The 144,179-nt window shown below is 39.1% G+C and overlaps 9 protein-coding genes, 1 non-coding gene and 1 pseudogene across 11 annotated transcripts; 8 read left to right on the top strand and 3 right to left on the bottom strand.

Annotated features, from left to right (window-relative positions):
* The first annotated feature begins 5,654 nt into the window (after nt 1-5,654).
* Nucleotides 5,655-8,587, top strand: LOC121055593. Its single transcript, XM_040528439.1, has 3 exons — nt 5,655-5,925; nt 7,146-7,360; nt 7,814-8,587. Exons 1-3 carry the CDS (start codon nt 5,655-5,657, stop codon nt 8,393-8,395), a joined length of 1,068 nt encoding a protein of 355 aa, XP_040384373.1. The 3' UTR covers nt 8,396-8,587.
* A 3,105-nt stretch (nt 8,588-11,692) lies between these two features.
* LOC121055502 lies at nt 11,693-18,203 on the top strand. Its single transcript, XM_040528017.1, has 6 exons — nt 11,693-11,972; nt 12,062-12,173; nt 14,565-14,681; nt 15,451-15,728; nt 16,953-17,167; nt 17,622-18,203. Exons 1-6 carry the CDS (start codon nt 11,693-11,695, stop codon nt 18,201-18,203), a joined length of 1,584 nt encoding a protein of 527 aa, XP_040383951.1.
* A 5,899-nt stretch (nt 18,204-24,102) lies between these two features.
* Nucleotides 24,103-27,885, top strand: LOC121055501. The gene is made up of 4 exons (XM_040528016.1): nt 24,103-24,170; nt 24,940-25,217; nt 26,443-26,657; nt 27,112-27,885. Exons 1-4 carry the CDS (start codon nt 24,103-24,105, stop codon nt 27,691-27,693), a joined length of 1,143 nt encoding a protein of 380 aa, XP_040383950.1. The 3' UTR covers nt 27,694-27,885.
* Nucleotides 27,886-53,521: 25,636 nt separating this feature from the next.
* Nucleotides 53,522-55,758, top strand: LOC102703643 (transcription factor MYB4-like). The gene is made up of 3 exons (XM_006664752.2): nt 53,522-53,654; nt 53,763-53,892; nt 54,868-55,758. Exons 1-3 carry the CDS (start codon nt 53,522-53,524, stop codon nt 55,439-55,441), a joined length of 837 nt encoding a protein of 278 aa, XP_006664815.1. The 3' UTR covers nt 55,442-55,758.
* A 5,160-nt stretch (nt 55,759-60,918) lies between these two features.
* LOC102703924 (malate dehydrogenase, cytoplasmic) lies at nt 60,919-65,119 on the bottom strand. Its single transcript, XM_006664753.3, has 7 exons — nt 64,989-65,119; nt 62,688-62,846; nt 62,433-62,608; nt 61,795-62,072; nt 61,569-61,704; nt 61,354-61,465; nt 60,919-61,243 (listed from the first exon to the last, which is right to left on the bottom strand). Exons 1-7 carry the CDS (start codon nt 65,029-65,031, stop codon nt 61,149-61,151), a joined length of 999 nt encoding a protein of 332 aa, XP_006664816.1. The 5' UTR covers nt 65,032-65,119; the 3' UTR covers nt 60,919-61,148.
* Nucleotides 65,120-76,329: 11,210 nt separating this feature from the next.
* Nucleotides 76,330-77,088, top strand: LOC121055500 (annotated as a pseudogene).
* A 13,540-nt stretch (nt 77,089-90,628) lies between these two features.
* LOC121055566 (protein G1-like5) lies at nt 90,629-91,988 on the top strand. The gene is made up of 2 exons (XM_040528336.1): nt 90,629-90,935; nt 91,271-91,988. The coding sequence occupies exon 2, from the start codon at nt 91,271-91,273 to the stop codon at nt 91,919-91,921; it is 651 nt and encodes a 216-aa protein (XP_040384270.1). The 5' UTR covers nt 90,629-90,935; the 3' UTR covers nt 91,922-91,988.
* A 10,927-nt stretch (nt 91,989-102,915) lies between these two features.
* LOC102705034 (anthocyanidin reductase ((2S)-flavan-3-ol-forming)-like) lies at nt 102,916-106,621 on the top strand. Its single transcript, XM_040528015.1, has 7 exons — nt 102,916-103,054; nt 103,131-103,225; nt 103,580-103,771; nt 104,433-104,651; nt 105,506-105,671; nt 105,794-106,022; nt 106,143-106,621. Exons 1-7 carry the CDS (start codon nt 102,916-102,918, stop codon nt 106,288-106,290), a joined length of 1,188 nt encoding a protein of 395 aa, XP_040383949.1. The 3' UTR covers nt 106,291-106,621.
* Nucleotides 106,622-107,289: 668 nt separating this feature from the next.
* On the bottom strand, nt 107,290-123,473 carry LOC102704202 (transportin MOS14). 2 transcript variants are annotated; one of them, XM_006664754.3, is made up of 27 exons: nt 123,127-123,473; nt 122,147-122,224; nt 121,989-122,051; nt 121,518-121,565; nt 120,803-120,949; nt 119,682-119,813; nt 119,141-119,181; nt 118,631-118,722; nt 116,748-116,875; nt 115,907-115,982; nt 115,675-115,795; nt 115,505-115,604; nt 115,332-115,413; nt 115,156-115,238; nt 113,090-113,200; nt 112,875-112,926; nt 112,341-112,496; nt 111,938-112,061; nt 111,754-111,835; nt 111,591-111,679; nt 111,442-111,516; nt 111,285-111,339; nt 110,814-110,933; nt 110,644-110,736; nt 110,403-110,548; nt 110,079-110,256; nt 107,290-107,972 (listed from the first exon to the last, which is right to left on the bottom strand). In XM_006664754.3, exons 1-27 carry the CDS (start codon nt 123,253-123,255, stop codon nt 107,685-107,687), a joined length of 2,889 nt encoding a protein of 962 aa, XP_006664817.1. In that variant the 5' UTR covers nt 123,256-123,473; the 3' UTR covers nt 107,290-107,684. The 2 variants fall into 2 exon arrangements, with proteins under 2 accessions (XP_006664817.1, XP_015698871.1); XM_015843385.2 differs by lacking the exons at nt 122,147-122,224; nt 123,127-123,473 and having other exon boundaries at nt 107,359-107,972; nt 120,803-120,906; nt 121,989-122,021.
* Nucleotides 123,474-126,011: 2,538 nt separating this feature from the next.
* On the top strand, nt 126,012-126,085 carry TRNAN-GUU. Its single transcript has one exon. It is a non-coding gene; the product is annotated as a tRNA-Asn (tRNA).
* A 2,877-nt stretch (nt 126,086-128,962) lies between these two features.
* On the bottom strand, nt 128,963-131,780 carry LOC102704477 (protein CUP-SHAPED COTYLEDON 1-like). Its single transcript, XM_006664755.3, has 3 exons — nt 131,472-131,780; nt 130,207-130,472; nt 128,963-129,916 (listed from the first exon to the last, which is right to left on the bottom strand). Exons 1-3 carry the CDS (start codon nt 131,641-131,643, stop codon nt 129,371-129,373), a joined length of 984 nt encoding a protein of 327 aa, XP_006664818.2. The 5' UTR covers nt 131,644-131,780; the 3' UTR covers nt 128,963-129,370.
* Nucleotides 131,781-144,179: the final 12,399 nt, after the last annotated feature.

Genomic DNA, 144,179 nt, shown 5'->3' with positions numbered 1-144,179 from the left:
GATCCACAGCCGGCAGCATCGTGCATGCATACACGGCGTGCGCCGTCGCCGACCACATCTTCGCGCAGTCGAGGAAGCGTGCATGAGGTGTGGCATCCGCCTGAGACTTTGGTGCGCTGTTGCCGGCGCGGACGGCCTTCCCCTGCGCGGCCGCAACTTCTCCGCGTGTCCGTGCGTCCGCGCCGACCACGCCCTAGCCCCTTGCTGCTCGCGCCATGGCCTACCGTCACGGCTGCGACCTACGCCTCCAGTGACCGGGCGTCGACGGCAGCAACGACGCGGCGTGCGCCGGATCCGACCGCATCTTCGCGCCATCGAGGATGCGTGCTTCGAGGTGTGGCATGCCGCCTGAGACTTTGGTGCGCAGCTGCCGGCGGCGGACGGCCTTCCCCTGAGCGGCCGCACCGCCTCCGCGTGTCCGTGCGTCCGCGCCGACCACGCGCTAGTCCCTTGCTGCTCGCACCATGGGCTATCGTCACGCCTGCGACCTACGCCTCCAGTGACCAGACGTCGACGACAGCAACGACGCGGCGTGCGCCGGCGCCGACCGCATCTTCGCGCCGTCGAGGATGTGTGCTTCGAGGTGTGGCATGCCGCCTGGGACTTTGGTGCGCTGCTGCCGGCGGCGGACGGCCTTCCGCTGCGCGGCCCGCGTGACCGTGCGTCCGCGCGGACCACGTCCTAGCCCCTTGCTGCTCGCGCCATGGCCTACCGTCACGCCGGCCTGCGACCTACGCCTCCAGTGACCGGGCGTCGCCGGCAGCAACCACGCGGCTTGCGCCGTCGAGGATGCATGTGTGAGAAACCAGAGGGAAAATAGCAGATGGTATTGATGAACCGGTAAGAACACGATACAAGAACATCTCAATCCGACCGGATCGAGCTGCCGCTGCCTACGCCACCGCGTGTTCCCCGCCAGCCTCCTCTCCCTGTTCTGTTACATATTTATACCCTGTTCACTGAGAAAATAGACATTTGGCCACGTTCAAAAAGCGGTTTTACCATAATGCCATCCTGAAAACGCGTTTCGCTAAAATACCATTCCAAGCGGCTTACAGCCATTTTGCCATTTTTCTCATTTTATTCAATTTCTCAATTTTTTGGCCTCGTCCACTGGATGGGTCGACCAAATTGGCCCTCAGATGGGCTGCCGCGGCTCCTCCTCCACGCACTGCCCGGCCTCCGCGCCTTCCGGGTAGACATCCGCTCCATCGGCTATGGCCTCCACGCCGTCTTCGAATCCTTCGGCTAGGTACTTCGCCATTGAAGCTGCGATGCTATTGCAGATCTCACGCTCCCCTCATGAAGAGAGAGAGAGATGGAGGAGAGGAGGCGCGTACTCGTCAGCAGCGGCAGCGGCTATCTAGGCTAGCAACCCCTCGCCGCGCTCGCAGCCGGCGGTGACGTCGACGTCTCCTTCACCCACCACCGGGAGGCGCCGCGACGTCGGTCTGTTTTGTAACAGATCGACCGAGGGACAATTTGGTTAGCCCATCCGGTGGATGAGGCAAAAAAATTAAGAAATTGAATAAAACCAGAAAAATGGCAAAATGGCTGTAAACCTTTGCTCGGTATGGCATTTTACCGAAACGCGTTTTCGGGATGGCATTCTGGCGAAACCGCCTTTTGAATGTGGTCAAATGTCCATTTTCTCCTCTTCACTAGTCTAGCTATTAGAATTTTTTGAATTTTTTATTTATTAAATAATTTACAAATTTAATTTTGCATTTCAAAAAAATCACAAAACTAACCTCCTGCCGCCCTCTAGGAGGGCGGAAAGGTGACGTGGCAAACGACCACTCGGTAGCGAGCAACGGCCGTAAACGGCGACACGGTGAATTTTGCTTTTAGACCCTTTCCGCCCTCTGTAAGGGCGGCAAGGACCTAAGTGCAAAATTTGCCACGCCGTCCGAAAATTTCACGATTTAACCGTGGTTTAATACATATATCTATGATGTATGAAGTTTTCTGATCAATACTACTACTTAGCTCAGTGGTCATCCTCTTCTTCTCCTATCTAGAAGACTCGAGATCAAATCCTTGCCAAAGGATATTTCTTCCTATTTTTTGCAAGCCTGAGAAAAAATCAAAAAAATATGCTCTTGGTTGAATTCGACCCTTAGTCTTCTAAATGAAAGAGTGAAATGGTGGCCACTGAGCTAAGCTAGTTCTTATTATTAAACAATTACATACGATATACATATATGTATCAAACCACGGTTTAATCGAAAAATTCTTGGTTCAATCGTAGAATTCCTTTTCCTTGGCAGCGCGGCAAATTTGCATTTAGGCCCTTGCCGGCGGAAAGGGCCTAAAAGCAAAATTCGCCGTGTCGCTGTTACGGCTATTGCTCGCAACCGAGTGACCGTTTGCCACGTCACCTTTCCGCCCTCATAGAGAGCGGCAGAATGTTAGTTTTGTGATTTTTGAAATGCAAAATTAAATTTGTAAATTATTTAATAAATAAAATTCAAAATTCCAAAAAATTATTACACATGCACCCGCCACCGTAGCGCTTGTTGGGCCGACCCACCTGCTCTGGACGGGCCATATTCTCCTCGCCTTGCAGTGTTGACTGTAGCGTATCCGGCACACCCTCCGCTCCCATCTTCTCAGCCGTCTTCGCGATGCCGCTCGCCTCACTGTCAGGTAGTTCGCTGACAGCGTGCTTCGGAAGGATCTGGCGACGGGAGCGGCGTTCAACGAGTCAGTCATCTACATTGACGGATCTAGCCAACGAGATTAGGGGGGTCTGAACAAATTAGATAGAGTTTCAGCCCCCGTTTCTACTAATCTTCACCATAAAATTTTAGGGGGGTCTTTATGGGGGCTCCAATAGATTTAACGGGGGTAGCAGGGGCTCGAGACCCCGCCGCTCCCATGTTGGATCCGCCACCGGTCGTCTACGCTAGCGCCGTGCCCTGGGTGACCGGCGGCGGCGAGCCAGCTACACTTGGAGCCTGCAGCAGCCGAGCAGCGGACGACAGAGGTTGCTAAGAAAGTGGCGGCTACGTGATGTGGCTCTGCCCAGACAATGATCTGCCTCCCCTCCATCTCTCACGCCCGCGCTACTCGTGGACCAGCCCATATCACCGCGACGCCGCATGTCTGCTTTGAGCATGGCCGCGCCATGCCAAGCTCGCTGGTCGCTGGGTAGGGGGGTTAACACCTAAGTACTGATCCATATGCATGCTTCATTGTAATGTTTATCATTTGATTGATCATCGTACATACATTTTGATATACTGATCTTCTTGTCGTCGTCTGATGATGATGACCTGACCCAATTAACCCTTCAATATGGTTAATTGGATCGTCCATGCTATTATATTTTTTACGGTTTTAAAATATGCCATTACAATTCACATATTCATACATATGCCATTATAATTTAGGGTTAATTGGATCCATGTCATTACAATTTTTAAGGTTTTGAAATATACCGTTACAGTTCATCTATTTGTAGATATACCATTATAATTTAATATATATTCTAGATATGCCATGCATGCTTGATAGTTATGCAGTACAGTTTAGTCGATGATGATGGTGATATTTGATATGATCCGTCTATTCATTATATTGATGTGGTGATGATGTAGGCTAATTGAAGATCGATCGATTGAGAGGATATGCTATTGGGGGCCATCGCAGAAACTGGATTATATATCAAGAGAGGAGTGGATGGCGACGAACTACATCGAGTACTATTTTAACGCAAGGCTTTGCCACGTCGGGTCTTTTAACTGAAATGAATCAATCCACAATACTAGTACCTGCTCTACAATCTCAGTGGTTATAGTAGTCTCATTGGCCTTCGTCGATGGGACAAACACGGAAGTCTATGCGTTACAAGGCAACTAGCATTTTGGATTAGAAGCAAGAAAACGGATGCGCGTGCTAACGCTTTCGCGCTAGCGCGCTCAATCCGTTGCTTGTTTTGTTCGAGATCGAAAGAGTGCCCTCGGGAGACTACAAGTTCCATTTCCCAATAGGTGATTTGGTGAGTTCTAGTATAAAAAACACCTATTCGCATTTTTTCCTATTTTCCTTCCTTATTTTGTTTCTCTTATATATATTCCGAATCCCAAATATTTCCCTACCTTTTTTTTTCTTTCTATTTTCTCCAATCCCGTGGGCCTTAGCGAGCCCAGATATCGTTATGGTTTCAACTTACGAACCCCAACCTCATCCGTCTCTCTCTCTCTTTTATAAGTCCGGAGTAACCCTAGCCCTAAGGGCCTCTCGTCCGTGGATCTGGACGACGGCGTCCTGCTCCTCCCCACGTCCTCTCGCCGGAGTAGGGAGCTCGGCGTCTCTTCCACTAGCGACGGGCGGCCTTCTCCTGTTGCCGGGGGCAGGCAGCCTCCTCTTTCCCCAGTTCGGGACGCCACCTCTCCAGCGCAGGATCCGCGGGCGCGGCGAGCCTTCCTCTGTCGGAGCGCGGCGTCCTCCTTCAGTTTCGACGAGCGGCCTCCTCCTCTAGCCGGCTGTTAGGGCCTGTCCCCCTCGCCGGAGTTCAGTGACTCCCTCTCTCGCCCCCTCCACCTCCGGTGCTACACCTGGACAGGGTGAGTTCCTTTTTCCTTCTTCCCCTTTTATCTATTTTAGTGTTATTTTGCACTTAGCTCGGATCTGAAATTTTTTATGTGTGGTGAACTGGTTTGGTTACTCAAATTGCTGCTAGTTATTTTGATGATTCAAACGGAACTTGTTCAGGTATAGGGTTCTTTTTATGCTAGTTATGCTGAAAATCCATGTTCACCTAGCACAAACAATACACCTATTGTACATATACATTCCAATAGTTTGGTATTCAATCATGCTCACTCCTCTCCTCGTAATGTGATTGAACGTGCATTTGGAGTGTTGAAGATGAAATAGCGAATTCTGTTGCACATGCCTAGCTACCCTGTGGAGAAGCAAAAGTTGATTATAATTGCTTGCATAGCCCTTCGTAATTTCATCCGTGATAGTGCTTTGGCTGATGTTCTTTTTGAGAGATGTGACAATGATGAAGAGTATATGAACACAACAAAGTGCAATATTTTGTATGTGCTTTATTTATGAACACATCGCGGTGGCAAAGTAATATGCACGGAACCTATTACATAAGTAATTTAACTTTCTTATTGCCTTCAAAAAGGAAATTATAATTTTCTTGACTACCTTTATGACAATTTACATTTTTTAAAAAATTGTATAAAAACATTTATGTACATTGATGTAGTTAAACCAACCAATGTAGAAATAAGCAGAATCCCCATCTACTTCAGGGTATTTCAGACAATTCAGCCTCTCAGGACACTAGCCAGCAAATTCTCAGAAGCTCCCCCAAACAGAGCCCTCTCAACTTTTTAGAATCTCAAGTTTCCAGAATCTCCAGCTAGCTTCTCAGAATTTCCAGCTCCCCAAACAGGCCCTAAGTCCCTAACCCCAACCACAAGCTCCCTAACCCCAACCACAAGCTCGGTGGCGGCGGTGTAGGAGGAAGAGGTGGGAGACTATTGCTACTATTTTGATATAAATAATTCCTTTCTCCAGCCTTTTCGTTCCCATCCGTCGTCTTTCCGATATGTTTCAATTTTATTAGTATAAATACATATGAATTTTATTAATATATATACATATGGATTAGGTTTTGAAGAACCACCATGGAGGATGTCTTCGATTTGCCATTGTTTGTGGAGGAGGACGACGAGGAGGCGGCGGCGGAAGCAGCGAAACAGAAGCGACGGGAGCAGACCTTGAAGCCCCGGCGGCCGAGGCCGACGAGTTATCGGGACACGCCGGAGGTGAAGGAGAGGTGGGCGAGGAGTAGTGCTCTGGCTTCCCAGTATTGGGAGCATGACCCCAAGACAGGGATCAGCTACTACACGCGCGCCTGCTTCCGAAACCTCACCATCTTCGAGCTTGACAAGGAGAGTATGTGTCATGGCCACATCAACAATCTATTACTCCAGTGTATCATATTGTTGTTATCAATACACTGCAATTTTTTTTCTAGCACACTGCAAGATTACGCTCATCTCTAGCAATATTCCATAAATCAACGCACACCCACTATGCACATGATTTTGATAATCCAATCAAACACGTGGAGTGAAGGCAGGCCAATAGTTTCAGGCACATGAACAGGAAACAATGCAATAAGCACAGAAAAAATGATTTGCTCACCTTCTATCAAAGATATCCGATTCATATCTTATCATGTATCTATTTGGGAGATGTTTTTAGTGGAGCAAACTACCTTAAAATTCACTAGATGCGATCCTCACTGACTGGAGAAATTTGATCATGTGCCACTCTTCACAGTGGCTCTTGATCATTCGCCACTCCTTATCTTGCAATTGATAACTTGCCACACTGCCCAAAAGGACTGTTTGTCACTTTTGGCATAGATAGTCAGTGCTAGTACCACCAGCAGCTAGGGTCTTGTTTTTCCAGTGATTGCAAAATGCAAATTGGCAGTAAATTATATCTCATTGGAGACCTTGCACTGGACGGGCTAGACACCGACGGTGAGTGACATTTAGGTGTGGGGGCCTGAAATGTTAGTGTCCTTGAGCCAGGGTGGTGGATGAGGAGGGAGATCATGCGATGTCAGGGATGATGGGGCCATTGGGGGGGGTACCAAGCAAATAAATTGTAGTTTGCCTCCTGTGGATGAGATGCAAATGATCAATTTTCTCATTTCGGGCAGGTCCAAGCCAAACACAGGTAAGCTGTTATATGAAGAATTAGACAGCTCATACTGTTTAGGTTTTGCTAAGATGAGCAGATATTGCGATGGATTTAGTTCAGTTTCTCCCTAGTTGTAAAATATCCCATGCAGTATGCTATTGAACATATACTCTCTCTGACCTCATAGATCTTATTTAGCAAATGGACAGGTGTATGGTTGGATTTTCTAAAGTATATATAAGATTAAAAAGTAGCCAGATACTTTCTCAACTGCAATAATTTTGTTTCTGAAACAACTAAAATAATTTTCATAATTGTATTTCCGTAACAGCTCAAAAGATAGGGACAACCCTGTTTACCTTATGAAAACTTTTGTCCTCTAGAGACATTATCAAACGTATACTTTTGTTAACACACTATTCTTCCCTGTTGCAAACTAACTCCATTTTCAATTTTGTCAGCGCAATATGGTCCAATGCGTTTTACAGACGCAATTATCCCAGAGGATCACATTTTGACTAGCTCGTTAAATGTAATATCTCTGAAAGTAAAATCATCAGATGTTGGCTACCCTATCAATGTATATGGGACTATGATAGTTAGAGATGGATTAGATTTTAACTGCATCACCATCTTCCGGCGCAATAGGAACAATTGCCAAGTTATCCAGTCAGAGGTATTTTAAAGAGTATCTCTTCACACTATTAATCTCTCCTATTTCACATAATACATCTAACTAATTTCTTTACAGTTATGTACAGTTAAAGGCATACTAAACCTAGCTACATTTGAGTTGTCTATATGCATGACTTGGACTAGTTTCAAACAAAACACAAATACCTACTTTTTTTATGTATTCAAATATTAAGTCATGTCATGATATTTTAATTTGATTGATCATGTCATCATATATAATTATTGCAATTAAATGATTGTGTGAATTTTGATGAGCTCAGTCCAAATTCTTGCCTAGGTTGCTAGCAAATCAATTTAATATGAATCTGCGTACAGGTTTAAGGTGATTAATAAATAATAACAATACTATTATATTCTATGGATAATTATCATTTATTTTATATATATCATTAGTGTGACATATGGCTAACGTCTTGTGTAATTTTTCTTGTAGAATGAAGATATAATTCTCACAGGACCAACTAGAGGAATTGTTTTTTATGGTGAAATATTTTTTGAGATAAATTTGAAGATTAAGGAGAATGAAGAGTGCAATGACAAGGAATTTAGTAAAGGATTGCTTGAAATGAAAGTCTACACTCGTCGGTTTAAGATTGTGACTGAAACCTTGGAGAGTAGGCTCAGTGAGGTGGAACATGTAACTGCTTGTGTTAAGGAAGCACTGGAGGGCACTGTTGAGATCAAGATTCTGTCAGATTCTGAAGTTTTTCATGGGAAAATTACGGCTTGCACAACAGATGTTCCGAATGATATTGTACTGTATGACAGTGATGTCGGTTCTCCAAACGCAGTTGGTGATGACAGAGTCGTGCAGCTGCTGCGACGTGTCGTAGCAGTGTCCAGAAAAGAGATGTTGATATTGAATATCCATGCCCATAATATTCATCAGAATCATGTCGTCAGTCGCAATTTGAAGTTCACCCCATTCACTAGAGGCTCTAATGAGGACGAGATTAGCTGTGGTATTTACAAGATGCGGGTGAAAGTTGTTTGGTCAACCTTGTTGATGGGTTAGAATTATACTCTACTGAGAGTCTTTTTACAAGATGCGGGTGAAAGTTGTTTGTAAATTAACAACTTTGAGATGAACTAGAATTATACGCTATTGGGAATATTTTTCACAGATCTTGTAGCTTATGCTAAACTCGGTGGTGTAAATAATTAAACTTTTAAGCTAGCTGTCATGCCGAAATTGAATGTAAGTGGTTACAGGGCAGTTTTTTTGGTAGCGTTTGTTTTTGACGCCATAGTTACTGAACACGTGTTATCATTTCCCCGTATGTAAAGCTGAGATTAAGAGAGTAAATATCATGAAACAAACAAGTACTTTGACAAAACTATCTATACTAATATAAAAACAAATGAAATTCTTTTCTACGCCAATGTAAAATGTATAAATTTAAAATTAGTGTAATAACTAAATGACCCAAATCACTCTAGGAAATTAAACGGAACATCAATTTTATTTAGTCACCTACCATTCATATCTACCATTCATATATAGGAAACTATTGTAAAAGTTTTTTTTGGTGCAATAAGCACTTCATAAATCTGTGTATTAGTTATATATATTTGGGAGCTCATCTTTCCCTAGTAGGGCTATGTTTATGATTTGCTCATCTTTTTGCCTTTTGTGGCAAAAACAACATGACGTATTTAGAGATGATAATTGATTTATGATTAAAACTTTTATAGACATGTGTTCTTATGACCTAAAAGCAAAGACTGAAAAATAAACTAAAATAAAAAAACTCTAAAATCAACTCTAAATTTAAGATTAAATATTTAAATTTTAGCTTATAAGTATAAGCAAAACCAAAAGATGAGCTCGTCGAGAAGTACTCCCTTCGTATTTAATAAATGACATTATTAACTTTTTTAGTATATGTTTGACTTTGGATTTACTATGTCCATCAAATTATTTAGATTTATTCTTGTTCTTTACTTCTCTAGGGACGTAGTTATTATGAAAAATTACTAGAATTTCTATCAATTTTTTAGAGGTACTCTAGTACTGTAGCTGCTTGTAATAACATGAAAACTAGTTAGTAACTGTATGATGTGAATTTACTTGTATTAGAAAAAAAAAGTGCTGTGTTTACTTGTGAATTTTTATTCACATAGTTACTTATTTTTACTCTTCCACAATGCAGTACTTGTAATTTCATGAAAATGAATTTTCATTTATGTTGATGGTTAAGTTACTCAAAAGCATATTTAATATTGAACTTATTTTTTAAATGTATTTTAAGTTAAACATAATTTTTTTAGAAAGAACAATACCAGACCTAAACATTACTACCTCCGTTTCATAATGTAAGATGTTTGATTTTTTTAGTTGCAACGTTTGACCATTCGTCTTATTTAAAAATTTAGTACAAATATAAAAAAATAACAAATCGTGCTTAAATTTATTTTGATAATAAAGTAAGTCACAAGCAAAATAAATAATATTTCATAATTTTTTTGAATGAGACAAATGATCAAACATGGGAAGCAAAAAGTCAAACATCTAATATTATGAAACGGAGGGAGCAGCAGTTAGCGAGTGCGTAGATTACAGTTCTGAGGAAGTAAGTAAATACTTTATAAATATAAATAATAAAGTGTTAACCCGAAATGGGCCGAAACAAAAGGAAGGTTGTTCTGGGAAGGCCCGGTCCAACTAACTGAGCAAGCACGCTCACGGACAGCCTACTGCTATTCGTTGCTTGGGTAGGGGTAGAGCACATAAACAATTAAACAAACACTCGCAGTGCGTGCGTGCGGCATGGCCATGGCACGCCGCCGTCTCCGCCTCTCCTCCTCCGCCTCCGGTACTTCCTCTCCGGTACTTCTCTCTCTCTCTTCATTTTTTCGCACCATTTTTTTCCTCTTGTCCTGGCTGGTTGCTTCCATTTCGCGAAATCGATCGAGGTTTGTTCCGCAGCTTAATTAGATCCAGGTAGGCCAGAGCCCTAGCTTACCTTCACGGTGCTCTCCACACCGTACCGCTCGCTAGGGTTACTTACCTGCTAGCTATTCGATCTTCCCGTTCGTCCGGCCAGATCCACAGAAGGCAGCATCGTGCATGCATACACGGCGTGCGCCGTCGCCGACCACATCTTCGCGCAGTCGAGGAAGCGTGCATGAGGTGTGGCATCCGCCTGAGACTTTGGTGCGCTGTTGCCGGCGCGGACGGCCTTCCCCTGCGCGGCCGCAACGCCTCCGCGTGTCCGTGCGTCCGCGCGGACCACGCCCTAGCCCCTTGCTGCTCGCGCCATGGCCTACCGTCACGGCTGCGACCTACGCCTCCAGTGACCGGGCGTCGACGGCAGCAACGACGCGGCGTGCGCCGGATCCGACCGCATCTTCGCGCCGTCGAGGATGAGTGCTTCGAGGTGTGGCATGCCGCCTGAGACTTTGGTGCGCAGCTGCCGGCGGCGGACGGCCTTCCCCTGAGCGGCCGCACCGCCCCCGCGTGTCCGTGCGTCCGCGCCGACCACGCGCTAGCCCCTTGCTGCTCGCACCATGGGCTATCGTCACGCCTGCGACCTACGCCTCCAGTGACCAGACGTCGACGGCAGCAACGACGCGGCGTGCGCCGGCGCCGACCGCATCTTCGCGCCGTCGAGGATGTGTGCTTCGAGGTGTGGCATGGCCGCGCCGTGCCAAGCTCGCTGGTCGCTGGGTAGGGGGGTTAACACCTAAGTAATAATCCATATGCATGCTTCATTGTAATGTTTATCATTTGATTGATCATCGTACATACATTTTGATATACTGATCTCCTTGTCGTCGTCTGATGACGATGACCTGACCCAATTAACCCTTCAATATGGTTAATTGGATAGTCCATGCTATTATATTTTTTACGGTTTTAAAATATGCCATTACAATTCATATATTTATAGATATGCCATTACAATTTAGGGTTAATTGGATCCATGTCATTACAATTTTTAAGGTTTTGAAATATACCATTACAGTTCATCTATTTGTAAATATACCATTATAATTTAATATATATTCTAGATGTGCCATGCATGCATGACAGTGATGCAGTACAGTTTAGTCGATGATGATGGTGATATTTGATATGATCCGTCTATTCATTATATTGATGTGGTGATGATGCAGGCTAATTGAAGATCGATCGATTGAGAGGATATGCTATTGGGGGCCATAGCAGAAACTGGATTATATATCAAGAGAGGAGTGGATGGCGACGGACAAGTTCCATTTCCCAATAGGCGATTTGGTGAGTTCTAGTATAAAAAACACCTATTCCTCTCTGATTAACAGCATCATCTCTCGAATCACAACTAGAGCAATGGAAACCGTTGAGGGAAAGCCTGTGTGCATGCAAGGCTATTATGAGATCGTGCTATTTCCTAAAACTGGAAGTGATTTAGCCTTGAATCATGCTAATGGCCGTGTCCGCATCCTTTTTGATTACCACAATCTGTATCTGGTTGCTTTTAAGTCACACGGGATGTGGCACAAATTCCCGGACCTCGATCCTAAGATTGTTCCAGACTATGCAAGCAATGAGCGAAAGAAGTATTACAAGGTGAAGAACATTCCCTTTGAGTCCAACTATGGTGTTAGAGGTATGTCAGCCAATATATCTGAACTGAAAATTAGCAAAGAAACTCCAATCCGCATATACAAGACATTGAGCCTATATGATTCTGTTCAGCAAGTTGGAAGAGTCAAAATACCCAACCTACAGAAGATGCTATTTATGTCCTGCGCTGTATTTTCAGAGGTGCTCAAGTTCCCTCTTATGAAGTAGGCTGTATACCTGATAGGTAGGTCAGTGAATGATAAGAGTAAAGTCAGGAAGGAGCACACAGTTCTCGTTCAGCGGTGGAGTAGTTGCTGCAAGGCTCTTAGAGAAGGAAGACAAGCTTTCGAGGTGATGCCTAATCTAGACATACACACGTTCGACGAGTTGCTTGCTGCGATTGGTGTTGTTTTGCCCATTTGATATACCTGTTGTCTTTTACTCGAAGGAAACTGTACATATTGACACGTCTATCGCTACCTCTTTTTTGAGACAAAATACTCCTAGAGATTATCCATTTCAGTACGCACCAAAGATCTTGTTGCAGGCTAGTATTGCCATTTGCGACGTACATGCATACATAATACATATTATGTTGGTGCTGTTTGTGCATTCTGCAAGATAAGCCAACTATTACGTCGTTGCTTTGCATACGCTCTCTAGCTATATACGTAGGTATGAAGAACTATCTTGTTTGTTGAGAAAAGGTAGGTATATAACTGAACATAAGTGTCCGTGCATGTTGATGCATGCATGCATGTTGATACATAGTACAATTAATTAACGAAAACCATGCATTTATATGTAGAAATTAAGAACATTTACTGGACATTTACATTATTGTGTTGCTCTGGATTGTTAAACTTAAATGTGCTTGGAAAATCTGATATCTCTCCTTAACTACTCTCTATGATAGGGATAATTGTGTTCTTAACCCTGCTTTGGAATACAATTGTGATTTCACCCTTCTTTTTGGCATTTTGGCCCTCGTCCTTTGAAACTGAAGATATGGTTTTCCCCTAAGCGTAAGTCATCTTGAATTCTTGATGGTGCTATATACTACCACGGTACCACCCTCCATCTCAAAATACTACTGTTTCATCTGTTATTCAAAATTTTCTCAACCCTGGTTCTATTTTGGCTATTCCCGATGAACTCCGCCACAACTAGCTGATTTGAATTCGATAGCAAAAGTTGATTGGAGTGCACGGCCATTGTAGCACCAAGCCACAGTGGCCCTGCACTACACGCGCAAAATCCACAAAACCGACTGTGTTTTTCTCTTGCACGTGCATGTGCATGCTTACATTACATAGATCAATCTGATTTCATTGGACCTTCATTACACGTAACCTATATACAGTTTCTGCATAGAAAGTTTACACACATATATATAAATGGTCAATCTATCATTAATAGCTATGTTTTTTTTATCATCATGCAATGTGAGAATGACTATTTGACATAAATCCGGAGTTTCTTGAAATATTTTGCTTAAAGTTCCTATAGTAATAAATCAAATCATAACAAAATACTCAATAAGATCATGTATAAAGAGTTGTACCCATAATTGTATACTTAATTTCAGCGAAAACAAACATTTAAATTTATAAACATAAAAAACGCTGTACCATTTCCGATCATTTTCATCCTGCTGCGAGCAGGATGCTTCTGTTTTGGGATGAACAGGGTGCTGACATCCTGGTGTGGATTCTGGACTTTTGTATGGATAGATCAATCGAGTTGGGATTTATGTTTTAGACAGTCAAAACAAAGCAGCCCAAGCTAGCTCCCCTTGTAGAAGGAAAGTCTGAAATGCAGCCCAATTCTAGCCTGCATGCCATGCGCCGGCCCGATCGTTACTGATGAAGATTGACGTGAAAAATATCTTTTTCACCGGGCCTCCGAAGAGTCCAGTTGAATTTCTTGTGACAGCTTCATTGCTTTTTGCTGAAATTAAACATAAGTAAAGCAATTTAGTAATGACTAAAAATGATTTTAGGTAAACCTTTTCAGGTAACGACTTAAAAGAGAAATTACGGTGAAAACTCCCCAAAAGTTAAATCAAAATTTAAGTTATAAAATTTAAATTTTGGCTTATAAGCGTCAAAAACGAGGACTAAGATTCTAGAGAAGTTTAGTACTACACATTTTACTACAATAATCATTGTTTTAGACAAAACACATAACATTAGAACATTTATACGGAAAATTGTGGCTAGAGTTAAAAACCTAGTGAAAGATACCCCTTCAATTCTAATAGATGGCACCATTAACTAAATTTTAAGTATATGCTTGATCGTTTATCTTATTTAAAATTTAATGCAAATATATAATAATTTATACTTAAAGTACATTTGTTCATAAACAAGAAAATAAATAATAATGTAATTGTCTACATGTGAAAAATGGTCATCGCTATCGTTATCTATTAAAGACCGGAGGCTACATGATTGGATATATAATAATTTATATCCAATCATGCTCACTCCTCTCCTCGTAATGTGATTGAACGTGCATTTGGAGTGTTGAAGATGAAATAGCGAATTCTGTTGCACATGCCTAGCTAGCCTGTGGAGAAGCAAAAGTTGATTATAATTGCTTGCATAGCCCTTCATAATTTCATCCGTGATAGTGCTTTGGCTGATGTTCTTTTTGAGAGATGTGACAATGATGAAGAGTATATGCCACCTATCAATACACCTGAAGAAGAAGACAATTATGTTAGCACCACATCCAATGATGGTGATATGTGCGTCTTTCGAGATTTTATTGCAAATGCTTTGATGGCGGACAGAGGACGCAATATATAGAAATATGAAAGTGGTTTAGGTTGTTCTTTGTTATGTGCTTGGTGTACATATGGTATTGGCGAAGTAGTATTTTGCTATGTGCTTGATGAACACAACAAAGTGCAATATTTTGTATGTGCTTTATTTATGAACACATCGCGGTGGCAAAGTAATATGCACGGAACCTATTACATAAGTAATTTAACTTTCTTATTGCCTTCAAAAAGGAAATTATAATTTTCTTGACTACCTTTATGACAATTTACATTTTTTTAAAAATTGTATAAAAACATTTATGTACATTGATGTAGTTAAACCAACCAATGTAGAAATAAGCAGAATCCCCATCTACTTCAGGGTATTTCAGACAATTCAGCCTCTCAGGACACTAGCCAGCAAATTCTCAGAAGCTCCCCCAAACAGAGCCCTCTCAACTTTTTAGAATCTCAAGTTTCCAGAATCTCCGGCTAGCTTCTCAGAATTTCCAGCTCCCCCAAACAGGCCCTAAGTCCCTAACCCCAACCACGAGCTCCCTAACCCCAACCACAAGCTCGGTGGCGGCGGTGTAGGAGGAAGAGGTGGGAGACTATTGCTACTATTTTGATATAAATAATTCCTTTCTCCAGCCTTTTCGTTCCCATCCGTCGACTTTCCGATATGTTTCAATTTTATTAGTATAAATACATATGAATTTTATTAATATATATACATATGGATTAGGTTTTGAAGAACCACCGTGGAGGATGTCTTCGATTTGCCATTGTTTGTGGAGGAGGACAACGAGGAGGCGGCGGCGGAAGCAGCGAAACAGAAGCGACGGGAGCAGAGCTTGAAGCCCCGGCAGCCGAGGCCGACGAGTTATCGGGACACGCCGGAGATGAAGGAGAGGTGGGCGAGGAGTAGTGCTCTGGCTTCCCAGTATTGGGAGCATGACCCCAAGACAGGGATCAGCTACTACACGCGTGCCTGCTTCCTAAACCTCACCATCTTCGACCTTGACAAGGAGAGTATGTGTCATGGCCACATCAACAATCTAATTATTACTCCAGTCTATCATATTGTTGTTATCAATACACTGCAATTTTTTTTCTAGCACACTGCAAGATTACGCTCATCTCTAGCAATATTCCATAAATCAACGCACACCCACTATGCACATGATTTTGATAATCCAATCAAACACGTGGAGTGAAGGCAGGCCAATAGTTTCAGGCACATGAACAGGAAACAATGCAATAAGCACAGAAAAAATGATTTGCTCACCTTCTATCAAAGATATCCGATTCATATCTTATCATGTATCTATTTGGGAGATGTTTTTAGTGGAGCAAACTACCTTAAAATTCACTAGATGGGATCCTCACTGACTGGAGAAATTTGATCATGTGCCACTCTTCACAGTGGCTCTTGATCATTCGCCACTCCTTATCTTGCAATTGATAACTTGCCACACTGCCCAAAAGGACTGTTTGTCACTTTTGGCATAGATAGTCAGTGCTAGTACCACCAGCAGCTAGGGTCTTGTTTTTCCAGTGATTGCAAAATGCAAATTGGCAGTAAATTATATCTCATTGGAGACCTTGCACTGGACGGGCTAGACACCGACGGTGAGTGACATTTAGGTGTGGGGGCCTGAAATGTTAGTGTCCTTGAGCCAGGGTGGTGGATGAGGAGGGAGATCATGCGATGTCAGGGATGATGGGGCCATTGGGGGGGGTACCAAGCAAATAAATTGTAGTTTGCCTCCTGTGGATGAGATGCAAATGATCAATTTTCTCATTTCGGGCAGGTCCAAGCCAAACACAGGTAAGCTGTTATATAAAGAATTAGACAGCTCATACTGTTTAGGTTTTGCTAAGATGAGCAGATATTGCGATGGATTTAGTTCAGTTTCTCCCTAGTTGTAAAATATCCCATGCAGTATGCTATTGAACATATACTCTCTCTGACCTCATAGATCTTATTTAGCAAATGGACAGGTGTATGGTTGGATTTTCTAAAGTATATATAAGATTAAAAAGTAGCCAGATACTTTCTCAACTGCAATAATTTTGTTTCTGAAACAACTAAAATAATTTTCATAATTGTATTTCCGTAACAGCTCAAAAGATAGGGACAACCCTGTTTACCTTATGAAAACTTTTGTCCTCTAGAGACATTATCAAACGTATACTTTTGTTAACACACTATTCTTCCCTGTTGCAAACTAACTCCATTTTCAATTTTGTCAGCGCAATATGGTCCAATGCGTTTTACAGACGCAATTATCCCAGAGGATCACATTTTGACTAGCTCGTTAAATGTAATATCTCTGAAAGTAAAATCATCAGATGTTGGCTACCCTATCAATGTATATGGGACTATGATAGTTAGAGATGGATTAGATTTTAACTGCATCACCATCTTCCGGCGCAATAGGAACAATTGCCAAGTTATCCAGTCAGAGGTATTTTAAAGAGTATCTCTTCACACTATTAATCTCTCCTATTTCACATAATACATCGAACTAATTTCTTTACAGTTATGTACAGTTAAAGGCATACTAAACCTAGCTACATTTGAGTTGTCTATATGCATGACTTGGACTAGTTTCATACAAAACACAAATACCTACTTTTTTTTATGTATTCAAATATTAAGTCATGTCATTATATTTTAATTTGATTGATCATGTCATCATATATAATTATTGCAATTAAATGATTGTGTGAATTTTGATGAGCTCAGTCCAAATTCTTGCCTAGGTTGCTAGCAAATCAATTTAATATGAATCTGCGTACAGGTTTAAGGTGGTTAATAAATAATAACAATACCATTATATTCTATGGATAATTATCATTTATTTTATATATATCATTAGTGTGACATATGACTAACGTCTTGTGTAATTTTTCTTGTAGAATGAAGATATAATTCTCACAGGACCAACTAGAGGAATTGTTTTTTATGGTGAAATATTTTTTGAGATAAATTTGAAGATTAAGGAGAATGAAGAGTGCAATGACAAGGAATTTAGTAAAGGATTGCTTGAAATGAAAGTCTACACTCGTCGGTTTAAGATTGTGACTGAAACCTTGGAGAGTAGGCTCAGTGAGGTGGAACTTGTAACTGCTTGTGTTAAGGAAGCACTGGAGGGCACTGTTGAGATCAAGATTCTGTCAGATTCTGAAGTTTTTCATGGAAAAATTACGGCTTGCACAACAGATGTTCCGAATGATATTGTACTGTATGACAGTGATGTCGGTTCTGCAAACGCAGTTGGTGATGACAGAGTCGTGCAGCTGCTGCGACGTGTCGTAGCAGTGTCCAGAAAAGAGATGTTGATATTGAATATCCATGCCCATAATATTCATCAGAATCATGTCGTCAGTCGCAGTTTGAAGTTCACCACATTCACTAGAGGCTCTAATGAGGACGAGATTAGCTGTGGTATTTACAAGATGCGGGTGAAAGTTGTTTGGTCAACCTTGTTGATGGGTTAGAATTATACTCTACTGAGAGTCCTTTTACAAGATGCGGGTGAAAGTTGTTTGTAAATTAACAACTTTGAGATGAATTAGAATAATACGCTATTGGGAATATTTTTCACAGATCTTGTAGCTTATGCTAAACTCGGTGGTGTAAATAATTAAACTTTTAAGCTAGCTATCATGCCGAAATTGAATGTAAGTGGTTACAGGGCAGTTTTTTGATAGCGTTTGTTTTTGACGCCATAGTTACTGAACACGTGTTATCATTTCCCCGTATGTAAAGCTGAGATTAAGAGAGTAAATATCATGAAACAAACAAGTACTTTGACAAAACTATCTATACTAATATAAAAACAAATGAAATTCTTTTCTACGCCAATGTAAAATGTATAAATTTAAAATTAGTGTAATACCCAAATCACTCTAGGAAATTAAACGGAACATCAATTTTATTTAGTCACCTACCATTCATATCTACCATTCATATATAGGAAACTATTGTAAAAGTTTTTTTTGGTGCAATAAGCACTTCATAAATCTGTGTATTAGTTATATATAATTGGGAGCTCATCTTTTCCCTAGTAGGGCTATGTTTATGATTTGCTCATCTTTTTGCCTTTTGTGGCAAAAACAAAATGGTCATCGCTATCGTTATCTATTAAAGACCGGAGGCTACAGATAGGCGCTGATGGTACCGCGGGTGAACTAGTTTTGTGTTAAAATTTGGTTTATTTAGTTAAGTGGTCAAATATAGACCAAACTTTAATGGTATCATATAAAAAATATGAAAGTAGTATTAGACAATGCATGGGAGACAAATAAGAGAACCGATAAATTTTCAATGGCGAATAACGATGATCCGCGCTGCGTGAAGAGGCGGCTAACGAGAGAGGCCCCACCACTACGATATTGGAGTGTAAACTTTGCAACGAAACAGCGACGGCAGCTGAACATGTACTAACCCTGTCATCAGCTGGAGTGTAAAGTGGCAGCGCAGATAGTGCCAGATATATCCATGTGAGACACCCCATATTGCCCTAGACAATTAGGCATGGCTGTTAATTTGTTGATTAATCCACCTTGATGAGCCACAACGATATATGATGGACATGAAGGAATAACCATGAGCACTGATCTACTAATAATCATTAATCATGGTGCAACTTTTAGGTGAAGAACATGGGCATTATTCATTAGAGTGCCATGACCTTTCTCTCTTTTGGGAGATCTGATAGGAGATTACCTGTAGTTTTTTAAAGGCTAATTTGATAGGTGTTCCTGTGTTCGAGCATACCACACATTTCTAGAGTAGCATATGCATTTTTTATATATTAATATTAAAGGCTATTCATGCCGTTCGTAACCTAAATTCTCTTGTTTTTCGTGCACACAAAATAAGTATATTTTTTTTACTAAAAATTTTTATAAAAATTCTTTAAAATCAATTTTGATTTTTTATATCTAATAATTAATTAATAATATATTAATTTACTGCTATGTTTTTCATGCCGGTTACTGACCTAATAAATAACAGGACCTCAAAAGCATATATAGCATAGCAACTGTCAAACTGACGTACAAACTTTTACTTGATTAATACTAGAAAGCAGTTGTGTTGAGGATTAAATTCATAGAAATGCAAAAAATTTGACAAAACGCTGACAACATCGTAGATTTAAACTAGTACTTACTCCATTCCATATTTTAAGAATTTATGATTTTATCTAGATTCATCAACTGATTGGTGTATATGGTCAGTGTGTGCGTCTAGATTCACTTAATATAGGGCTACAGATTTAACACACGAGGTTTATTGCAAAGGTCCATATTGATCCCTATTGGCCCAAAATTCGTGCATTTCAAAATGGCGATGGCTATTCGCTGGTTTTTCACGACCAATGCCTGCATGTTTTTCCACATGATCGGTTGACAAATGGCGGCAATATCATGCTGTGCCGGCACATGCTTAATTGTATGTAACACTGTCATGTCCAGAATAATGGAGTACGATTAAGAGCAGGTACAATAGCATACTATAAGCATAATTTAGAGAGATAAGAGTAGAGAGAGAAGAGATGTGAGCTACTAATTTATAGCTAGCTGTACGTGGACTCCAAGACAAAATATGTGTATGACATGTGGGACCATGTATTGATGTTTTGTAGGTAACTATTGTATTAATTGACAATTAGATTGACTATAGATAAATTAGAGCTAGTAATTTGCTATACTATTGAACTTGCTCAAAGAAGGCATTGGCACTGTTACAGATTCCCAGGCAATGAACTCCCAATTTAACATCAATAACATCCCATCCGTTTGTGTCTATTATCAATTGCAATATGATATCAGCCCACAAACTTGGACCATAGCTAGCTGCTCGATCGTCCGAATGAGCATGTTGTGTAGTAGCAACGATATTTTCTAATTGTCGTTTATCGATTATAGATGTACGTTTTTTGAGTTTCTAAACGGTATATTTGGTATAAAAGTTTTTATATTAAAAATCTTGAAAATCTTGTGCGGCACTAGTATGTACACTGTTTTTTATAACCAACTGCGTGACAATTAATCACATCTTAACTAGGATACGTTGGAGTGTATAAAGTGAACTGCCCGTATTTTTATGCTTTTATATTGATCGATGCATGCAACTTAACATAGTATCAAAGACAAAGGTCTTGAGTTCAAATCCTGGATGACAAAACTACAACCTACTCCAATATTCCACGTTTGAGACTTGAGTAGTCTCATGATTTAAAGTAAAACTAAAGTGTAGGCTGCATTGACCAATTAGTTAATGAAGTATGACTTGTCATAGTTGTAGCAACCATCCAAAGAACTACCTAAACAATTGTGGCATACCTAAATTTTAACGTGACAATTTATGGCTCTGCGCCAATCAGTTCTCTAATTCCTCTATTCCTCCTGGTGACAAGAAAACGAGACTAAAGCAGCCATAGATCTTTTTGTTTGTACTTTTATTTAGCAACTATAATAACAGCGCTGGACAACCAAACTGACAAAAACAAACTCTAAAGTTAATCCAAAACCAAATTCTAAAATTTAAAATCAGCTCTCATGTTAAGCACACACTTAATCATAGACCGACATGGCCATAACCAATCTCATAATTTCAGTGAAATTTCTCACTCTATATATGCAAGTGGCTGCCTTGTTTATTGATTACCTGCTGATTAATTAAAGCAAGAGTCCACATGATTCTCCAAAATTAGTTAATAAGCAGTACATCGTTGGGGTACTTTGTACGGTCGAACAATAGTATACGGTTGCATCTATCCCTTCTGTCTCGCGTCCTAGGTGCTATCTGAAACACCAATGCGTGATGTTGCTTTGTTTGCGTCCAGCCCTGTTCAGTTCCTAAAATCTTTTCCTAAAAACATCACATCTAATCTTTGGACACATAAATAAAGCATTAAACATAGATGTAAAAAAACTAATTCCACAGTTATGACAGAAATTGTGAGACGAATCTTTTGAGTCTAGTTAGACTATGATTAGCCATAAGTGCTACAGTGACCAACATGTGCTCATAATAAATTAATTAGTCTCAAAAAATTCGTCACGCAGTTTCTTGGCGGAATCTGTAATTTGTTGTTTTATTTGTGTCTAAAAACCCCTTCTGACATCTGATCAAACATCTGACTTGGAATCTAAACACAACTTGAGAATCCTGCCCTGTAAAAAAAAATGAGAATCCTGCCTACTTGACATGCACCTCCATTTTATTGGATTAAGATTTTCTGGCTTAACCGTTGACGCGTTCGTCGATAATTAGATCCCATTATCTATGAGCCCACGAGTCAATGACCGCGTTTCATTCATTTTACGTTAAAAGTGTCTCATTTCTGTACATATGTTTATTGAAATTCACGTTCAACTGGATATGCAACTGAGCATGTCATCTCGACGTGGTTACATTATAGGACACATCCATTGGGACACCATTTCATCGCCTATGAAGCTGAGCTGCGATCTGAGGCAGCTTAGTCATAATTTTAATTGCATTTATGTATTTATTTTTGAATTATCATACTAGTGTGTTGGCCGCTTGTCTAATCAGTTCCTTTTTTATTTGAAACTCGTCTAATCAGCTTCTTAAGGTTGGAAGAAATATTGCTCTCCCGTTTACTCCACTGTGTCCGCGTGTCATGTAACCCACAAGTCTTTTTTTTTGGCTAATTAACTTTCCACGTCTGCTTGTTATGCCTCCGTTCCTAAATACTTGACGCCGTTGATATTTTTATAACCATTCGTCTTATTTAAAAATTCTAAATTATTAAATATTTTTATATCATTTTATTTATAGCTTACATATTTAAAAAAATTGAATAAGATGATTGACCAAACGTGTATAAAAAAGTCAATGGCGTCAAACATTTAGGGACAGACGGAGTAACTTACAACAACAACCATAATTGAATTTTAACTCTTATCATGCATGGTCTTTCATCCTAGTCTATTTTGTAGTATTAATATTTGAATCACTAATAACATAGATATAAAAGGTTTTATCTATAATTACCACAATTGTTTTCTTTTGCTGATAAATGATAAAAGATAAAATATTGTCTTATTTTTAATAGCTATTTAATATTATAAATAATGAAATTAACTACTATATAGCTAAAATCTATTGTCTTATTTTGCGCATGAGCGGTTTGGAGGGCCTCCGCGATAAGTGAAACCCTGCATGAAACGATGCGATAAAAAACGAATATGATGAAACGTCTTTACACCTCACCTGAATCGCGATTAACGAATACAATAAGGCACTTACAGCTTGATGGTCCTAACCTAATGTCTGTTCGAGATCGAAAGAGTGCCCTCGGGAGACTACAAGTTCCATTTCCCAATAGGTGATTTGGTGAGTTCTAGTATAAAAAACACCTATTCGCATTTTTTCCTATTTTCCTTCCTTATTTTGTTTCTCTTATATATATTCCGAATCCCAAATATTTCCCTACCTTTTTTTTTTCTTTCTATTTTCTCCAATCCTGTGGGCCTTAGCGAGCCCAGATATCATTATGGTTTCAACTTACGAACCCCAACCTCATCCGTCTCTCTCTCTCTTTTATAAGTCCGGAGTAACCCTAGCCCTAAGGGCCTCTCGTCCGTGGATCTGGACGACGGCGTCCTGCTCCTCCCCACGCCGTCTCGCCTGAGTAGGGAGCTCGGCGTCTCTTCCACTAGCGACGGGCGGCCTTCTCCTGTTGCCGGGGGCAGGCAGCCTCCTCTTTCCCCAGTTCGGGACGCCACCTCTCCAGCGCAGGATCCACGGGCGCGGCGAGCCTTCCTCTGTCGGAGCGCGGCGTCCTCCTTCAGTTTCGACGAGCGGCCTCCTCCTCTAGCCGGCTGTTAGGGCCTGTCCCCCTCGCCGGAGTTCAGTGACTCCCTCTCTCGCCCCCTCCACCTCCGGTGCTACACCTGGACAGGGTGAGTTCCTTTTTCCTTCTTCCCCTTTTATCTATTTTAGTGTTATTTTGCACTTAGCTCGGATCTGAAATTTTTTATGTGTGGTGAACTGGTTTGGTTACTCAAATTGCTGCTAGTTATTTTGATGATTCAAATGGAACTTGTTCAGGTATAGGGTTCTTTTTATGCTAGTTATGCTGAAAATCCATGTTCACCTAGCACAAACAATACACCTATTGTACATATACATTCCAATAGTTTGGTATCCAATCATGCTCACTCCTCTCCTCGTAATGTGATTGAACGTGCATTTGGAGTGTTGAAGATGAAATAGCGAATTCTGTTGCACATGCCTAGCTAGCCTGTGGAGAAGCAAAAGTTGATTATAATTGCTTGCATAGCCCTTCGTAATTTCATCCGTGATAGTGCTTTGGCTGATGTTCTTTTTGAGAGATGTGACAATGATGAAGAGTATATGCCACCTATCAATACACCTGAAGAAGAAGACAATTATGTTAGCACCACATCCAATGATGGTGATATGTGCGTCTTTCGAGATTTTATTGCAAATGCTTTGATGGCGGACAGAGGACGCAATATATAGAAATATGAAAGTGGTTTAGGTTGTTCTTTGTTATGTGCTTGGTGTACATATGGTATTGGCGAAGTAGTATTTTGCTATGTGCTTGATGAACACAACAAAGTGCAATATTTTGTATGTGCTTTATTTATGAACACATCGCGGTGGCAAAGTAATATGCACGGAACCTATTACATAAGTAATTTAACTTTCTTATTGCCTTCAAAAAGGAAATTATAATTTTCTTGACTACCTTTATGACAATTTACATTTTTTTAAAAATTGTATAAAAACATTTATGTACATTGATGTAGTTAAACCAACCAATGTAGAAATAAGCAGAATCCCCATCTACTTCAGGGTATTTCAGACAATTCAGCCTCTCAGGACACTAGCCAGCAAATTCTCAGAAGCTCCCCCAAACAGAGCCCTCTCAACTTTTTAGAATCTCAAGTTTCCAGAATCTCCGGCTAGCTTCTCAGAATTTCCAGCTCCCCCAAACAGGCCCTAAGTCCCTAACCCCAACCACGAGCTCCCTAACCCCAACCACAAGCTCGGTGGCGGCGGTGTAGGAGGAAGAGGTGGGAGACTATTGCTACTATTTTGATATAAATAATTCCTTTCTCCAGCCTTTTCGTTCCCATCCGTCGACTTTCCGATATGTTTCAATTTTATTAGTATAAATAGATATGAATTTTATTAATATATATACATATGGATTAGGTTTTGAAGAACCACCGTGGAGGATGTCTTCGATTTGCCATTGTTTGTGGAGGAGGACAACGAGGAGGCGGCGGCGGAAGCAGCGAAACAGAAGCGACGGGAGCAGAGCTTGAAGCCCCGGCAGCCGAGGCCGACGAGTTATCGGGACACGCCGGAGATGAAGGAGAGGTGGGCGAGGAGTAGTGCTCTGGCTTCCCAGTATTGGGAGCATGACCCCAAGACAGGGATCAGCTACTACACGCGTGCCTGCTTCCTAAACCTCACCATCTTCGACCTTGACAAGGAGAGTATGTGTCATGGCCACATCAACAATCTAATTATTACTCCAGTCTATCATATTGTTGTTATCAATACACTGCAATTTTTTTTCTAGCACACTGCAAGATTACGCTCATCTCTAGCAATATTCCATAAATCAACGCACACCCACTATGCACATGATTTTGATAATCCAATCAAACACGTGGAGTGAAGGCAGGCCAATAGTTTCAGGCACATGAACAGGAAACAATGCAATAAGCACAGAAAAAATGATTTGCTCACCTTCTATCAAAGATATCCGATTCATATCTTATCATGTATCTATTTGGGAGATGTTTTTAGTGGAGCAAACTACCTTAAAATTCACTAGATGGGATCCTCACTGACTGGAGAAATTTGATCATGTGCCACTCTTCACAGTGGCTCTTGATCATTCGCCACTCCTTATCTTGCAATTGATAACTTGCCACACTGCCCAAAAGGACTGTTTGTCACTTTTGGCATAGATAGTCAGTGCTAGTACCACCAGCAGCTAGGGTCTTGTTTTTCAGTGATTGCAAAATGCAAATTGGCAGTAAATTATATCTCATTGGAGACCTTGCACTGGACGGGCTAGACACCGACGGTGAGTGACATTTAGGTGTGGGGGCCTGAAATGTTAGTGTCCTTGAGCCAGGGTGGTGGATGAGGAGGGAGATCATGCGATGTCAGGGATGATGGGGCCATGTGGGGGGGGGTACCAAGCAGATAAATTGTAGTTTGCCTCCTGTGGATGAGATGCAAATGATCAATTTTCTCATTTCGGGCAGGTCCAAGCCAAACACAGGTAAGCTGTTATATGAAGAATTAGACAGCTCATACTGTTTAGGTTTTGCTAAGATGAGCAGATATTGCGATGGATTTAGTTCAGTTTCTCCCTAGTTGTAAAATATCCCATGCAGTATGCTATTGAACATATACTCTCTCTGACCTCATAGATCTTATTTAGCAAATGGACAGGTGTATGGTTGGATTTTCTGAAGTATATAGAAGATTAAAAAGTAGCCAGATACTTTCTCAACTGCAATAATTTTGTTTCTGAAACAACTAAAATAATTTTCATAATTGTATTTCCGTAACAGCTCAAAAGATAGGGACAACCCTGTTTACCTTATGAAAACTTTTGTCCTCTAGAGACATTATCAAACGTATACTTTTGTTAACACACTATTCTTCCCTGTTGCAAACTAACTCCATTTTCAATTTTGTCAGCGCAATATGGTCCAATGCGTTTTACAGACGCAATTATCCCAGAGGATCACATTTTGACTAGCTCGTTAAATGTAATATCTCTCAAAGTAAAATCATCGGATGTTGGCTACCCTATCAATCTATATGGGACTGTGATAGTCAGAGATGGATTAGATTTTAACTGCATCACCATCTTCCGGCGCAATAGGAACAATTGCCAAGTTATCCAGTCAGAGGTATTTTAAAGAGTATCTCTTCACACTATTAGTCTCTCCTATTTCACATAATACATCGAACTAATTTCTTTACAGTTATGTACAGTTAAAGGCATACTAAACCTAGCTACATTTGAGTTGTCTATATGCATGACTTGGACTAGTTTCATACAAAACACAAATACCTACTTTTTTTTATGTATTCAAATATTAAGTCATGTCATTATATTTTAATTTGATTGATCATGTCATCATATATAATTATTGCAATTAAATGATTGTGTGAATTTTGATGAGCTCAGTCCAAATTCTTGCCTAGGTTGCTAGCAAATCAATTTAATATGAATCTGCGTACAGGTTTAAGGTGGTTAATAAATAATAACAATACTATTATATTCTATGGATAATTATCATTTATTTTATATATATCATTAGTGTGACATATGGCTAACGTCTTGTGTAATTTTTCTTGTAGAATGAAGATATAATTCTCACAGGACCAACTAGAGGAATTGTTTTTTATGGTGAAATATTTTTTGAGATAAATTTGAAGATTAAGGAGAATGAAGAGTGCAATGACAAGGAATTTAGTAAAGGATTGCTTGAAATGAAAGTCTACACTCGTCGGTTTAAGATTGTGACTGAAACCTTGGAGAGTAGGCTCAGTGAGGTGGAACTTGTAACTGCTTGTGTTAAGGAAGCATTGGAGGGCACTGTTGAGATAAAGATTCTGTCAGATTCTGAAGTTTTTCATGGGAAAATTACGGCTTGCACAACAGATGTTCCGAATGATATTGTACTGTATGACAGTGATGTCGGTTCTGCAAACGCGGTTGGTGATGACAGAGTCGTGCAGCTGCTGCGACGTGTCGTAGCAGTGTCCAGAAAAGAGATGTTGATATTGAATATCCATGCCCATAATATTCATCAGAATCATGTCGTCAGTCGCAGTTTGAAGTTCACCCCATTCACTAGAGGCTCTAATGAGGACGAGATTAGCTGTGGTATTTACAAGATGCGGGTGAAAGTTGTTTGGTCAACCTTGTTGATGGGTTAGAATTATACTCTACTGAGAGTCTTTTTACAAGATGCGGGTGAAAGTTGTTTGTAAATTAACAACTTTGAGATGAATTAGAATTATACGCTATTGGGAATATTTTTCACAGATCTTGTAGCTTATGCTAAACTCGGTGGTGTAAATAATTAAACTTTTAAGCTAGCTGTCATGCCGAAATTGAATGTAAGTGGTTACAGGGCAGTTTTTTTGATAGCGTTTGTTTTTGACGCCATAGTTACTGAACACGTGTTATCATTTCCCCGTATGTAAAGCTGAGATTAAGTGAGTAAATATCATGAAACAAACAAGTACTTTGACAAAACTATCTATACTAATATAAAAACAAATGAAATTCTTTTCTACGCCAATGTAAAATGTATAAATTTAAAATTAGTGTAATAACTAAATGACCCAAATCACTCTAGGAAATTAAACGGAACATCAATTTTATTTAGTCACCTACCATTCATATCTACCATTCATATATAGGAAACTATTGTAAAAGTTTTTTTTGGTGCAATAAGCACTTCATAAATCTGTGTATTAGTTATATATATTTGGGAGCTCATCTTTCCCTAGTAGGGCTATGTTTATGATTTGCTCATCTTTTTGCCTTTTGTGGCAAAAACAACATGACGTATTTAGATATGATAATTGATTTATGATTAAAACTTTTATAGACATGTGTTCTTATGACCTAAAAGCAAAGACTGAAAAATAAACTAAAATAAAAAAACTCTAAAATCAACTCTAAATTTAAGATTAAATATTTAAATTTTAGCTTATAAGTATAAGCAAAACCAAAAGATGAGCTCGTCGAGAAGTACTCCCTTCGTATTTAATAAATGACATTATTAACTTTTTTAGTATATGTTTGACTTTGGATTTACTATGTCCATCAAATTATTTAGATTTATTCTTGTTCTTTACTTCTCTAGGGACGTAGTTATTATGAAAAATTACTAGAATTTCTATCAATTTTTTAGAGGTACTCTAGTACTGTAGCTGCTTGTAATAACATGAAAACTAGTTAGTAACTGTATGATGTGAATTTACTTGTATTAGAAAAAAAAAGTGCTGTGTTTACCTGTGAATTTTTATTCACATAGTTACTTATTTTTACTCTTCCACAATGCAGTACTTGTAATTTCATGAAAATGAATTTTCATTTATGTTGATGGTTAAGTTACTCAAAAGCATATTTAATATTGAACTTATTTTTTAAATTTATTTTAAGTTAAACATAATTTTTTTAGAAAGAACAATACCAGACCTAAACATTACTACCTCCGTTTCATAATGTAAGATGTTTGATTTTTTTAGTTGCAACGTTTGACCATTCGTCTTATTTAAAAATTTAGTACAAATATAAAAAAATAACAAATCGTGCTTAAATTTATTTTGATAATAAAGTAAGTCACAAGCAAAATAAATAATATTTCATAATTTTTTTGAATGAGACAAATGATCAAACATGGGAAGCAAAAAGTCAAACATCTAATATTATGAAACGGAGGGAGCAGCAGTTAGCGAGTGCGTAGATTACAGTTCTGAGGAAGTAAGTAAATACTTTATAAATATAAATAATAAAGTGTTAACCCGAAATGGGCCGAAACAAAAGGAAGGTTGTTCTGGGAAGGCCCGGTCCAACTAACTGAGCAAGCACGCTCACGGACAGCCTACTGCTATTCGTTGCTTGGGTAGGGGTAGAGCACATAAACAATTAAACAAACACTCGCAGTGCGTGCGTGCGGCATGGCCATGGCACGCCGCCGTCTCCGCCTCTCCTCCTCCGCCTCCGGTACTTCCTCTCCGGTACTTCTCTCTCTCTCTTCATTTTTTCGCACCATTTTTTTCCTCTTGTCCTGGCTGGTTGCTTCCATTTCGCGAAATCGATCGAGGTTTGTTCCGCAGCTTAATTAGATCCAGGTAGGCCAGAGCCCTAGCTTACCTTCACGGTGCTCTCCACACCGTACCGCTCGCTAGGGTTACTTACCTGCTAGCTATTCGATCTTCCCGTTCGTCCGGCCAGATCCACAGCCGGCAGCATCGTGCATGCATACACGGCGTGCGCCGTCGCCGACCACATCTTCGCGCAGTCGAGGAAGCGTGCATGAGGTGTGGCATCCGCCTGAGACTTTGGTGCGCTGTTGCCGGCGCGGACGGCCTTCCCCTGCGCGGCCGCAACGCCTCCGCGTGTCCGTGCGTCCGCACGGACCATGCCCTAGCCCCTTGCTGCTCGCGCCATGGCCTACCGTCACGGCTGCGACCTACGCCTCCAGTGACCGGGCGTCGACGGCAGCAACGACGCGGCGTGCGCCGGATCCGACCGCATCTTCGCGCCGTCGAGGATGCGTGCTTCGAGGTGTGGCATGCCGCCTGAGACTTTGGTGCGCAGCTGCCGGCAGCGGACGGCCTTCCCCTGAGCGGCCGCACCGCCTCCGCGTGTCCGTGCGTCCGCGCCGACCACGCGCTAGCCCATTGCTGCTCGCACCATGGGCTATCGTCACGCCTGCGACCTAAGCCTCCAGTGACCAGACGTCGACGACAGCAACGACGCGGCGTGCGCCGGCGCCGACCGCATCTTCGCGCCGTCGAGGATGTGTGCTTCAAGGTGTGGCATGCCGCCTGGGACTTTGGTGCGCTGCTGCCGGCGGCGGACGGCCTTCCCCTGCGCGGCCCGCGTGACCGTGCGTCCGCGCGGACCACGCCCTAGCCCCTTGCTGCTCGCGCCATGGCCTACCGTCACGCCGGCCTGCGACCTACGCCTCCAGTGACCGGGCGTCGCCGGCAGCAACCACGCGGCTTGCGCCGTCGAGGATGCATGTGTGAGAAACCAGAGGGAAAATAGCAGATGGTATTGATGAACCGGTAAGAACACGATACAAGAACATCTCAATCCGACCGGATCGAGCTACCGCTGCCTACGCCACCGCGTGTTCCCCGCCAGCCTCCTCTCCCTGTTCTGTTACATATTTATACCCTGTTCACTGAGAAAATAGACATTTGGCCACGTTCAAAAAGCGGTTTTACCATAATGCCATCCTGAAAACGCGTTTCGCTAAAATACCATTCCAAGCGGCTTACAGCCATTTTGCCATTTTTCTCATTTTATTCAATTTCTCAATTTTTTGGCCTCGTCCACTGGATGGGTCGACCAAATTGGCCCTCAGATGGGCTGCCGCGGCTCCTCCTCCACGCACTGCCTAGCCTCCGCGCCTTCCGGGTAGACATCCGCTCCATCGGCTATGGCCTCCACGCCGTCTTCGAATCCTTCGGCTAGGTACTTCGCCATTGAAGCTGCGATGCTATTGCAGATCTCACGCTCCACTCATGAAGAGAGAGAGAGATGGAGGAGAGGAGGCGCGTACTCGTCAGCAGCGGCAGCGGCTATCTAGGCTAGCAACCCCTCGCCGCGCTCGCAGCCGGCGGTGACGTCGACGTCTCCTTCACCCACCACCGGGAGGCGCCGCGACGTCGGTCTGTTTTGTAACAGATCGACCGAGGGACAATTTGGTTAGCCCATCCGGTGGATGAGGCAAAAAAATTAAGAAATTGAATAAAACCAGAAAAATGGCAAAATGGCTGTAAACCTTCGCTCGGTATGGCATTTTACCGAAACGCGTTTTCGGGATGGCATTCTGGCGAAACCGCCTTTTGAATGTGGTCAAATGTCCATTTTCTCCTCTTCACTAGTCTAGCTATTAGAATTTTTTATTTATTAAATAATTTACAAATTTAATTTTGCATTTCAAAAAAATCACAAAACTAACCTCCTGCCGCCCTCTAGGAGGGCGGAAAGGTGACGTGGCAAACGACCACTCGGTAGCGAGCAACGGCCGTAAACGGCGACACGGTGAATTTTGCTTTTAGACCCTTTCTGCCCTCTGTAAGGGCGGCAAGGACCTAAGTGCAAAATTTGCCACACCGTCCGAAAATTTCACGATTTAACCGTGGTTTAATACATATATCTATGATGTATGAAGTTTTTTGATCAATACTACTACTTAGCTCAGTGGTCATCCTCTTCTTCTCCTATCTAGAAGACTCGAGATCAAATCCTTGCCAAAGGATATTTCTTCCTATTTTTTGCAAGCCTGAGAAAAAATCAAAAAAAATATGCTCTTGGTTGAATTCGACCCTTAGTCTTCTAAATGAAAGAGTGAAATGGTGGCCACTGAGCTAAGCTAGTTCTTGTTATTAAACAATTACGTACGATATACATATATGTATCAAACCACGGTTTAATCGAAAAATTCTTGGTTCAATCGTAGAATTCCTTTTCCTTGGCAGCGCGGCAAATTTGCATTTAGGCCCTTGCCGGCGGAAAGGGCCTAAAAGCAAAATTCGCCGTGTCGCTGTTACGGCTATTGCTCGCGACCGAGTGACCGTTTGCCACGTCACCTTTCCGCCCTCATAGAGAGCGGCAGAATGTTAGTTTTGTGATTTTTGAAATGCAAAATTAAATTTGTAAATTATTTAATAAATAAAATTCAAAATTCCAAAAAATTATTACACATGCACCCGCCACCGTAGCGCTTGTTGGGCCGACCCACCTGCTCTGGACGGGCCATATTCTCCTCGCCTTGCAGTGTTGACTGTAGCGTATCCGGCACACCCTCCGCTCCCATCTTCTCAGCCGTCTTCGCGATGCCGCTCGCCTCACTGTCAGGTAGTTCGCTGACAGCGTGCTTCGGAAGGATCTGGCGACGGGAGCGGCGTTCAACGAGTCAGTCATCTACATTGACGGATCTAGCCAACGAGATTAGGGGGGTCTGAACAAATTAGATAGAGTTTCAGCGCCCTGCGACCTACGCCTCCAGTGACCGGGCGTCGCCGGCAGCAACCACGCGGCTTGCGCCGTCGAGGATGCATGTGTGAGAAACCAGAGGGAAAATAGCAGATGGTATTGATGAACCGGTAAGAACACGATACAAGAACATCTCAATCCGACCGGATCGAGCTGCCGCTGCCTACGCCACCGCGTGTTCCCCGCCAGCCTCCTCTCCCTGTTCTGTTACATATTTATACCCTGTTCACTGAGAAAATAGACATTTGGCCACGTTCAAAAAGCGGTTTTACCATAATGCCATCCTGAAAACGCGTTTCGCTAAAATACCATTCCAAGCTGCTTACAGCCATTTTGCCATTTTTCTCATTTTATTCAATTTCTCAATTTTTTGGCCTCGTCCACTGGATGGGTCGACCAAATTGGCCCTCAGATGGGCTGCCGCGGCTCCTCCACGCACTGCCCGGCCTCCGCGCCTTCCGGGTAGACATCCACTCCATCGGCTATGGCCTCCACGCCGTCTTCGAATCCTTCGGCTAGGTACTTCGCCATTGAAGCTGCGATGCTATTGCAGATCTCACGCTCCCCTCATGAAGAGAGAGAGAGATGGAGGAGAGGAGGCGCGTACTCGTCAGCAGCGGCAGCGGCTATCTAGGCTAGCAACCCCTCGCCGCGCTCGCAGCCGGCGGTGACGTCGACGTCTCCTTCACCCACCACCGGGAGGCGCCGCGACGTCGGTCTGTTTTGTAACAGATCGACCGAGGGACAATTTGGTTAGCCCATCCGGTGGATGAGGCAAAAAAATTAAGAAATTGAATAAAACCAGAAAAATGGCAAAATGGCTGTAAACCTTCGCTCGGTATGGCATTTTACCGAAACGCGTTTTCGGGATGGCATTCTGGCGAAACCGCCTTTTGAATGTGGTCAAATGTCCATTTTCTCCTCTTCACTAGTCTAGCTATTAGAATTTTTTGAATTTTTTATTTATTAAATAATTTACAAATTTAATTTTGCATTTCAAAAAAATCACAAAACTAACCTCCTGCCGCCCTCTAGGAGGGCGGAAAGGTGACGTGGCAAACGACCACTCGGTAGCGAGCAACGGCCGTAAACGGCGACACGGTGAATTTTGCTTTTAGACCCTTTCTGCCCTCTGTAAGGGCGGCAAGGACCTAAGTGCAAAATTTGCCACACCGTCCGAAAATTTCACGATTTAACCGTGGTTTAATACATATATCTATGATGTATGAAGTTTTTTGATCAATACTACTACTTAGCTCAGTGGTCATCCTCTTCTTCTCCTATCTAGAAGACTCGAGATCAAATCCTTGCCAAAGGATATTTCTTCCTATTTTTTGCAAGCCTGAGAAAAAATCAAAAAAAATATGCTCTTGGTTGAATTCGACCCTTAGTCTTCTAAATGAAAGAGTGAAATGGTGGCCACTGAGCTAAGCTAGTTCTTGTTATTAAACAATTACGTACGATATACATATATGTATCAAACCACGGTTTAATCGAAAAATTCTTGGTTCAATCGTAGAATTCCTTTTCCTTGGCAGCGCGGCAAATTTGCATTTAGGCCCTTGCCGGCGGAAAGGGCCTAAAAGCAAAATTCGCCGTGTCGCTGTTACGGCTATTGCTCGCGACCGAGTGACCGTTTGCCACGTCACCTTTCCGCCCTCATAGAGAGCGGCAGAATGTTAGTTTTGTGATTTTTGAAATGCAAAATTAAATTTGTAAATTATTTAATAAATAAAATTCAAAATTCCAAAAAATTATTACACATGCACCCGCCACCGTAGCGCTTGTTGGGCCGACCCACCTGCTCTGGACGGGCCATATTCTCCTCGCCTTGCAGTGTTGACTGTAGCGTATCCGGCACACCCTCCGCTCCCATCTTCTCAGCCGTCTTCGCGATGCCGCTCGCCTCACTGTCAGGTAGTTCGCTGACAGCGTGCTTCGGAAGGATCTGGCGACGGGAGCGGCGTTCAACGAGTCAGTCATCTACATTGACGGATCTAGCCAACGAGATTAGGGGGGTCTGAACAAATTAGATAGAGTTTCAGCCCCCGTTTCTACTAATCTTCACCATAAAATTTTAGGGGGGTCTTTATGGGGGCTCCAATAGATTTAACGGGGGTAGCAGGGGCTCGAGACCCCGCCGCTCCCATGTTGGATCCGCCACCGGTCGTCTACGCTAGCGCCGTGCCCCGGGTGACCGGCGGCGGCGAGCCAGCTACACTTGGAGCCTGCAGCAGCCGAGCAGCGGACGACAGAGGTTGCTAAGAAAGTCGCGGCTACGTGATGTGGCTCTGCCCAGACAATGATCTGCCTCCCCTCCATCTCTCACGCCCGCGCTACTCGCGGACCAGCCCATATCACCGCGACGCCGCATGTCTGCTTTGAGCATGGCCGCGCCGTGCCAAGCTCGCTGGTCGCTGGGTAGGGGGCTTAACACCTAAGTACCGATCCATATGCATGCTTCATTGTAATGTTTATCATTTGATTGATCATCGTACATACATTTTGATATACTGATCTTCTTGTCGTCGTCTGATGATGATGACCTGACCCAATTAACCCTTCAATATGGTTAATTGGATCGTCCATGCTATTATATTTTTTACGGTTTTAAAATATGCCATTACAATTCATATATTCATAGATATGCCATTATAATTTAGGGTTAATTGGATCCATGTCATTACAATTTTTAAGGTTTTGAAATATACCGTTACAGTTCATCTATTTGTAGATATACCATTATAATTTAATATATATTCTAGATATGCCATGCATGCATGATAGTTATGCAGTACAGTTTAGTCGATGATGATGGTGATATTTGATATGATCCGTCTATTCATTATATTGATGTGGTGATGATGCAGGCTAATTGAAGATCGATCGATTGAGAGGATATGCTATTGGGGGCCATAGCAGAAACTGGATTATATATCAAGAGAGGAGTGGATGGCGACGAACTACACCGAGTACTATTTTAACGCAAGGCTTTGCCACGTCGGGTCTTTTAACTGAAATGAATCAATCCACAATACTAGTACCTGCTCTACAATCTCAGTGGTTATAGTAGTCTCATTGGCCTTCGTCGATGGGACAAACACGGAAGTGTATGCGTTACAAGGCAACTAGCATTTTGGATTAGAAGCAAGAAAACGGATGCGCGTGCTAACGCTTTCGCGCTAGCGCGCTCAATCCGTTGCTTGTTTTGTTCGAGATCGAAAGAGTGCCCTCGGGAGACTACAAGTTCCATTTCCCAATAGGTGATTTGGTGAGTTCTAGTATAAAAAACACCTATTCGCATTTTTTCCTATTTTCCTTCCTTATTTTGTTTCTCTTATATATATTCCGAATCCCAAATATTTCCCTACCTTTTTTTTTCTTTCTATTTTCTCCAATCCCGTGGGCCTTAGCGAGCCCAGATATCGTTATGGTTTCAACTTACGAACCCCAACCTCATCCGTCTCTCTCTCTCTTTTATAAGTCCGGAGTAACCCTAGCCCTAAGGGCCTCTCGTCCGTGGATCTGGACGACGGCGTCCTGCTCCTCCCCACGCCCTCTCGCCGGAGTAGGGAGCTCGGCGTCTCTTCCACTAGCGACGGGCGGCCTTCTCCTGTTGCCGGGGGCAGGCAGCCTCCTCTTTCCCCAGTTCGGGACGCCACCTCTCCAGCGCAGGATCCGCGGGCGCGGCGAGCCTTCCTCTGTCGGAGCGCGGCGTCCTCCTTCAGTTTCGACGAGCGGCCTCCTCCTCTAGCCGGCTGTTAGGGCCTGTCCCCCTCGCCGGAGTTCAGTGACTCCCTCTCTCGCCCCCTCCACCTCCGGTGCTACACCTGGACAGGGTGAGTTCCTTTTTCCTTCTTCCCCTTTTATCTATTTTAGTGTTATTTTGCACTTAGCTCGGATCTGAAATTTTTTATGTGTGGTGAACTGGTTTGGTTACTCAAATTGCTGCTAGTTATTTTGATGATTCAAATGGAACTTGTTCAGGTATAGGGTTCTTTTTATGCTAGTTATGCTGAAAATCCATGTTCACCTAGCACAAACAATACACCTATTGTACATATACATTCCAATAGTTTGGTATTCAATCATGCTCACTCCTCTCCTCGTAATGTAATTGAACGTGCATTTGGAGTGTTGAAGATGAAATAGCGAATTCTGTTGCACATGCCTAGCTAGCCTGTGGAGAAGCAAAAGTTGATTATAATTGCTTGCATAGCCCTTCGTAATTTCATCCGTGATAGTGCTTTGGCTGATGTTCTTTTTGAGAGATGTGACAATGATGAAGAGTATATGCCACCTATCAATACACCTGAAGAAGAAGACAATTATGTTAGCACCACATCCAATGATGGTGATATGTGCGTCTTTCGAGATTTTATTGCAAATGCTTTGATGGCGGACAGAGGACGCAATATATAGAAATATGAAAGTGGTTTAGGTTGTTCTTTGTTATGTGCTTGGTGTACATATGGTATTGGCGAAGTAGTATTTTGCTATGTGCTTGATGAACACAACAAAGTGCAATATTTTGTATGTGCTTTATTTATGAACACATTGCGGTGGCAAAGTAATATGCACGGAACCTATTACATAAGTAATTTAACTTTCTTATTGCCTTCAAAAAGGAAATTATAATTTTCTTGACTACCTTTATGACAATTTACAATTTTTTAAAAATTGTATAAAAACATTTATGTACATTGATGTAGTTAAACCAACCAATGTAGAAATAAGCAGAATCCCCATCTACTTCAGGGTATTTCAGACAATTCAGCCTCTCAGGACACTAGCCAGCAAATTCTCAGAAGCTCCCCCAAACAGAGCCCTCTCAACTTTTTAGAATCTCAAGTTTCCAGAATCTCCAGCTAGCTTCTCAGAATTTCCAGCTCCCCAAACAGGCCCTAAGTCCCTAACCCCAACCACGAGCTCCCTAACCCCAACCACAAGCTCGGTGGCGGCGGTGTAGGAGGAAGAGGTGGGAGACTATTGCTACTATTTTGATATAAATAATTCCTTTCTCCAGCCTTTTCGTTCCCATCCGTCGTCTTTCCGATATGTTTCAATTTTATTAGTATAAATACATATGAATTTTATTAATATATATACATATGGATTAGGTTTTGAAGAACCACCATGGAGGATGTCTTCGATTTGCCATTGTTTGTGGAGGAGGACGACGAGGAGGCGGCGGCGGAAGCAGCGAAACAGAAGCGACGGGAGCAGAGCTTGAAGCCCCGGCGGCCGAGGCCGACGAGTTATCGGGACACGCCGGAGGTGAAGGAGAGGTGGGCGAGGAGTAGTGCTCTGGCTTCCCAGTATTGGGAGCATGACCCCAAGACAGGGATCAGCTACTACACGCACGCCTGCTTCCGAAACCTCACCATCTTCGACCTTGACAAGGAGAGTATGTGTCATGGCCACATCAACAATCTAATTATTACTCCAGTCTATCATATTGTTGTTATCAATACACTGCAATTTTTTTTCTAGCACACTGCAAGATTACGCTCATCTCTAGCAATATTCCATAAATCAACGCACACCCACTATGCACATGATTTTGATAATCCAATCAAACACGTGGAGTGAAGGCAGGCCAATAGTTTCAGGCACATGAACAGGAAACAATGCAATAAGCACAGAAAAAATGATTTGCTCACCTTCTATCAAAGATTAGACAAAGATATCCGATTCATATCTTATCATGTATCTATTTGGGAGATGTTTTTAGTGGAGCAAACTACCTTAAAATTCACTAGATGGGATCCTCACTGAATGGAGAAATTTGATCATGTGCCACTCTTCACAGTGGCTCTTGATCATTCGCCACTCCTTATCTTGCAATTGATAACTTGCCACACTGCCCAAAAGGACTGTTTGTCACTTTTGGCATAGATAGTCAGTGCTAGTACCACCAGCAGCTAGGGTCTTGTTTTTCCAGTGATTGCAAAATGCAAATTGGCAGTAAATTATATCTCATTGGAGACCTTGCACTGGACGGGCTAGACACCGACGGTGAGTGACATTTAGGTGTGGGGGCCTGAAATGTTAGTGTCCTTGAGCCAGGGTGGTGGATGAGGAGGGAGATCATGCGATGTCAGGGATGATGGGGCCATTGGGGGGGGTACCAAGCAGATAAATTGTAGTTTGCCTCCTGTGGATGAGATGCAAATGATCAATTTTCTCATTTCGGGCAGGTCCAAGCCAAACACAGGGAAGCTGTTATATGAAGAATTAGACAGCTCATACTGTTTAGGTTTTGCTAAGATGAGCAGTATGCTATTGAACATATACTCTCTCTGACCTCATAGATCTTATTTAGCAAATGGACAGGTATGTGGTTGGATTTTCTGAAGTATATATAAGATTAAAAAGTAGCCAGATACTTTCTCAACTGCAATAATTTTGTTTCTGAAACAACTAAAATAATTTTCATAATTGTATTTCCGTAACAGCTCAAAAGATAGGGACAACCCTGTTTACCTTATGAAAACTTTTGTCCTCTAGAGACATTATCAAACGTATACTTTTGTTAACACACTATTCTTCCCTGTTGCAAACTAACTCCATTTTCAATTTTGTCAGCGCAATATGGTCCAACCACATTCATCTATTTGTAAATATACCATTATAATTTAATATATATTCTAGATGTGCCATGCATGCATGACAGTGATGCAGTACAGTTTAGTCGATGATGATGGTGATATTTGATATGATCCGTCTATTCATTATATTGATGTGGTGATGATGCAGGCTAATTGAAGATCGATCGATTGAGAGGATATGCTATTGGGGGCCATAGCAGAAACTGGATTATATATCAAGAGAGGAGTGGATGGCGACGGACAAGTTCCATTTCCCAATAGGTGATTTGGTGAGTTCTAGTATAAAAAACACCTATTCCTCTCTGATTAACAGCATCATCTCTCGAATCACAACTAGAGCAATGGAAACCGTTGAGGGAAAGCCTGTGTGCATGCAAGGCTATTATGAGATCGTGCTATTTCCTAAAACTGGAAGTGATTTAGCCTTGAATCATGCTAATGGCCGTGTCCGCATCCTTTTTGATTACCACAATCTGTATCTGGTTGCTTTTAAGTCACACGGGATGTGGCACAAATTCCCGGACCTCGATCCTAAGATTGTTCCAGACTATGCAAGCAATGAGCGAAAGAAGTATTACAAGGTGAAGAACATTCCCTTTGAGTCCAACTATGGTGTTAGAGGTATGTCAGCCGATATATCTGAACTGAAAATTAGCAAAGAAACTCCAATCCGCATATACAAGACATTGAGCCTATATGATTCTGTTCAGCAAGTTGGAAGAGTCAAAATACCCGACCTACAGAAGATGCTATTTATGTCCTGCGCTGTATTTTCAGAGGTGCTCAGGTTCCCTCTTATGAAGAAGTAGGCTGTATACCTGATAGGTAGGTCAGTGAATGATAAGAGTAAAGTCAGGAAGGAGCACACAGTTCTCGTTCAGCGGTGGAGTAGTTGCTGCAAGGCTCTTAGAGAAGGAAGACAAGCTTTCGAGGTGATGCCTAATCTAGACATACACACGTTCGACGAGTTGCTTGCTGCGATTGGTGTTGTTTTGCCCATTTGATATACCTGTTGTCTTTTACTCGAAGGAAACTGTACATATTGACACGTCTATCGCTACCTCTTTTTTGAGACAAAATACTCCTAGAGATTATCCATTTCAGTACGCACCAAAGATCTTGTTGCAGGCTAGTATTGCCATTTGCGACGTACATGCATACATAATACATATTATGTTGGTGCTGTTTGTGCATTCTGCAAGATAAGCCAACTATTACGTCGTTGCTTTGCATACGCTCTCTAGCTATATACGTAGGTATGAAGAACTATCTTGCTTGTTGAGAAAAGGTAGGTATATAACTGAACATAAGTGTCCGTGCGTGTTGATGCATGCATGCATGTTGATACATAGTACAATTAATTAACGAAAACCATGCATTTATATGTAGAAATTAAGAACATTTACTGGACATTTACATTATTGTGTTGCTCTGGATTGTTAAACTTAAATGTGCTTGGAAAATCTGATATCTCTCCTTAACTACTCTCTATGATAGGGATAATTGTGTTCTTAACCCTGCTTTGGAATACAATTGTGATTTCACCCTTCTTTTTGGCATTTTGGCCCTCGTCCTTTGAAACTGAAGATATGGTTTTCCCCTAAGCGTAAGTCATCTTGAATTCTTGATGGTGCTATATACTACCACGGTACCACCCTCCATCTCAAAATACTACTGTTTCATCTGTTATTCAAAATTTTCTCAACCCTGGTTCTATTTTGGCTATTCCCGATGAACTCCGCCACAACTAGCTGATTTGAATTCGATAGCAAAAGTTGATTGGAGTGCACGGCCATTGTAGCACCAAGCCACAGTGGCCCTGCACTACACGCGCAAAATCCACAAAACCGACTGTGTTTTTCTCTTGCACGTGCATGTGCATGCTTACATTACATAGATCAATCTGATTTCATTGGACGTTCATTACACGTAACCTATATACAGTTTCTGCATAGAAAGTTTACACACATATATATAAATGGTCAATCTATCATTAATAACTATGTTTTTTTTATCATCATGCAATGTGAGAATGACTATTTGACATAAATCCGGAGTTTCTTGAAATATTTTGCTTAAAGTTCCTATAGTAATAAATCAAATCATAACAAAATACTCAATAAGATCATGTATAAAGAGTTGTACCCATAATTGTATACTTAATTTCAGCGAAAACAAACATTTAAATTTATAAACATAAAAAACGCTGTACCATTTCCGATCATTTTCATCCTGCTGCGAGCAGGATGCTTCTGTTTTGGGATGAACAGGGTGCTGACATCCTGGTGTGGATTCTGGACTTTTGTATGGATAGATCAATCGAGTTGGGATTTATGTTTTAGACAGTCAAAACAAAGCAGCCCAAGCTAGCTCCCCTTGTAGAAGGAAAGTCTGAAATGCAGCCCAATTCTAGCCTGCAGGCCACGCGCCGGCCCGATCGTTACTGATGAAGATTGACGTGAAAAATATCTTTTTCACCGGGCCTCCGAAGAGTCCAGTTGAATTTCTTGTGACAGCTTCATTGCTTTTTGCTGAAATTAAACATAAGTAAAGCAATTTAGTAATGACTAAAAATGATTTTAGGTAAACCTTTTCAGGTAACGACTTAAAAGAGAAATTACGGTGAAAACTCCCCAAAAGTTAAATCAAAATTTAAGTTATAAAATTTAAATTTTGGCTTATAAGCGTCAAAAACGAGGACTAAGATTCTAGAGAAGTTTAGTACTACACATTTTACTACAATAATCATCGTTTTAGACAAAACACATAACATTAGAACATTTATACGGAAAATTGTGGCTAGAGTTAAAAACCTAGTGAAAGATACCCCTTCAATTCTAATAGATGGCACCATTAACTAAATTTTAAGTATATGCTTGATCGTTTATCTTATTTAAAATTTAATGCAAATATATAATAATTTATACTTAAAGTACATTTGTTCATAAACAAGAAAATAAATAATAATGTAATTGTCTACATGTGAAAAATGGTCATCGCTATCGTTATCTATTAAAGACCGGAGGCTACAGATAGGCGCTGATGGTACCGCGGGTGAACTAGTTTTGTGTTAAAATTTGGTTTATTTAGTTAAGTGGTCAAATATAGACCAAACTTTAATGGTATCATATAAAAAATATGAAAGTAGTATTAGACAATGCATGGGAGACAAATAAGAGAACCGATAAATTTTCAATGGCGAATAACGATGATCCGCGCTGCGTGAAGAGGCGGCTAACGAGAGAGGCCCCACCACTACGATATTGGAGTGTAAACTTTGCAACGAAACAGCGACTGCAGCTGAACATGTACTAACCCTGTCATCAGCTGGAGTGTAAAGTGGCAGTGCAGATAGTGCCAGATATATCCATGTGAGACAACCCATATTGCCCTAGACAATTAGGCATGGGTGTTAATTTGTTGATTAATCCACCTTGATGAGCCACAACGATATATGATGGACATGAAGGAATAACCATGAGCACTGATCTACTAATAATCATTAATCATGGTACAACTTTTAGGTGAAGAACGTGGGCATTATTCATTAGAGTGCCATGACCTTTCTCTCTTTTGGGAGATCTGATAGGAGATTACCTGTAGTTTTTTAAAGGCTAATTTGATAGGTGTTCGTGTGTTCGAGCATACCACACATTTCTAGAGTAGCATATGCATTTTTTATATATTAATATTAAAGGCTATTCATGCCGTTCGTAACTTAAATTCTCTTGTTTTTCGTGCACACAAAATAAGTATATTTTTTTACTAAATTTTTTTATAAAAATTCTTTAAAATCAATTTTGATTTTTTATATCTAATAATTAATTAATGATATATTAATTTACTGCTATGTTTTTCGTGCTAGTTACTGACCTAATAAATAACAGGACCTCAAAAGCATATATAGCATAGCAACTGTCAAACTGACGTACAAACTTTTACTTGATTAATACTAGAAAGCAGGTGTGTTGAGGATTAAATTCATAGAAATGCAAAAAATTTGACAAAACGCTGACAACATCGTAGATTTAAAATAGTACTTACTCCATTCCATATTTTAAGAATTTATGATTTTATCTAGATTCATCAACTGATTGGTGTATATGGTCAGTGTGTGCGTCTAGATTCACTTAATATAGGGCTACAGATTTAACACACGAGGTTTATTGCAAAGGTCCATATTGATCCCTATTGGCCCAAAATTCGTGCATTTCAAAATGTCGATGGCTATTCGCTGGTTTTTCACGACCAATGCCTGCATGTTTTTCCACATGATCGGTTGACAAATGGCGGCAATATCATGCTGTGCCGGCACATGCTTAATTGTATGTAACACTGTCATGTCCAGAATAATGGAGTACGATTAAGAGCAGGTACAATAGCATACTATAAGCATAATTTAAAGAGATAAGAGTAGAGAGAGAAGAGATGTGAGCTAGTAATTTATAGCTAGCTGTACGTGGACTCCAAGACAAAATATGTGTATGACATGTGGGACCATGTATTGATGTTTTCTAGGTAACTATTGTATTAGTTGACAATTAGATTGACTATAGATAAATTAGAGCTAGTAATTTGCTATACTATTGAACTTGCTCAAAGAAGGCATTGGCACTGTTACAGATTCCCAGGCAATGAACTCCCAATTTAACATCAATAACATCCCATCCGTTTGTGTCTATTATCAATTGCAATATGATATCAGCCCACAAACTTGGACCATAGCTAGCTGCTCGATCGTCCGAATGAGCATGTTGTGTAGTAGCAACGATATTTTCTAATTGTCGTTTATCGATTATAGATGTACGTTTTTTGAGTTTCTAAACGGTATATTTGGTATAAAAGTTTTTATATTAAAAATCTTGAAAATCTTGTGCGGCACTAGTATGTACACTGTTTTTTATAACCAACTGCGTGACAATTAATCACATCTTAACTAGGATACGTTGGAGTGTATAAAGTGAACTGCCCGTATTTTTATGCTTTTATATTGATCGATGCATGCAACTTAACATAGTATCAAAGACAAAGGTCTTGAGTTCAAATCCTGGATGACAAAACTACAACCTACTACAATATTCCACGTTTGAGACTTGAGTAGTCTCATGATTTAAAGTAAAACTAAAGTGTAGGCTGCATTGACCAATTAGTTAATGAAGTATGACTTGTCATAGTTGTAGCAACCATCCAAAGAACTACCTAAACAATTGTGGCATACCTAAATTTTAACGTGACAATTTATGGCTCTGCGCCAATCAGTTCTCTAATTCCTCTATTCCTCCTGGTGACAAGAAAACAAGACTAAAGCAGCCATAGATCTTTTTGTTTGTACTTTTATTTAGCAACTATAAAAACAGAGCTGGACAACCAAACTGACAAAAACAAACTCTAAAGTTAATCCAAAACCAAATTCTAAAATTTAAAATCAGCTCTCATGTTAAGCACACACTTAATCATAGACCGACATGGCCATAACCAATCTCATAATTTCAGTGAAATTTCTCACTCTATATATGCAAGTGGCTGCCTTGTTTATTGATTACCTGCTGATTAATTAAAGCAAGAGTCCACATGATTCTCCAAAATTAGTTAATAAGCAGTACATCGTTGGGGTACTTTGTACGGTCGAACAATAGTATACGGTTGCATCTATCCCTTCTGTCTCGCGTCCTAGGTGCTATCTGAAACACCAATGCGTGATGTTGCTTTGTTTGCGTCCAGCCCTGTTCAGTTCCTAAAATCTTTTCCTAAAAACATCACATCTAATCTTTGGACACATAAATAAAGCATTAAACATAGATGTAAAAAAACTAATTGCACAGTTATGACAGAAATTGTGAGACGAATCTTTTGAGTCTAATTAGACTATGATTAGCCATAAGTGCTACAGTGACCAACATGTGCTCATAATAAATTAATTAGTCTCAAAAAATTCGTCACGCAGTTTCTTGGCGGAATCTGTAATTTGTTGTTTTATTTGTGTCTAAAAACCCCTTCTGACATCTGATCAAACATCTGACTTGGAATCTAAACACAACTTGAGAATCCTGCCCTGTAAAAAAAAAATGAGAATCCTGCCTACTTGACATGCACCTCCATTTTATTGGATTAAGATTTTCTGGCTTAACCGTTGACGCGTTCGTCGATAATTAGATCCCATTATCTATGAGCCCACGAGTCAATGACCGCGTTTCATTCATTTTACGTTAAAAGTGTCTCATTTCTGTACATATGTTTATTGAAATTCACGTTCAACTAGATATGCAACTGAGCATGTCATCTCGACGTGGTTACATTATAGGACACCTCCATTGGGACACCATTTCATCGCCTATGAAGCTGAGCTGCGATCTGAGGCAGCTTAGTCATAATTTTAATTGCATTTATGTATTTATTTTTGAATTATCATACTGGTGTGTTGGCCGCTTGTCTAATCAGTTCCTTTTTTATTTGAAACTCGTCTAATCAGCTTCTTAAGGTTGGAAGAAATATTGCTCTCCCGTTTACTCCACTGTGTCCGCGTGTCATGTAACCCACAAGTCTTTTTTTTTGGCTAATTAACTTTCCACGTCTGCTTGTTATGCCTCCGTTCCTAAATACTTGACGCCGTTGATATTTTTATAACCATTCGTCTTATTTAAAAATTCAAAATTATTAAATATTTTTATATCATTTTATTTATAGCTTACATATTTAAAAAAATTGAATAAGATGATTGACCAAACGTGTATAAAAAAGTCAATGGCGTCAAACATTTAGGGACAGACGGAGTAACTTACAACAACAACCATAATTGAATTTTAACTCTTATCATGCATGGTCTTTCATCCTAGTCTATTTTGTAGTATTAATATTTGAATCACTAATAACATAGATATAAAAGGTTTTATCTATAATTACCACAATTGTTTTCTTTTGCTGATAAATGATAAAAGATAAAATATTGTCTTATTTTTAATAGCTATTTAATATTATAAATAATGAAATTAACTACTATATAGCTAAAATCTACTTCGGAAAAATAAAATGATGAAATTCTATAAAGAAACTTTTTATAACAATACACTGGTTAGAAGTTCAGAAAGGTTTTGCATAAAGACCGAGAAAAACTAAGAATAATCTGACGTAAAGAACATGATTGTAATTTTTGTTTCAAAATATAAATTTTTCTATGTATAGATCTAAATTTGCATAGGCAGCATTTTAAAATAGATGTAGTGTTTTTTATTGTTTTATTTATATTTCAATGGTTTTATCGATCATAGTCCGAAGAAATAGCGTTAAGCTGCATGTACCACCCAGCATTATATATACTCCAACACTCTCTTTCATATGAGACCCCCTCAAGTCTCAAGCATGGAATATTCCCTCACACGAGACCCTCTCAGGTATGGAATATTGGAGTTGGCTGCAATTATTTTATTTAATTATGTGTCAGCCATGACTCGAACTCGAGACCTCTCGGTTTGATACCATATTAAGCTGTTATATATATGCACCAGCCAGTTACACTTAAAACCTAAACTGATAGAGAAAAACAAGCAATTCACAAAAATCAACACAAAAAGAACAAAACTGGTCAAAGTCATGTACTTCCGTGAGCGAGTGACACATGTACGATTGTAGATACCCCCAAGTCAAGGGTTCGCATGGCACGGTGTGAACCCTTGCTCTCCCCTAACCTTTGAACCCTAGCAACGCCACGCACTAGTCGCATACTCGTGTGCCAGTAGCTAGCTTTTTCTTACGTCTGCTGCTCCACCGTACCAAAATATAGCCACTTTTAAAGTTTAAATTTACTTTTAAATATAGTTGTTTAATTATCTATTTAAATCCTCATCCATACGAATCACAAACAAGTTTCGTTTAACTTTCCTTAGCCTATTTTCTTCCTAACCGATGGATTGTAACATTTTATCATATAATATATCACATTTTATTAGTTTTTGAGAAAGTATATAGAAATTCTTATATTTTGAGAAGGAAAAGGGGTTGTTTTACCGTCCTGAAAAAGTGACTTGAGTTACCAAAAATTTTAGTGTAAAGTTCTTAGTATGTCAAGATACTAAATTAATTTATGGTATCGTGAATATCTTTTCTAGGGACGTTAAAATAGCCCGAAAAAAAACATATGAAAAATGTGGTTTTCCCGCCGGTCTCCACCGCCCACTGTTTCGTCTCATCTTCCAACTTACCAGTATTAACTAAGACGGCCTAGTTAATCCTTTTTAAAAGCACAGGCTGCATAGTCCATGTTGAACTCATGCTGTTTAAGTCAGAATATTACAGTATGTGCATGCAGCACCCATGCACAAACTGCGGTATGTTTCTTATCGATGATACTATCTCCGTCCCCGAATATTTGATGTCGTTGACTTTTCTATAAACGTTTGAATATTCGTATTATTCAAAACATTTTATCAAATATGTAAAGTTATATATATACATAAAAGTATATTTAAAAATAAATAAAATGATATAAAAATAATTAATAATTGTGTAAATTTTTTGAATAAGATGATTAGTCAAACGTGTATAAAAAAGTCAATGACATCAAACATTTAGGGAAGGAGGGAGCAACTGTTATCTGATCCAAGAACATTGGTCAAGTTGGTAGTATTTTAGTCTGCTATCTTAACTTTGTGTAGTCATTTTTATTTTATCTTTAAGTGTGCAATACTTATTGGTTGTGGTGAATCTGTGATCCAGAGAGTGAGGGTGCAATTAATTATCTTTCCATGTTTGAAAAAAATATTTGTGTGTTAACAAGGGACCATGCCAATTACTGACATTACGTCAAACTTACGTATTAGTGAAAAAAATAGTTTAATTCTACTTTTTTTTGTGTGTGTTCTTACTTCTTAGCCACCTAAATGACGATATTGAAAAAAATATATTGAGAAAACCTAATAACCAATTTCAAAATTAAGTTTTGAAATTTAAATATTAATGATGACCCATATACGGCAAAAGATGGGCCCTTGAGGCCTTGACCCTCATGTGTTATACCTCTTAAATAGAAAAAAATAAACAAGAGAAAAGAAGCATGAGTTCACATTATATGGAAATGGCAGTAGGTTACAATTGACCTAGAGTAATTAAGGCGGATGATCACGTCAGAGCACATCTGTGGAAGATTGGATCATTGTGTGTTAGAGTAATAATAAGATGAAAGGTATATGCTTGCCGAATTCGCATCAGCAATTACTAGCAATGGACCCAATGACTCCTTTTCAGTTTAATTCATTATAATCAAATTTGATTTTAGAATAATTCTAGAAAATTTTTTACACGAAGAAAAAATAGCTCATCATCAAAAGTCACCAAAAAACCCTTAAACTTAATTTTAAAATAAATTCTGCATGTAAAAGCTGCCGCTACTACAAGTTATTATAATCTGAAGATTGGTTTAGTGGTGGCTTTGCAACAGCGGCGGAGGTGGCATGGGGGCTGGGGGGTCTTCAGCCTCCACTACCGGCACCGATCCCATGGAGACCCTCCTAAGCCCCTCTTAAGACCCCCTACAAATTTTCTCTATGGTTTTATGGGATGGAGGATGGAGTTTTTCAGTTCGTGGTTAGAGGTAGAAGATGAAGTTAGTTGGACCGTTATGAAAAGAAGCCTAGAAAATTTATTTCCTTGGCCTAGCCCACTTAGAATACAACCATCAACATTTAGCCATACATTTTCATCTATTTCCATCCAAACCGTCCATTCTCATCCTAATCCACACCCTCTCCCCACCATAATACCCTAATACTCACTCACACCCACCCAATCTCAGACGGCTGGTGGTGTACGATGGATGCACGGAGCGACGGAGGCGGTCGTCAGCTGGCAGCCGACAGCGAGCGCGTAGGAGCAGGCCGAGCGGCGAGTGGCCTACGCACGCAGTAGTGGTCGGCAGCGGCGCGTGGCATGGCAGGAAGTCCAGCACACGCAGCACGGTGGAGGACGACAGGGACGCACCCACACAGGGCAGGCGATTTGTTCAGCCCCTACGATTTTTTCCTGGATCCACCCCTGCTTTGCAATCAACTAATGGCTATGCTAATTAACCTGCAGATCTGGTCAGATAGTAGCTTGGTAGATTAGCAGTGCATTATTCAATTCCTCTAAAAGGTGCACTATCTTAAAAGAAATATAGGTTCTTAACTTCCACATAATTGGACTAGCTTTAGAGCATCCCCAACAGCTTATCTATCTCATCCTCTATGCTGAAAATAGAGCATGAAGACTACAAATTGACTTCAACAAATTGGCCATCCTATCATCTATTTTTAGATGTCATCTATATTAGGAGAGAACCTTCATATTTGGATGAACTCTCTCCATTCTCCAAAGAGATAAAGGATGTCATATATGGACGATCTGCTGGAGTATAAAAAGATATGAAGGATAAAAATGCTTTAGATGATCATCCAAATAAAGATATGGATGATCAAATTTAGATGAGCTGCTGAGAATGCTCTTAAGGTGGGTTCTTTCATTTTTCTAACTTTCATTTTTCTATTTTCTATGTGCACAATTTTCGAATCATTGCACAGTCCGATTTTGCAAAAAAAAATTTATAAAATTAGCTAATTTAAAAATAATTTAACTCATTTTCAAGTTTATAACTAATACTTAATTACTCGTGTGTTGATATATACCCCCACTGGCCACTAACCTCCAATGCATAGCACTGATATCTGTCAAAAAAAAAAAAAGTGAAGAGAGGATAGACATGCATGGCGAGTGATGAGGTGAACCAAGAAAAGACAAAATGTACCTATATGCAAAATGTGATTTGCATGGTCAATGGAAGAATTAACAGTTGATGGCTTTAATTACTCTCTTTTCACTTAAATCTGAACATGTGCATATCGGGTTAAACCCAAAAAGAACTTTATGAAGAAATTACACCTGAAATAAAGATGCATTGTACCGTGCATTATGCTCCAACGCTGTAAGCTTATCTTACGATCAAAACATGCATGTAAGTTATTCTTAATTCAAAGTGTAAAATATATTGGGCATGGCACCGTTCGAGGGATGGAATCAGAAAGCAGATGCTTATCTTTATAATATTTTATAATATGTAATCTGCTATAATTCAGTATCAACATGTCTGCACTCTGCAGCCGCACAGAGTCACACAAAAGTGTTCAAGTTGTACTACTGCTAACATCCGGGTGTCATGGATTATTTTTTCTTTTTGTTATCTTTCTTTGCTTTTTTTTTTTGCTTCCATTAAAAATATCCACGCATGTATTGGCTTGGAGGAATCATGTGCTTGAATATTCGCTTTTGCTATTTTTTTAAAACAAAATGAGAGGAGGATATTCGTTTAGCCATGAAAAAGATCTGAATTAGCATATGCATGACAGTTCTGTCTTTGCATATCCCCACAAAACATTGCTATCACCAGCAATGCAAACTGGTTTTCAATCATAGATGTAGATGATGACCTATATATCTAACTGGCTTATATAGTTATATTGCAGTGTTTTCATGTGAGACTTTCCTCTTATTTTTCATTAAAAACAAACGAATTTCTAGCTCTTCCTACCTCCCTTTTCTTGAAAATTAAGCATGCAGTAATAAAATATTCCTGTCAATAAAACTGACCATTAATTTTTCTCGAACACGTATAAGCTTTGCACATCAATGTAGTAGCAGCGGATCGTTAATTAATTAGCATGTAATGGTGTTTTGCTGTCTTGGTTATTAACTAAATTTGACATGGATCTACATTGCTGGCACCCAATTAGCCCAACATGATGTTAATTAATTAGCTGGATCTTCTACGTGCGCAGTTGACATGGTAAAAGTGCACCACTTGCTATATTTTGTTGAAGGGTTAATCGTGACGTACTCACTCCGCTTTTTCTTATTTGATGATATTGTTTTTTATATATTCATGCTTGATCATTCGTTTTATTCAAAATTTTTACATAATTATAATTTTATCTATTATTAAAGACACTTTAAATATATCTTTTAGTTTTGTATATCCGTATAAAATTTTTAAATAAGACAAATATTTATACATAGATCCAAAAGTCAACGACATCAAATAAAATAACGAAGAGAAGAGAGTACATACGTATTGTATGTATGCCATTTTGAAAGTGCCCAATCTTTTACTGCAGTTTTATTGGTAGTAACATAGAACTAAACAGGTCATAAAACAAGAGAGGGTACATACCAGGTCAGGGATTTTACTTTAGTTAAATGCATGGCAATGTGAATACGTGTGTTGGCAACTAGTACCCTGATTTATGGACTAAGTTACACCAAAGTAAACAGTGCAATCAACATGGCATAATTAAGTAACATGGATAAAACCAATTATTATTGCCGACAGTAATGCAATGACTTTGTCAAGATCTCATGCTGTCAAATGTGCACCGTACCGTAGTATCGTCAAAATAAAAGGTAGATCATGCACCGTGAGATAGGTATTAAGTATTAACAATTAACTAGCACTAGGATGCATATCTATCTCTACAATAAAGGTTCCTTTATCAAGAGAAATGATAAATTATATAAAAATTATTGCCTTTTAAGGAGCCCTAATTACTCCATTCACACGAGCCAACACTGATGTTGATTCCTTTTCACCATAATAAACCACCACATAAAAACAAGGCAATCATTCTAAACCTTAAAAAACACTCTAAAGCTTTGTCGAAAAAACCATTTTAAAGCTATAAACATTGTGAAAAGAACACATGGTTGCCGTTCTGGCATTCTTTTGAACTGTTATAAAAAATTTATATCATCATTCCATAATTACACAACTAGGAAAAATATACATACGAGAAACTTACGTGATGGCAATCACATCTTCTCAGGCTAACCGGTTGGTAGTACAAGTGTACAACCGCACAAGCAACACAATATGCCACACAGTTGTTGCCACATGCCATCTTTGCCTCACTGTATGTTTCACCCCTCATTGGATTGGGCCGTTTCTCAGAACCATCCTTCCTGCATCCTCAAAAAAAAAAAAAAGGAACCAACAAAAAATAGAACAAAACAAAAGGGAGAAAAGAAAAATTCAATTTTTTTAGTGGAAAAATTCAATATGAAGAGTGAAGCTCACCACTTCACCCTATAGCAGAGCAGCAAACAAGCAATAGACAATACAGTGTTATGATTAGGCATTAGTTATGACTACGAATTTCGAAAGAAGGCATAGGTCTTGTTTAGTTCTAAAAGTTTTCGTCCAAAAACATCACATCGTATTTTTAGACACCTAAATAAAACGTTAAACATAGATAAAATAAAAAACTAATTGCACACCTATGGGAAAAATCGTGAGACGAATCTTTTAAGCCTTATTAGTCCACGATTAGCCATAAGTGCTACAATAACCTACATGTGCTAATGATAGATTAATTAGGCTCAAAAGATTCGTCTCGCGGTTTACATGCTAGCTGTGAAATTCATTCTTTTATTCGTGTCTAAAACCTCTTCCGATATCCGGTCAAACGTTTGACGTGACATCCAAAATTTTTTCTTTTCACCAGCTAAACACCCCCATAGGTTAGTCCAAATTAACGTACTATATCTATTCCAAAATATTTGTCTTTATAGAATCCAAAATTTCTCCCAAAACACTCATAGTATTACTTGTCATAATAATCTCTCGTTCAAATTCTCCCTGTTGATTCACTAAGTCCTAATCATACAATATTTAATCAGTATTATTATAGTCTTTTCTTCTCAAATTTTAGTATAAGCTAAACAATCTAAAAAGACAAGAATTGTGTGCCGGAGCGAGTAACGCCGGAGGGAGTAATAGAAAAAGTGTATGTCCACATTTATACTATGAAGTACTCCTCACATTTTATATATGTTTTAAGATGTTTAGTGTCATTCTATAATCATCAATGAATAAGTTTTATATATGTGTCTAGATTCATTGTCAATCATATAAAAATTACTTATTTGTTTCATATTATAAGATTTTCTGTATTTATCTAAATTCATCCGTATATCCATGTATATATTTTATTATGTGTCTAAATTTATTATCATATAAATAAATCTAGAAAATATTAAAAATTTTATAATATGGAACTTAGGAATAATAGTGAGCAAATCACAATGCTAAATTGTTATATTTTGGAACTGACTGAGCCCAAAAACAAAAAGAAAAGGAAAAGCACACGAGACGCGCAGTCGCGTCTCACCTCCGATTTGGCGCACGTTGGCCAAAGGGCGCGTTCGCGTCATCGTCTCCGCCTCCGATCGCCGCCCTTAAATACGACCCCATCCCCGCCGCCATCCCCGTCCGTCCTTGTCCCCAAGAACGCCCCCCCGTGCTCGCTCCTCGCCTCGCCTACGCTAGGCTGCCACAACCAGCACAACCTGCGGAGAGGACGGGGGTTCTTCTTCGTTGTTCTTGTCGTCGGCGATGGGGAGGGCGCCGTGCTGCGAGAAGGAGGGGCTGAGGAGGGGGGCGTGGAGCCCCGAGGAGGACGACCGCCTCGTCGCCTACATCCGCCGCCACGGCCACCCCAACTGGCGCGCGCTCCCCAAGCAGGCCGGTCAGTCACTCACTCCGCCGCCGTCGCCGCCGTTCTTGGGCCCGGCCGGGGTTTTTGCGTTTGCGCCTTTGGTTCCCGGGGCGCTGACGAGGTCGATGCCTCTTGCAGGGTTGCTCCGGTGCGGGAAGAGCTGCCGGCTCCGGTGGATCAACTACCTCCGCCCCGACATCAAGCGCGGCAACTTCACCGCCGACGAGGAGGCCCTCATCGTCAGCCTCCACCACTCTCTCGGCAACAGGTTCAAATCCAACCCTTTTTTTCCCACTCTTTTTTTATTCTTTTTCGATATTTTCAGGTTAAAAATCTTTTTCGATATTCTCTTCGTTAAGATTTTGTCTTGATATCCATTTCTTTGAAGATTTTGTGTTCAACCATTGTGATTGAGTTCTAGGAACAGTTGTAATATTTGTAAAGAAAATTAAATAAAGGTAATGGTTTGATAAAAAAAATTATGGATAGATCAACAGTGGTTCAGATGGATACAGAAAAGATGCATCAGCTTTTTAAGCTTTCAGGTACAGTTTATCATTGATTGGCGGCTATAGCCACCTCGAAACAATTAACTTTTTATACCCCAAAGAAGACAAAAGCTTGTGTGATTAGTTTAATCCCCCACCATTTGCAAATAACCAAATCCCAGGGCTTCAAAGTCCTGCAGATTCCATCTCATTTGGCCTTTCATGGCTGCCAATAGTGGCTGCTTGCTGCTGATGCTGATGCAAATCCTGCATTTGATATGGCTGGCTGCTCTGCTCTGCTTGCTGCTGCTGCTGCTGTAGCATCACCACTTGCTCAAGCTGGACCACTCTACAAACTGTTTCATCTCAGTGGCTACTTGTTGCATGATAACTGTAGTGTCCACTGCCCAAAGCCATCATCTTCCATGATCCTTAATTTGATACTAGTACTAGTTTAATTGCACATGAGTGGCCTGGCCCAGTTGCTGAATTCATTGCCAACCTTGAACCTTGGTTATTAGTTAATTATGTAATGGCAAAGAGGAGGAGAAGTTGTGTTCTCAAATCTATCTGTAGTGTCGCATTTGGAATCAAATCTCTTGCAGTATCAGAAATCTTGACTTGTTTAATAGTTTGAAACAAAAACTTGTCTCTTTTTTTTTTAGTTGATTCATGTGACATGATCTGGGTTACATCAATCAATGCTGCTGATGTTGTTCTTGGTGCTCATGGAGTTTGTCCTTTGTTGGCAACAGGTGGTCGGCCATCGCCGCCCAGCTGCCCGGTCGCACTGACAACGAGATCAAGAACGTCTGGCACACTCACCTCAAGAAGAGGCTGGACGACGAACGGAAGGCGACGGCCACGCCCACCGGCGCCGGTGGTCGCCGGCAGCAGACGCGCAAGCAGCCCAAGGCAGCTAAGAAGAGCGCCGCCGCGAAGCGCGAGACGACGACGCCGTCGCCGGTGCGGTCGAGCAGCGTCGACACCAGCAGCGGCGTGACGTGCTCCACCGTGACCGAGTCGGCCGCCGCGGTGTCGTCGTCGCCGTCGCCATCGTCGGCCCACAGCCAGCAACAGCAGCATCACGTCGCTGTCAAGGAGGAGAGCTTCAGCTCGGCCGAGCTCCCGGTGCCCACGACGGACCTCGCCGGCATGGACGAGAGCTTCTGGTCGTCCACGGACGTGACGGGCATGATGGACCTCGGCGACATGGACGAGGAGCTGGGCCTCGCCGGCTCGTCGTCGTCGGCGAGGAGCGAGGACATGGAGTTCTGGCTCAAGATGCTCCTCGAGTCCGGCGACATGAGGGATTTGGACGTCTTGTGATCACTCCAAAATTAAGCTTAATTAACTACCCGGAAAAACTAATAGCACCTCTTCTCCCTCTCTCTCTTTTTTTCCTTTTTTTTCTCTTTTTTTTTCCCAGTTTCCAGCGAGAAAATGATGGGAAATTATTCAGGTGGTTTCACCTTTTAGAAAAAAAAGGATACTGGTAGAAACATTTCTTTGGTTCGTTGTCTGGCTGCAGAATTAGATCCAGTGCTTCTGTGCTCTGTACTTAATTACCCTCGAAATGAGATGGTTAATGTTATTACCCATGCTTAATTAATTACGGCTCCAAATTAACTGTAATGTCAGATCATGTCCCGGTATATGGTTGGTGTGTTATGCTTATTTTCTAAAAATATGTTACCAATTGTTGTCATTGTTCTTGGGACTTGGGAGGAAAATAATATATATTATCGTTTGCAAATTTAATTACAATGAAGCCCTTTACAAAATGCCACAACATCCAAACATTGCAGACGCAGCATCAAGAAAACTAAATCTCAAACGGCTATAGAAACGGTTCACTTATTGCCGTAATCAACAACAAATGGCAAACATTTCACAGCACATGACAAGGAAAAAGTTGTGGTAAGCCTACTATAACTCCAGGATGTCCCAAATATATATAAAAAATTCAATAATGGTTGCAGCAAACATGAGGTTATTGTTTGGCTATTTCACCAAAAAACCAAACAACATATTTATAAATAAAAGTTTTGTATACGTATTCTTAGTGATATAAAACCAAATGCTAAAAAATAAAAACTATAATAAACAACCATAAAATCAACTCCACATTTAAAGTTAAAATTCAAATTTTGGATTATAACCATAAACAAAAAGATGAGGGTGATGGTCAATGGTTGCAGCAAACATGATCTGTGTGGTAAAAGAATTCAATGGTTGCAGCAAACATGTTCCAGGGTATGTTCAGTTTAGAGGAATTTCTCGGTAATTTTAGAAGAATTGGCTTGCTTCCTATAAAAACCCTATAATATTCATGCATTCCGAAGATGCCCGTAGCCTTTTCCCACACTCTCCTATCAAAGAGAGTGGAAGAAATAGCCCAAATTATTGAAGCTACGTCAAGACAATTGTTTTGTAAATTATGGATAGGGATTTAGCAATAGACTAAGAATTAGTATTCTCCATCTAGATTTTTGTTATCTTTATGTGTTAGTTTATCTATCATCACAATGTCTAATGTTGTAGGTTGAGTGCTGACCCTTCGTAGAATTGTAGTAACTTGTGGCTGGAAGATTCAGACTAAATCACACCTCTTACGAACTGATCTAAGCTTAGTCAGTAAGAGTATAAATATAGAACATGCACTTGCTGCTAATTTTCAGAAATTAAGCTCAAAGCTCAATCACCATCAGAACGTACAGTGAGGTATCACCATCAGCTCAATCAAAATGTATGAACATTTCAAATGTTAGACTTGAACTCAAGATTCAACCAAATGATGATCAAATGGTATATACAAAATGTCAATGGCTGAGCAAATTTATTTTTTAACAGATCAACTATGGTTAACTAGTTCCCCGGAAAAAAAAAATGGTCAACTAGTTACACTGGATTCTTGGTTCACACAGTTTCAGTCAAATGATCTAGCCAAGCATCACTACATATCACTATGTATGGGTTCACAATAAGGTGAATAAAATGTGAAGGTGACATCAGGTGAAATAAATGACATTTGCTTTTGTGTTCATTGCTAAAGTCAGAGAAGAATTGGTCATGTTTTTCTCTAGATAATTATGTTTAACTACAACTTTTAGATAGAAGTAAATTAAGCTGTCCTTCAACCATACCCAATAGCTAATTCACATCTTTCATACATCTTTTGGGCTAAGCAGCTACGCTAATTAACCTTAGGTCAGCTGACGCTGTCACTGATGACCCTTCACTAATCTCTTTGGACGAACACGCAAAGCTAAGCTAACCATGCACATGAATTGGCAGCTGTAGAAGATTATGTGAAAACACAACGTCGCCGTGTCATCGGAGAGATTAGGAAAAACATTTCCTTCAAAAAGGAAAAGGAGATTAGAAAAACTAATGTGAAGCCGTGATGCAGATCAAATCATGTTCAACATTCAGATTTCCAAGCATATTTGACCGGCCAAGCTGCTGGCATAAGTGTCTCATGCTCCAGTGGATTTGGTTCAGTCAAAGAAAAGATCAAGCAAGTAACCAGTAGTAAACTACAACATAACTAAAAGGATAAAAAATTTAATGACCAATTTGCAGGATTATATGACAATAACACGGCTCACCCTATTCTGAACTCTCGATGCCAAACATTTTTCTTTTATCTCCGTGATTAAATGAAGCAATTCTCTAAGATAACGAAAATATTCTATCATTTGCCTCAAAAGAAGCTATAGTCACGCACTACAGACATTTTGTCTCGAAACCTATCTGAACAAAATCTACCAAAGCATAATGAGATGACACATTAAAGAACCACCAACAACAAGATACAGAGCAATCCTTCCAAAATTGACGAATAATTATGTCAAGGATCTAACCTAACAGATTTAATTATGATCTTGTAGCTGTGTACACAATCAAATCCATGATGAACTAAAGTAGACAACTCAATCCTCCTTCCCCATTTCTGTCACACAAGTCTGGATGCAGGACCCAGAAAAGACAGGCAGGTCAGCTATAATACCATGATTTTGCCAATTTTTGGCAAAAGCAAGAAAGGAACTGGAATGGTCTACCAAGGTAGCTGTTGAACAAGGCAAAGTCAGCACCACCAAAGCCATGCAATGGATGCATTGCAAAGGTGCAGAATTGGAGCAGAACAGCACGAATGTGCAGTGTGCAGCTGGAGCTGAACAATCAGCATAGCAGTCGGCCACTGCAGGCAGCTCAGCTGCTCTGTGCCAAATTAGTGTGGCGGCTGCTGTGGACTGTAGGGGTGGAGGCGGCAAAGAACGGATTGGACTGCTGCTCTGCTCCTTTGGCAATTGGCACGGTCAAATTGGTGGTAAATGTTTACGGGGTGATTGTTTGTCTTTTACATGAAAAAACTAAGCAACATATTTACAAACAAAAAATAACTTATAAATATATACAGAGTCCTCCCAAAATAACGCTACAGCGATTCTTTGCATGGAGTCTTTTTTTTGGGGGTGGAGGTAGATGGGCTGGTAGGGAGAAAGATGGGACAAAATAGTGTTGGGATTGTAGGAACCAAGGAACAGTGCATTGTTAAAAGGAGACTTCATGTCCAAATTGTCTAGTAGTAAATTTCTTACCCATTTTTAAGTCAAAGAAATGAAAGTTTTCCATATAATTTATAGTGGAGAAGAATTTGAAGTAGAATTGAACTCGGTGTATGTAACTCTTGGCTTTTGATTTAATACATACAATGATTGCAAGAAATGTTAGAAATAGAATCAGATTTAGTGTACAACTCTTGCTTTTTAATATAAATGCAACATACCGGTGTGAGGCTACCACACACCGTACATACTGCCCTAAGTCTCTCACCTCTATCCTTTTGCTTCTGCTTATACTTTAGATTTTTAACCTTAAATTTAAAGTTAATTTTGGTCTTTTTCACTATAGTTTATTTCCCAATCTTAACTTTTAGACCGCTAACAATACATATATAAAAGTTTTATCTACAAAGTATTTTTCGTTTGTAAATATGTCATTTGGAATTTTCCAAACATCTACCTCCTCTACCTCGTCATTTGTAAATATGTCATTTGGAATTTTCCAAATTTGTAAATATGTCATTTGAATAAATTTGAATAAAATTTATTCAAATTCACGCCAACCATAAATGGTGGTTTAGCAATATGTGTTATCTGTCTTTAAAGTCTTTAAGTAGTCTTCTTATCTTTAGTACAACTGTGATTTTGTAATTCATAAATGTTCATCGTGGTAAAATCCAGTTTGATTTTCATTGTAAAAAACATGATCAAACTATAGTCATATTAGATCTACCAATCCACCACAATCTAATGGCGAAGGTGTTTTTCTTTTCTTATTATAAATAAACCGTTTTGCCAAACTTATGGTGGCATATTTTTATTCGATTTCAGGCGCTTTTCTCTCTGTGATTGATATTGTTAGATCTATGCATGCTCTCTCTTCTATCTCCTCACTTGCAGACAGGTAAACAATTACTTTTAATTATAATTGTCTTATATAACTAGATGATGCCCCTTACTTTGCTATGGGATATATGTATGGATATATGTTGAATATTATAGAAATACGGATATATGTTAAACTATGACAAAAATAATATCAGGTGATGATTTGGCGTGCTTAGACATATGTTGAATTCAACTTTGAATTATAAATTTGTGGTATGTTTGTATGTGTTTAAAAATTGCTAGGGGCTAGTGGGTGATGACATGGCATATTTGCATCTGAAGCTTTAGGAATACTTAATTGCTAGTGGGCATGAAAGTTTAGATGTGTTTCAAAAAAAATTAGTGTGATTAGTGAAAGTTTAGATGTGTTTCAAAAAAATTATAAGGCAAAATTTGAATTTTTAATCTCAAATTTGATATTGATTTTAAGATTTGTTTTTATTATAATTTATTTACTAACCTTAGATTCACGAATAACCAACCTTGAGACATTGGTGTCACCGTGCACCGTCGGTCAAACCCATGGTGCTCGTATGATGGATATAAATGAACAGCTGTGATCAGGGTTCACATTTTGGGCGAAAACCATATAAGTTTTATGGTTTCGACGGAAGACGACAGCACATCCCGAGTGAAAATTTTCAATGTTTTTTACGAACTCAAATTCAAAATAGTAAAATTGAACCAGAAGTTTGTCCAAATTTGGTGAAAAATATCATACCACTAGGGATCAGGATCTAGCACTCAAATCGGAATCGGAAAGGTAAACCTTGACCATTGCGCACAAAATCAGGCGATAAATCACTGCCACGACCGACCAACGCAACATGTACGCATGGTTGTCAAGTCGTAAAGTCGAGTCGAGGTACGCCTTGAACGACTTGATCGACTAATCAACGACTAGTCGTCAACTTGTCCATGACTAGTTTGTTGACTTGTTGTGCCAAAAATCAAGGATGAACTATATAGTCTATACTACTATTATACTATTTTTAGTATTTTATATAGTATAAACTATGTCTTCTAATGCACTAAGCAAGACAAGTGATTTGAGAGAAGAGTAAGCGAAGGAGATGGAAGAGGATGAGAGCAAGAGGAAAAAGGAGGAGGTTGGCTTTTGGTCGTGTGGGTTAAACGATTTTCCGATTAATCACCGACTAATCGCGATTAATCGTGCAACCTAACCATGCACGTACGTCGCCGACGTATCCGTAGCAGACGAAAGTTCAACCATCAGCATAGCAAAAGCTGGTGCGGGCTCACAAACTGACAAACCCAAAAGCCCAAAGCCCAAGCCCGATGCAGCAGTAACGGGGTAATGTAGTATGCTAAATTACGGGGGCAATCACATGTCAAATGGTTCAATGTTTTCAGCAAATGTCCTGTGAATCACCAGGCAAAAAAGGAGCTACAAATCCTCAATACACACTGGAGAAAAAACCAGCAACGGCGTCTGCACCACGATGTGCGGCGGTCGAGATAAACAGTTTCTATGTAAATGGAGCTTAAGGTCTCTTTTATTCAAAAAACACGGTGGGGTAGCAATCGCTCTCTGGCCCTCTGGATATTGCTTAGTAAATTTAGTTGAGGCACGAGTAGGCAAGCGTCTTCTCCTCAGACAGCTCCTGGGCGGTGGCGTCCATCTTCTTCCTTGAGAACTCGTCGATCGGGAGACCTGAAACAAATGATGGATCGTCAGGCATTTGTAAAATGTCACAATATAAGCGGCGCAATATTCTTATATATTGGCAGAGTAATATGTAGACAGAAAAGGAGCAAGCATACCCTGAACAATTGTCCATTCACCGCCACTGCATGTTACCGGGAACGAGTAGATCAGACCAGCAGGCACACCATACGAACCATCAGAGTACACACCCATGGAGACATATGTTCCCTGCAGCGAAAAGTTGAACGTGGTGATCAATAATCAGGACCAAGTGAGGGGAAACGTAGGTAAAATTTAGAGAAGACATGGAGTGTCAGAAGGCCTAACTGACCTCAGGAGTGCCAAGAACCCAGTCACGAATGTGGTCACATGCAGAGCTGGCAGCAGAGAGGGCACTGGATTGCTTCCTTGCCTTGATGATGGCAGCACCACGCTGCTGGACGGTAGAGATGAATTCTGTATTGAGCCTGTTTGAGAGACACCATTAAATCCCATATGCAAGGAAAATATCAACAAGAATGAAATAGACATTTTTAAATGCAGCCTTTCTGATTTACCACTCATCATCAGCAACAAGTTCACGGACAGGCTTCTCTCCACTGGGAGTCTTCACAGTGGCGTGGTTAACATCAGGGTACTGAGTGGATGAGTGGTTGCCCCAGATGATTGCATTTCTCACATCAGTAACTTGGACATTAAGCTTCTCCGCAATCTGGCCAAGTGCCCTGTTGTGATCAAGGCGGGTGAGGCAAGTAATGTTCTTCTCTGGGATGGATGGAGCGAATTCTTTTAAGATGAGAGCATTTGTGTTTGCTGGATTGGCAACAACCAGAACCTGAAAACGAAAAGGTAAGCTGATCATTGTAAGTCGCTAATTAGAAATTTCAAAACGGACAAAGTTCACATGAATTAGCATGCAACTTGAAAATAATTGAATCTGAAATGATCATTTTAGTTCAAATTCTGTCAAGCATTCAAGGTGCTTAGTAATGCATAATCAAATAGAAAAAGAATGTAGTGATCAATCTCATAAACTAAAAGAATGGAGTGATCAATCTCATAAACTAAAGTGATAATAAGACTAAATTATTATGCCTATAGCATTACATATAATTGCCACTCAAGGTGAGCGCCGCAACTTGACAGTAATTGCCGTAAAAATGCAAAGTACATTTTTATAGAAACATTTCCATACCTTGCAGCTGGGTGCTGCATGAGCCTCAAGAGCAGAAGCTTGGGATTTGTAGATGGATACATTTTTTGACATAACATCCTTCCTCTCCATTCCATCCTTCCTGGGGAACCCACCAACCATAACCGCAACACTCACGCCAGTGCAGGCCTCCACAACATCAGTCGTTGCAACAATACCTACAATACCATCAGAGAAGTTTAAAAATCAGCAAGGATTATTACAGTTAAAAAAATGAGTTTAAGTTAACCAAATTACCCTTCAGAAGAGGAAATGCAGCATCAAGCAACTCCATCTTAACGCCATTAAGAGCTTCAGCAGCCGGTGGAATGTCAAGCATGTGTAGAATAACAGGCTGGTCAGCACCCAACATCACACCCCTAGCGATCATGGGGACAAGAGCATATCCAATTTGTCCTGCCGAATAAAAGAATGAATTAGCTCATTCAACTTGGTAAAGAGTTAACACTACACAAAGGAAAGGTTGTAATCTTCAAATGCCTCTTGGTGTAAATTTCTCAAGACATACATACATTTCATATGAAGTACAAAATGACGTGTGAGATTTCAAATACTGCTACAGTCCCATTGAGTATTAAAAAAGTACATTTGTTTTCACTCTGATTACCATATCAACTATTCTCATCATTCATCAAAGCACCTAAAAGGGAGCAATACTCCCCTCTTCAAGGCTTCACCTAATCCAACCCAGCTAAAAGTGAGATTCTGAGTGTACTAACTAACAAACATTTCCATTTCCCATGCCCCAACTCCTAACTGAAGAGCAAAGTACCCTTTTCCATGTGCAAGTGGACCTCACACCACATTAAATATATAATGTATTTACACCTTCAGTGGGAATCCTTGTAAGTTCAAATACTTTCATGGGGCCTTTCAAGAAGCCTTTATGAAGTGCACATGACATCAGATTGAACTAACTAATTCAATTAATTACCAACTGGGTTCCCATCTGACATATCCATACATCAGAAAATGAAGATTGTCATAACTATGAAGGCAAACTAGTTGAGTTTTACAAGGCATACAGTTTATAGTTTTCAGCTTTCAAAAGAAAGAACACTATGTTGTAGCAATTTGACAATTCTAACTACGGATCACAGTGGACATGAGATTAGAATGAGATTAAAAAACAAAAAAATCATTTATATCTTTGTTTAAGAATCCAAGCTTTTACAGAACAATTTGGTGCTTGGTAGCTTATTAAGCATGTGCATGGAATTTAATTTTTTAATTTCAAATGTCAAGATACCATCCAAATCCCAAATGGAGTATGATGGAATTCTGCATTAAAGTTCATTCTCACTATATGAGTGCTAGATAAATTCTATGGATTACCATTGAATCGATGGTTAAGGCCTGCCAGAACTTGGCCAAATACAACCAATTCGAAACAATTGGGTATGAGAAACTTTTTGCAGCAAATTGATGGGACACACTCTGAGCTAAACTAGATTACATGCTCCCATTTACTTCGATCATTGCACATATTTTTGAACCAAACTCACACATGTGACTAGCTCCCATCATTTAATTTGATGAACCCTACTAAACCCTTTTAAGCAACTATAAGACGACCTGCAACTATGAATCCATAAATGAATAAAAAAAAACAATGCATTTCTTTGGTGGAACACCAGGATCCATTTCAAATCACTGAAACCCCTACACTCGCTGTCCAAAAAATAACAATTCCTGGCTACAAACCTAGACGTAGGCTATGTCCAGATTCGTAGCTAGGAATCATTTCCAGCACAGACCAAAGCAATACACATGGATCTCAACTGGTCCTGTAAAGTTCCCAAAAACTTTTTCCAAAAACATCACATCAAATCTTTGGACACCTAAATAAAGCATTAGATATACATGAACACTGAAACTAATTACACAGTTATGGGAAAATCGTGGGACGAATCTTTTAAGCCTAATTAGGACGTGATTAGCCATAAGTGCTACAGTAACCAACATGTGCTAATGACGGGTTAATTAGACTCAAAAGATTGTCTCGTGGTTTCTGGATGAAATATGAAATTTGTTTTGTAATTAGACTACGTTTAATACTTCAAATATGTGTCCAAAAATTCGATGTGATGTTTTTGCAAAAAGTTTTTGTAAACTGAAAAAGGCCTAAACCCCAGTAAAACCCATGCACAGACTACCACCGAAGCTCGGGCCGACACTACCACGAACTAAGCCTATCGAACGCAATCAGTCCCCTAAATCCAGATCAAGCGACAGCAACCAGATCTAAGCACTAATAATCCTCACATAGCCCACTAGATGAGCTTATCCAGTCTCACGAGCCTCAAAACTTTCACCGAACCAACACATGTAGCCGAGAACCACACCTCCCCCACCAGATCAACCGCCACACAAACGAGATCTAGCTCTCTACCACAGCACGCTCGTGAAAACCCCCCACCAGATCGGCGGATCTACACCCCCAGATCAGCACGCACCCCGCCGCACGAGATCGCCTCGTGAAACCACACGGACGAGAGAGAGGAGAGGGGGAGCTAGCGAGCTCGACGGCGCGCGTACCTGCGGCCCCGGTGACGAGCACGCGGACCGGCTCCTTGGCCATCGGGAGCGGGAGCGCGAGGGGGGCTTCGAGAAGGTTCTGGAAGCAGCGGAGAGAGAGTGTGTATGCGAGTGGAGGCGACGACTCGAGTGCTGTGGGGATCGCGAGAATGGGTGGCCGTTATTTAACCCCGCAGGCGACGGGCCTCCCGGAGTCCGTTGCACTCCCGATTCCCACGTGGGAGTTCCCCACCCGCTAATCACTGACAGTGGGCCCTGTCACTGGTGGGTCCACCGTGTCGGTGAGCAGGTGTACGGTTGGTGGGGCGCGACACCGTGGGCGCTGGCCCACGGCTTCCACCGGCGATGGGATCTGGAAAGGTAGGCCGCAACGGAGACTCTACCGTTCTGGCAGGTGGGGTCCACACTGTGGGGACAGGCTGTCAGTGGCTGGGAGGAAACACGAGATGGTTCACATCGACATATATGATTATATATTAAAAGTATTAATTGTTGTTCAATTATAAAACAAATTTGCTGAAAACCTTAGTCTAATTAATCATGTCTACTATAGCACTTATGGCTAATCATATACTAATTAGATTTGAAAGATTCGTCTCACGACTTTCCTTATAACTGTATAATTAGTTTTAATGTTTAGATATATTTAATGCTTTATTAAGTGTCCAAAAATTCGATATAATATTTTAAAAAAAGTTTTTGGGAACTAAACAGAGCTTTATTTTGTGTTTTTTGTTTCTTGTTTGAACTTTCATATACTATATATATACTCCTTCGTTTAAGACATCACATGTTTATATCAATCCTTTCATATATCTATATTTTATATATTTATTTAGATTTTTTTCATGTATATATAAATCGCTATGATATGAAACGAGTAAAATAATAAAGTATTGCGAAATAATTCAAAGCGGTGACGGTGATGCCGTGTGGGGGAAGATGCGGCGTTGGGAACATTGGCGTGGAGAAGATGCCACTCGCTGCTTCCCTTTGCGTGATGGCGATTATGACAACCACCCTTGGCGTTTGGGATGTGCTTTTGTTTTGGTTATCGGAAAAGAAAAATCTGTAGACCTTATCTAAAGTGCTGAGAATAACATGTCATTAGGAAAAAAAAATCTTCCACTTGATTATGTAAAATCGTTCGTGTTGTTAGAATATCATTGATGGGTGTGCAAATAAGTAAAGCATTAAAGTGTGCAGGACTAAATAAATATTATCTTTTCGCATCTGTTTATATTTATAAGCCAAAATTTAAATTTTCAATATTAAATATGGTGTTGATTTTGGGGGTTTTTTCATCATTGTTTTATTTCTTTAGCCTTGTGTTTAGCTCGCTTAGAACCCGTATCTTTTCCTTCCAAGTTGTTCGAAATCTGCAAAATAAGTCACATATGTCTTTCTGTCCGAGTCTGATTTGGACCCTAGAGCTTGTAATTGCGTTTTGTTTGGGTGGTCCATTTTATGGATGACCTCCCATATCATTCAACTTACAAATAGCTAGACAACATCATAGTTACGGTTTCAGTTTTTCTTATATTATTCTGCCCGTTTGTAATTTCACCGCTATATCAGTTTGTGGAACCCAACTTCGTGTGCTTAATTATTAATCTATAATTTAGACTGTTTTCATTCTTTTTATAAATTTCTTTGATTGTTTGCAGGACCAGTTGGTAAGGTCAATTACATGGAATTGTGTTCGATAACAGATAACATGTGAGTGTAAATTGACGATCGGCTAATCAAAATGTGAATCTTTGTCACCAAATCAAACCTATTGAAATATCCAAGTATCTAACCGTGCGTTACCTTCTCTCCTGCACCGGAGCTAGAGGGAAAAAAACAATAATTGTGAGAATATGGAAAGGAAGTGCAAATTCCACATTTTCTTCCCTTGGACAAGTAAAAATCATGACTGGATGACACAGTTCTAATTTTAGAAGAGCATGCTGCCATTCATCCAGTCCAGTTTCATTTCATTTCATGATTAGTAGTAATAGTTTTTCAACACAATAATTTATGCTGATATGGAAGGGAAAAGAGACAACGAGGAAGTTCACTTGGTTACAAATGTATCATTTCGAACAAAAGGAATAGCTATATGCAAGCAATTTATTCATACAATTTGAACATTAAAATAATAAAATCACCGAGACCAGCCTCCACTAAATTAAACCCATAACACGAAAATTTTCATTCACAAAATATATAAACTAGCAAAGGCCCCTCATGTCCGCACGAACAAATAGGCCCATGAAACGCCAGACGAAACAGCCCAACGTTTAGCCCATGAAAAGCCGAGCTAAGCCCAATCACAGAATTACCCCCACTTGGCAGTTGGCACACCCACTCCGGTCGTCAACATTTCACGGTGCTTATAAGATAATATTTTTAAATTTGAAGTTAATTTTGAAGATTTTTTTATCAAAGTTTATTTTTTATTTTTGGCTTTTAGATCGTTATTAAGAATATATATATATAACTTTTATTTATAAATTATTTTTCGTTTGCAAATATATCGTTTGATTTTTTTTTTCTTGAAACACTGAGAACAATCACCCCTCTTCTTGCGGCTTCCGATCGCTGGAGATAGAACAATCACCCCGTCTTGTTGCATCCGCTTCCGCCTCTAGCCGTTACCCACACGGTGGATGAGCTTCAGAATGGGAAGGCAGGGGAAGGGGTCACACATGGATTAATCCAGGTTACTTACTTTTCTCTATGTTTTTCATTGTTAACAATGTGGTGATGTGGAGATGTATGGTGCGATCTCCGCACTAACAAAGATGCGAATTCCAAATCTACGGCACACCGACCGCACACGTAGCCACCAATACCATGGCAGCAATCAGAAACACGCAAGAACACTTGATGGAGAATGAACAGTAGTTGAACACGTTAGCATATTTTTGGTGGTGAAGAGGATGCATGACTACGCTACATATCCCCTTCTCTCTAGCGAGGTGTTGAGCACCGAAAGTATTCGACTCCTTCAGCAGCAGCGGAAGCAAGAACCTCAATATATATATGCGACACGAGCAGCACGCATGCATTCAGCAACCGCGGAGCTTCATTCAGCTAATCGATTGGGCAACCGGCCGGGATTGCTGGCTGACGAAGAGGACCATTGATATGTCGTCCGTTCGCATGAGGATGTCCTTGCTAAGAAAAAGTTTTTTTTTAACTGAATTCTCCATATTTAGTTATACTATTTGAGATTGTTTTGGATGTTTTTGGAGCAAAATAAGAAAATTTAATAATATAAAAAAATTCAGAAATCATTTTAATAAAAAATTCTCCATGTTTAATTATACAATCTGGAATTGTTTTCGATTTTTCATAGCAAAAGAAGTAATTTAGTAGTACAAAAATCATTTCAGCCATTATTTTAATTAAAATCCTTTCAGAATCATCTCCTAAACTTTGGGCCAAATCTGGCCCAGCCTCTTTCTCCTTCCATTGAGCCCAACTACCGAAAGTCTGGTTTGTGTCCCTATCAGCAGCCAATAAAGTCTGCTTTACATCCCTTCCTTCGGTCCATCCACATTAGCTGCAGCTCATCCCAAGCCCGAGGAAAAAGTCTGTTTCGTACCCCTTCTGGACCTCCAGCGCTCCTCTCAAATCCGGTCGAATTCACCGGAGATTCTTTAATTTAGTTGAGAGCTTTTGTTTCCTTTAATCTCCTCCTACTTTTACCCTAAGAATCTAAGCAAATCGAGTTTGAAATAGTATCCACTTCAACATCTAGGTTCTCTATTACAGTTTCATCATAAACATACGACACAATAAACGTAAGAGAACTTGGAAGACTTTGTTTGGCATAGCTGCTCCTAACTTCAATTTACTCAGAACCGGAGTTGTACAAAATGGTATAGATTCTAATTTTTTAGAGCGAAGTTAGCATAGCTGCTCCTAAAAAATAAACTACGGGGATAGAGCTGGGCTTTTGCTACTTTATAGCCCCACTCCACGCCAAAAGATCTGCTACACTCAGGTTTTTAGATATAATTACACGAAATTGCCATGCACCTATCCCTCATATGTTCTCTTCCTCTCTTTGTATGATCCTTTTTCTACGACGAACAGAACAAATATACAATTATATGGTTCTAATACTAGACAAAAAATAATCAATATTAGCTTATGTCTTCCATCCTAAATACAAGAAGTTAAATGGTATTATTATCAACCTACTCCTAAACCTTTCTTTAGGAGTTCTAGAGCTGAAGCATCTGGCAAACAGTTTTGAGCTGCTCTCCGACTCCTACATGAGTTAGCGAATGAGCGACGACGAACGAAGAAAGAAACAGTTTGTATTTTTTTTTTATAATAAGTAGAGATCGAGCACAGTCAAATAAGGGGAGATATATATTAATGAAGCTCGTACCCTTTAGACAATTGAAGCGTGTACTTTTAGCTTATGGCTAGTACTTTCACTGTCATCTAACAATGTTTGGGGTCTAACAAATTTAATCACAGATTTCAAACTCGATCAGAAAATCGATCAACCCAGCAAACACATCTTCCACTGTGGTGGTTTTCAATTGCTGCTGCTTCGTGCATGCACCACACATCTCCAATTGTTCTGTTCGATGCCCAGCTATATTTTTTTTTCTTACTTTGATACCCCAACGCCAAGATTCTTGACCGGTTCATGTCCCGTTTTGTTTGTTTTTGTTGGGGCTTCTGGCTGGGCAGTCATCACCACGGCTCACAGGGTACGTACATCCCATCTGCAATTAACAACACCTGATAATTAGTCCTTGTGCTGCTTAAGCTGGCTGCAACTTAACCGATCGAGGAGAGATTATACTTGCTTAATCAAATTGCACACAAGCGCATGTACGTTAACATGCTTAATCGATCAAAACGCCTTTTGCGTCTTGTCCTCTGCGTTTTTTTTTGAAGCTACCGTTGTAATGGCGTCCTTGTCCTCTTCGATCCATCGAACATGGCGACTAGCTAGTGTGATGCAGGGACGCACCGAAAGCACAAGCACATGTGACAAGAACCCTAATTGCGAAGGTAATCTATTTTAATCAGCAAAATGCTATGTGTTGCTGTTGGGTTGTGGTTGTCCTGAATATACTGCCGTCGTATTTCCGTTTATGCTTATACGATAAAATTTTATTTTTTAATCTTAAATTTAAAATTGATTTTTGGGGGTTTTCATCCTAATTTATTTTACCGCATGGCTTTTATATCACTAAGATACATATATAAAAATTTTATTTATAAACTACTTTTTATTTATAAATCCAAATATATTGTTTCGCTTATTCATGGAATAAGTAAGAAGATGGGCACATTGGGCCTCAGTTCATGTTGTATTTTATGAGGTGTTAGGCCAGTCTCGATGCATGTTTTATAAGGGTGTCATGCTCTGCTCATTAAATAAGGTGTCACATCAGTAAAATTGCTGACTTGGCAGGGTCATTAAATGAGAAAGTTTCATGAGATAAGAGAGCTCATCTAGCTTAGTTAACTAGTTTATAGTCTTGGTAACTATGCCATGAAACTATGCATTGAGACCGGTCTAAGAGCAAGTTCAATAGTATAGCCAACTATTGGCTCCAATTCATATATAGTCAATCTAATAGCCAATTGATACAATAGTTACCTACCAAACATCAATGCATGGTCCCACATATCATATATATATTTTGTCTTGGAGCCTGTATGCAGCTGGCTACAAATTAGTAGTCCACCTCTCTTCTCTCTCCCCTCTTATCTCTTTAAAATATACTTATAGAGACAAGAGAGGTGGGCTACTAATTTATAGCCAGCTACATACGGACTCCAAGACAAAAGATATATATGATATGTGGAACCATGTATTGATGTTTGGTAGGTAACTATTATATACATTGGCTATTAAATTGACTATAGATGAATTGGAGCTATTAATTGGCTATCCTATTAAACTTGTTCTAAGTACTATTTAGCGTTTTTTTTGGCAGAAGTAAACAGGATGAACACGTGGCCAACCATGCATGAACCATCTCGAAAAAACAAAAACACAAAATCAAAGTAGTATATTGTTTGTTCCGGAATAGAAGTTGTTAGATTCCTGTTGCGGCATCGTAAATTGGGAGGAAATGCTTGTAAATGTCCTTGTCAGAATCTATGCAAGCAAAGGTCTGCTATACTATTTGTTGCTCAGATCAGGTTACACTTCCTACTTCCAACAAATACTCCAGGTTAAACAAAGAGAAGTTAGGTAGTAGTAGTAGTAGTATATGTAAGCCACTGTACCAATGCATAAATTAATACAGTTTTGCATGTATTAGTTTACTCAACTTAACAGTACCGTACAAGCATATATACTACAATACCAAGTACGAAATCAAAAGGTGTCGTGGTAGTGACCATGCACAAATAAAATTTTTCCCCGTTTGTTTGAGCTGAAAAACCATTTACAGAATTACAGCTAATAACAAGTTTGACATTTCATCTTAAAATTATTTTCCACTGCATCGATCGGTCGTGTACGTCTTAAATTTGTCCTTCAAGCTGCAAACAAAAACTGCCCTCGAAAAGCAGAATTGCCGTGAAATCTGTCAAGAGTTCCATTTCTGTGGAGGCTTCACCGACAAATTGGGAGTGAACAAATGCAATCTAGGCATGTGTCCATCCAGATGTGTGATGAATGCAACGTGCGAGAGTGAGACGAAAATATAGTGGTTATATTTTCGCTTCTATTAAAAAAAAGCAAAACGCATATTACAAGAAAAAAATTTATGAATAAAATTAATTTTAAATTAAAAATTAAAAAATTAAAATTTGAGTCGTAACCATGAGCCGAAACGAAGAGATGGTGCGGTAGATGGACGATTTGCACGGCGCCGTGCCCACCATTTCGGCAGAGGAAAACGCATGCATGTATGCTTCACCGACAAAAATGGCCCGCGAATTGCCTTGCCTACGCGATGCAGACACCGGGGAGGCCCCTCATGCCGCCTGCATCCACCTAGGAATAGCTACCAGCGTCCTTTCTCAGCCCATTTATGCACATGGCTTTAGTACTTGGGGTTCTCCCGTGTCCAATGAAAGTATTACCCCGTTCTTTTGCTGCCCAAAACGAAAGATTATCTTAGGAGAAAAAAAACCAAATAGTATATTTGTAAATAAAAAATAAATTTGCAATATATATATATATTCTTAGTGGTCTGTTAATAAAATTTACAGTTAAAAATTTTAATTATGGCTTATAATTATAAGTATAAAGGAAAGATAAGGCTGTTATTTTTGTGAAAGCTATTATTAACTAATGCTATAAATGATGAAACTAATTACTCTAAAGTTGAAAATCTACTTGTTGATGATTTAAATCGACAATAAAATAATGGGGTGGCTATCAAGCTAGAAACTCAATGGTTAGTATGAAGAAGAAGGCGATTTATCTAGGTTCAGGCTCTCGGTATACGAGATAATACTATACTCCCGTTTGGCGATTGTAGACAGATCAACTAGAAGATAGCCGATTTGAATATATCGTGTGTCCGGCCATGCCCCTAAGGGGTGCCTCTGTCCCCTTTATATAGTGGGGGATAGGCCTTATAGGTAGAGTACTAATCTGATTAGACTAAAATCTATCCTAATTCGGTTACAACTCGGATTCGGTATATGCGGCATGCAATCCGACAGTTACCAAACTCCGGTTGATACCATACATATATAATTGCTTTTCTATTCGATAAACCCCCTGCTATACGTATATGTATAATCTACGAATACCCCTAATTGCTTTTCTATTCGATAAACCCCCTGCTATACGTATATGTATAATCTACGAATACCCCTAGTAGAGGTATTTCACACTACTCTATAACCTTATATAGAAACATTTTGTAAAAAAATACATATCTATTTAGCAGTTTAGAAGACATGTGCGCAAAAGTTAAGAAAAACGTAAGAACTTTGGCAAAACAACACTTGCTTATGTTGGTTTACAGAGCTTGAGATATTTTTGTAAGAAGCAGATGGGAAGTATTGAGCCAGTGAGAATGTATTTTTATAAGAAACATGTGGACGTGTTCTTTTTAAGCTGAAGATGAAAGATGTAAGATTATCTGATTTCTGTGATAGTTATTTAATGATATAAACGATGGAACTAGCTCCTACCAAGTTAAAAACCTATTTTACAAAGATGAGATGATAAACTTATATGCACAAATTTAGGAGTTTGAAAATATGACAATAATCAGAAAAAAAAAACACATCCTATAAAAGAAGCAGGTGTTACCGTGTTACCCGATTTCTGGTTTCCAGCTCCTAAATACAATTTTCAGATTAGTAGCTAGAAACCGACATAAGAAGAGTAAATGAGATTGCGAGAAGCCCAATCAAACATGACCTTATTTTGATTTCCATTTGAAAGTTTTAGCTTCAGCGAAAATTGGACTAATTTCTATGAAAAATATATGCAGTCTGAGTAAATTTGTTTCTTTAAGTTTAAGTCATTGTAGAATTTTTACCGATTTAACCCTCATTTATTTATTTTTCTTTTCTTGCGCTTATATAAATGGTTGCTTCGTTGGTACAGCAATAGGGATCATGAAGTCATTTGATCCATCCTTTTTAATCTTTCTTCACACGTGAAAGCTCTATTAGAGGTTAAGCTGTCCATAAAGCTCTGAACCTTATAATGTATCTATGACATATGACATATGTGATCAAAATCCACATATATATAGGTCCTATATACATGGAATAAAAAAAACTTAAAATGATATTTATAGTACTTCCTCTGTTAAAACTCAACTTCTAGCATCCCAAAGGAGTAGTGAAGATAAATGGTAAAAGACCCAAATACCCCCTCATTAATGAGAAAGTAATATTAGTGTTGGATGGATGAGTAGTAAGGGACGCTGAAGAAATAAAATTTCTCAATTTATGAATTGAGAGTGTACCAATATATAAGTTGGTCTATTTTGGGACGAGGCTGGAACTTCGCAAGTTTGTTTAATTTAGGAATTTTGGGACAAGGTTTGAAGTCCGTGAGTTTGTTTAATTTAGGACAGACAGAGTAAAATTGTCAAATGTTGAATTTGACCGTGATAAGGCAAGTGTACTTGATATCATAACATTTAAACTATTTTATTTTTCTACATCATCCATATTGAAATATAAGACACCATTTTTAGTTTATCGAACTTTTAAAATTTTAGTCGTCAGTAGGTCTCAAAATATAATGTTTGAAACATATATAACAATTATATGCGTACTTCTTTCTATATAAAAACTTTTACAGTATTCTAATTTTGGTTGATGTTGCCGTCATATTTTAATAAAAAATAGTGATCAAAGTTGCACACTGAGGATCAAATAAGGCGACAATATTCAGGTCCATCGTTTAGCTTTTTTTTAAAAAAAAAGCCAAACAATATATTTATATACAGAAATAATAAATTTGTTATACGCGTGTTCTTTATTATTTAAAAGAAAAGACTGAAAAATAAACTATTATGAATAAATTCTAAAATTTACTCCAAATTTAAGGTTAAAAATTCAAATTTTGGTTAATAAGCATAACCGAAAGCAAAATAGTTGAGGCTCATTATATATGATAATTTAAATACACCACGTGAGTCAATGGCACATATATCAGGATGGCATATCTACGATTTCGCAAAATTATAATAGCATCTTTATAATTTTCCCTTTAAATAATGAACAAATTTTCAATAGCTAGTATATCTCCACTGAAAGGAGAATATAATATGAAATGCAGATGCAGATGACAGCGATGTGTGCCCTGTATACATCCACTGAAAGGAGAGCACTGTATCTGCATGGTGACGTCCATTTCTCTTGTTCACTGAACTTGGGTTAATTTGGCGAGGAGGATGATTTGGGAACAGAATTGAAAGGAGCCCCCCATCGATCTCACGTGGGTGTGGAGCCTGGACTGGAGTCGGCACCCTTCCCTTTCCTCCCAAGCTCACAAAAGTTTTTCATGGCTGATTGATGTAACTTAACTCTGGTCTTGTTACACTACTGGAAAACTTATTTTTCGTATCGTAGGGTTCAATTTCCGCAGATGGGCATGATCTTTAGAGCCAAAACCCCGCCGGTAAAAAATATATCAGGGGTGGAGGGGGTGGTCCGCCTGCAACAATAGATCTTTGCAGGCGGGCCATATTAGCGTCGCATGCGAAGATTGTTCTTCGCAGGCGGTAGGCGTCGTTCGCCTGCGAAGATCGATCTTCGCAGGCGCCACTTATATGGCCCGCCTGCAAAGATGCCTCTACATAGTCTTCTTTCTCCCCGAGTCAAGTTTATTATCCCTGAAGTTTCTCTCTCCTAATGTGACTTAAATATAGGTGGGTTTTGAACTTCAAATCTTCGGGGGATGTTTATACGGTGCTTAGATCTACTTATTTCTACACTAGGTATGTAAATTTCAAGTTTATAGACCTCAATTTGTGATGGATTTATGCATGCAAAGATGCGAAGGAAAAGCTCCATGTTTTTAATTTACTTTCTTTTGGTATGTTGATGTTAGATGTATGTGTAATACTTTATGCCTCTTGTTGCAATGGTTTAATGTGGTAACATAAATTCTCATCTTTTTTATTTTGCTATCATATCCACCTCCTAGTTCTAGATCTAGATCTTGTCATATAAATATGAGAGACAATAAAATTTTTAATGTCTATTTATTTGGTCCAATCAAATAATAATTATATTAGTTTGTAATATGTCGACGATATGATTTGATTAGATTTTCCTAATATACTAATTTGGCATGTCTGTGTAAAAAAATTAAACTAATAATGTTAAGGTTTGTATATTTGTATGTACAATTACTATTTTTATTACAACTACTGTAGATATTTTCAAATAACAAAAATAAACTAAAAAAGATTTTGAAATAAATATATTCACATCTGTAATAATCGTCGCAGGCGGACGGACCGTTTGTGAAGATAGTTATGCCATGTAGTGGTTACATCTTCGTAGGCGGACGGACCGCTTGCGAAGATAGTAAAAAGGGTTTTCGCAGGCGGGCGGTCCGCCTGTGAAGATCATCTTCACAAGCGGGACCGCCCGCCTGCAAAGATAGTTTCCCTATATAAGGCCCCGCCCGCAGCACTAAAATTTCTTAGTCCAGGCGGGAACCCTAAAAATTTTGGCGCCGTCATGCTGCCAATTTTTTCATCGCACGCCGTCCTCCGCCGCCACCCGCCTGCACCATCGCCCTCCGATCGTCATCCTCCGCTGCCATCTTCCGGGTGCGCCGACCTCCGGCCGCCGCCGCTGGCCCATCCACCGTCGCCGGCCTCCACCGCGTGCGAGCTGGGGGAAGGAGGAGGCGGCGGCGTCGCTGGGCTGAGGGGAGGAGGCTCTCTGCTTCTCCTACTGCTCCCGCCGTCGGCGCAAGGAGGAGGACGGCGGCGCAGCCACGACGCTACTGTTTCTCATGACGCCCCGCCTCCTGCTACGTCCGCCGCTGTCGGGCTCATGACCGGCCTCGACGACCTCCTCTACGCCTATGGCCTGGCCTACCTCCCGGTGTCCACCTCCTCCATCCTCATCTCCACGCAGCTGGCCTTCACGGCCGCGTTCGCGCTGCTGCTCGTGCGCCAGAGGTTCACGGCGTTCTTGGTGAACGCCGTTGTGCTGCTCAGCGTCGGCGCCACCATGTTGGGAATGAACGCCGGGAGGAAGCGGCCAGCGGGGGTGTCGCGCGTGCAGTACTGTGCCGGGTTCGCCATGACGCTCGTCGCCGCGACGCGGTACGGGCTCGGGCTCCCCGTCATGGAGCTCAGCCAGGCGCGGCACGCCACCGCGCGCGGAGCCGTCACGTACACGCTCGTCATGGAGATGCAGCTCGTCATCGGCTTCGTCACCACGACCTTCAGCGCCGTTGGCATGCTCGTTAATAACGATTTCCACGTAAGGTTTAGGCCGCTACTCTCACAGCACACTCAGTCACTCACTAATCCAAAAAATCAACAATACTTTTTATTAAAAAAGAGCAAATGCGTGAAAGGTTAGCCACTTAGCCATTCTGTTTGAGTTCATCGCAATGACGTTCAGTTTACCCTTTTTCTAGTGTTTGAATTGTGTGCATGCACAGGAGTGGAGTTAAATTTTGTCATCGAAGTGATCTGATAAGTGGACTGGTAGTAAAAGGCAATCTACATGGTACAGAGATATTATAAACTAATTAGCCCCCACTCAGAAATGAAATTGACTATGTGAATAGATCAGTGCACGTTCAAGCCTTTTTGGAAAGAAGTATAAGTATATTAGAAAATTGGAAGGGTAATATGTGAATGAAATTGGGAGGGTATGTTCAATTTTTGCGGGATATGTGAATTTGTTAGAAAATTTTAATAACATTTGGGAGGGTATGTTCAATTTTTTTATAACATGTGGCGGATATGATCACCTTATTAATTTTTTTAGCAAATTAGTTTGTACTAATTTTAGTTTGTACTAATTTATCAAATTTGTTCGTACTAATTTAGCCAATTAGTTTGTACTTATTTATTACAATTTACAATTATGTACACAAGTTTTTATTAAAACATTCTACGATTATGCATGTATTCGTCGCCAAGCTATCCTTGTCCAAGCCCAAGCCCGAAGAGAAGGAGAAAGGGCGACGGTGAAGAAGGCGAAAAAAACTACATTCCCCCTAAAGAAGGGGTAAGTGAACTTCATATGTAAACTGATCACCGTGATAACTATTAGCCGAGCTAATTCAAAACTTTGATATATATCTTCTCGTAGGAAATGGCGCCACGACGATCAAAACGGTAGCCGAAGATAAAAAGATCCTCCAAAGACAACGAGGTCCCAACTGACATAACCGGCTCCAAGAAAAGCGAATAGTCAGCAAATGCGAAGAAAAGGAAGGGCGAGAGAAGCGTGAATAAAAAGGACGAAGGGTTCCATGTTGTTACACATGTATTTGAAGCAACAATGTACAAAAATATTATAATATATATATTTTGGCAACACTTTTGAGTTATGCAATATATGTAAATTTCTCAGTACCAAATGCTTGATAATCTTCCAATATATGTACATAATAATCTAGTTGCAAGAATTTCTATTAACGGACAAATTATTATTAAATATAAAAAATTTCTATCTATGTTCGCAGGCGGCAGTTTCCTATTTTCACAGGCGGACCAACGCCCACCTGCGAAAATTATCTTCGCACGCGGATATCTGCCCCGCCTGCGAAGATCGGTGATTTTCATAGTCCTTCTCGTACATGCAGGCGGCCGCCCCACCTGCAAAGATCATTTTTGGCCGCCGATAATGCTTTTCTCAATAGTGTTATTATTATGTTTCTGCAAATGGTAAATTTCAATTATGATGTTAAACGTAAGTGCTGTCCTCATCTTTTCGCTTATGTTTATGAATATAGCCAAAATTTGAATTTTCAATAAATTTTTAAGTTTTCTGTTATTGTTATAGTTTTTTTTTTCTGACCTTTGATTTTAGATCGCTAAAAAACACATATAATAATTTTATTTATAAATTATTTTTTATTTACAAATATACGTAACAACCGCCCCTGATTCGTGGTTAATGGTAACTGTTTTTGTTTGTGCCCGTTCCGGTCAAGATTTTTAATTATCTTTTGGGACCAGCCGATTCAGCTCATCAGACTAGCTAGCCAATGAAATGTTACTGGATTAATTAAATAGAGTACATTTCATAAAATAGTTTTTTTAATTTGTTGAAACTTTAGTTGCGCATTACAAAACTGCAACCATAGCTAACGGTTTCAGCACAGACAAATTTGCAAATTTTCAGCCTCGGCTTTTCAGAATTTTTAATCTTTATAAGGCAAATTTAAATTTTCAGCAATAAATTTGGATTTGATTTTAGGATTTTTTGGCATGGTTTATTTTTTAAACTTGGCTTTTAGATCGCTAAGAACATGTTCATAAAAATTTTATTCATAGAATATATTTCGTTTACAAATATGTGATTTGATTTTTTTCCTAATCACCCAAACAATGACCTTGCTTGTTTCACAAGTTGGACCTACCCATCATACACGTGTAATACTTGCATGTTGCATGCTATTCTTATGCACGTGTCAAACCCACATTTTTAGGAATAAAAGGTGTCGTTGTTTGGTTTTTTTATGAAAAAAATCAAACGACATATTTGTAAATAAAAAATAATCTATAAATAAATTTTTATATACATATTCTTAACGATTTAAAAGTAAAGACTTAAAAATAAACTATAATAAAAAAATTTTAAAATCAACTTTAAATTTAAAATTTAAATTTTGGCTCATAGCCACGCGCGAAAAGACGGGGGTGCAATACGATTTGGACGGCGAGAATTTTCTCCCCTTAACTTTCCCGATGGAGAGAATACTGCCATGCATAGAATATCTACAGCTAGCTGGCGTTGGAACTTGTTCATTACACTGCTTAACATAAGAGTTAAGTACTTTGTTCATTACACTGTTATTCGTCTGACGCCTCCTGATTTTATTTGTACTATATATTAGCAGGAGTACTATTCAACTGGTTAACATGGCTAATACCGGACTAGTTTAATTTCATGGCAGTGTGTGTGTACAATTCAACTGGGTTGTCCTCGAGAAGGGAGAGTATATGCAGAGAGTGATGCCAGATGAAACATTCCCTTGTCCCATTTCAAGATCATCCAGGTAAAAAAATGATATATATATATATACACACACACATTACTACTACAAGCAGCTAGATTGTCATGTGGTGTTTTGAATGACTGAGATTGAAGAATTATTTAATAGTTACGTCTCTGTTTAAAACAAAATCACATCTGCTCTCTCTCTCTACATTGGAGTTTGTTAAAGTTGGGAATAGATTCATTGGAATTATATAAAGCGGGGAACAATTGAATTAGAGTTTGATAAACTCGATAATATTCTAGTCTTTTTTACTTATGTATTAATACGTATAGGATAAATAAAAAGTAAAATTATTTTGTGGTGGGGAAAATATTAAGGGTATAAATGATTGAATAAACAACTATAGACTGAAATCCTTTTTTAGACTCATTACTTGAGAAACCTTTATATATAAGTTTTTTTTCACTAAACTTATTATTTATGAGCTTTGGAAAATGTGTCCACGCGTGAAAATCCAAGGCCCCTCATTTTTCATGCCAGTCTCAGTGGAAGTTTCATGGATAATAAATATGGTGTCATGTAGACATTTTTGATGATGTGACAAGTATTAATGAAAAGAGAGATGAAATGAGTTTCATGAAGACGAAACCTTCTATACACTGTTACCTACACAGCTTGTGTCTTGCATGTAACCTAGAAAACAATAATTGATGAAACTATGCATTGAGAGAGGGGTGTTTTATTCTAGTTTCAAACTTTTTAGATGACACGTCACTCTAAATAATCGTATCCATGAAAATTACATTAAGGATGGCTAAGTCAGTAATCCATGTTTAACTTCCTAGCTATAATTGGTTTTTTAGCTTACCACCACATTTCAAATGAGAACCAAAATAGAAATTCCTTATATATTTACCCATAAAACTACAAATTAGCAAAAAAAAAAAACTCAGTGCTGCCTATTCCCTTCAAATTAACAAGCATGCTAAATGCTTATTATATTAGTGCTAGGTAAACACAATTTAATATGAATATAGAGTTCTTCTCACATGCGACCCGTGCATGTATTGAGTGGGCAAACACAATCACTACCACATAAACACTTAAACCCACCGGGACATCGGTGTCGGTTCCCAAAACCCGGGCCTAATAGCCCCACCAGCGCCTAACCTACTTATCTGCGTCGGTTATAGGAAATATCCAACCTAAATAGATAGGCTTCCTATACATGCTGATGGTATGAAAGACTCGACAAATACATATAGGTCATCAGTGCCGGGCTCTCATATACAAAAATGACAGGAATAGCTATATGTGCCAAGTCTACCTAACCTGGCACAAATATATGGAGCTGCTAACCCAATATAATATAGATATCGTATGATCTCCCTATCTCTCTCCCATATCTTTTTTCTCTCCCTCTCTAATTCTCTCTCCATTATCTCTTTTTCTCAACCTCTCCAACTCTCTCTCTCTCCCTTGGCGGTACCGATGGAGCACCCGTACTAGCAATAGTTAGAAATGGTTGTGGCCAGCCTACAGGTACTCTATGGTAGCTCTAGTTCAAATAAATAAAGTAAGTTTTATTTTTGATATCTTAAAATAAAAACTTTATTTATTTGAATTAAAACCAGTCACAGAATAACCGTGAGACTACCCGCACCATCCCTAAGTATCAATGCTTAGGCTGAAGTAGCTCGTCTGCGCTGTGCAGAGGCGTCAGGTAGTCGCGGGCATGCACACGACCGTAGCGGTGGTGCTTCGTCGTCCTCCAACAGTGAAGGCTGCGGATCCAAGGGTGTTTTTGATATGTTCTTATTGTGCATGCTATAAGTTATTTTTGTTTTGTATCTGCTCTTGATCTATTAAAAGTTGTTCTTTTCTTAGGGTGTTCTTGCATGCTACATGTATTGACTCGATCGATCTATTCACCGAGTCAACTTTTTTTCATCTCTCCTCCTTAGTGACTGGTCTGAAAACCGACATATATAGGATCCTTTTTTTTGATAGTGTATCAACGAGTGGGCAAAAACTATCAACGATTACTCAATATTAGTATTGAGCTTTTCTCCGGTCTTTTCTTTTATACCGTGAGATACTAAAATCCTCACTCATGCTATCCACCTCATGATTAAGCTAGTAATAAAATCCTGACTATGGGTGATGATAGATCAAACGGTTTGCATGGTACGTACATCGAGGTATCAGCTTAGTTGTGGCGTATATAGCACGAGTGAAGATATTAATATCTCATGGTATAAAAGAAAGGAGCGGAACAAAACTCATTAGTATTGATTGAGAGAACAAAAGGACACTAACAGGTGGGTGCAAGGGTGACGGCTCAAATTGGAAATGACGCCCTTCCACATCAGTGCCGGTTCAGAAGGTGTGCGGGAGCGGAAAAATCATCAGAGCCCGCAAATTGGCACCGACGAACCTACTTGATTTTGTGATGAACCGAGATCGATGATCTTGGTCTTGCTAGTTATACATAAAACCATCACTGATAGCCCTTTCAAACGGCGTTGATGCTGTAGAGTTAAGTATTTAATGTCTAAGGTAAGATTCAGTTAAACTGTCAAAACTTTAACCATCTTTTACTCAGGCGACTGAGAATATCGAATCACTGTAGCAAACATTGTCCTGTCTACACAACACTGTTGCAATGTGCATTGCTCTAGTCAGCATATATAAATATAACATCTTGATGTTCTAAGTTAGGGGATCTTTTTAAAGCGCATTCCTTTGACTTAAAATACCACTACATCTACCGTACTCATCTTTTTTACTTTTTTACTTCTGCTTATATTTATAAACCAAAATTTTAATTTTCAATCTTAAATTTAGAGTTGATTTTTTAGGATTTTTCACTCTAATTTATTTTTCAGGCTTGACTTTTAGATAACAAAGAAAATGAATATAAAAATTTTATTCATAAATTATTTTTCATCTGTAATATGTTTTGGATTTTTCGAACAATTACCCATAAGATTTAAATGTCTAATATTTATCCACCCGACTTCTCATCTCAACTAATCATAACCGTCTCTATTAATTTCCTCGCATATTTTCTTATCTCAATCAATCACCATCATTTCTCACCTCAATCTTAATTTCTCAAAAAGATACAAGTTACTGTTCTGAGACTGAGGGAGTAATAACTGATATATTACCATGACCAGAATTTTCATGTTACTAAAAGGTACCACGTAAAAAACTTTCTTCATCAGTATTTCTTTGAGCTTTTAAATCAGCTTTTCAATTTTTTTAATACACTATTTGTTTATATACACCTCAAATAATTGTTATAAAATCATTTTCATTTGACATGGGCCGTGATTTTTGAATGGATTTAGTAACCGGCCGGATTCCCTTGTTTTACACGCACACAATTCACGAATTACTAAACGTTATGTTTTTTTTCAAAATATTTATATAGAAAAGTTGCTTAAAAATTCATATCAATATATTTTTTATAGCTAATAGTTAATTAATCATGTGTTAATTCGCTGCTACGTTTTCGCGGTGGTTAACCCATGTAAAAGAACGCGGCCATCATCATGGCAGACCACAAGCGCGGCATTTGTTTTTACCCTCGCGTGCGTAAGATGATCACCGTGAACCTCTTTCAACATCTGTATTTAATTTAGCGTACGTACACAAATAGCTTATCCACGCACCGGCGATTCCAGGTTCTAAACGGGTGGAGTAGCAGCTGAAGGGGAGAAAATGGACATTTGACCACGTTCGAGAAGCGATTTCACCGTAATGCCATCCTGAAAACGTGTTTCGTTAAAATGCCATCATGAGCGAAGGCTTACAACCATTTTGCCATTTTTCTCAATTTATTCAATTTCTCAATTTTTTTTTTGTCTCATCCACCGGATGGGCTGACCAAATTAATTGCCCCTCAGCTAGGCTGCCGCGGTCACTCCTCCACGCACTGCCTGACCTCCGCGCCTTCCGGGTAGACATCCGTTCCGCCGGTTATGGCCTCCACGCCGTCTTCAAATCCTTTGGCCAGGTACTTCACCTTTGAAGCTACGATGCTACTGCGGATCTCATGCTCTCCTTGTGAAGAGAGAGATGGAGGAGAGGAGGCGCGTGCTCGGCGGCGGCGGCAGTGGCTACCTGGGCCAGCACCTCCTCGCCGCGCTTGCAGCCAGCGGTGACGTCGACGTTGTCTTCACCCACCACCGCGAGGCGCCGCCGACGTTGGTCAGCCCATCCGGTGGATGAGGCAAAAAAATTAAGAAATTGAATAAAACCAAAAAATAACAAAATGGCGCCGGTAAGCCGCTCGGTATGGCATTTTAATGACACGCGTTTTCGAGATGGCATTACGACTAAACTGCTTTTTAAACGTGGTCAAAATGTCCATTTTTCTGGCTGAAGGGGATGGTTAGTAGTACTAGCACTGTTTTGCATTAACCGCAGCAGAGACTGCAGGTACAGTACGTTGCATCAGGACTCAGGACAGGAGTTTTGCAAATCAAGTCAGATTACTGCTCACTCCTAGCTGCTCCATGGTTTACCGTATAAGCATTTATAAAATTTAAATATGTGTTATGTCTTAATTAGTAATATGTGTTAAAATATAATCATTTCTAGTAAGTTATTTAATATAGAATAAGAAGACAATATATAAATGATTAAGTAAGTGGTAATTTTTAAATTTTGAATTGATTAGATTTCTTTTCCAGGCATCTTATTGACTTTGAAATCATTGAAATAATTAAAATAGTGAGAATATGTACATAAATGCTTATATGTAATATAAAATTTAAATTCTAAAATGGCTATATTTTCAAATGGAGTGATAGTGTTTATCTCATTAATCATTTATCTTTTAAAAATTTTACCGTTTTATACCTCCCCACCTACTCTCACACTCCTATTCATTCTCTATCCAGACACCATGCATATATAGCTATCTTCGCTTAATTCTTGCATGCTAAATAACTAAAAAAAGTTTACATTTTTGGATGAATCAAGTAGATCAGTAGTCCCAACGAACAACTAGTCACGTCTGACCTGTGATTAAGCGTCAAAACAAACGCTATTAGACTAGGAAATTAGTCAGTTTAATGGTGATAAGATTTCTTCGTGGCCGGATCGTTATCACGTGCGTGCGTTCCAGCATGAAACCCCTTCGTCTTCGCCGCCGGCGATCGAGCTAGTGAGATCGAACCGGCCGGCCACTCCGATCCTCCAATGGCGGATGCGTCTATGGCCGGCGGGGGCCACCCGGCCGGCCGGCGTGGTCCGGCTGTCATTGTCTCCTTGCTGTCGTTATTGTGTGGCGCCCGCTTCCGCCTGGAGCCGAGTAACCGGAAAAACCCTAGTGGCTGACCAGCAACTTGCATCCTCGTCGATCGACCAATCCTGTGAAAATATTAATGTCTGACGAAGGTGTAGAGAAAGTTTTGTGTGTGCGCAATTCACTAACTATATTAACAAATACTTAAAAAGTATATTCTAGAAGAAAACAAATTAAAGACTTTACTAGTCAAATCTTATCATGTGCACAGAGAGACCGATTGTCTAACTAACGAACCCTTAAAATATTAGGGGTTATTGCTCGGTTTTTTTAGAAAAATATAAATGATATATTTGTAAGTAAAAAATTATAAATATAATTTTTATATTCGTGTTGTTAACGATCTAAAAGTAAAAGCTAAAAAATAAACTATGATAAACCTTCAAAACCAACTTCATATTTAATGCTAAAAATTTAAATTTTGGTTTATAAGTGGAAAGATGAGGACACCAATATACTAGTACCAAAGAAAGAGTATATCAAGTACTAACTCATCACATGATTTTGTTTTAACTACTTCCTCCATCCTAATAATTTACAAACCACATTACAAAGGAGATGCATGCCGATGATTAAATAAGGGTTTGCCGAAAGTGTAAGTAATTTTCATAGGAAGAAATGAAAATGGAAGTAATTAACGTGCAGGCATGCCGATGATTAAATAAGGGTTTGCCGAAAGTGTAAGTAATTTTCATAGGAAGAAATGAAAATGGAAGTAATTAACGTGCAGGAACTAGTACTCTAAAAAGGAATTATAAATGGTTGTGATTGACTGAATTGTGACCACTAAGTGTGGTTGTTAAAAATGCTCAAGCCTCGCGAGCATGGATGAAATCATTTCGGAAATTTTTCGAATTTTGGACCAGTTTTCGGAAGAAATCATCGGTCGATTTTTTTTTCAAAAATACTGGAAAATGATTCGGAATTTTTCTTGGAAACAGAAACGGACACAGTAAGGGCCCTATTTATCGGAAATCGGCACCGGTTGAAAACTTTTTAGATTTTTTCTCAAAATTTCTACAAATCATATGACATAAATCCACAATATCAGCCCAATTGCGATGCCAACTTCAGCAAGTAACCTTAATTCCTTAATTAGTCAAGACATATATACAAATACTTCACTGACTTTTATGATTTGCACTTTACTTTGTAGTATGATATGTGAACTTTGTAATAATATGTGAGATTTTCACTTTAATTTATAATAATCTGTAAACTATAACCTTTATTTGGTACTAAGATAATAATTATTAAGAACGTGATCAATGAACTTGGTTGTAATGATAAAAGTGATATGGTTAGTTGCTAATGTTTGGAATTTTTGATCCACTATCAGAGAAAAATTGGAAGCTCGGTTCGAGGGTTTTATAACACGATAAATTTTCATTACTGTATTCATTCTAATTCGTATTTGCCCCATGTTGTATTCAATAACATTCGATTCCATTTTCGTATACGAGGTTTTCTATTTCAATTCCGATTTCAGAAAATATACGAAAACAAAAATAGTAGAGGTGGTTTATGTCCGGTTCAAAGCTGTTTTCATCCCTACTCATGAGAGCTAGACTCAATTATTCAAGCTCTGTTTGACCTTCTAACAAGTTTAACTATGCATATGCATATCTTTTATTGTTTATTTACCCTACTGATTGAGAAACTAATAAATAAATAAACATTAATATCAATTTATACAATAAATTAGCATGTGTGGGTAATATATATTTATCTTGGTCCCTTATCTAATTTTTATTAATATAATTAGCCGAAAACATTGTATTGATCTTGCTTAAAAGCTCAAAGGTCGAATAGACCCGGCTCAAAGCTGGACTCGAGCTTCTGTTAAGCATGACCCTAGACAAATAAGCTCATTCAAACTCGGCTCCTTGATAGCCCCAGTGACAAGTAATAAAACTACAGAATATGGATAAAATAACTAAAAGTATATTTATAAGTAAATGATATTTTTTAAAATATATATATAATCCGTTAAATTATGACACGGAGTTCAAAAGGTTAATTTTGAAAAAAATCAAACTTTTGTCTGTCGACCAAGAAGCCAGCAAGCAAAAGAGGGTTGATACTACTAGAGTACACATATCTGAGCGAAGCAGCTTGCAATTAATTGGGCAGTGTACCTAGCCAGCTACCGATCGAGAACAATCCCCACAGAAGGGCACTGTTCCAGCACAGCAAATCTTCTGTTCTTGGTGTAGTGCAACTTCTCCGCGATTGGTCAAGGCCAGCAGGAAAAAAAATAATACACATTCACCACCAGTGCTGCTGCTGCTACAGCTCCCATGGATCGTGTCCAGCATCAGTCAAAGCAGCAACAGTCATACTGAACCAGAGTGGCCCCGCTTAGTTTGCAATTTCTTTTATCAAAAAACATTACATCAGATATACGGAACACACATTTAAAGTATCCGCCGAGAAACTTTGAGTCACAATTTTTGAGCCTAATTAATTAGTCATTAGTATATATGTGTTACTGTAGCACTTATGACTAATCATGTACTACTTAGGCTTAAATGATTCGTCTCATGATTTCTCCTATACCTGTTCAATTAGTTTTTATTTTTATCTATGTTCCAAAAATTTAATATGATGCTTTTGAAAAACTTTTTATGAACTGAACGCCTAAACTTCCGATCGAGAGATCGACAGAGGGAGAGAAGAACACTGTAGCTGTGGGGCTTTGCTGTGCCCTGATCAATGAAAGCCTCTTGTTTTGTCCAAAATGAATTGGGAGTTTGGAACCGGGCACTGTGTGTTCTCCTGGGAGAGATCTAGGTGACCAATCATCAGATGCATATATATTTGTGCTACAATTAGGCAGCTACTTTTGGTATGTTTATGCTGGAGATAATCTGGGATATATATGTTGGTAGGAGTACTATATATAGGAATATTTAAGATAGGATTCATGAACAAACAATTGTTATTGGACATGTATAGGATAGCACACGAATTAACTGTAGTTTTTCCTAATAAATGTGCGCCGCTTACGGTTGGTTCATTGTACCAGTCAAAAGATTGACATGTCTATAAACCTGTTCGAAATGGGTCCCACTCCGATGCATTTAAAAGGGTATTATACCACCAGCAGAAGTAATCTTATCCGTTCATTTAAATTAGTATTGTACTTTGTTAATTAATTGATCAGTAGTATTTTATAATTTTTTTGCAACAAAGATCACAATAAAAATGACGATATTACCCCTTTAAATTTCTAATGCACCTAATATTAGTATAATTTAATCATAACTATCTGAGAAAAATTAGATCAACAATATGAATTAAATTCTACTATGAGTAGAATGCACCGGAGTCAGCCACGTTCCAAATACATATGGACGACGAAGGCTCAATTTAAGATAGCTACTAAGATTAAAGCAATAAACATATCTATTTTTTATAGTTATATGAGCTATAAACAAATTATTTAGCTACTCGTATAAAGTTAACAAATTTTCTCTAGAAAAACAAAATGAGTAACACATACACAATACCTATTCAGAAGCTTGAGAAGCAAGTATGTGAAAATCCAAAATCTGCCTTAAGAAATGAATGAAAACTTTTTTCTTGCATGTGAACGAATTCTAGTTTATGGATAATTTGGAAAAAAATTAACGTACTACATTAAGGGGGGTGATTATTGGTTTTTTAAAGGAAAAAGTCAAATAATATTTTTACAAATAAAAAAATAATTTATGAATATAACTTTGATATATTATTCTTATTGATCTTAAAGCCAAAAATGAAAAATAAACTACAATAAAAAAATTCCAAAATCAACTACAAATTTATGGTTGAAAATTCAAATTTTGGTTTATAAGAATAAGCAGAAAAAAAATAATGGTGTAATATTGGAGCACCTCTAACATCAACGATCTGCATGAAAATGTACAAGTTTTTCCAAAGTTTTTTTTAAAAAAAACAAGTTACATATTCTTTTGGGATGCTGGAGTTGGAAATGAATACAAAAGAGTCAGAAGGCCGAACGACATATGTACAAATAAAAAATAATTTATGAATTACATACTCTTACAAATATATAAGCAAAAGCTAAAAAATAAATAAAAATGAATAAAAATCTAATTTAGCACCAAATTTAAGATTGAAAATTTAAATTTTGGCTTAAAAGCATAAATATAAGTGAAAAGATGAGGGTGCCACAAGATGTCTCAAATTTCTGTATGTACCAGAAAGAAAAAATTCACCGGTCTAAAACCTACAGTTTAGCAAGTAGTTTTCAGATTTTTTTTTTTTTTGCTTACAATCGATCTATCTAAAATCTGTTAAACCCATAAACTTTAAAAAAAATCCGAAAACCATGGAAATAATCCAATGCCATGACCAAAGCAAGAGGGTTTTGAGTTTTTAGGACAATATGTTTAATTGATACCCCTCCATAAATTATCACAGCTTTTTCCAAAAAAACACCTATTTCCTAGCTAAGGTTTAAATTTGGTAGCACATTTGTACTTTGACTGTTTGAGAAAAAAAAAACGAAACGAACGTTTAGGTTATCACGTATGCCATGCATAGAAATTTGCTACCCACAATATTCGCAAAAAACACTGCAAGTTGACAATAACAGTCAGATTAATTACAGAGCTTAAAGAAATATACATGAAACATCATGCTACAGTAATGCACCAAACAATCACCATAGAACCGGATTTGTGATCCAGTGCAGATGTTATCTCGCCGTTGCTGTTACAATAGGAGTATATATATTCTACCAATAGCAACCACTGTAGACATTCATTCTTTTCACAAAATGGCCGAAGACAATCGCTACCGTCCACTCGTTGCACGATTTTTCTCCTACAGTCTTTTACTACATTAGTTTAATTAATCGTTGATATGATCCTGTTGCGCGACTATGACCGCTTAAATTATAGACACATTGTATTATTGCAACCTTACCAAATCTAAATTCCAATAATTTGACGTACTCCTAAGCCAGTCTCTAACAGAGTTTGTCAAAAGTGTCATGCATATATATTAATTAGAATAAGAGTATCTTAAAAGTATCATTTATATTAATTAGATGACACATTAGCATAAAAAAGAATATTTGCATGAAACTATGAGGAGAGAAAGAGAATTCGTTTTATCGTCATAAAACGTTTGAGATAACAGTCTTCGGTAACACAGTAAAACTTAAGTTGAGTGACTTGAGACGTTTCATATAATCAAACACGATCTACATGCAATTAAACTTTTAACAGTAATTAAATGTTTTATTTAGCTTTAGAAATGATACAATAAAACGTTACACTGTGCGTAGCTCATTTTATCGAATTAATTGTTTTAAAAATTATGTAGTGAAGATTTACTACGTCCGTTCATTTTCGACAAGGATTTTAGATTTTTCACGTACACGATTTTCTTTCTCCTAATACATACGTGTTCCATATAAAAATTAAACCAATTATTTACACCCAAATAGCTAATTAAAAAATTCAATAATCCACTCCTCCCCAACAACAGAAGAAAGGGAAAAAAAATAGAGAGAGAACAAGCATGAAATCTCAAGCGGAGATCGCCGGCCGCCACCGCGCACCGGCGGCTCAGCTCCCCACTGTGCCTAAAAAATGAAAAATTTAAACCCTCGCCGTACCGAGATATTTCACCGGCCCTTCTCCTTCTTCTCCCCGGGTCTCTCGCTCTCGCTCTCAACCTCGCCCAGCTTTTGCTCCCGTCACATCACCTTTCACCTCGCGCTGTCTCCTCCTCCTCCTCCTCCTCCTCGATCTCAGGTTGCTCATCTCCAATAATACCTCACCTCACCTCACCTCACCTTCCCTCGCTATAGCTGCTCCGCTTTTGCTTCACTTGCCGCCACCGCCGCCGGGAGACGGTATCCATGGTCGTCGAGCTCGCGGGAGGAGGAGAAAGATAGGTTCTTGGTCGTGGTGGTGGTGGTGTTGGTGACGGCGGCGGCGGCGACGGCGGGAACGGGAGCGAGGTGGGGTGTGAGTGAGTTCGCCGAAGACGCCAAGCCACCAAGGTGAGTTCCTTTGGTTGATCTGACATGCATCTGCGTGTGTGCTGCACATCTCGGAGACGACGACGACGACGAGGACTCCGCCTTCGGGGGAGTGGAGTGGGCCGGTCGGGAGGGCACTATTTATAGTAGTGTCGTCAGTGTGAGTGGATGTGGCCTGCGGCTGCTGCGCGCGCGCGCCGCGCACGCGCCCGCCCACGTCGCTCGCTCGCGCGCTCTCTCTCTCTCTTGGACCACAACCATGGCGCCGCGCGAAGTTCAAGATAGATAGATCTCTTCGTCTTCCTCGAGCTGGTGGTGGTTTCAATTCTGAGGTGTTTGGGTTTGGTTGGGCGCAGATGGACTTGGTGGCGCACGGGGCGCCGGACAGCCCGCACTCGGACAACAGCGGCGGCGGTGGCGGAGTGGGACTGGGAGGAGGGCTGACGACGGGGGCGACGTCGGCGTCGGCGGCGGCGGCGGCGGGGGCGTCGCCGAGTAGGTACGAGTCGCAGAAGCGGCGGGACTGGAACACGTTCGGGCAGTACCTCCGCAACCACCGGCCGCCGCTGTCGCTGGCGCGGTGCAGCGGCGCCCACGTGCTGGAGTTCCTCCGCTACCTCGACCAGTTCGGCAAGACCAAGGTACACGCGGCGGCGTGCCCCTTCTTCGGCCACCCGGCGCCGCCGGCGCCCTGCCCCTGCCCGCTCCGCCAGGCCTGGGGCAGCCTCGACGCCCTCGTCGGCCGCCTCCGCGCTGCCTACGAGGAGAACGGCGGCCGCCCCGAGAACAACCCCTTCGGCGCCCGCGCCGTCCGCCTCTACCTCCGTGAGGTCCGCGAGCACCAGGCCCGCGCCCGCGGCGTCAGCTACGAGAAGAAGAAGCGCAAGAAGCCGCCCCACCCCTCCGCCGCCGCCGCCGCCGTCTCCGCCTCCCAAGACGACTCCAACGGCGCCCTCCTCCACCCCCACGACCACATGCCGCCTCCTCCACCCGGCGCCGCCGCCTGAGCTCCAAGATCGCCGGAGCAAGCTAGCTGCACCTACACCCCCTCCTCCCTACTACGCATGCACTACATATCCTACCACTACTTCTTGCTTGCCGCCATTATCGATCCCTAGCTAGCTCTAGGCTGCTTGCTTGCCGCCATTATCCTCTTGATTTTCATCAATCTTGCCACTGCTACTGCCTCTAATTAATTAGGTTGATTTCCTGATCGCTTCTTCTTCCCAACTGGGTCGGTCGTCGTCGTCGTCTCTACTACTATTTGCTGCTGGTAATTTTCCCCTCCTCATCTCTTCCTTCCTAGCTCCATGTGTAATCCAACACTAGTAGCTCCTGCTGTTTGTGATGAACTGATGATATGATAGCTAGCTAGCTCCCAATCAAGAACTTGTTTTGAGATTCAGCTGGCTGTGGCCCCCGTACGTCTTGATTGATTCGATTAATTGCTTCTTGTTTCTTGCTGCTGCTGCTGATCGATCTATAGCCATTACATCTCCCTTGCATCGTCTTCTCTAAGCTCTGCTGCAAGATCGAACAAATGAAAGCACAGGTACACACTGCGAACAGTGCGATCTGCTCTCCGGTCTGCCTGGTCGTCGTCTTCTCCATGTTCTTGCAGGGAAGCAGGCAGGCAGTGTGATCGATCGATCGATCGATTTGGCGAGTCATGTCAGCACTGTGGCTGTCTCGTCCTCTCGGGGAATCCGCGTACTGTTCTTGGGGAGAGTCACGGATGGCTAGAGCGAGCTCAGCTTCAAATCAAGCTTCACTACTACTGCTAGTGAGCGGTGAGGAGAAGTGGTGTAGCTGTGGGCTGCTCCTTCCCCCCTTTCAGGACGCTTTTGCTTTGCTTTTTATGGTACCTGTACTGCTCATACCATAAGTAGCTAGGCTTGCTTGGCCACCTCTGCATGTGTATTGCAGTATCCCTAATTACCAACACAGCAGATTGCCTGAAAAATTCTAGAGTATTTTTTCACTTGCTCCTTTCTTTTTGGGAGCATGGGGATGAAAGATGCTGAAAATACATGAATAATTAACTTCGTGACGCTCTTACGAGAGCTGATAATAGATTTGTAGTTGGATCACATGTTGACACATGAGAACTCAAATATCATAGACAAATCTATTATCATCTAATCTGTTATTATCTATCTTAAGAGTGGCAAATAGTTAAAGGCTCCAAGAATATAGGGTAACTAAACAGTACATCATAAACCAAATTTTTCTAAGATTATGAAAAGCTGGCTATCAACCTAACCAAAATCTTAAGCTTCCGTTAATAAAGATCTACTGACTTTGTTTTAAAATATAATTATTTCTAGATTATTTAGCAAAAATTAAGGTTGAGATGAAAAGACTAAATTTTGTTTAATAAATAAGGAATGGATGGGCAAAGGTAGGCGGTATATGATGAGGAGAAATTTGAATAGATGAATGGAGTTTGGATCTCTGGAAGATTGCTTCTGCGGTGCTATTCACTCTTAACACGTGGGTCCTATATGTTATTGGGTCCATACATTACACATGTCCTATATGTAATTGGGTCCATACATTAGTGAGCTTTACGATATCTGAATCCAAACGAGTGATGTGATAACTAGTATTATGAGTAGTGTTGGAAATATTTTGGTAATAGATTCAAACCTTTTAAATGATTATATTTCGAACAGAGGAAGTGGAGAGTAATTAAGTAGTCATATAAATGGCTTTAATCTGGATTGTTTATGGAAGCTGAAGATTGCATATTAGTCTGAAGCTTTTTTAAACGGTCCTAGATCTCTCACAGTTGCGCCAGCTACGCTACCCAGAATGTCCGATGGTGATCATATTTGTTGGCAGCTGCTGCTGTTCTGAATCTTTGTTTTGATGTTAGCACTAGGATAAAAACATTCGGAGATGGCCAGGAACAACCGCTCATATTTTCATTACCATATGCTTTTTCAGAAACAAAGACCTGACACTAATTCAGCTGATTTAGTACTCTCTCCGTCTCAAAAAAAATAGTTGCATTTCTGTATTGTTGGTGTAAGATTAAGGTTAAAAAAGATACGGTATTTCTTAATAAATGAGAAATTGATAAAATTAAGAGCTGGGGCACACGCATAAAGAATTTAAATGGAAAATGATTGACAAACAATGTGTTTTTTAACAAAAAGTTCATTATCTCATCGTTCTGAAGTAGATTTTTAACTTATATTAGTTAATTTAGTTATCTATACTATTAAATGCTATAAGAAATTAAATAACCTACGCGGCTTAAGTGTTTGTCAGGTTTTTGTCCCAGTGTGTAGAGAGCTGGTGATTCTTATAGAAAGTTCAATAGTATAGTCCACTGATAGCTTTAAATCATCTGTAGTCAATTTAATAGCCAACTTGTTACTACAAAACATATACTACGCTATTAGCACATAGTCTCACTTGTCATATACACATTGCGACTAGCTGTAAATCTGTAGCTCACTGCTCTTCTCTTGTCTTTTTAAAATATGTTTATAGTTGGTTTATAGTCCGCTATCGGACACGCTCCTCTTTCAAATGCATGCCTTTAATGGTACAAAGTTGAAGACTACAAGTAGAAGTTTTGTGCAGATGCTGGCTGGCTGAGCTAAAGCTCCTAGCTTTGCTTTGCAGCAGCAGGAGTATAGCAGCAGCTGAATGGGATATGCTGAAGTTAATGCATTGCACATAACTACAGCCTACCACAGGCCTTCCTCTCATCTATGAGGGAAAAATAGACTTGCTAGTGCATATATGTGCATGCAGGGCTGTGTGTGCAGTACTGCAGTGTGCATGCTTCTACATGACCAGAGCCCTGGGAAAGGAAGAGAAAGGGTGCATTTGACCACTATACTTGTCCAATTCCATGCTTGGCTCTTACATCAAATCAAGCCATGGCAGCTTGCAGCAGCAAAGATCTCTCGTCTTTCTCACACTGTCACACTGCTTTGCACATACCTTGGATGTTCTCTTGCATGGGCAGCCATTTGTTCATGGGGCAATAGGCTGCTCTCTTCCCTTGTGTTCATGGGGTACTCCTCAGCTAGCTAGCCAACAGGGGTTCCGTCGTTTCGTAGTTACGAATGCTTATAAGCCAAAATTTAAATTTTAAAACTTAAATTTGAACTTAATTTTGTGGTTTTTTTATCATGGTTTCTTTAACATATTTTATTTTTGAGTCACTATGAACACGTATATAAAAGTTTTACCTATAAATTATTTTTTGCTTGCAAAAACACGTTCTCACTTGTTCCACCAAAAAGCAAAACATGGGAGCCCAGGTAACTGGACTACTGGAGTAGTATGCACTGTCACACTCCTTTGTCAATTGTCAGATTTTCTGCAGCTTCTCATGTGGTACTTGCACAGTTGTGGTACTACTACTATACATTGCTATGTTTAGTAGCTAGGCTACAAATGTCTACAGGGAATGGCCATGAGCTAGTGCATCTGGGTTCTGAACTTCTGATAGCTCTGACCTTTGAACATTGGCTATGCAGCGCTTCATTCAAGTCAGAATTGGTGTGGGGTTGTTTGTTTTTTTTCATAAAAAAATTAAATGGTATATTTGTAAAGGAAAAAAATTGAGTAAAAAAATTATATATGTATTTTTACGATCTAAATGTCAATGTTAAAAAATAAACTTCGATGAAAAACCCTAAATTAACTCTAAATTTAATATTAGAAATTTTAATTTTAGCTTATAAGCATAGGCATAAGAAAAAGATGCGATGAAAATTTTTGGTACTATTTTTTTTGGTTCGAGGAGTTTATATCTTTGCGATGCCTAATTTATACCCCCCTGTCGTCATAAAGACACCTTTTCGATATTGACAGCGTCTTAAGAGAACAGTATTGACTGCTAATTTCTGTTTGAAACTGGTAAAACTATAGTATTAAAAGAAAGTAGCTTTTGTTCAAAAATCTGAATATACTATTTTACAGAGATTTGATGTTAGAGTTTTAATTACATTTTTTTGCTTGAAATATGTCCAAAACGATGTTTTCTTTTTGTCTATGGAATACAGTACATGACTGCATTCAGTGCATTTATCTCGTTTCATTTTCACACTGATTGTTTTTGATAATTGTGGGGTCTGGGGATCTAGAAAACATAATTATGGTTGAGTTGTCCACTCCAACTTACTGTATTTTGACGTTGATGATCTTGTGTTAAGTATTGCATCTTATAACAACTTAACAAGGGAAACACGGTTAAAGTACACCACACGTTAGATCTAAATTAATTAATTTGACAATATCAACATATTTCATTCTCTTAGTTTGCCCCTACAAATTGACCTTGTTTTTGTTTTTCATTCTCTCAATGACATATTTCATTCCCTTTTTTTTGTGAATCATATGTTTTCTTTTTACCCCGAATGAAAATAGTTTTACTCTATTCAACTCAACCCAAAAATGCAATTCGTTTTGGGATATATCAATTTTCATCTTTTCTTTCTTATTTACCTTTGTCATATGAATGCTGCCCCTCGTACAAATAAATGACTTATCAATTGACTCATCTTTCCCGATACGGTATAACGAAGACAAAAGTCATTCCAGCCATGGTGGGCATCTAAAAAATATATATATATTTGAAATGAGTAAATTGTACCTTTATCATTAGGGTTGTCCCTAAGAGCAAGGTTAATAGTAGGCTATAAGCCGGTTAAATGCTTATGTGGAGGAGAGATAGGATGAAAGAGAGTGCAAGCAGGTATAAGTTTATAGTCAACTCAGGCACAAGAAAAAATAACTCTGTGAGAGAGACACGTTGATCCTACATTAATGCTAAAGAGGTAACTACTATATGGATGGGTTAATTAAAAGAAGACTAAAAGTAGTATTATAGTCAGTTTGTTGACTATATATTATTAGCCTTTGCTCTAACACATACTACTACGGAACAAAAATGAGATATTTCATGTTAAAAAAACATCTGTACCGCGGTCGTTTACTCAATCTGCATCACACCTCGTGTCCCTCTATCCATCGGGAGATCTAGTGATCAATCTATCTAATATGCTCCTCTTTAGTTATGGCCTGCTCCAGATGAATGAAATTCTGCATTTTTCTTTCTTAGATAGTTACTCGGTTTTTGCGTTAACACTCCTCAAACTACTAAATGGTGTATTTTTTAAAAAAAAACTCCTGATCTGCATTTTTCTTTCTTAGATAGTTTCTCTTAGATAGTTTCTCGGCTTTTGTGTTTATGCTACTCAAACTACTAAATGGTGTATTTTTAAAAAAACTCCTATATCGACGTTAGAAGTTAATCCTCTCAGATTTCTAAAATAAAATTTTAACTTTATATAGTTATTTTATTGTTTATATCATGAAATAGCTGTATTAAAAATCAAATATTTTTTGTCTTTATCTAAAAAAACAACACAGCCTAAGTAGGAATTGTGTGCAACGTGACTGCGGGAGCTGTGTTGAGCAGGAAACTCACCAAACAACAATAGTGGTCGAGATCTAACTCTAGGAACAACAATTATGTTTTGTTGCATGATCATGGTTTCACTTACCACTATTATCATCGTGATAATCGGTCGAGCCACCACAATAATGGTTTGATACAGCTCTGTTCGGAAAATATCGTGAGAATTCAAAATTTTTGTGAAAAAATCCAAAAAAAAAAAATTGTGGTGATATATCACAATAATTGCGATATTGCAGTTCTCACACCAAAATCGCGATTATCGATATTGTGAACCGTCAAAATTATTATCAAGAGTATCACAATTATCGATATGGAGAAAACTGCCACGATTATTACGCAATTAATATCACGTGGTTTGACCACCCAAGCCGCGATGGTTTGATTAATTTTTGAATTCAAATTTGTGCGGTTTCTCCGTGATTCTTGCAACTGTTGGTGATAATTTCCCTATCGCTGACCCGCAGTTAATTTTCCGCAGCCAAAACGATAAGTGAAACCCTGTTAATGGTTCAATTTCCTTTGGTAAGCAAAAAGAAAAAAAAGAAACTCATCAATATCATCATCATAAGCTACAATTGCTAAGACCATCTTGATTACCATCGAACACCGTTGAAGATGACTAAAACACGCATATTCTAACCAAACCAATATATCAAGAAGAGAATAACTTTTAAAATTGAAATGGCATGCCTCAAAACATGGTGGAACAGATTAACAGATTACCTTGAATTGAAATATTAAATTTTCGGGGCCCTATGTGTGGTCACCCCTTCGCAATTGCCAATCGACGAACCTGCTAATCATACACTCAGCTGACTATACATACACATGCGTAAATGTTTTTTCCTAATTCATATCGGTACAAATGGTTTTGAATATATATAATATATACATTAATTCATAAATAAATATAGAGAAAAACAAAATATATATCTTACAATCGCTTTTAGAAATCTACAAATCTTTTGTTGAAGTCAGAACCCTCCCTCCTCTCTCACGTACACAATTACAGTGATACTTTGGATACCATTGTGGTTGTTGCTTAGTTAGATGAGCGAACTCATTATCTAGGTTTTGTTGATGGTACATTTCTGTCGTTTTTCCGTTTTAATTATATGGCAATTTCGTGGAATATAGTATGTGGGGTGACTTTGGAAATTGTATGCTTCTTGTTTCTTTTCGCTGTCATTTTCCTTTGTGGAGGTTGCCAGCTAAATGCGGATTCTGTCCGTATCGATCATACAGTTCTCACTGTATCTGTACCTCTAAATAACCCAGCTAAAAGTAGTACGTCCTATATATTATGGCCCTGAACAATTAACCTCGATATTATATAATACATAGAGAGAGTGTGTCTAGGCACGCTGAGTTAGTAACTCACGGGCTGCTCCGTGAGTCAGGGTCAAAAATAACATATCAAATCATCTTTAAATTTTGATTTATATAGCTTACTAGATTCTTTCTTTGTATCAAAATCTTGTAGCACGTAATTTTTTTTATTTTTGGATATTTTTAAGTATTTTTTTGAGATTTTTAAAAGTGATGGTACTATATTAATAAAACAATCAATGTGTTATGTATCACTTTTAAAAATCTCAAATAAATACTTAAAAATCTCTAAAAATGAAAAAATTTTATGTGCTACAAGATTTTGATACAAAGAAAGAATCTAGTGAGCCATATAAATCGAAATTTAGAGGTGATTTGATATGTTTTTGATACAATTATGTTCGAAAAATATCGTGAGAATTTAATTTTTTTGAAAATCGGTGGGAACACGATTAGACGAATGGTCAAACGTGTATAAAAATGTTAACAGCGTCAAACATTAGGGACAGAGGGAGTATTACCTTATTTGGTAGGGATGAACCTTTCATTTTACTAAAGCTCGATATAACATTTTGAAAAATATACCATTATACTCCCTCCAAATCCTAAGAACCTTGATGGGCCAACATATTTGAGCTATTGCCTGCCAAATTTTTTGCAGTACATTTTCTATACAACAGTTTAGACTTTACTCTTTGTGGTTTAGTCTCGGTTGCTACAGTCTAACTGCACTGTCCAAAGGATTTAAGAAAATATTTGGCCGACTAGATGAGTATAAAATGGTCTAGGGCATGGATTATGGCATGAACCAGCAATGGGCCGCCATCACAGACCATTTAGACTTTGGGCCCGGGGCGCCTGTGGGCCGTCAGCTCGTGGGCCCGGGCCCGTGGGCGAAAGTCTGAATTCTCAGGGGAAACTCTCGCCGGCCGCGCGTTTGGGCCAACTGACATGTGTGGAGTTAAAACAACGAAAACTTCAAAAAAAAAAAAAAAACCCAGATAGCACTCTTTACTTTGAGATTCCTCCCATAAATTGATTTGCTACAAATATCTCCGTCCTAATTTATTTTGGTTTGAAAATTGCTCCTAATTGTGACCACTGGTTTGAGATTTTCAACCGTATCCCAACTAAACCAATGGAAGTCGGCCGTGTAGGACTGGTTCGATCAATGGATTGAACGGGTTATCTATTTGCGTTCATGGATAATAATAAAGACTAACAAACAAGCTATAGGCGACCATGTTTGTTATTGATGAGCTTGGCGTAAGTGAGCTAGGAAACTCTTACTTTAGCACGAGAGCATCTCCACATGCTCAACAACCACATCCAGCTCCTGCAGCACGAGAACAATAGTTGCTTGCTAAAATCAACTGATGTAGCAAATTTTATAACCATGTTGACCATGAGATGCGCTAAGTCATATAGAATGTACGAAAAAAACATAATTGAAAATACGTAGGCATCGGTGAAAGAAACAATCTCAAACCAAAATAAATTATGAAGTGGATATTTTTAACAAATCAACATACAGTTAGAATCTCAAAATAAGAGTGATATTTCTCAATTTCCCCCCAAAAAAGCCTTGTTTAGCTGGATTAGTGGTTGATGACTCGGTTTAAGATTGGAGATTGCTTCGATTGATCTGGATTTCCTTGTAAAGTTAGAATTATCTGATTTTTAACAAAATTCAGTGAATTAAAATTCAACTAAATTAGGCAAAAAGAAAAACAGAACTAGCTCGATATACATTGAAACAAGACAAATATTAAAAATGCTTAAAAATTATTTATATAACAAAAAAATAACTAAAGACAAAAATGAAAGTAAGTTTTTATGGTATTGGAAGTAACTGCAATGTAGGTGAGTTGAAACAATCAACTATGTGAAGTAAATTCTAAAGTAACATCTAGAGAAGATTCACAAGTAAATACATATATTTCATTTACTTTTAGTAACCACTATATTATTCTTTAAAAATAATGCTGCATATATATGAAGTGATTCTAAGATAAATATAAGTACACTACTAGGAGAAGTAACCCTGAAAAAAATAGGTATTACCTTCGTCCTGAAATAAGTTCACTTTTTAGTTATTAGATACAGTGTTTTGACTATTCATCTTATTTGAAATTTTTTTGTGATTAATATTTTTATTGTTACTAGTAAAACATTAGTACTTTATGCTTGACTAATTTTATAAGTTTTTTTATAAATTTTTTAAATAAGACGAATGGTCAAACTGTTGTACACAGAAATTTATACCTCCGTCCTGAACAGTTTATGTTATTTTAAAAATTATAAACAAATTTTATAAATAGTCACATATAAAATATTATTCATGTTTATCATCTAATGATAATTAAAATATTAATAATATTTTTAAATAAAATGGATAATTAAACGTTGAGCAAAAGAGTATAAAAATACACTCTCTGTAGGACAGGAGTATTAGATGCATGGCGAACCCAAATTCACACCTCGATGCTAGGTGCTCGCCTAGGTGACGTCCTTATGCAGGCCTCCTCGGTATGTATATATGGGGCACGTTATACGCAGTTTGGCTAATTAACACAGGTAAAATGAGAAAATCATTAGTGTATAATTAATTAACTATTACTATCTTTATTTTAAGTATAAGACTTTCTAGTATGGTCAAAATTCATTCGTTGATAAATGTATATAGTTTATATATGTGTCTAAATTTATTATCCATATAAATATAGACAATACTACGAAGTCTGTAGTGTGAAACGGAGGGAGTAGCTATTATAAACCTGAAATAGATTAATTACTCTAATTTTTTAAGCAAATTTTATATTTTTTTAGAAAAACATTTACTTAACTGTTTAGAAAACACGTACATGTAAAAAGATAGCACTGTCCATGATATATATCCCCTGCTGCCACGCCGCCGCGCCGTCCCGATCATCTATCATATGAGGTCAACAGGCAGGCCTCACTTCTCCAAGCTTATCTGTAGGTGCCTGCCATTAATTATCTGAAAAAATAAAACCTGTGGGCGTCGGCAGGTTTGCCCAGGTAGAGCAGGTAAAATAGAAAACTATAATTTATAAGTATATTTTAAGATGATAAGAGAGAAGATAAAAGATCAACGGACTATATAGATATATAGACAGCTACAGCATGGACTCCAAAACATACGTGTGTATGATATGTGGGGTCGGATATTAATTGTGTAGTATATAAATTGGTTATTAAGTTGGTTATAGACAATTTATACCAACAGTTGGTGAACTTGCTCGTAGTAGCTCTTGGTATTTTTTTTTCCTTGCAAAATCCAGCTGCATCTTTGATAGGGATCCACGCTTTACTTTAAACCCTTGATGTACGTTCTTTCAGAAAAGTTGTGGCCGTAGTCAGTAAACAATTACACGCCTATTGATAGCACCACAAAGCTTAAAAAACACAAAGAGATAGCTTAATCAATCGACTCTACCACCTTGATCCATAATCCTAGACTAGTTTCACTTTTAACTCATTTTTCTTTAATTTTCAATTTAATCCATGGTTGCTCGTCCTAGCATCCTGTCACATTAACTCAAAACTATTAATTTCTTCTCAGACAAAATAGTTATTCCGCTCCACGCCGATAATTGTCACCAACTAACAAAAAACAGCGTGAGGCCCAGATGCCTGAGTTGTCAAATTACATACATATATACATGAGGATGGTCCATTGTTCTTGTCCGTGGGTTTTACACACTTTACGGATTATTAGTAAAAAAATACTAATGGTACATCAAATGCTTCGTAGATTTTTTGAAAAGAATAAACTTGTATTTTAGAGATGAAATAAGATATTAATAACATATAAAAAGACTATTTTTTAATAATACTAAAAGACATAGAACGGTAGGTAAAAAAAAAAAGACAAGTGATGGTGTGGCCACCATTGCTATTGCTTTTAAAGTAGTATAGACAGATGCTCTTAATATTTAATTAGATGGGTCAATAAATACATGAAGATCAGCAACGATTGTTGTGTCTTGCTCGCAGGTTCTGAACTTTATCAACCTAGTACGTAGGCTAGCTGTTGTCAGTACTCAATCAAGGAGGTCAAACACACCAGGAGCACACCCGGTTAACTGTTCTTGCTCGTCTATATATACAATGTAATTAAGTTGCAAGAACAGCTCCATTACGCCATAACCTGAGAGCGTCAGTCACAATCACAGTAGCAAGAGAGAGAGCAGCGATACGATGTCGTCGTCTCCAGTAGGTGAGGGTGCAGAGAGGAAGAAGGTGTGTGTGACCGGTGGCAGCGGCTACATTGCTTCTGCACTCGTCAAGTTTCTGCTGGAGAAGGGCTATGCCGTCAACACCACTGTCAGAAACCCCGGTCCGGTTAATTTCTAGCTTGTTCTGTGCCTTCTGCAACCTTGTTTTTACCTTCTTTTCTTTTTTCTGTTTTTCAGGATGGATAGTGCTTGCTCCTTGTGATCATTTTGGTCAAACATTTTGTCCCAAAATAAGTGATTGCTTTAGGACTCAAAAGTTCAGAGTAAATAGGGTATGCATAGTTATTATATTTGTTGGGACTTGGGAGTAATGATAGCACACATCTTAGAACTAAGTCTAAAATTAGTGAACGCAATGATTTATTTTGAGACGGAGAAATTAGTAGATCATTAGACCTAAAATTAATTGTGCATGATCCGTAGCTAAAGATGATCATATATCCACTCATGATTGCATCATCTCAACAGTGCTAAAATTAAACAGCAGAGGAAGTTGGATGGGTTTTTTTTTTCATGGACACATATTTGTGAAGTGGAACATGAAATTCATGGACCTCAATGAACTTTTAAATAACAAAACAAAAAATATGGTTTACATCCCCATGCAGACCTGGATCTGATACCGTTGTGGTTTTGCGTCGACCTGTGCAGATGAGGAGGAGAAGACCTCCCATCTGAAGGATCTGCAGGCGATTGGCCCGTTGAACATCTTCCGTGCCGACCTGAACGAAGAAGGCAGCTTCGACGGCGCCGTCGCCGGCTGCGTCTTCGTATTCCTCGTCGCCGCGCCGGTGCTCGTCGACTCGGACAATCTCCAGGTGATCGATCGATCTCCATTCGTCACACCAAAAATTATATATTTTTTTTCAGTGTGCTGTTTGTCTCCGGCCTATGTCTGGGTGGTTAAAAACAAGGGGGTCCTTCGCTTATGTTTTGTCGAAAACTTTGGCTTGGCGTGGAAATGATGTACACTGATTTTGAGTGGTTAATTTGGGTGATCCGTACAACTCGTGGTAACTCACGTCAGAGATATAACAAATGATAAATATCTATATGATTATTGTTTTCGGAGAAGACGATACAGAAAGAGGGAGAAGTTAGGATTCGGTCGGTAAAAGCCAATGGTAAAATATAAATTTCGATTAAAAAACCTAAAAGTAACTCCAAATTAATTAAGAGTTAAAAACTCAAATTTTGGTATATAATTAAGCATAAGTATAAGTATGAGCAAGAAGATATGGGTAATCTTATTCTAATACTTTTATGTAGGGCGTTACTAGAAAATTTACAATATAAATATTGTTACTTACGTTGTAATTTTTACAAGTTAATGTAATTATAATGTTTTTTTTTCAAACGAGGTGTAATTATAACGTAAATGCACTTCATTTCTTAATGTAAAAAGGAATTTGATCCTCCGTTGGAAAAATACGTCACCATAAATTTTACTGATATTTTATACGTTTATATTTTCTTTAGGAGGACATTACTGAAACCAACGTCCGAGGCACTCTGAACGTGATGAGGTCCTGCGTGCGAGCGAAGACGACGGTGAAGCGTGTGATCCTGACGTCGTCGGACAGCGCCGCTATCTACAACGCCACGGCGATGCAAGGCAACGACGGCCATATTGTTGACGAGCAGTCATGGTCCGACATCAATTACCTTGAGACTCTGAATCACACGTATGCAGATTGGGTATGTCCTTACACATATAGGCTGTGTTCTAATCACAATTTTTCATGGACAAGCTTTTTAAGCGCCTTTAAGCCCCTTTTTAAGCTATTAAACGAGGTGTTTCATGCAAAGAAAGATGTTTTACATAGAATTTCCTTGCCTAACCTTTCTAAAATAAGATTATGTGTTTATACTCTCAAATATTTACCATAAAAATCAGATAATCATTTGATCTTACATATCTAGAACACTACCATAGGAATTCGTTTCCTTTGTGATCTTAAAATTATCACATTTCGTAAAAGCTATTTAAGAATATAAGTTAGTAAAACTTACATAGTTAAAATTTTATTTTAAAAAGTATTCCATGAACTTTTATATAGCGAATTTTTGTATAAAACACGTTTCTAGGAGCTTGAGAAACAATATTGCGATAACCGAAAATCTAGAATCAGAAAAAAAAAAAAAAACAAGGCCATGAAACCCATGCACACCATGTTGAGGTCTCATTTGGAACATGTTGATTTCACCGTGTTTATATATTTTCTTTATGAAAACAAATCAACTTTTGATCTCTATATAATTAAGAGTGCAAAATGTCATATTTATAGCTTGTAACTCTATCGTCACACCGTTGATACTAATTCCTAAAAAATATATTACTTGTGTTTTATATTATAAGATATTAATTCTCTATTATTTATAGGATGCTCGTGAATATATATATATATATATATATATAATATTTATTGATTTATATATAAATCTAGGTAGAAACAAAATATCGTACAGAGTATATTTCTTGCGTTCACCGTAGCTCGGCGAGTAAGCATGGTGCGGGGCTGTGAGCATTGTGCATGGTGAGATGGTTGCAGGCAAGGGCGTACGCGGCAGGGAAGGTGCGTTCGGAGGAGGCGGCACGCAGGGTGACGCGGGAGAACCACATGAGCCTCGTCACCGTGCTCCCCACCCTCGTCGTCGGCGCCGCACCGGCGACCAAGGGCTTCACCACCGGCGCCCTCGTCCTCTCCTTGCTCACCGGTACGTACGCTGGGCGCTCGCCGTCGCCGCCGTGTCCATCCATGGTTTTTCTTTCTCTGTGCTGTGCCTGCGTGCGTGCTCGGGTACGTACTGTGAGAACTGAGATCAAGCTGCTGATTCAGGCGATGAGACGATGATGGAGATGCTGATGTACAACCAGCAGCTCACCGGCGACACGATGCCGCTGGTCCACGTCCGCGACATCTGCCGCGCCCAGGTGTTCCTCGCCGAGAGGAGCGAGTCGCCGGCGCCGGGAGAGAGGTACATCTGCTGCGGCGTCAACACCACCGTGGCGCGGCTCGCCCGCTTCCTCGCCGGGAAGTTCCCGCAGTACGACGTGAAAACCGACGGGTACGTGCATGGCAACCAGTTTAACTCTGACCGGCCGGCGTCGTGCCCGACGTCGCCGGCGGCGGCGGCGACCAGCCGGTGGTTCTGATGACCAGAGCGCGCGCGCGGTGTGGTGTGCAGGTTCGGCGACGTCGCCGAGGACCCGAAGATCTTGCTCTCGTCGGAGAAGCTGGTGAAGGCAGGGTTCGAGTTCGAGCGCAAGAATCTGGACGAGATGTTCGACGACGCCGTCGAGTACGGCAAGGCCCTGGGGATTCTGCCGTGTTGATGATGATCGCAGGTGGTGGCGCGTTCGCAAGACGAGGGATCACCATCAACCATCCGAATAAAGAATTAATAATGGTGAAACTTATGGAAATAATTTGACTACATATGAGTTGTGTGATTTAGGTCTAGATACTTAAAAATACATAGTACTTGTCTTCTCCTGTGTGCCATGCTACCCCCACCTGACCCACCCAAAACTAAATAACCTAAAGAGCAAGAAGATAAAATGAAAAGGGGACAGAGGAGAGACAAGATGGGGGCGTGGCTGCCATGTCACCGCCACATAATATTCCGAGGAGGTTGAGACAATTTCAAACCAAGAATACATACTTCAAAAAGTTAACGAAAATGGGATATAGGAGAGGGAATAGGTGAGGAATTCCAAGGGGATGTGACTATTTTGGAATGAGACGGCATATTTTAACAACTTAATCTACATTTTCAAAGTAATGAGGAAAAGATGAATCATTTTTTTCTTGATGCGTTTGTCAAATTTAATCATACATATTTGCTAAGTGACATATAACACCACAAGCGATGCTATCATTTTTTAAAAAAAATTCAACAAATTGGAGAAGAGTGGCTTAAAACGGGAACTGAACCGACTTCCTTCCCCGGTCGCTTAGTTCAATATTGTCCAGACATGGAAAACAATTACCAGCATCCCTTACAATTCAACAGGGATGTCATGAAAAATCAGAAAAAGGAGCCCTCGAATAGGCGCTAACTTTTCCATACGAAACAGACATGCCATTCCAAAATAGACATTTCGATAACCGGAATGGTAACCCCCTGAATCAACGAAGCAGATTACATTACAGGGTAGCAGTTCAAACCTAAGGCGCACATGCTACCACAGTTTCGTCTGAGATCTGTTTCATCAACCAACCAGAACTGAAGGCCATCCTACAAACAGGATACTTCACCATTCTAACTTTGATTTTGAGATCACTCTGGCATGACGTCAAGTCTCGCAGAACACACGACATATCCTTCTAAATTTGAGGATGTCTTCATAATAAATAAAAAATTGAAGGCCATCTAAACTGAAAAGCAAGCTGGCCGGCCATTGAAAAATGAGGCCTCAAGGCAGGATCACCATTCGTGTGATCCCCCAGTGATGTATGTATACCCATTCCTTTTTTGACATAATACAACACAACTTCCCTCCCAGATACAGAATGCATGGAACATGTACAGTGACGAGATACAAAAGAATTACAGTGACCGACTAACCTATCTATCCTCTGAAGAAATCTGAACAGTATGGCGCCGCAACTCAAACCTGTATGAAGTAGGAAAAACGATCGGACGATGCTGTGGAGGCATGAATCAACACTGACTAAACATGAACTGCCATGGACTTTCCATTGGTCTTGTATAAATATCCTGTCATCACAATGGTTGTGGGACAACTGTGAAGGACAAGTCATGTGGCCGCAAAGCGGCTTGAACCATGTCTTGTACAGTTTTGTTTCTTCGACAGACTTCTGAGATTTCTGCAAATCTATCTGTTATGGAACCAAGACTAGATCCTGATGAAGCATCAGATACAATATGCAAGAATCTTGAACGTTCTGAATCTGTCAGTGCTTGTGATGGTATGAGGGTAATACATTCCCTTGCCCAATTCAACATGTTCCCACCAAATGATCTGCTAAGGGACACCAGAACAAAAGAGACCTGCAAATTTCCAAGATAAAAGATAAAGATCACCCTCACATCAACATAAGGTGGAGCCAGGATCTAGATTTCTAGCATTTGCTAAAAGATTTTAAAGGGAACACAGTGTCTTAAGGGCTTTTTCGGTAAGATCTTTATTTACAGCACATAACTGGAATTCTTACAAATCACCAAAACTGTCGACTACTGTTTCATACAATTACAGGCAAGAACCTGGAGTCGAGAATGGGAATTAAAAAAAAATGCAGTCTATACTGAGTATGAATAGTTTTTTTAATTTAGAACACAATTATTGCTTCAGGCCATAGGAGGTGCTTGGGAAAGCAACTAGGTCGAACAGCTCTGGAAAATGAAGTTTGAAGTATTGGAACAAATAGCACTTCCAGTCACTATTCCTCATAAGGACTGACATGATTGTACAGACCTGTAGGGGATGCAATTGTGGGGAGTATGTACAGCTCATTACAGTGATTGAATTCCAGAGCACATTCATATAAATGGGAACTAATCATGTGCACATACATGCATACTAACTAAATAATTTCACAAAAAAATCTAGAAAATTTTGTGCATGTACTTTCAATTGTATTACACTTATGTCTCATATTCAAATTCGTTATACAAGAGCAACAAAAGGACAAAATTCTGACATATTTCTACTCTTAAAACTGTCAATTTTTTTTTGGGGTGATGGCTAAAATGTAACAAATTTGAACATGAGACTTTACACATAGATGTAATACCATTGAAAGTACATGCACATTTGTTTCTAGATTTTTTGTGAAATTTGTTAGTTTGCTCGTGTGGACAGGATAAATCCCCATAAATACAGTAAACCACTGGAATATATTTTGACACCCGGTTAAGTGTACAACACCACAAGTCGAGCATATATAGTGAGGTGGCATCAGTGGTTGATAAGAGAGGCCACCTAGTAGCTGCTGTATGGATGCAACATGAATTTTGTGCACCTAAATTTCAAAGTAAATGCAAAATTAGACTTCTATTTGAACTACTTCGTCAACCCATCTTATATGTTCCCTACAGTGTTGTCAGCACGGCATCAAATAAGACTACAACGACCATCCTTGGACGGCCCAGTCATCCCACATTGTATGTAAATAAATCAATTTTATTAAAAACACCATTAGTTTATAAAAAGTAATTGGTGAAAACAGTGATAAAATGTGAATTCTACATGATTTAATTTGTTTATGGGACGGCGATAAATTATAATAATGCAATACATCCACCCACAAATAACTCAATAAGATCATCTTGCACTCTCTTGTTTGTCCCAAAATAAATTCATTTTTTGAGAAAGTATTACACTGGAGTTTGTGGAAGTAGGGAACAAATGTCAGATGCATTGAAACTAGATAAAGATAGGGGATAATTACATTGGGATCCGATAAAGTGGAGGGTATTATAGTCTTTTTGCTTTGATATTGGTATGTCGATGATAGGTGAAAAAAAAATTATTTTGGTATGGAGGGAGTACATAACTGCTTTTAGGGCTCGTGTTTGGCTGACAGCTCTTTTTCTCAATGAAGTAGATATTTTATAGCATTCCAAAACATTTGAGATGACAGACTATGGATAATAGTTGGGAAAATAATTTATGATTTCCCAAGCAGAAGAGTAGATATCAAACAACTTTTTCATGTCATCTTAAAAGATGAGAAGAAATATGATTAGGGTTCTTTTGCGCTTACCCACCAGATTGTTTGCTCCATGCTTCTAAAAATACGATTTTCTCAAAAAACTTTCTTCTACAGCATTGCTTAGACCACTCATTCTAAGCTATTTTGTTAGGTTTATGATATATACTATTTAATTAATCAATATGAATAAATAGATCATCCACTAACTTTCATCTGCATTTCATCACTTTAGAACGCTATCTCAACATATATTTGGATTTCAAAAGTGTGTGTGTATCATTATTCATTCCTCTTCATATCAATCTTTATTTTAACTGGTAAGACAGGAGAATTCTAATATTCACTTCATTAGTTCATATGTTTCCAAATAGCATGTAAATTCAGTAAGCAGAAGCATAATAAGCAAAAGGAAACACTATATAACATAAATCATGTTGCATACCTCGTCCAAGCGACTAAATGGTAGTGCCCCTGTTAAGGAAGCAACCATTATTCTAGTAAGTACTGCACCCCGCTGAAGTATAATTGTGTTTATTAATTCTCGGTACTTTTCTCCCTCGGATGATTTTGCAAGATCAAAGACATCAGAGAGAAAAGATAATATAGACTTGCATGCTTCCCTGTTGCATAACACAAGGAAAAAAATGGACAGCAGATTAGCCATCACAAAACCGCACTAAAGAATTAAACACAGAATATAAAGGTCATGTATGTATAGTGCATTTCCTTCTGACAAGTCAGGTAGACTATATACTGAAGGCACTACCTGTGCTGTATAGTTATACCAGCCATTGCACAGTCAACCAATCTCGGAAACATCTCTGTAGGTACAAACAAATCTGGACAGTATCGAATACATCTTGATGCTAGAAGGAAGCAATCATCAGCTATATCTGGTCTAGCTGTAAAATCCTGTCAATTGTAGATATACAGTTCAGTAATTACTTGTCATGTTGATGATCATAATTTGAATATCTAATTTCCCAGATGAAAAAAGGGAATAGTACTTGAATAGTTCGAAGGAGCTGTATTGTATGGCCAAAAAGCGCCTGTATCAGACTTGCAAGATAGTTTGCACATGCTGGATCAGACCCAAATATCTATTAAAAAATATTGTCAGATAATTAAAGATACAACAAAAAAAAGAATTGATAAGACTTTTCGAACATGTAAGAACCTTAATAACTTCACTCGACAGGTAAAGGAAGCAAGCTTGATTGTGTTGTTGATACAGAGTTTGGATTTCTTCAAGAATTGCACCAATGGTGAATCCCATAAACCTCCCACATGTTCTTACCTTCATCACCAGAGCAGAAAACACATTATTGGTTTATTATTGCGGAAGTTTTAATAATCCATAATTGCATAGTGCTGAACTGACCACAAGAGACAGATAATAATTTATAAGGCAACTAGGCAACCAACATGAATGTCCTTTATTACAGTGAAATGTACAGAGTTAAGGGAAAAACTAACTTGCAATTTAGCATTTGTCACTTTTGGAAAGTGTGTGCACGCTGTTGTCAAACTAATCCTAGAATTAATCAAGCGGCCCTTATGCACTTGTGACAATACTTGCATTGGATCAGACTGTACATTGTATTAAAGAAAACTTCTAGGCCTAAATAAAATAAAATGGTAAACTCACAGCAAATTTGCAAGATCGACATAAAGACTCCATGGTTCGTGTATCCCATGCCCGTCTGCAAAAGTGAGTGTATTAATACAGTAAGGGCAGATGAAACATTTCCTGAATACAATACTAAAAATAACTTCTCGCCAATCTGTTTTGTGCAAATACTCACTTATCAAAAATACTTTTCAATGTCGGCCAATATCTATTGACAGCCTCAGCAACTACTTGTGGAAGTTTCACACGGCTGCAAAAATTTGGAAAACTTAGTAAAGAAAGAACAAATCTCTGTGGATAAATACATAAGTGGGAGATCACCACCTAAAAATGCATGATAATCGGTCTATATGCAAGGTTAATTGCCGAACAGGAACTTGCTGAAGAACTGTATCTCCTTGCTGGATTATTTCCTATTTTATCAGTATTACCATATTAGTATTGATAAAATTCAAAATAGCCAAACGACTTAAACATCAATACTAACCTGCAAGGGATTAATTACTGGTTGGCAGATTAACTCCAGTGCTCTTTGAGCATGGTCTGGTGGGAGCGTCATGATAACCACACTGATGAAGTGATGAGTGCAAGAACATGCAAGGTGAGATTTTGAAGAAAACCAAAACAAAGGTAGCAACAAATGACTAAAGCACTGGTTGGGACAAAAGAACCTTAGGGCTTCAACCAAATGCAATGAGTCCTCTGAAGAAACCTTGTAACCACCAACTCCACTTAATGCAATTTGGTAGATCTGGAAAAGACCATCCAATGAACCAGAGAACTTTCTCCTACAGTCTGTCACTCATAATGAGACAATTTAGCTACAGAGCTAGTTGTTACAACAATGCAGAAATTATGTTAGAACTCAACCAGCAAAAGTATAGATGAATGTTTCATGGACTGTTCAGCACTACAGTACATCAAACCTACAAATGTTAAACTACAAGGAATAACTAGGCCACACAAACTAATTCAGTTACAGGAAATAGCTTAACAGTAACAAAATTATGAAAAGAATATATGAGAACAAATAGCAGAGATTCTGTTAAAAGTATGGGGATACTCAAGTTGTACCTTCACATATATATTTGAATGCCACAGAAGCAGCTGCAGCTGTATCCTCTGATGTACTCATACCCTTGTTGAGAATATCAACCAAAGGTGGTAGTATCAACAGTTCAGATGGGGCAGCATCAATCCATTTTGAAAATGCTCCAATGAGTGAACAAACTGCAAGTTTCAAGTACATTTGAGATCCAATCATTGTCATAACTATAACTATGGAAGAACCAATTGACATTTTGGATTGCAAACTTCAACAAAACAATCACCATCCACAACAAAGGGAAAAATACATGAAGACATGTATGGATCTGAAGCTATTGGGAAATAATTGGTTTAGGAGCAAGAACAAATTTGCTAAAATAAAATTATCATAAATTCTGTTAGCTAGGAACAAACAGCCCAACTTGACAGAACTCTAAATCTCAACCAGTGGCAACCAGCAACTGTATAACAGAGAAAACCTGAATCCCAGACACTGTATATAATTCAAAGAATTAAGCTGCAATCAAGGACTTGTGAACTTTCAATTATACTGAAACAGACCTGTTTGCAGCAACTGCTCTTGATGAGGAAAGCTGGGAAGCAGTGACATGACCTTCAGATAACAACAGCAACACAGTATCACAACCAGCATCCAGTATAAAGCTATGGTAGTATATTCATGCACTAAGCACAATGTGAAGTAGCCACTCAACCATCAGATAAATAGCAGTCATAAGTAAAAAAAAATTAAGAGACACCCAATATGCTATGCATACCTGAGGTAGTATTTCCTTTTCTTCAACAGAAACTGACTTAGCTATGGCTTGTATACAGAACAGAGCAGCCTCTACAGGTTGCCATTTTTGGTTCTGTCCATTTCCACATGCCTAAAATATAAAATTCCAACCTTTTATTATAGACAAAAGATATTTTTTTACAGGATTAGGAAGCTGGGCAAGTAATAGTCAAGTATCAGATATAGCAGAGGTTAAAAACCATAGCAAAAACGCAGGCTGAGGCACCTTTTTTCCTCGAAAACGCAGGAGAACCGTGCTTCATTGAAGAAATATATACAATAGAGGGATCCAAAGGACCCCTCCTGAACCCCCGAACTTCCAAAAATGTTACTCAAAGCAACGCACAAACAAAAAAACCCTATGTAAGGCTAACCATCTGTGACAAGCAACCTATAAAGCTCATGGAGCACCTTCACTCCAGCTGCACACCAAAGACTGCTCTCATTTGCCACAGCTTGCAAAACAACTGCAATACTAGGCCTAGCGCCATTCAAAACATAATGTTGAGATGTTTCCAAATCTTCCAAGACACTAGAATAATCAGCGAGTTTAACCCCTTCTTCACATCTTTAGGGACCCATTGGATCACTCACTACCAACTTGACAGGCAGGCTGTCAAACACTGAAGTGCTAGTGCAGACACTCCCATCATTCCACAAGTCAAAAGCCCAAACCCGCCAAGAGACAAGTCACCAAGATGTGCTGAATTGTCTCAACATCTTGATCACATAGAAGGTTGACGGCCAAATGTGGCAAACCAAATTTGACAAGGCAGTCCAATGTCCAACAATGACTGTTAATCACCAACCAAATGAAGAATTTACAGCGCAAAGGAGCCCAACTCTTCCAGATTCTCTTCCAAGGGGCAAACTTGATGGAACCTAGGAAATAAGTATTATATATTGACTTGCTAGTGTAAGATCCTGACCCTGTAAGCTTCAATATGTACTGATCCAGAACATTTTGCTGTAAAAACAACCCATCCACCAAGTCCCACAACTGCAGGTACTCATATAACCTGCATACTGAGGCTTCCTTGAATATTCACAACCCATCCTAATAGATTGGTTAGGGCCTGCCTGTGCAACCATGCGCTGCTTTTTCCTTCTTTTGGGGATTTTAACTAAATGAGATTAGGAGTCCACTCGTCAACCATTCTTCCTTGCAACCAACGGTCCATCCAGAACTTGATGCTCTCCCCATTACCAATTGTAGTATCCACTACAACAAGTAGCTACAAACTTGTTCAATTATGCAGTAAACCAATAGCATATGCATATAGGCATCTCACTACAACAAGGTGCGCATGCAGTGACGCAACACCATATGCATAGCAAATTGTTCAATTTTTCAGTTATTGGTTTATTGGCTACAAACTAGTGTAACTTAATTACCCATGAACATATATTAGAAGGCCATAAAAGATCCCAGCAGGCTCTTTAGCCAATGAAAAACTCACAACGGACAAACTGATCCCTCCCTACCTCCAACCAACGTTTTCTCCTGGCTTCCACCCTTTTTTTGTTCATATAGTTAGACAGCAACCATGGTGGCAACATCCAAGCACCACATCGTCTAATCAACAGCAAGGCAACGAATATTGAGACCCCATGGTCACCATGTTTAAAAATGTTACCATTCCATTGACACAAAAACCTTTAGTCCCAAGCAAGATGGGGTAAGCTAAGATGAGACCTAGTTAGACCACAACAAACAGAAGGGAAAAGAAACTAAAACTAACAGAAGTAGGAATAGTGCTAGCAGATTGATTACTAGAGAGGAAATAAGTTGTGGAATTATATATCAGATAGGAAGTCAGCGGTGCAAATTGAGTGGACAAAAACAAAATGGACACAAACAACAGTAAATCACTAAGCATGTTTCTCAGAAAGATTCTCATGCAGGATTCAGCATAGTCAGACACATACCAAAACAAACAAGAATTAACATTCCACATTTTATGAGAAAGGATATTGTGGAAATAAACATAAATTTAACAGAACAGTCGAAAGCAATAAATGGATTAAAAAAATATCTAAGTTCACCTGAATCAGCTTCATGAAAAGTATTTTTAGTGTCGGATCACCTCCAAGGACATCAGTTGCATCAAGTAATACATCACTAACCGCTGAAGAAAAAATGGCTCCAATTATTTTTATTGGTATGGAAAGGCAACATGAACTGCAAAAGAAACTGAGTTAAAAGAAACACTGTACCATACCGTATCTGGAATGTCTGAAATCCCTTTGGTCTTCCTCTGAGAAGGTGTGGTAGAGCTCAGGATATTCAACTCGGAAACTTACCTGATTCAGTTAGCATGTCAAGTTTATTATTAAATGACACATGACAGCTAGGACAATTAGACCAATAATCCTCAACCTCTCAAATACATACCAGAGATACAAGAATTTCGTACGGATGATGGAATATTTGTAATCTTCTATTTCTCTCAGCGTTGATTGAGACTTCAGATCCATATGATTCATACGAACTCCTTTTAAAGATGTGCAAGCGTTCAATGGATTGCTTCTTGTGAACAAAAAATTATGCTTAAGTAAAGTTACCTATCAGTCAGGTTACGCATAAGATGATGCCAGAAATTAAATGTCATGGAGGAGATGTCGAATTCTTGATGAGAAGTAACTTCCAGTAATGCATTCACTATCTGCATGGCATCATTAGAACCTGTAGAAAGATCAAAAGCAAACACAATACTTAATTGACCATAATAAACTTTCTTCATATATGAACCTTAGGAAACAAATATAACAGTGAGCATCATCCATGAAGCTTTACCTGTTGCAATCAACTCGACATAAGAATCACCCATGTCTGCCAATAGACGGGCAATAGCTTTTACATCATCTTCATCCTGGTAATGTAGAAATGAATTATAACAGACAGTAGTAAAAACAAATTTATCACATTCTCTCAACACAAAAAGTTAAAAAGAACGGCATAAAGTCACTACCTGCAAATTTGACATATTTTACCGCCTTGCATTTACAGTTCCAACTAGCCAACCAAGGGAAATGCCAGACACAACATAAATATACATTGTTCAATGCATTTCAGAAAACTTTGAATTTTTGTCACATAATACTAAGTGACATTTCAAAGAGAATAAAAGAAAGATGGTTTCAATCACAAGTGAAGTCAAATATATGTAATAACTATCAACTAGTGTAGTGTGTGCTTCGAAATTCTAGGATCACCTTTAACTTACTGGGTATTTGAAAGGCTCTAGTTCTAACGCTTTAATTGTTAGTTAAATCAAATTATATAGCCATAAAATAATGAACACAAAGAAGTGAAAAAATTTCAGCACAATTATTGCAAAGTTACTGCTTTGTGCAATTTAGAAGGTTCATTTAAAACGATGGTCTGCTGTAGGTTGATTCGAATAAAAAACAACCCATCCATTATAGGATAAAAGAATCATTTAAGTAACATGAAGGAAACCAAGAAAAAAGTCACTATTGAACCCTACAAATCAAAATAGAGTTGTCACAACTTTAGTGCATTGCTGATGGATTGTATCGCCCAAACCATTGAAATGTACTAGTACAAACAAGAGAAGCTTTACAAATAGAAAATTCAGATATTCATATAATAAAATTGATAGGCGATTTTAAACCTTAGAAGAATCTTTGAGTTGCTCCTTGAGACCCATGACATAAGGAATGAGAACTTGAATCAGTGGAATCTGTTCGGTTATGCCATTAGATTCACGGGATACCGTAAAATGTATCAATTCTGAAGTAACTGCCAATTCAAATAAAATGAATTAGTGAGCTTCCAACAAAAACATGTGTACAAATAGTTATCTTGAATGTAACTAGCTGCGACCAATTACAATGAATATGACTTTAACTAGCTTAATAATTATTCAGTAAGCCATCTTTTTTCAGCTTCTTAGCTTATTATTACAAAATTTCAGCATATGCGGTCTGATTGAAGGAGTTTGACACCATAAGGTAAACATTACAAAGAAGTATGTTCCGACCTCTAGAAAGCAATGACAAGATTACACTGCCTAACCATGCTCAGCTTTGATCTGGTCCGCAATGGAACTCTATGAATCAAATCATTCAGAAAACATCAAATTTACTATCCCTGCTGTTGCCAATAGCACGCATTATTGCAGATAAACAATAGTCCAGTAGCATACCAACCCAGATCTTGGTGGCAGCAACATATGACAGTAGCAACAGATTATGATATGTGATTGATGATATCCAATGCTTGCACCAGCTGAGCAACCATGCAGAAGCTGCAAACTTGATGATGGGAAGCAAAAGCAGTGAAGACAATTGCCACTTTAAATACTGAATTCCACAATGCGCCGCAAATGATCACAGCAAGAGAGAGTGAGGAGGAGACACATGGCATGGAAGCACTAATGGAGGAACTGAAAGAGCTGGATTTTCAGCAGATTGCTTTTCCCAAAGAAGATAGCTTCAGAATCTGATTTAAAGCTGGAAGATCCATCTTTTGACCAATCTGAAGTTGATCACTGAAATTTGCAAAGAAACAACAGCAAGCTTTACCTACTACATGTGCACTTAGTTGTGGTCCACAACCTCCATGATGAGCAGAATTAGAGGGTGGGCTAGATCCACAAATCTATCCTTAATGAGTGCACAAAGGTGGTGTTGCAGATCACAGAGGATGAGAAGAGGGTGGTGCTGAAGCAGTCTGCAAGGTTGTGCTCTACAACAGCATGCGATGACAAAAGGAGAACATGGGCTCACATGCCAGCATGGCAGCCCTTGTATGAATTGGTGCTGCATCAAAGATGCAGTGCACATCAAACCCCAACTATGTCACCACCTCCCTTCAAACAACATTACTGCCACCTATAGCCAGGTTGACACTTATGTCACCACCATCAACCCCATCGCCATAAGTGCCTAAGCATGCACTAACACCAACCCATGTTACAATACCCTCTCAAAGTCTGCACCAGGAATTGATCTTTTTATTAGAACTTGTTCAGGACTACATTGAAATTTTGGAAACTCTTGTTGAAGCCTACTGAAGCCTCTCGCATTGTCTATTAGTCAAAACCTGGAACCTGCACTTACTTTTGACTAAAACTATTGAAGTATGAACCCTCAAAAACGTCCGGTATTCTTTTTTGTACTGTTCCCTAAAAACTCCCTCTTTTATGAGCTATATACCAGAGTTAATTGCTGGTTAACATACAAATGTGAGTATACCATATTCCTCGTTTCTGGACTTGAATTATCTCCGAATTTAACACCACAATTGTCAAGAATTACACATCATCATTGCAAATTGGCATATCTAGACTCAATTCTGCAGTGAGTGAACAGAAACAAAATCTAAAACCACATGGTTTACAATATTCATAGCGACTGAGGTCAACATAACTATCATACCAAGAACATACTAAAAATTGATCGATTAAAGAAAAAGAACATGAAGATAAATTGATAAGCTAACAAATGATGCATAGTAAAATACAATGAAAATTTGATCATATACAAACAGTACCATTTACAGCTGCCTCCAAAAATTGGTCAGAGTTCAACGAAGAAAGCGCCGTATAAACCAAAGGATGCGAAGCAAGATTAGATGCGGAGATTCTAGCAGAAACAACAACTCAGTAAATTCCTGAGGCCAATACTGGTCAATAATCAGTTGTGTACTAAGAACAAAAAAGGTTCAATGTACAACAAAAGCTAGTTCCTCCATCCCCAAATATAAGCACTTTTGGACCTTGATGCGGTCTTCAATGTGCTACTTTTGACCAATAACATCTATAAAAATAAATTATTTCAAATAAAAAAGAATAGCATACTATGATAATTTGTTTAACGATAAATCTAGTAACATCATTCTTATATAACAAATTCCTTATGACTTTTTGTTATTGACAGCCAGAGTTGAAAATTTTGGTTCGGCACTATTCTAAAAATGCTTATATTTGTGGACAGAGGGAATACATCATAAAGGAACAAGGTATTAGAATGTTACTAAATTAAAGTCCAATAAGAAGCATACCCATGACAGAAACGAAGCCAAGAAGCAAAACCCTCAAGAACCTGCAAAAGGATATCAGATTAGCTACAGATAAACCTTGCATAAATCCATTTATGTTTACAGATTGCAGATTTTGTGTATTTCGGGGTTGAGACAACTTATATTAAAGCATGATTTGGATATAGCATCTAATCTGAGAAAGAGATAATAGCAAAATGTGATATCGCTGTCTGGAAAGACTGACAGTTTCTTTCCATCTAAGTATATTAAAATGGAATATGAATATGACATGAGACATAAAATTGCACCATTTGCATATACCAAGATACAAGATTAGCACATTATAACCAGCCCTCTGGTCAAACCCATCTGTTAATATAACTAGTAAAAAGAACAGGTGATAGATGCTTCCCAAGTGCTAGGTTACTAAAATGACTTTGCAGTGAATAAGCTGCCTGCTATCTCTAAAGAGATCCTAACATGCCAGCTTAAAATATTTTCTTTGGCACTTAAGCTCCCAAGGTGCTCATTGAAAAACAATCTTCAAGAGAAGGAAATTGACCTGTTCTTTTAGCTGATCAATACCCAAGCAAGCAGTCAATAGGCTAAGTGCAACTTCGGCTGATGAACGAAGGTCATTCTCAAACTGTCTGCGCCTTTCAGGACGAGCTGCTATTTTATGACTAGAACATTCCTGTAAAGACAACATTGAAGAAAGTCCAGCTTTGCAAAGAAAAATAAAGAATATGATATACACTTGTCTTAAAACATTATGCTCTCACTGTAATGTTGCATTGGGTGCGATGACAGTATACTAAAAATCTAGGAAGCTGGCAGTGTCCTAAAAGTTGGCGCTAGGCACCAGGTAGCCACAGCAAGTTGGAATTTGATGGTGCATTAAGTGGCTGCTCTCCCTTGGGGGCTCTAGTGTTGCTATATTAGTGTTATATTGTCTTTCTTTTATGCCATATGTAACTGCTAGAAAGTCCCTAGCCAAGTCAGTCCTAGGTGCCGCCTTGGCACTTGGCAGCGCATCTAGGGTCTAGGCACCCCAAGATGCTAGGCGCCAACATTGCTGACCCTCTAGTGTCTAGAGCCTTATTGAACCATGGTAGCTGGTATGCATGACTCTGAATTCAAGCATGATTTATATATGCAGACGACAAAATTACAACAATGACAATACTTTTCTGATTTAAAATAGATATCTAGTTACAGGTTCATAATCTTCAAAAAAAAATGTCAATAGCAGCCAATGTGATTCATCAGAAGTCTACCTTATTATTCATAAATAGTAACAATCAGAATGTAACATCTACTATTACCGAAATAACTTTCTGGAAATGGCAAAAGGACAATAAAACGATCCACTGCTTTACTTCACCTCAAATGTTTTTTACATGAGACAATAATCACAAATAGTACCATTTTACTGCTTCCTGTGAACAAAATAAAATAGCACACACATTTTGCAGTGTGTTGAGATCATATTTCAGCTTTTCTTTTATGCGGGTCCTTCAGTGGCAGAAGGATTCGAGTTACTTTCATATGAGTTAGTCAAGTTACAGTACAGTGTGGTAGTGAAACTGTTCCTCCTAAATAGGATTATAAAGATAGGATGAACTCAACGACATGAAGATAGAACATGATAGGCATCCATATGAGGCTAAACATGGTATGTACCTGTGGCAAAACAATTAGCAGCTCAAGGAAGCTTGGGATAAAATCTTGTTGAGATTTCATTTCATCACTTAGCCAATTCACAATACCACCACCTCCCCAGTCCTCTACAGGTACATGCACAGCAAGAGCAGCCATTGCAATGCAAATCTGAAGATGGCAGACAAGGTAGTGCTACCATTATAACTGTGATAATACAAATATTGCTTGCTTAATTACAACCTCCATACTAAAATAAATGTGATCTTACAGTATGTGCAGTCAAAATTTGAAATTTTTGGCTACTAATACACAAATGTACTAAGATTTGTAATGTGAAAAATGGCATTCAGTAGATTTGTCATAAAATATTTTCTTATATTACTCCCTCCAGGACAAAAGGACTTCACTTTTAGCCTTCCTCACATATACCTATACAAAGCTATAAAAACTAGAACGCCCTTCACTGTTTCAAACCCCAATGCACCTGTCCCTATTTTTTCAAACCCCAATGCATTTTGCCTTTACCAAACTCCAACACAATAATTACTCAAAAAATAAAGTATTTGTGGGACAAGCAACATGAAGCCAAAGATGAAGTCTTTTTGGAGCAGAGGTAGTATATGTTAGTATTTATGAGTATATAATTACAAAAGGTAGAAGCCAAAGATGTATACCGGCAATTGTATCGATGTCTTAAATAACAGGTAAAAAAGAATGGACGGAGTACAATGATTACCTGTGTTCTAACTTTTTGTGGTCCTTTACTAAATTTTTTCAGCAATGCCTGCAGATGCATTCCAGTTAAATCAAATGAAAGAAAACATTCACAAGATTACCAAAACCTTAGTAAGGTTAACAAATCCATCTCATAACATGACATTTTTTTTCTCGAAAACGCAGGAGAACTGCAATTCATTTCATTAAGTAGAGAGCAAATATTTACAAGAAAGACAAAAAAAAAAGCATCTCTCACAAAAGGAAAGCTCGACCGTCCATAAGATGACATGACTAGAAGGAAATAGTACAAACTGCCACATGACTTTGAAAGACTGATTTTATTTTATTTTGAGCAAGTGAAATGATGCCCTTTATCAAACAGAAATGGCAGTGAGTATAGAGGACTGAATCTACTTCATATAGCATAGAGTTGAGCTGATTATAGTATGCAAATGAAAGGGGGGGGGGGGCTTCAAAAACTGGTGCTTACGTATAGAGAATCTTGTAATGGACGAAAAGCTTCTGAAGGTAATTCTTCAAAGTCCCTTTGTACCTACAAGAATTTATTGTGATGGTTGAAAAGCAACAAAAAGAACAAAATCAATCTCATTGTTTTGAAATAATAAGAAAAGATACAGGTTTATTTACCTTGCTTCTGAGGGTTTGAGAACAGAAGATCAGAGTCTCCAGATTACTGCTTTCATCGTGAAGTAAGCTGTCGGCTACCTGCAAATTAAAAACAGAAATATATTTGGATGCCATCAAGTTAACACCCATAAATTTACTAAAAGAAGAGCATACACAAAACAAGAACAAGATGTCACTGTAATTGGAGATTGGATCTGCCATACACTGAAGAGAAGAGAATTTGAGAGGGGTCTCTAAATTTACTTGGAGTACACAGTTACACACTACACCTACAGTAAACAACGAAACTAGAAGTATAACATTTAACAACATAATTACATAAATAAAAGTAGGAACTTTCTGAGACACAAATGTACACATCAATGCCCCATGAATCTATGCTCGGTTCATCATCCTCGGTGTTGCACTTCAACAGCGAGTCCAAAAGCTTGTGCGGCCACGAAGTAAGCTACTATAATAGCACGACCTAATACTGAGAACTGACCTAGGTTTGCATCAAACAGTAGCAAGCTTAACTCATCCAACTTGGATAAAAGTCCTGAAATAAGCTGGCGCTCACTTGCTCATTATCCAAAATAAAATATACTGTGAAATCCGATTACAGAATTCAACATACTAAAGCTGCTAATAAGCTCTAACCTTAGGCACACCAAACTGATTATACATTCAGTGTAGCCTCCACGTGATAACTAAATATAATGCGAAGTCACCTGAAGTCCACTCCAAACAAAACCAGATCGCAATGCCTCTCCCAACCCAACCCCACACAGATCCCACTGCGGAATCAGCACGAGGCACAGTCAAAAATCTCATCAGGACCAACACACAACATCCTCCGAACAACGACCCGCCACCCACTCCACCCACCCAACCCAGCGAGTCTACGCGAACGAACAGGCAAGGGGGGCGAGATCGAGTCGATTCAATGCGAGGAGAAGGAGAAGAAGGGGAGAGTCCACCCCCCCCCCCACCATACTGACCTGCCACGCGTCGAGCGTGTGCTGGAACTGCTGCAGCCACCGGTCGGCGGCGGTGCGCGTGGCGTCGTCGGGGTGGTGGTACAGCGCCGCCAGCGCCTCCTTCACCGCCGCCGTGGCCTGCGCCTCCATCCGCGCGTCCCCCCACCCCCAGAGAACAGCACGATCCCTTGCCCTCGGCGATGGTCTCCCCCGCGGGGCCGCGCCCGGATCTGCCGGCGGGTTGAGTGGGGCTGGTGGGTAGGGTTTTGGAGCGGAGGAAGAGAAAATTTTTGAAACGCGGCGGAAGGAGGAGGAGGCGGCGGCGAGGAGAGAGAGAGAGAGATTTCGATGGATGGATGGATGGGCGAGGCTGCGAGACGAGTCGAGAACTCGAGATGGAGCTGTTTGAATTAATTTTTATCTTTTCATTTACTCCTTCTTTAGTATTGTTTCATCACCTTTTCTGTTCTTTTTTTTACTTTTGCGACTTGGCTCAGCGAGTCAATACATGTTTAAGAGACTAAGTATTTGGCTCAGCTCAGCTAGTCATTTCACTAGCCAAATGAGCTACCTAAGTTTAGCTACATCCTTTATCTATACTCATTTATTATTGACACCCACGTAAACTATTAATTATGAGTAGGCAGTAAGATTTAGGACGTTTATATCTTTTTCTTCTGTTTTACTTATAATTTAAAATTTGAATTTTCAATCTTTAATTTAAAGTTGATTTTAGAGGTTTTGTTATTAAAATTACTTTCCAACCTTGACTTTTGATCGCTAAGAGTATACGTATAAAATTTTGGCCAGTCTTTTGGAGTATTGGTAATATAATTAATTTATTTTGCTAGCTAACTACAAGACTAAGTTTTTTTGGGATATGCTATCATGCTAAAGGGGCTGACGTGGCATTATTTTCCAAAGGTTTTAGATATAGAAACAAGTTATGAACGTGTTTAGTTTTACATTTAAAAAACAAAAGAAATTTGAGCTTTGCTGGGTGTGAGCTGTGTGCCTGTGTATCCCTGTGCGTGGACTCGGTTAATCGAACGGCTGGAGTTTTAAGTGGTTAGAGCTAGTGGTTGGAATTAAAATACTGTAATGATTTAAAAATATACTACGTATAATTGTTTTCTAAACTACGACAGTATTCACTCTATTTTAAAATATAAGATCTCTTTATTTTTATTAGAATAAGACTTTGACTAAAGTTATTCTAAAAATATATCACTTGTATGATATAAAATTATAATCATGAGAAAAGTTATATTCTAATAGAGTAACTGTTGATTAAATTTTTACCCTAATCAAACAAAATAGGCACTTTATTTTGAAATGATGGTAATTACAAGATCAAGTGGCTAAAGAGAAGCTACCCAATCATGAGTTGGTCAAGCGATGATTTGGTGGCAACCAATTATAGCACACCTTGATTGCCTTGCCGTATATGCGATGGCACAGCCTAGCTAATAATAGAAGTAAATAAGAAACACTGTACTGTTTGTTTTTAAGCACAGAGCAACATGTCATGTCAGCATTTTTTTTCCCTGTAGATTTTTTCAATTCGCAAGCGCCAAAGATATAATGTTTACTGAATTTACAGGGTGACATTAGAATCCGACGCCTAATGAGGAAGCACCTCCAATATAAAAGCAGATAAAGAACTAATTGTTTGCAAACATGATCTTAGGTTGAGTTCGATCGGAAGGGTAATTGGAAAAACTCCCCTCGTTTCCCAGAAGCACAGTTCCCAAACTGCTAATAGTGTTTTTTTAAAAAAATATATCTAACTGTTTCTTTGAAAATTATATTAATTAAATTTTCAAATTTGCAATAACTAATAATATTTATAGGTAATATTGTACTATTGCACTTTGCCTCGATTATATTTGATACGTGACATGAATTGATTTAAAGCTTTATTAGAATGATTGTAGTTTAATAATATATTACCAAACATTTAATAATATGTTATCAAATATATATTTCGGAAACGTAGCGTTAGCATTCCTAGTCATATTTTATTTTACAACCTTCGTTTTTACAACAATAAGAATATATATGTAAAATTTTACCTATAAATTATTTTTTAATTGCTAATATGCCTTTTTGCATGCATATCATGAGTAAAAACTATAAGGGTGGATTTATCCGGCTTTCAAAAAATTTTCTGGATCCACAAATTGTTCTAACCATAAGTTTGTTTTGTTTCCTCCTCGTACCCTATGTAATCTGCTAACAAAAAATGAAAAATGTTGTTTGCATCCAAATAAAAAAACACATGCTTCTATTTCGGAATATTGTCATTGTCGTTTCTAAGAAACCAAACTACCCCGTCTAGTTTTTTTACGACGTTGACTTTTTATCTACGTTTGACCCTTCGTCTTATTCAAAAATTTTATTCAAATATAAAAAATTATAAATCACACTTAAAGTTACTTTAGTAATAAATCAAATCATTACAAAATAGTCAATAATTATATAAATTTTGAATAAGACGAATAGTCAAACGTAGATCAAAAAGTCAACAGCGTCAAACAAAAAAAATCAGAGGGATTGAGCTGGGATTCATAATATACTACACTTAACCTTAGACAATCCATAGTTTTGAGGATTCTATCTACTATTGATTTATAATGGAAACTTTTATACGACTGCATTTGCATGGGGTCAATTCCATTGACATATTACCAACAAGTCCAACCTCTTGAAGAAGCTAATCGTATTTACTTGGGAACCAAGATGTTTCTCTTCTATCTAGAAAACGTTTATTGCACTGGAACAAGAAAAGCATGCACTTTATTTTCTATTTTACCTTATATTTTGCTTTAATTACTGGACATTATAAGGGGTGGTGACATGTGTTTGATTTGAGATATAATTTAAATGAGAACAGACAGCACCAAGCTAGAATAGCTCAGTTGGTTAGAGCGTGTGGCTGTTAACCACAAGGTCGGAGGTTCAAGCCCTCCTTCTAGCGTTTGCCCATTTTATTTGGCGGCCCAAATCATCCTGCTATCTTTTCTGGGCCAACCTCCTACCATGTTGGGCTATCTTTTAGTGATTTTTTTGGATTTTGGATTTTTATTAAATATTTCGCAAATTTGATTTTTCATTTCAAAAAAAACGCTTCTAACTCTGTAAGGGCGAAAAGCCCACGTGTCAAACGACGTGGCAGACGGGAGGGAATGGGATGACGGCGGGGCGAAAAAAATTTGCATTTGGCCCCTTACCGCAAGGGGTTTTTACAAAAAATCCACCCAGCCCCTAGCCTCCCTCCCCTCTCAGCCGGCCGCGGCTGTTTTGCATATAGGGTGGCAAGGGACCAAACGCAAATTTTCTTCACGTCGTCGTCATTGCAAATTTTTTCGCCCCACCGTCATCCCATTCCCTCCCGTCTGCCACGTCGTTTGACACGTAGGCTTTTCGCCCTCACAGAGGATGGCAGGATGTTAGAAGCATTATTTTTGAAATGAAAAGTCAAATTTGCGAATTATTTTTTTTAAAAAAAATAAAAAATCCAAAAATTCATCATTTGGTCATATAGGGCCAGATGGCCCAACCCTACTATCTTTTTCTGGACCATCCTCCTACCATATTGGGCCCTTACTGGACCATCCATTTGATTATTAGGGCTTTTGTAAAATTGCCATGGTTTTTTTATATTGAACGAATGCTACTTGAATGATAGTTCATATGGCAATTTATAATTTTTAGTAATAGTTTTACAATAATGATTTAAACCGATGATAAATTTGTAATTGCCTCTTTGATTATTTCAAGGACGACGTCCATTTTATGCTGCCATCTATTGGACCCCCATATTTCTTTGGTCAAAAGTGCTTTCCTCATCTGCCCTAATGCAGACACTCCCAAAATAAATACATTTCACCCATGCCAACCTATTTTACTCGAGAATATCCATAATTTGTTATGATTGGATTAACCTTTTTTCCCTGGAGCATTGTAACATAATGGGATACCGTTCAATAATATACCCCTTTAACATCCGCCACAGTTACAACCATACAGAGACGACGTCGCACACATATGCATGACCATTTATCTCATGACGCCCATGCATGATACTCCATCCGTTCCATATTATAAGGCTTTCTAGGTTTGTCTAGATTTATCCATGTATCGTTGTATATGTTTTGTATATGTGTCTAGATTTATTAGCACACATATAAATCTAGACAAAGTTAGAAAGTTTTATAATGTGAAATGGAGTGAATAACTAATTGATTGATTGGGATATATGCTTCAATTGGATATTTTGGACTAAATTTTACCAAATTATTGGTAGCGACATGATACCAATAGGTATTGGAGGGGCATGTATCAAACTTGTTACCCACCTGTACCATGTCCTAGTAACCAAATGTCATATTGGTACCCATATATAAGACCCAGGTCTTGGTGTCCATAGTTTGGTACCATAGGGTGGTGATATTATATATATATATATATATATATATATATATATATATATATATATATATATATATATATATATATATATATATATATATATCTGGTACCATTGGATATAAGATATGGTACCCATATATTTCATATCCGGTACCATAAGTATATATCATTTGGTACCACTATATATTAGATATAGTTTTCGTAGATTTTAGATCTAGTATCCATATGTACCATATCCTCCGGTATTAAGATGGGAAAAAAAGAGAAATTTGCAGAGGCTAGATTTGGGATTTATCGTAGATTGGATTCTTTTTTTCAAAAATCAAGACCTCAAAATGCTTCAACTGAAAAATAAAACAATTCATGAATTTAGAAAAGGAGGGGAAAACAACGTATACACCATGTTACCTAGAGGCATGGATTTAGCTTAGGATGTGTTTGGTTCATGGATGAGGTGGGTTGGACTGAATCCATCCCTAAATTATAGGATGGGTTATTTTTATTTTTCTGTTTGGTTGGATGGATGGGTTTGACCCTGTTTTTTGTTTGGTGGGAGGAATGGGATGGGATGGGTTGGACTTGTTTTTTGTTTGGTTGAAGGGATGAGATGAGATAAAAGTTACCTCTCATATCCGAAATTAAATACTAAATACTAGGATTAATATATGAATAACCTAAAGTAATTGGATGTATATTTATACAATTAATATATTTTAAATAAATCTAATAAATAAAATAAACACCCCCTCTGTGCGTCGTGGTTGTCTTGGGACAGATCCGTCCCACCGTTTTGGTGGGATGGGTTGAACCTAGATCTGAGAGAAATATTCCTTTTATGGGTCCAACCAATTCCACCCATCCACCAACCAAACAGGATCATGAATGAGTTGACTCTATCCTAACCGATCCCATCCCTAAAACCAAACACATCCTTAAGTATGACCATAGGACGATAGTCTAGTTGCGCCTGGGCTCAGCCAGTATGGGGACATCGGTCCATAGTCTTTCTGTTTTCCTTGAGCATATATGCAACTTTTCGCCGTACGTGTAAAATTTATGGTTTGGGTTCCAAATGAGTGTGCTAAAATTTATAGATTTTTAAGATAAAATTTCTAAGTGTTAATTAGGGTAATAAAATAATCCAAGAGTCTTAGCGTATTACCACCCCTGCATACAACTGATAAAATCATATTCCCTATAAAAATACATGCAAAATTCTACACAAAACACCGATCTTATTCTGCAAGGGGGCTATATACATGGATGACGTCCCCTTTATTTCTATAAGGGCGGTTTAGGCATTTTCTAAAACGTGTTTGGGCTGATGGTATAGAGTAGAGATACCTAATAAAAAAACTCGAAGCATATATATTATAGAAGAGGAAAACTCTATGGTAAATCATCGAACTAGAACAAACTCGTCACGCAGAATAAATTTTAATTCCTCTTCCTGAAAGTGCTTGGCCCAATCAGATGTGAAACATTCCCCTGGATTACATTTTCAATGTACATGAACATTAAATTGATCTTGGTCCTGATCATACCATCCCCTTTTCCCTAAAGTTGTTTGCTGTAACTGCTCACCTACAAACAGATCACTAATTACACAAATTGCTTAATTAATCCCCACAGCCACTCAACCTAATCAGACCCCTTAAATTTTTAACTCCACCTTAATTTGTTATATACTCTAATCACAGCTTGATGAACTAGCAAACCTCTTGTAAACCCTACATATATATTTTTCTGAATCAAACTGAGCTCTAGCTAATTAACACATGCAATGCGCATCACATTAAATAATTCAAATCCATTTGCACTACTGCTGCTGCTAGAAGTAGAGCTCGTCCCTGTACAGGCAGCCGCTGCCATCGTGGCGCCACGCTGGCGGCTCCATCTCGATGATCTCCCCCATGCCGTGCTCCTCGAACCCCATCGCCCCCAGCGCCGGCGGGCCGTCGCCGCCGCCGAGGCCGCCACGGCATGCGCCGAAGTGGGCGGGCCCCGCCGCCGCGTCGTCGTCGACGCCGGGTGGCCGGTGCTCTAGGAAGCTGTACTGCAGCATCGCCAGGTTGAGCAGCGCGCTGCTGCTGCTGCTACCACCGGCGGCGGCGGCGATCATCTGGTCCTCGCCACCTTGCATGAGTGCCATTAGCGGTGGCAGCGCTGCGTGGTGGTCGAACCTGTCCACCACCGTCGGGTCGGGCGATGAGCCCGCGAGGAGGGGCGCCGCCGCCGCCGCTGTCGTCGTTGTAGGCGAGGAGGGGCCGGTGGCTGCGCCGGCGATGAAATGGTCGCTGCCATTGCTTCCCTGCTGATCGGCTTCTGTCATCGATGGCTTCTTCTTGTCGAACACCCTACATAGCACCCAGTCCTCCTGCTTGATCAATTGACACGTCCAAAATTGCATAGATCGCGATTAGCACGTAGGTCTGAGCGCATCAAATTAAGTAGTGGTACTTATCAGGTACTACAAAATTAATGAAAAAAATACTCTTAAAAAAGTATCTCCAGATATCAAAATTTTCGCTAAATTTCGATATACCTATAAGCACCGAAGTATGGTATTAGAAAATACGGTACTCCCAATACTTTTTCAACGAATGTCAATATTAGTTTCTTTACGACAAGGTAATTAATTAAATAGGACTAGCTAAGAGTGCACACCTTGGGTTGGGAGTTGGGGGTTTCGAGGCGGAACTCGTGCATGACCCAGGTGGTCTTGTGCCCGTTGGGGGCACGGCCGAGGTAGAAAACCAGCGTCTTCCTCATCCCGACCACCGCTCGGGTCGCCGCCTCATGGACGACCCTGTCCTTCCCCGTGGCCTTCCAGTAACCTGTCTTGGTCGCCCGGTTCGTCCGCGACCCCGTCGCGTACTTCCGGTCCCTGAAGCTGAAGAAGTACCACTCCTCCGCAGTCAGCTTAGCCACCTCTGAAAGAATAATCAAACAACAGATTATTAATCAAGACATAACTAAGCCTTATTCATCAGCTAACTACTAAACCTTAACAGTTAATTTGCTCTGCCCACATACAAACAGTTCTCGGTACCTAACCGTAAAATTGCTCTACATACAGACTAAACTAAATCAACTGATCAGATATATATGAGCCTACAGTACTGTACTCTGTATACGTAGCTAGGTATAGTATGTGAGATCATATCATATCACAAGGGAGGGAGGGGGGAGATTGGATACGCTTGCACGTGAAGTGTTGCCGTGGTGCCGGCAATAGTGACGTTATAATTCTCTGATGAGTGAAGAAGAGTAGTGGCCCTAGCTAGAAGTGGACATATATATGGGTCTCGCTAGCTGGTCTCTCTTATTTCTCCCTCTCTCTCTCTAGCTTTGCGAGACTTGGAGTCTAGCTTGCGAGCGACTTGTGGGAGCTAGCTAGCCAGCCACCATGGCGATCGAATTATTGCCGGTTGATTATATATATATGATTGCTTGCAAGCTGGAGTGGCTATAGCTGATCTCGTTCTCACTCGATCGATCTCTCTGTGTCTATGTATCTGTATGTATACCTATGTGCTTGTGTTCCAAGGAACCCAATGATTAACTTATAGAAGTCAGTTAACTAATCATAACGAATCAAGTATATACGTGTGAGTATCTTCATGTTAAGACAAATCTTGTACAGTATATACACGATTAGGGATGATTGTTTGAAAAAAGCCAAACGGCGTATTTGCAAATGGAAAATTATTTATAGATAAAACTTTTATATACACATTCATAGCGATCTAAATTTCGGTGAAAAAAATCCTAAAATTTAGCTTATAAACATAAACATAAGTGAAAAGATAATATTTTAAACACTGAAATTTCTTTACGAGAGTCACACGAATAAATAGAAAGGGAGAGGATTAATTGAAGGCGATTAATTTAGAGAGTAGCTAGATATGGTAGGCAGTGATTGAATTTACCGGGAAGCTCCCATGGCTCGCGGGCATGGAGGTCGACGTCGACGAGGGTGCCGGAGGCGACGCGGTGGTTGGCGACCTTGTTGCGGAGGTAGAAGCAGACGAGCTCCTCGTCGCTGGGGCAGAACCGGAACCCCGGCGGCAGCGTCGACTCCATCTCCCTCAGCCCAGCCATCTAATAATAATCACTCTCTCACCAATTAATCCTCCTTAATTTCTCCTCCTAATCACACCAGCTATCTATATAGCTAATTAATAGCTTCTCTTGCTGAAGAAGACGACGCAGCTAGCTGATGATCAGCTGATCGATATTCTCTCTTTTTCTTTCCTGGGACGCGAAGCAATGGAGGGGTTTATATAGAGGGGGGGAAGGAGAGGGGCATCTCACTAATTTATTAATTAGTTAGATAATCACGATTATTTTTTCAGATGATTTTGGGATAGCTAACATAAGCTAGCAGGTAGAAAGATTGTTGAAATGGCCGACGTCCTTGTCGCCGTCGATCGACGTCTCCGTCTGCCCCAAAAGATGCTCGCCCGCCCCCAGCTGCTGAGCTGAGCGAGCTAGCTTGCTGCTGCTTGCTAGTATTATCGATCATGCATACATACATACACCGGCTGAGCTATCACGCTTGTGCGATTTGTCAGAGAGGCTGCTGCTAGCTAGCTTAAGCTAGCTGCACACTGCAGGCCCACTCCTCACAGGATTTTCGATCCATCCATCCACCTATAGGCCTGTTTGGGGAGCTTCTCTTAGCTGCAGCCTTTTTCAGAAACTGTTTTTGTCAGAAGTTGCTCGAAACGGTCCACAGCTTCTGAGAATCTATAGTTACATATTCTGGAAAATGAACTAAGAATCCAGAATCTGGAGAAGCTGGGTTTAGAAGCTTTTCTATATTCTCAGAAACTGCCTACCAAGCAGCTGCTTCTCAGAATCTAAAACTCCCCAAACAGGCTCTATATTACATCGTCTATCTAATATTCTATCAGTTTTATAACGTAAGACTTTTTTTATCTTACCTAAATTTATATTTATCTAAATATGTACATTGATATATAGATAAATATAGAAAGTTTTATAATATGGAACGAAGATGATAGAAAAATAAACCTGAATTATTAATTTCTGATAATAAATTTGTGACACTTATTTTTCGGAGAGGAATTTTCGATTTGTATTTTTCAGAGGGGAATTTTCGATTTGCTTGCCGTTGGATGTACTTTGAGATCCGTGCTAGCAGTGGGGAAAAAATATTTCGTGCGCAGGCAAGGTGGTTGTCGAACCAACTACGACGCTAACCGCTTGATCACGCACAATTTTTGATTATTTACAATGTATTTACACTATAATCCTCTATAAAAATACCAATATCTAGGGATGAATCTTAGCATAACCTATATATGTTCATATTTATTTCCAGAATTTATTGTTTTAAACAGAGATAGCGTAATATAGTTACACATAACCTACATTTAAAAAAAATGGAGATTGTTTTTGCTAAAAGTTAGAACTTGGACAATCAATCTACCATCCAAATAAATTCTCTTTTAGGTGCCCGTTGCAACAGCTAAACCTAATATCTCAGGGTGGCCAACTACAAAAGTAAATATATTTTGCACCTCGTATATACTGTTATCATACAGTATTTTCGTATATATGCAGTAACTCACGGGGTTCCCCATATACTATTTGATAGTTAGACTATTACACTTGACATCCCATCTATATTACCCGACTATCTTTTCGTTTCTGTTTATACGTATAAACCAATATTGAAATTTTAATCTTAAATTTAAAATAGTTTGTGGTGATATTTTTATCATATTTTATTTTTCGGACTTATTTTTAAATAGCTAATAATACATATATATATATATAAGTTTTAATCATAAATTATTTTTTATTTGTAAATATATCGTTTGACAAACCATCACCTCATATACCCAACCCAGCTAAATGTGTAAACAAGGAACTAATTAATTATTAATAAACTGGTGTCTATATATCAATATATTCGAGTAAGAAGCTACGAAATTAACGGAGAAGAGACGAGAAAGTGACGAGACTTCAGGAGACGTGGAAGCTTGTCACACCAAGTAGTGATGATTAAATCCAAATCTGATGTGTACATCTCATCAAAAAAAAAAATCTGATGGGTACATACGTATGTGTATATACTTTCTCGAGTTTAAGCTAAGCTAGGGCCGTTACGTGTGAGACAATGTTACATGACACGTGATCGCAGAACTTTGTCACGGGGCAAATTTGAGATTAAGGGCTCCTATCGTTTCGCAGTCGTAAATGCTTGTAAGCCAAAATTAGGACTTAATTTTAGACATAATTTTATAGTTTTTTCACCATAATTTGTTTTGCACATTTTGTTTTTGAGTTGCTATGGACATGTATATAAAAATTTTATCTATAAATTATTTTTCGTTTGCAAAAACACGTTTTCTCTTATTGCTCTAAAATACGAAACGACGGGAGCTTTTAAGTGAAGAGCAGCACCAAAAGCATAAATAAAGAAGACCAACAAAACCCCACACATCGATCGATCGCCGTCTTCTTCTGCCAGTTTTGCTAATGCCTCACCATTGTCTACTTAGCTGACACACCAGTTTTAAAATATAAATACTTTTAGGGTTAAGGAGATACAAAAGATTCAATTTCAATCATTTCAGTGGTTAATTTTTAATTTTTAAATTAATTATATTTTGTTTTAAATAATCTGATTGATTCTGGGATTATTAAAATGACTGACGTAATAATGATTATGATATAAAATTTTAATCCTAAAAATACTTATATTTTACGATGAAATGAGTAGCTAATAAACTAACCCAATAGCACTCTGCATTTCCAATTGTGCTTACGTAGTAGAGGCTACTCTCCCTTCCAAAACAAACTTACCCAGGACTATTTTTAGACAAAGAGAGTAGCTAGCTTTGATCAATATAGAGAAGTTTGTCTATCATCTCATCAGATCACTTCAGTCTCTTGCACCGGATTTCCTCTTTTTGCAAATTAGAACTCGACGACTGACGACAATTAACCATCATCTCATCGCTAGCTATAATCTCACTGGTTTAATTTAATTTCTTCCTCTCTGTATATCAGAAATCGCCAATTAGGAATTTCGCTTGTGTCTTTCGTAAATGGTCTTTGTAGCTAGCTATACATATAGATTATTAGTGCATACTCATTATCCATCGTTAGGTTTGCCAAGCTCTATAAATTAAAATAAATTAAAGTTTCTAGATCCGCCACTGATCTTATATCGTGATGGATTATAAAAAACCCTACTTAATTTCTTTTATTTCCTTTGGATGGTTATAGCTAGCTTATTTGCAACAATAAACAACAAAATCTTACTCCAATTGATAATGATAATGCTATAAACTGACTAGCTGGTGCCCATCAAGCAACACACAAACACTGCAATGGCAAACTTTCCACAGGATCTCAGCTAGGCAAGCTAGGGCTTGGACACTTGTCAGCTTTTGTACACGTTTTTAAGCTTCTAAGCGACACAGCTATGTCGTAAAACAAATTAAACACGACCGAAAAAAAGGAGAGAGAAAACGTCTCACACAAAGATCGAGATCATCTCAATTAACAAGCCAGCAGCACGTACACAAACATAACCAGCCAAGTACGTGCTTTGATGACAGCCCGCTGCGCGGTGTGCGCCGTGCAGCCGCCTTTCTCCTCACCCGCCCCTTTTCCCCTTGAGCCCGCCGCGAGGACTTCGCCGGCCCCTTTCCCCTCCGACTCCGGTGAAGTCGTCGGCAGCGGGGAGGGGTCTAGGTTAGTCGGACAGATCCCGTAGTATTAGTGTAAATTCTTTTGTTTTGTTTGTATTTTTCTTTCTCTGTGCAGCCTAAGAGGTAGCCGGCGTCGCGTCCTCTTGTCTCGGTGCAAAACCATGGTTGTTGATCTTTTGTGGTGGTAGTTCCGAGTTTTTTCATGACGTCTTCAACTGGATGTGCTGCAGGTTTGCGTTTTAGCAGGCTGGGCCGGCCTTCACCTTTATCTCCCACGATCCATCCGCAAGAACGTCGACCTTCTTCGTCAACACAGACGGATCTTCAGCGAGTGGCTGAACTTTCTCATTGTAGTCAATGAAGACTCAACCTCCATCGGAGGCTCCTTTTGGGTTTACTTCTTGGCGTACATTTACAGCTGCTTGTAGTCTTCAAATGACCGTCGTCGTCGCCATAGGTGTCTTTGTCTAGGTGGAGAAGTAACGAAGGGCTTGATTGCTTTTTTTGGATCGTCTAAAATCCTTTGTTGCAAAAGTCCTGAGCTTAGGTTAATTTGACCTTCTGGAAGGGCTCTCATTGCAAAACTGCTGGTGTATGCAGTTTAATCCTCGGTGTCGAGAACTACTTATGACATGTGTACTCTTCTCTACTAAATAAAGTGTATGAGTTAAAAAAGTATGTGCTTTGATAATCACGAGACACGAACACATGTGGTGATCTAAGATAACACTAATAATATAGCCAGAAAGCCAGTCGTAAAACTCTTTATATTTTTTTTCAGTTCACTCGTAGAGTAGTTAGCTCTTTATTAGTAATACATGACTCACGTACTTGTCTCTCACATATAGTTTATTGGTTTTTGTGTCTGAACTGGCTGTAAGCTTACAACTCGTTTCTCCTCTCTCTTCTCCATCTCAACATTTAGCCGGCTTATAGTCTGCTATTATACTTGCTCTAATAGCAATTAATTAATTAATTACACGTCGTGATACGATTGCGATTTGAGAAAGCTTGTGGGTGTGTTTGTGTGATTCGATGGCTCATGCATGATATGCAACGGTAGCTATAGCTCCACGATGAATTAAACTTCACACACATAGATTATTAATGATTAAGAGGATGATTAGGACGGGGTTAATTAGAAAAACGGAAGGGAATCTCGCCGATCAGATAGCGCTCTACGTCTGTCCAAATCGATGCCCATCAGCCAACAAAGCTCCGATCGATCGAGCAGATAGCTAGCTAGCTGATCAGATTATTCTTTATAGCGTTAATTAATTTAATATATTTCCTCCTTACTTAGTCGAGATGGTGACATTTCAAGAGCTTTAGCTAGCTGTTAATATAATTAATTAGCTCATTAATTACAGGATCAGTATAGTGCTGTCAGTATAGTACATATGCTTGCATGCATGCCGCTGTTGGATTTATGCCTGTTTAATTAATTTTATCATATTGTGTGTTACTGTCAAGTGCATGCATGGATTACCATTAGATTAAGCTGCAGTTTGGAACATACATGAAACTACTCTCTCATGCATGTGCGGATTAATTTGGCAGGAGTTTATATATACTGGTTTCGTACTTACGCAGCTTTTTGCATAATTAAGTATTTTAATTTTCCAGGATTTTATGAAAAGTCTACTACTTAATTAAATAAGCACGTATTATTCCTTTCTTTAATTGGTTTATATCCTGAAACTAGTTAGACACGTGAGTGTCCCCACATGCTGATCCCCTTCTTAATCCCCATTGGGTTGGGTCTCTCTCTATTAATTATCTCCATACATATCTCAATTAACTCGTAAATTAATTATTTAATTTTGTCGAAACATAGCACAAACACAGTCGCTCATATTTACGTGGGTATTCACCTCGGTATCTTTTCTACGTAAAATTTGGTATCTCTTGATACCTTAGATACTATAAGGTACCAAATTTTACATAGAAATAGTTGTACTTCGTGGTATCTCCTTAAGAATGAGAAAAATGCTTAATTGGTTATGTTAATGCTTGTGGGGGATCTTACACGCTTCTTTCAACTGAAATCAAGTAGATACTGATTTTTTTTAAAAAAGAAAACTATATTTAAACAAATGTAGTTTGTGTGGGGTGGTGCAGTGTTAATTTTAGCATGCTAATTTCCATCGAATCGGTACCTTTCACCTGATAATTTCCCCCTTCGAAACATCGGTGTAATGCTGGCAAACGGAAAGTTTCACACAGGTATATGCATTTTGATCATAGCAAACACTGTGAAAAAACGAAAAAAATGGGTAACAGAAAACCTAGCAATATATGGCCCCCATCGATTCGCTTTTCAGAAGAAAAAGCGAAAACGCGTTTTTACAAACGAAAAATAGTTTGCAGGTAAAACCTTTATATACGTGTCCATAGCGACTCAAAAACGAAAGTTATAAAAAAACACGATGAAAAAAACCATAAATTCAAGCCTAAAATTAAGTCCAAAAATTTAAATTTAGGCTTATAAGCCGTGTTAACTGCGAAATATGGGAGCCTATATTCTTTTGATTGATCAGCTGCAAAATGAACACCAACAATGTTTACCGTAACTAGCTATAGACTGCCGACGTCTTTTGTGGGCTTGAGCACAGTTAATCAAGTTCTTTCTTAGGCCGCGTTTGGTAGATGCGAGGAGGTAGGTTAGTTATCCGGCACGAAAAATATAGTAATAGATTAGTATATAATTAATTAATTATTAAAAAATATAAATAGATTAATATGATTTTTTAAAAACAACTTTCCTATAGAAAATTTTCAAAAAAATATACCGTTTAGCATTTTGGAAAACGTGTGTGCGGAAAACGAGGGACATAAGTTAATTAGTGAGGGCTTGCCGAACGCGGCCTTAATTCAAGGGAAATATAGTGAACAACATTTGCATACACAGAAAATAATAAAAACAAAAGCTTGCTTATGCATGCATGCATGTAATCATTTTCTCAAAAAGGCATCAAGTACAGGGGATGAGAAAATTATAATATATGGACTCCTAATTCACACACACATCAAGAATCAAGGGATACTACTCATGTACTCATGTAATGTTGCTAGATAATCTATTATTGCCGAGCTGTTCTACTTACGAGAGAAACCCTAGTAGATAACATAGAAAATTTCAACACAGAGAGAGCCAAGACGCCAAGAAGAATATATAGATAACGATCTGGAAGCTACCGCGATGGGGACACACAGAGAAGTGAGAGCTGATTAATCATGGAACTTGTCCTACATATAGTTAATGAAATTCCAAAACAATAACAAACAACAATTATATACAGTAGAAGAATAAGTTGTTATTTTTTTTAAAGAAACAGAGGAATATATATAGAGGCAATTCAAGGCTAGCTTACAGGTATATATAGATCAATATATAGCATTGGAAAAGGAATATATAGATCAATAGGTTTCTCAAGTTCTCAACTCAACAAGGAAAAGTGCAGTGTCAGAAAAAAGTGCCAACATTGAACTGTATTCTTCATGTAAATTCCTCGAATATTCCAATCAAATTTCCCATTAAAAAATTAAATCTGACGACACCTAATTCAAACAAATTACTCAATTAATATTCCATTTCAATAACACATTATCCACCCCTTGAGATTACGTGTACTACCACAAATTGGCCTAACTCGTTAAGTTTCCCGAGAATAAAATTAAAACCAATACACACACAACTTACAAATGGAATCTTCCATCCCCCCTCCCCTTATGGAAAAATGGTTGATTAAAAAAATAGTGGTAAGGTGAGATACCAATACTAGAGGTATGGTCATGGTAGAATATGAGAGCATATGCTAGTGGTGGTTGGCGACCTTCTCAACATCAACTACCCAAATTCTACCATGTAGGACCACTCACCATGTAGGACCTTCTCACCGTTTGCTCTTAAAAAATCTTGACAATCAAGTACCCCTCTGATTATCCCCTCGCAATATGCCGACACTACACTGGACATGGTCACCTGTGACGGGCCAAAACTCTCACCTGTGACGGTTTTAGCCATGGTCAGTGATCAGTGGTCACTGGTGAGTGGAGTCACCTCTGATGGGTAGAAAATCGTCAGAGGTGACTCCCACCTCTAACAGGTGTATATTTGTCCGCTCGTCGAAGGTGTTCATCGTCGGTACTGTTAGGCCAGTTAGGACCCGTCATAGGTAACTCACCTGTGACGGGCCCAAATGGTAGTACCCGTCATAGGTAACACACCTGTGATGGTTCGTTAGTGAAAACACGTCAGAGGAGATACTATCTATGACGGATTTTACTACAGACCCGTCAGTGAAGAGTTAAATTTTAAAAAAAATAAATGCTAAAAATTGTCTAGCCTCAGGATTCGCTAGCCATGCCCTCTGAATACAAGATACATGACAGTAAAAAAATTATAAGCATAGCTAGTCGCAGACTTTCATTAGGCATTCATAAATCACAAAAAATAATCACATTTACAATCATTTAAACACAAAACAAAATCACAAGAAACATCACAACCACGTTCATCTAGCCAAATAACAAAATTACTTCACATTCACAATCATTTGGGCACAAAACAAAATCAAAAAAAAATCATCAGCACTGTCAGATCTGGCGGTTGGGGCCCGGATCCGCCCAGGAGCTCCAAATCCGGCCGACGCATGCAAGCTTGGGCTGGTGGAGGTGTAGGCGGAGGCGTGGGTGGTAGTCGAGGCGGCGGAGCACACGGGTGGTGGCGTAAGCGCCGGCCGGAGGTGGAGGGCTCCGCCATCAGGCCGCCACCGCCTCTCCTCCTGTCGTTGGTTGCCACCGCGCCACGACTCCAGATCCGTCCGATCCCACCGCACCTCCCCTCCCGCCCCTACCGGATCGAGTGGAGGGAGGGCGCCGTCACCCCTCCCGCCCCTGCTTGGCCGCTGCTCACGCACATAGAGAGAGGGAGAGATAGAGAAATGGGGAATGGGAGAGAGAGAAATGGGGGAGAGAACCGAGAGATCAGCCACCTTATCTCCTCCTGGTGTGGGCCCCGCTGGGAGAAAATAAAATATCCTCCCTCACCTCAAACGGGTGAGAGCTTAAACCCGTTTGAGGTGAGTAAACCTCATCTCTGACGGGTCCCGCTGGGAGAAAATATAATCTCCTCCCTCACTGTTATGACTTCATCTGTGACTGGTCGGAAAACAAATCCGTCACAGGTGGCGGCCCATCACCTGTGACGGCTTATAATGTTGTGGCGACGGGTTGGTCAGGAAATCCGTCACTGAGTCATCTCTGATGGATTTTTCTTTAAGACCGTCACAGGTGAGGGGATACCTGTGATGGGCTGCGGCCGGATGGCTCACCGATGACGGCAAACCGAATGACCCGTCAAAGGTAATCGACATCTCTGACTAATCCTTAGGTCCGTCACTGTTGTCCCGTCATAGATATAGGGTTCTGGCGTAGTGGATGTAATGTTTTTTTTATAACAATACACATGCATTTTACTAATTACAAACATAATTCTAAATTTGGCCTAGCCAGCTAAGCTAGCCTCCAATCTCAAAGGATGATTTCCATTCCATCACAACACAATAGAAATATTAAAACTTGGCTCATATGGTTGGGGATGTGGGTGTACATCCCAGTACCCAACATCTTGATCTCATGGGACTCATTTGAGTGCCTGTTTTCTTCTATTATTGATTTAGCACTTTCTCTTAATTCATAGCACCCTTGATGTATTTAAGTATTAAAATTTTAGTTTATGTATTAAAGCTCCATCGTTTGCTTGTTGGCTTATCAACCACAACTAAAATTTAAATTTTAAAACTTCACTTCAGAGCTGATTTTAAGGGTTTTACCATGGTTTACTTTTTAGATCGAATTTGCTTTCAAGCCACTAAAAACACAAATATAAAAGTTTTATCCGTAAATTATCTTCTAACTTTTAAACGATCAATGAAAGGCTTAATAAACATATTGTTTGAATATGTCAAATGGCATGCTTATAAATGAAAAGGAGAGAATAGGGAGGGAGCACATTGCCACCAAGGAGGCATATGAATGGAGAAATTAAAGACTAATGGCCGGACATAACATGCTTGAATCGTGGGACAGTGACCGAGTCCCTGATGTTTGTTGCAGGGTCATTATTGAGCGCATTTAAGACAGTAGGCCAGTATACAGCGCCATGCAGAAAGCTATGTGCATGGGTACACAACTATACATACAAGTACGTCGTACGAAATTAAATTGCGCATGGATTATATTACGTCCAATAATTAATTAATCTGACCATGTACATGCGTATGAAAGTGATTAGTTAGAGTACTATGTGGGTTGAATATTACTTGTCATGATAATAATGTTTGTACATGGTACAACAGTACAGGTACTGGTACTGTAGTTAAGTTGATGGAATATACGGCATTGTATGTTTCCATTATAAATTGACATGAAAATTATCATGTGTTTGATTGGTTCTCACCTATGGTTGAGAGGCTCTAGAAAAATTGAACGAAAAAAACCCAATTATGATAAAAGCTCTTTTATCTGATTATTTGTGTTTTTTTAAAAAAATCAATGCTAGGAAAAATAGACTGCGATAACACCCAAAAGGCCAAAACCAATTATGAAATTGAATTTTAAAATTCAAATTTCAGGTGTGGCTGTTAAGCCAACAAAGAAAATGATGAGAGCCAAGTGACTACCCTTTAACATTACTTGATCGTATGGGTGATTTTATCATCCTTAAGAAAATATATGATAATACCATATTTACATCAGTAGAATTTCAGTACCTTAAGGTTGTAGATATTTAAATATATCAAAAATTATTTAAAAAATAGTACATCGAGATACTTTCTCAAGTGTTATAAAATTTTTTTGACATATATGTGCATAATATTTCAAAACTCAGACTTTAGTGCTAATTCATATATAGAACACTAAATTTCATTTTATAAAACATATGGCATATATAATTCCCTTTTTTTTGAAACTTATAGCTTCTAAATCATATCGTTTACATATATTTCCTTATATGTCTAAGCTAAATATTTTTAGACATTCATGTATAGTGTTAAGTCGAAATGCATGTATAACACTTGATTGTGCGTGCATATCCTGAAAACCTACTATCTGTTACTATCTGTTATATTACTAAGGCAAGAAGTCCATATATATGTATATATATTACTATCTAGTTGCTCTAGTTGGCTAGCTAGGTTGACTTTAATTTCGATTTATTACTAAAGATGTACTTTAAGCCTGGCTTATAATTTTACATATTTAAAAAATTAAATAAGATAAACTGTCAAACATAAATCGATCTAAAAGTTAATTAATAGCGTCAAATAAAAAAAACTATATGTATGATAACAACACAAGGCTCGTAGACAAGCTAGCTCTAATTAAGCTAGAACCTGATTAGTGACACTCACTGTAGATCACACTGACACACATAAACTTTCACCCGCTTGATTCACCCAACACACATTGAGTGTGGACTTGTACAAAAGCTTAGCTGCAAAGGAAGAAACGGCCACTCATTATTTGGCTATGCATCTCTCTCCCTGCTGCCAAACAAGCACGCAATAGGGAGAGAAAATTTGCCATCTTGCTCATACGTGTTCTTCCTTGACAAGAAATGCTACCCCTCATGACGTGGACCCTCGCCGTCCCTGTCAGCACCTAGCCCCTCTGCTACATGCTTAGGTGTACCAACACAAGACACCGATATGGAATACTGTTCATCATCCACGGGGGCGAACGCGCGATCTTCGACCGATGCTCTCGATCTCCCGCTAGCTACGACGTACGACATGGTTGAGTAAGCTTTTGGGTGGAACTGGCCGGCGAGTCGTCGTTGTGGTTGTGGATAGTATAGCCCACGAAGCGACCCCAAAATATCGAATTTGAAACACACACATCAAAGAAAGGGAAACGGGGCACAATGATTGATGTGTCTAAGCTCCATGATTGGATGTATCGATCCACTGGATTGGATGGATGGATGGAGAGCTAGCTAGCACAAGCTAGCATGCGCATATGTTTGAAAACACCTCATTGGAGCTAGCCATCTTAAGGAAGCTAAGCTAGCCCTAGCAAGAAGATGGAGAGATGCATGGATGTATAGCCATATGCTATAGATCTTGATGAAGAACAGTGTAGTCGGTCACTTGTCATGTGTACGGTATTATGGCACTAATTACTAGCTGGTGGGACACTGAAGCTAGAGTCTAAGCTGAAAATTACAGGTAGAGATGATATGATATGATATGGTCCTCATCCTGTCAAATGATCATGTGACAACTAGCTAGGTAGCAGAAGCATGCACCATCTGTTGAAGCAATTGCACACACTGTGTGTGAGAGAGTGTCAGTACGTTGATGAAATTAAGACTGTGAATACTTTAGTTTGGTGGTATTAGGCATTGTTATTACCCTACCTAGAACTTGGAATGTTGGTGGTTGCTGGTCGGTAAACCCCCGGTTAAATTAATTTATTCATCAGGATATCATGCATATATATTCATCCTTTGAATATATTAGTACACATAATTTTAACATGTACAATATGTATATACATCCATTTTTCCTCATACAATAAGAAATTGTTTTGAGAACATTGACACTATTCTCCCTCACATGCTACATTCCCGGTCTGTGCCTTTGCTTTGGATGTGCCTTCCTTCCCAATGTCGAATTCCCTTTTTGTTTAAGATTATAGTTTGTTATTGAGCATACTTCTCTGCATGCCTCTTTTTTCTTCGTGATTCACAAGCAGGGCGAAGCTATAATATCCCATCGAGGTCATGAGACCCCAAGGATTTTGGCAAAGTCTATTGTTAAATAGTCCATGTAGTGAAGATGCCTTTATAAATTAAGCAAGATCGATCATTGTATCCTGACTCGATGACTCCGATAAACTAATCTTATAGCTTCGTTGCTACTCAGAAGGTGTATGTTG

Source organism: Oryza brachyantha, chromosome 10, assembly GCF_000231095.2.
Source record: "Oryza brachyantha chromosome 10, ObraRS2, whole genome shotgun sequence".
Lineage (NCBI taxonomy): Eukaryota > Viridiplantae > Streptophyta > Magnoliopsida > Poales > Poaceae > Oryza > Oryza brachyantha.
Note: the sequence above shows the minus strand (reverse complement) of the source record. Positions and strands in the feature narration are given on the sequence as shown.

Excerpts from the sequence above, each read along its gene's own strand:
- LOC102704477 (XM_006664755.3), bottom strand. The coding sequence starts at position 131,643 with ATGGCTGGGCTGAGGGAGATGGAGTCGACGCTGCCGCCGGGGTTCCGG. Across the intron at positions 130,473-131,471 it reads CGAGCCATGGGAGCTTCCCG|AGGTGGCTAAGCTGACTGCG; the intron begins GTAAATTCAATC and ends TTATTCTTTCAG. Across the intron at positions 129,917-130,206 it reads CCCCCAACTCCCAACCCAAG|GAGGACTGGGTGCTATGTAG; the intron begins GTGTGCACTCTT and ends TTGATCAAGCAG.
- LOC102705034 (XM_040528015.1), top strand. The coding sequence starts at position 102,916 with ATGTCGTCGTCTCCAGTAGGTGAGGGTGCAGAGAGGAAGAAGGTGTGT. Across the intron at positions 103,055-103,130 it reads CACCACTGTCAGAAACCCCG|GATGGATAGTGCTTGCTCCT; the intron begins GTCCGGTTAATT and ends TCTGTTTTTCAG. Across the intron at positions 103,226-103,579 it reads AAAAGTTCAGAGTAAATAGG|TGTGGTTTTGCGTCGACCTG; the intron begins GTATGCATAGTT and ends ATCTGATACCGT.
- LOC102703924 (XM_006664753.3), bottom strand. The coding sequence starts at position 65,031 with ATGGCCAAGGAGCCGGTCCGCGTGCTCGTCACCGGGGCCGCAG. Across the intron at positions 62,609-62,687 it reads TGCATTTCCTCTTCTGAAGG|GTATTGTTGCAACGACTGAT; the intron begins GTAATTTGGTTA and ends ATGGTATTGTAG. Across the intron at positions 62,073-62,432 it reads ATGCAGCACCCAGCTGCAAG|GTTCTGGTTGTTGCCAATCC; the intron begins GTATGGAAATGT and ends TTTCGTTTTCAG.
- LOC121055502 (XM_040528017.1), top strand. The coding sequence starts at position 11,693 with ATGGAAACCGTTGAGGGAAAGCCTGTGTGCATGCAAGGCTATTATGAG. Across the intron at positions 14,682-15,450 it reads ACATCCAATGATGGTGATAT|AACCACCGTGGAGGATGTCT; the intron begins GTGCGTCTTTCG and ends TAGGTTTTGAAG. Across the intron at positions 15,729-16,952 it reads CTTCGACCTTGACAAGGAGA|CGCAATATGGTCCAATGCGT; the intron begins GTATGTGTCATG and ends CAATTTTGTCAG.
- LOC121055501 (XM_040528016.1), top strand. The coding sequence starts at position 24,103 with ATGCCACCTATCAATACACCTGAAGAAGAAGACAATTATGTTAGCACC. Across the intron at positions 24,171-24,939 it reads ACATCCAATGATGGTGATAT|AACCACCGTGGAGGATGTCT; the intron begins GTGCGTCTTTCG and ends TAGGTTTTGAAG. Across the intron at positions 26,658-27,111 it reads GCCAAGTTATCCAGTCAGAG|AATGAAGATATAATTCTCAC; the intron begins GTATTTTAAAGA and ends TTTTTCTTGTAG.
- LOC102703643 (XM_006664752.2), top strand. The coding sequence starts at position 53,522 with ATGGGGAGGGCGCCGTGCTGCGAGAAGGAGGGGCTGAGGAGGGGGGCG. Across the intron at positions 53,655-53,762 it reads CGCGCTCCCCAAGCAGGCCG|GGTTGCTCCGGTGCGGGAAG; the intron begins GTCAGTCACTCA and ends TGCCTCTTGCAG. Across the intron at positions 53,893-54,867 it reads CACCACTCTCTCGGCAACAG|GTGGTCGGCCATCGCCGCCC; the intron begins GTTCAAATCCAA and ends TGTTGGCAACAG.
- LOC102704202 (XM_006664754.3), bottom strand. The coding sequence starts at position 123,255 with ATGGAGGCGCAGGCCACGGCGGCGGTGAAGGAGGCGCTGGCGGCGCTG. Across the intron at positions 112,062-112,340 it reads ATTCAAATATATATGTGAAG|ACTGTAGGAGAAAGTTCTCT; the intron begins GTACAACTTGAG and ends TATGAGTGACAG. Across the intron at positions 110,549-110,643 it reads AGCTCCTTCGAACTATTCAA|GATTTTACAGCTAGACCAGA; the intron begins GTACTATTCCCT and ends TACAATTGACAG.
- LOC121055593 (XM_040528439.1), top strand. The coding sequence starts at position 5,655 with ATGGAGGATGTCTTCGATTTGCCATTGTTTGTGGAGGAGGACGACGAG. Across the intron at positions 5,926-7,145 it reads CTTCGAGCTTGACAAGGAGA|CGCAATATGGTCCAATGCGT; the intron begins GTATGTGTCATG and ends CAATTTTGTCAG. Across the intron at positions 7,361-7,813 it reads GCCAAGTTATCCAGTCAGAG|AATGAAGATATAATTCTCAC; the intron begins GTATTTTAAAGA and ends TTTTTCTTGTAG.
- LOC121055566 (XM_040528336.1), top strand. The coding sequence starts at position 91,271 with ATGGACTTGGTGGCGCACGGGGCGCCGGACAGCCCGCACTCGGACAAC.